The sequence below is a fragment of the Diospyros lotus genome, chromosome 3 (genome assembly GCF_014633365.1).
Source record: "Diospyros lotus cultivar Yz01 chromosome 3, ASM1463336v1, whole genome shotgun sequence".
In the NCBI taxonomy this organism is placed as follows: Eukaryota; Viridiplantae; Streptophyta; class Magnoliopsida; order Ericales; family Ebenaceae; genus Diospyros; species Diospyros lotus.
Window position 1 is genome coordinate 17,407,416 of NC_068340.1, and position 131,049 is coordinate 17,538,464.

The following is a 131,049-nucleotide window of genomic DNA, read 5'->3' on the forward strand; positions in this document are numbered from 1 at the left end:
TAGGCCAGGCATCAATTATGTGATCACCTTGGCTGACTCAACATCAGGATCTATCTCTTCCGAAGTTTGCTCCTCTAAATTATAAATAACCTACTCATAAAGAGCCTTCTCAAAGTATTCTTCACTTAAGTCTAGATTAAATCAACCTCCTCCAATTCCATTTCGTCATTTGGTTGTTTAGCTACAAGTAAAATATTCATCTCCATCGTCATATTCCCAAATGATAGTTTCATGATCTCATTCCTATAGTTGATGATCGCATTCGAAGTAGCAATGAATGGTCTCCTGGCTGCACTCCTCACCCTACAATTTAAATAACCTTAATCAGTTTGGATGTTCAGTGTTGAAATGGTGAGGAGGTTTAAACTCACCAGTGTGTGAGTGTAGTTGTAGCACAAATATAAATTCTGGACAAGTCCGGGTCGATTCACTGGGAGGTTTATTTAACAAAAGAATTGTTCATTCGAGTTGATTTATCCAAAGAGAGCTAAGTTTTCTTGATTGTGAAAATGTTTTTTAGGAATGTTAAAAAGGTCTTAGGTTGAGGCGAGTTCAGAACCAATGCCTAATAAATCTCTTATAGCAATTTAAAAAGCAACATTAATCTGAAATAAACAGAGGATCATTTGGTAGTTATAATTCAAGATACGAATGATCCTCAGCTAAGCAACCCTCATACATGATATGAGGGTTCTAGGTTAAGATGTCACTGTAAATTGTATTATACTATAGACTATGAATTGATTGTTTGAGCTTGGGTATATCTCATCTCCAATTCTAGCAACTCTCATACATGACATGAGAGTTCTAAGTTAGGATGATGACCCAATCCAAACTCCCAAAATCATTTACACACTCAACTCAAGTTTAACTCAGATAAATCTTGCATTCATTGAGGTTTGGCTTATCTTGAGATTCAAGAACATTGGACATTGTCCTCGCCTTAACCCAAGATTAGATTTAGCTACTCATTTCCATTTCAAAATTAATTGACAGGAATTTAAATGACGTAATTTAAATGACATAATTTAATTGACAGTAACTAAAATAGCAGAAACTAATCGGCCATTTAGGCGGTGGATAATTTAAATGACAGGAATTAAAATTGCAAAAATTTAAAGGCAGAAATTAACCGGCCATTTAGGCGGTGGATAATAAAGTAACAATAAATGACATAAGAATTTAAAAGAAGAAAGAAAGGAAGTAAGATTACAAGAGAAAATAAGAAAGAGAATAAGAGCAATTCTCTAAGAGAAACTCTAAGAACAAAACTAAACTTTGATTCAAGTAATAACAACCTTATCACAAATGCACCAACGTGAGCTATTTATAGCTCACAAGATGCAATACAAGCCACACAATTATTCAACAAAACATTCACCTAACTAGTGGAAGAAAATTAGGTAAAAGACAAAAAATACAAAAGACTTTGTGTGGTGGACTTCTCATAAGAATACAAAAGACTTTAGGTGGTGGACTTCTCATAAGAATACAAAAGACTTTAGGTGGTAAATCACTTATAAAAAAAATACAAAACAAAGAAAAGTCTTCTACAAATTGGGCTTTGTTAGGCTTTTGATTGGTCTTGGGCCTTTGGTTGGATTCCATTTGATAGTTGGGCCAAGTGCACTTGAAACATCCTCTAGACTCCATAATTGGCCTTTGAATTTGAGCAATAAAAAATGGGTAATCCAATGTCTTCGATTATGCCCCTAATTAATTGTAAAAGCCAACTTCCTTACTTCATCCTGTAATAATATGTAATACGAATAATTATTTACTTTAAGCATAAATATAAAGCCAAAATAGGGATATAATTCATTAGGATATAGGAAATATTGACCTTTATCATCTCCCTAGGATAACGGGAATAGGCGACTGAGGACCCTGTCAGGGCTGGGTATCTAAGACAATGAAGTCCACCGGGAAATAGAATTTGTCCACTTGGATTAGGACATCCTCCACGATCCAGTGAGGAACTTTGACTGATCGGTTGGCCAATTGAAGAGTGACCCTAACTGTTGATAGACACTAAAAAGCAATAGGTTGACACTAGCCCCTAGGTCAAGAAGTGCTTGGTCAACTTTTTGGCTTCCAATTATGCAGGTAATGGTAGGACATCCCGCGTCCTTATACTTTGGAGGGGTCTTGAATTGAAGGATAACACTCACTTGTTCTGTCAAGAACGCTTTTTCCCGCACATTGATTTTTCTTTTAATTGTGCAGAGATCCTTCAAAAACTTAGCATACGAAGGTGTTTGCTTAATTGTATCCAATAAAGGAATGTTTATCCTTCAAATTTGGATCTCTCTTCAACACTCTTCCCTTTTTCCTTTCTCTTCCTGTCTTTCTTCCTCTTCGGCTTTCTTCTTGTCCTCTTTACTTCTTTCCTTCACTTCCTCATCATTTACTTCATCACTTACCTTTCCTTGATCTTTCTTACTAGTGGTAGGTCACACTGTCCTAGGGTCCTCGAGTTTCTCAATTACTTTCCCACTCCTAAGGATAGTAACAGATTGGACTTGCTAATGACTCTCACTAGATGACTCTTCAGCCCTATGGGCTTGACCTACGGGTTCAGACTTGGTTGTGAGTGAAAGTTCCCTAGTTCTCTAATACTCAAGGTCTTAATCAACTTAGTCAACTGACTTCTCATGTCTTCTAGAGCCCTATTTGTTTATTCTTGAAACTTGGATACTTGGGTATTGGTTCCTATTTGACCTTGCATGAATTGTTGTAGGGTATCCTTTAGAGATCTCCTATGAGGAGGCTGATATGCAATGGATGACCCTTGGTTTGGTTGGTAAGACTGCGGCTATGAGGGGAATTGTGCATGGCGGCAGAATCGTTTCTCCATGAAAAATTGGGGTGATTGCAAGAGTTGGGGTGATATGTATTGGAATTAGGATTGTACCTTGAGTAGTTCCCACCTCGATTCTGATTTTGATAAGACCTACCCTTAGTGTGACGTGGTTGTGATCCAGACGCTTGGCCATATAAGACCTCTTTAAAAGCAGGAATGGTAAGGCAATCTTCTGTCATATGGCCATTCATCTCACAGACCACACAAAGGACTTCCACCTCATGGACGGCCTTGTTTTTTTTTTTTTTAACTCTAATTCTTCCATCTTCTTTGTTAATGTTGTTAATCGGACATTGATGTTATCACTTTCACTTATCTAAAATTTTTTTCAAGGCTGCGGACTGACATGTTCTCTTGAGTTTTCCAAAGACAATGGACTTACCTCCAAATTCCTAGTATTCTCAGCTAAAGAATCGAAAAAGTGAAGCTTCTTTGGGTGCCTTTCGTAAAATTGGCAATTGCACATGGTCGACACTAACATCTTATGGTTAGGGGTCAAGGCGACATGAAAAAAACTAACCACCCGCCACTACTCAAAAGCATGATGTGGGCAAGTAAGAAGTAGATCTTTAAAACGATCTCAGGCTTAAGCAAATGACTCGGTGGGTTTACAAGCAAAGTTCATCATTTGTCTTTAACAGGATGTTGTCCTATTGGCCAGGAAGTATTTCTTTAAAAACTTGGTTTGCATTTCTCTCCATGTTCCAATTGATCTGGACTCTAATGTGTTTAACCACATCTTAACTTTATCTTTTAATGAAAATAGGAACAATTTTAGCCTCACAATATCCTCATTGACATTCTGATCGACACAAGTGTCGCAGACCTCTTCAAATTCTCTCATGTGAGTGTACGAATTTTTCGAATCCATATCGTGAAAAGTAGGTAACATCTGAATGACACCTGGTTTAAAGTTAAACCTGTGATAGTTAACTGGAAGTACGATGCAAGAGGGAGTAGTTTGACTCGGAAGGTGCAAATACTCCTTGAGAGGTCAAAGCATTTTAGCTCCCAAGGGATCTTGATCAGCATATTCACACCCTTGAGCAGACATATAATCGTTTTGTTGAGACATTAGAGATTGCAAATTTAACGGTTTAATTGCAAATAGAGTCTATAGAATGATGTTAATGAACTTGTTGTTCTAGCATTCTACCTGATCTAAGTCTCAAGCACTGTTTAGTAACTAAAAGTTTTTTTTAAATATATATATATCATATTTTTTTTATCTTTGAAATATTTATTTTTTTTATTTTTTAAAGTAGTAAAACAATAGCAATAACACACTAAGTTACCAATTTATTCGATGGTAATTGTTTACTTACGTTAATCTCCCTAGTAACGGCGCCCAAAACTGACTGCTCTTACCCCACCTTATAATTTATATTATTTAATCATTCTTTTTTTCAATGCAAACTTGGTGGGGCGTTTATAGTCGTTAGTGCACAAGTCTACATGTAGCACAAGTTTAATTATTGGTGGAGCGTTTATACTCGTCAGTGCACAAGTGTACGTGTAGCACAAGTTTAATTTTTCAGATGAGTCCGAGTTGATTCACTGGGAGATTTGTTTATGGTAAGATGAATCACACCTGAATAAATCGGTTTGTGTAAAATGGGTAAAACTTTTTTTAAAAGAAAAGAATGTTTGAGTATGGAAGAAAATCTTGAACAAGGCAATTCCAATGCCAAAATCGACTGAACCTCGAATAGACAACGAGATAGTAATATCAATTTGAATTAAATTGAGGATCTACCAGTAAATTCTATCTATGAAATATAACTCAATTTATGGTAACTGCTTAACTTAGAATCTCTCATGTTATGTGTGGAGATTGCTTAATCAAGAATTATCTTGAATTATTTACTAGCAGATCCTCAATTTAATTCAAATAGATATTACTATCTCGTTGTCTATTCGGGGTTCAATCGGTTTTGGCACTGGAATTGCCTTGTCCCAAGATTTTCTTCCACACTCAAATATTTTTTTCTTTTAAAAAAACTTTTACCCATTTTACACGAGCCGATTTATTTAGATATGATTCATCTTACCATAAACAAATCTCCCAGGAAATCAACCCGGACTCATCCGAAAAATTAAACTTGTGCTACGCATACACTCGTGCACTGGTAAGTATAAACGCCCCACTAATTTTATATTGAAAAAAAAAGAATGATTAAATAATATAAATTATAAAGTGAGGATAAGAGCAGTCACTTTTTTGCGCCATTGTCGGGAAGATTGAGGTAAGTAAATAATTACCCCCGAATAAATTGATAACTTAGTGTGTTATTGATGTTGTTTTACTACTTTAAAAAATAAAAAAAAATATTTCAAAGATAGAAAAATTATATATAATATATATATATATTTAAAAAAAATTGTTAGGTAACTTTTGGTTACTAAACAGTGCATGAGACTTAGATCAGGTAGAGTGCTAAAACAACAAGTTCATTCATATCATTCTATAGACTCTCTATTTGCAATTGAACCGTTAAATTTGCAATCTCTGATGTCTCAACAAAATGATAATATGTCCGCTTAAGGGGGTGAACATGCTGATCAAGATCCCTTGGGAGCTGAAATGCTTCGACCTCTCAAGGACTATTTGCACCCTCCGAGCTAAACTACTCCCTCTTGCATCGTACTTCCAGTTAACCATCACAGGTTTAACTTTAAACCAGGTGCCATTCAGATGTTACCTACTTTTCATGGTATGGATTCGAAAAATCCATACACTCACATGAGAGAATTTGAAGAGGTTTGCGGCATTTGGGTCGATCAGAATGTTAATGAGGATACTATGAGGCTAAAATTGTTCCTATTTTCATTAAAAGATAAAGCTAAAATGTGATTAAACACATTAGAGTCGAGATCAATAAGAACACGGAGAGAAATGCAAACCAAGTTTTTAAAGAAATACTTTCTAGCCAATAGGACAGCATCCCTTCAAAGACAAATGATGAACTTTGCTTGTAAATCCACCAAGTCATTTGCTCAAGACTAGGATCATTTTAAAGATCTACTTCTTACTTGCCCACATTATGTTTTTGAGCAATGGCGGGTGATTAGTTTTTTTCATGACGCCTTGACCCCCAACCTTAAGGTGTTATATAGTGTCGATCATGTGCAATGGCGAATTTTACAAGAAGACACCCGAAAAAACTTTTCACTTTTTCGACACTTTAGCTGAGAATACTAGGAATTTGGAGGTAAGTCCATTGTCTTTGGAAGACTTGAGAGAGCATGTCAGTCCGCAACCTCGAGGAAAATTTCAGATAAGTGAAAGTGATAACATCAATACCCAGTTAACAATATTAACAAAGAATATGGAAGAATTAGAGTTAAAAAAACCAAGGTCGTCCATGAGGTGGAAGTCCTTTGCGTGGTTTGTAAGATGAATGGCCATATGACAAAAGATTGCCCTACCATTCCTGCTTTTAAAGAGGTCCTATATGGCCAAGCATCTAGATCACAGCCATGTCACACTAAGGGTAGCCCTTATTAGAATCAAAATCAGGGTGGGAACTACTTAGGGTACATTCCTAATTCCAATACATACCGCCCCAACTCTCGCAATCACCCTAATTTTTCATGGAAAAACAATTTTGCCCCCATGCACGATTCCCCTCATAGCCGCAGTCTTACCAACCAAACCAAGGGTCATCCAGTGCATATCAGCCTCCTCATAGGAGATCTTTGGAGGATACCCTATAACAATTCATGCAAGGTCAAATAGAAACCAATACCCAAGTAGCCAAGTTTTAAGAACAAACAAATAGGGCTCTAGAAGACATGAGAAGTCAGCTGACTAAGTTGACTTAGACTTTGAGTGTTAAAGAACTAAGGAAGTTTTCCTCACAACCAAGTCTGAACCCTGTAGGTTAAACCCATAGGGTCAAAGGGTCATCTAGTGAGAATCATGAGCAAGTCCAGTCCGCCACTGTACTTAGGAATGGGAAAGTAATTGAGAAACCCTGAGGACCCTAGGACAGTGTGGCCTACCACTAGTAAGAAAGACCAATGGCAGGTAAGTGATGAAGTAAATGATGAGGAAGTGAAGGAAGGAAGTAAAGAGGGCAAGAAGAAAGTCGAGGAGGAAGAAAGAGAGCAAGAGAGAAAGGAAAAGGAAAAGGAAAAGAGGAAGAGTGTTGAAGAGAGATCCAAATTTGAACCTTGACCACCCTTCGCTCAAAAATTAGCCTAATCAAAAAGAGATAAAACAAATGTAAACATATACAAGGTGTTCAAACATGTAAGGATAAACATTCTTTTATTGGATGCAATTAAGTAAACACCTTTGTATGCTAAGTTCTTGAAGGATCTCTGCACAATCAAAAGAAAATTCAATGTGCGGGAAAAAGCATTCCTGACGGAACAAGTGAGTGCTATCCTTCAATTCAAAACCCCTCCAAAGTACAAAGACTCTGGATGTCCTACCATTACTTGAATAATTGGAAGCTAAAAAGTCGACCAAGCACTTCTTAACCTAGGGGCTAGTGCCAACCTGTTGCCTTTCAGTGTTTATCATATGCTAGGGTTGGAAGAACTCAAGCCCACTTGGGTCACTCTTCAATTGGCCAACCGATCAGTCAAAGTTCCTCGCAGGATCGTGGAGGATGTCCTAATCCAAGTGGACAAATTCTATTTCTCAGTGGACTTCATTGTGTTACATACCCAGCCCCACCAGAGTCCTCAATCGCCTATTCCTGTTATCCTAGGGAGATCATTCATTGCTACTTCAAATGCCATCATCAACTGTAAGAATGGGATCATGGAACTATCATTTGGGAATATGACGGTGGAGATGAATGTTTTCAAGGTAACTAAGCAACCAAATGACGAAATGGAATTGGAGGAGGTTGATTTAATCAAGACCTTAAGTGAAGAATACTTTGAGAAGGCTCTTTATGAGCAGGTTATTTATAATTTAGAAGAGCAAACTTCGAAAGAGGTAAAGCCGACATTGAGTCAGCCAGGGTGATCACACAATTGATGCCTGGCCCAGAGCCATTGAAATTATCTGGGAATGAAACCCCACCATCTTTTGTCCGCCCAGCCCAACTTGAGGGAAAACCATTGCCGAATCACCTTAAGTACGCATTCTTAGGTGAATGGGAGTCTTTGTCAGTAGTGATCTCATCGAGCCTAGCATTGCATCAAGAGGAAGCATTACTAGTTCTCCTCAGAATGCACAAACAAGCAATAGGATGGTCCGTCTCTGACCTACATGGCATTAGCCCATTCACCTGCATCCATAGGATCTTCTTAGAGGAAAATGCTAAACCCGTGCAGCAAATGCAAAGGCGTCTGAACCCAAACATGAAAGAAGTTGTCCGGGGGGAAGTTCTTAAACTGTTAGATGCAGGTATCATCTACCCTATCTCGGATTCCAAACGGGTCACTCCAACTCAAGTTGTACCTAAGAAATCAAGAGTCACTCTGATAGCAAATGGAAACAAGGAGCTCATCCCTACGCGCATAAAGACCAGATGGCGTATGTGCATTTGATTATAGAAAGCTCAACTCCGTGACGAGGAAAGATCATTTTCCGCTTCCATTTCTGGATCAGGTCTTAGAAAGAATAGTGGGACATGCCTTCTACTGTTTCTTGGACGGGTACTCTGGGTATAATCAAATTGAAATCGCATTAGAGGATTAGGAGAAAACCACATTCACGTGTCCATTCGGGACATTTTCTTATAGACGAATGTCATTCGGTCTGTGCAATGCCCCTTCAACATTTCAAAAATGTGTGATGAGCATCTTTAGTGAATTGGTTGAGAATGTGGTGGAAGTATTCATGGATGACTTCTTAGTGTATGGAGACAGCTTTGACAACTGTCTGAAAAATTTAGAGAGAGCCCTAGAGCGATGTAAGGAAACGCATTTAGTGCTAAATTGGGAGAAGTGTCACTTCATGGTCACTCAAAGAAGTGTCTTGGGACACATTGTTTCTTCTAAGGGTAGTGAGGTCGATCAGTTTAAGATTGAATTAATTCAAAAATTACCCACCTCGAAGAATGTGAGGGATGTTAGGTCTTTTCTTGGCAATGCTGGTTTTTATAAGTGTTTTATTACTTCATTCAGTGCCATAGCCAGACCTTTATGTCACCTCTTAGCCCTAGACATGTCCTTTGAGTGGACCAGTAAGTGACAAACTACTTTTGAGAAATTAGAAAACTCACTTGTTTTCGCACCCATCATTCAGTCTCCTGATTGGTCCCTGCCATTTGAGCTGATGTGTGATGCTAGTGAATACGCGATAGGAGTCGTGTTAGGGAAAAGGAAAGACAAGAAATCTCATGTGATATATTACTCTAGCAAAACTCTTAATGAGGCCCAAAAGAACTACACCACGACGAAGAAAGAGTTGCTAGCAGTTGTCTTCGCCCTAGACAAATTCCGGCCTTACCTCATGGGGTTACTGGTGATCGTTTTTACTGACCATGCTACTCTCAAATATTTGCTCACAAAGCAAGATGCAAAACTCTGTCTACTTCAATGGATCTTCTTGTTACAAGAATTCTATATCAAGATCAAAGACAAAAACAAGGTAGAAAATGAGGTGGCCGACCACTTGTCCCATTTACCATGCCAGAATCTTAATCAATTTGAAAATCCAATCCAAGATTCCTTTCATGACGAACAATTGTTTCAAACAAACAGTCAACGTGAACCACCCACCTTTCCATGGTACGCTGATATAGCAAATTATCTAGTCACTAGACGGATCCCTAATTATTGGTCTAAACTAGATAAACAAAAAAAAATTAGGAAGGTGGTGACATTTTTTTGGAATGAACCGTATCTGTTCAAGTACTGTCCTGACCAAATCATCCGTAGATGCATCCCCAATTATGAACAACATAGTGTCATGAATTTCTATCACACTCTTGCTTGTGAAGGCCATTTTTCCATTAAGAAAACAGTTGCAAAAATTCTACAAAGTGGATTTTATTAGCTGACACTATTCAAGGATGTGTACAGATTTTGTGCAAGTTGTGATCGTTGTAAAAAATTAGGCAGTCTATCCAAGAGAAACATGATGTTGTTACAACCAATCCAGGTGTTAGAAGTCTTTGATTGCTGGGGTATAGACTTTATCGGCCCATTTGTCAGCTCGTTTAGGTATGAGTATATCTTACTTGCTGTCGACTATGTGTCCAAATGGGTCGAGGCAATCCCGACAAGGAGCAATGACCATAGGATTGTGGTGAAAGTTTTAAGGAAGAACATTTTCAGCCAGTTTGGGATTCCACGAGCAATCATTAGTGATGGGGGTTCCCATTTTTGTAATAAGGTCGTGGCAGGACTCATGAAAAAATACGGTGTGCTACACAAGATTGCCACGTCATACTATCCCCAAATCAATGGTCAGGCCGAGCTAGCTAATAGGGGGATTAAACATATCCTAGAAAAGACCGTTGCCACCAATCGTAAGGATTGGTCTTTGAGATTAATGGACGCTCTTTAGGCGTATATGACTGCATATAAAACGATCCTGGAAATGTCTCCATATAGATTAGTGTATAGTAAACCTTGTCATCTACCCGTGGAAATTTAACATAGAGCATATTAGGCAATTCAAAGAATCAACAAGAGTTTGACCGAAGCAGGCCTTTCTAGGAAGCTCCAATTAAACGAGCTTGAAGAAATGCGAAACGATGCATTTGAAAATGCACAACTAGCAAAGTTACTGCTCTTATTCCCACCTTATACTTTATATTATTTAATCATTCTTTTTTTCCAATGCAAAATTAGTGGGGCATTTATACTCGCTAGTGCATGAGTGTACGTATAACACAAGTTTAATTTTCCGGATGAGTCCAGATCGATTTACTGGGAGATTTGTTTATGCTAAGATGAATCATACCTGGATAAATCGGTTTGTGTAAAATGGGTAAAAGTTTTTTACAATAAAAAAATGTTTGAGTATGGAAGAAAATCTTAGGACAAGGCAATTCTAGTACCAAAACTGACTGAACCCCGAATAGACAACGAGATAGTAATATTAATTTGAATTAAATTGAGGATTTGCCAGTAAATATAATTCAAGATAATGATAATTCTTGATTAAACAATTTCCATACATAGCATGAGGGATTCTAAGTTAAGCATTACCATAAATTAAGTTATATTTCACATACAGAATTTATATTTAAATTAGTTTAATCATTTGGGCTTGGGTATAAAAGTATTTCTAGGTCTAGCAATCTCCATACGTGGCATGAAAATTCTAAATTAGGTGTTGCCCAAATTCAAACTCAAAGATACGCTATACGCACACTGTTTAAATTTAAATCAGATTGATATTATACAAATTAAAGTTTGGTTATCTTGGGACTCAGTGGCACTAGACCTTGTCCTTGCCTTGCCCAAGTTAGATTTATCCACATATTTTCATTTGAAAATTAATTAACAGGAATTTAAATGACAAAAATTAAATAACAAAAATTAAAATTATAGAAATTAACCGGTCATACTCAGTCAATGGATAATAAAGATAACAAAAAAAATAACAAAACACAACTATTTAGAAACTAAAGTTAAAAAATTAAGAGAGAAATTCTAAGAACATAACTATGCTTTTATTTAAGAAAAATTGAATGGTTACAAATACAACTAAGTGAGATGTTTATAATTCACAAGATGTAATGGAAACCACACAATTATCTAATTTAATAATACAAAGATAAACAAAATATCTAATTTAATAATACAAAGATAAAAAAAATATCTAATAAGTTTCCACAAGTTGGGTCTTTAGTTTTGGGCTTGGATCTTCCTTGTGTTGGACTTGGGCTTTCAATTTGATCTTCATTTTCTGCATTCAATTTAGGCTTGCGGCTGGGTTGTTGTTTGTGCTTGATTTGTATTCCAATTACATATGTAGCCAAGCCCATTGTTGGGTCTTCAAGTACTGTTTCACGTATGTGGCTGGGCTTCAATTGATTTGAGCCTCTCTGCGTGAAGCATGCAATCCATATATTATATATATGTATGTTTATATGGTACGCATTACTTATACATATTATATTATATATATATTATTTTCATTTCTTTATTATTATTATTATTATTATAATTTTTTATTTTATATATATATTTATATTTATATTTTTAAACATGCACGCAATCACAAATGCATATTAATATTAAATTTAAACTAATTTTAAAATCAAAATAAGGATAAAATTATAACAAAACTTTTACAAAATTGACCACTAATCACACCCCCCACCTTAACATTGCTAGTCCCATAACAATTAGACTTTACATTGGCCAGTATTTATTCATAATAATCGCATGAATATAAAAATTTCAAATTTAAAACCAAAATGCATAGAACAGAACAAGTTATTTAATATACAATCGAATATTCTAAATCAAATTTTTGTCAAAGGTCATACAATTTTAGAAACGACAATCAGGGTGACTAACACACAAACTTACTCCCTCGAAGTTTGGACTTCAAACTTTACTATGAATTTTCTCTTTAATAAAAAAATGATTCATCTGGTGTACACACAAAGGGGTGCACCGTTATAAGAGTAAATGCAAAACAAGTTCAAACTTGGTGTCATCCCAAATACAAAAAATGAATTTTCATGAAAGAACAGGGAAATTGTTATAGCTTCTGACAGAAATAATGCCTTAGAAAAATAACTTCTGAATTTAAATAGAATTCCCTACTCCGAACTCGAATCTTGAGATCACATGATTTATAGTATCAAGAGGGACCAGACCGGGTTGTAATAGAACTATGTGGTTAATACGAGTTGTCAAAAAAAAGGGTAAAGTGTGCAAAGGGTGCGTTGGGATTTTTTTTTTTTTTTTTTTTACACTAATATCAAACTAGACATATTATTTTTTTTAGCATTTATTTTGAAACACTTGTGCTAAATAACTAAGAGAACTTCCCTTTTTTTCTCTTTTTTTTTTTTAAATATGAAAATATTGAGATAGATTGATTCCCAAAGACACACCAGTTTGGACAAATTTCAGGTGGTTACGCGTTAGATGAGGGTAAGAAAAGAAATTGTCTTAAAAATGGTTCAAGTGGGCTAGCAATAGAGATTAATGTAAAGAAAGAAAAAAGGTTAATAGGCCTAAATTAAAAGAAATTGATCTCCCTATCATGCTTCTACAGAACGATGTTACTCAGTCAACTAATTCAGAGTTTGAAACCAACCAAATTCATCCGCCATCATTCTAGACATTCAAAACAAATTGATATTTCGAAGCTATTGAAAAAATGAGATAAACAACAAAACGCATTTAGAGTAAGTGTTATTTCACTCAGAATCAACGTTTATTAGGCTCAAATACTCACTCAAGTAATAGTCTTCACTTTTGTTGAGGGATTATGTAATGTGTTAATCAGCTAATTACTATTATCTTTAACTTTATGATCGATAAACAAATTTCTAATTGTTGAACACTCGATGAATGCAAATCACATATTCTAATTCTATACATATATGGTTTTGAAATGAGAAATCAATGCATTCATGTTTCGTATTGCAAACTTAACCGGCTATCAGTGTATAACTCTAAAACTTTAGAGATAACATTATTTAAAGCACATTAATTTTTTTTTAATTTTTAATAAGAGATAAAAATAAATAATTCACACAAAACTACAAACATGCAATTGCAAATTCACAGTTAAACATAGACCAGATAATTCATAAATATACCTTACTTACCTCAACTTAAATTACAGTAATAAAATAGAGTTGTTAGGAATACTTGTAACTCCACAAGTCTATAAGTTTACTGTGATTTGCTAAAACTTCAACAAACAAGTAAAAATATTCTATATATATATATTTTTTTTTTCCACACCAAAAAGAAAAATTATGCAAATCATAAAATAAAGTGATGCGTCTCAATAGTACAAAAACTACTCCTTACTCAGCCATCTTATCATAGACTTGTCTTACAAAGATAAATCTAAATTAATCGGACTCTTTTGACACTTGTTTCTGATTGCCTTAGACCAATCTATCCGAGGCTCGTAAGAATCGTGTTGTGGAACATAAGCGTGTAATTTCTCTAGCAGCTCCTCAATGATGGATGCGAAAATGAGAATCTTTTTTGCTGAAAGAGAAATAAACTTTTGGTCTACAGCCTGATCAAGAAAAGAGAAAAACCCATCTAAAAAATTATTGACATTTAAAAGTCCAATGGGTTTGGTATGGAAATTCAAATTATACAAGAGATTTCTTCAAGTGTACCAAAACCTCCTGGTAAAGCAATAAAGGCGTCTGACTAACAAATCTTACAAGCCATGCACTCAGATACAAAAGTCGTTCTTATAAGTTGACCGCGTGTAATCTCGAAAATCTATGAATCAGCCAAAGGGATCGGTATTACACCTATCACATATAATTTTTCAAGATATGCAGCTTGTAAAACACATCCATTCAATCCACGACTTCCCCCCATATACCAAATTATTTTTTTCTCTCCAAATTTTAACTCAAGTTCGTTTGCTGCAACCGTATAACAACTATCACTCTTAAGTTGAGAGCCATATAGTACACATATGGTATAAATTCAATGAAGTAGCTAACCTTCCATTTATGTTAGTTCTTTATGTATGCTCGGATCGGAGAACACAAATGAGAGAAGACTAAGCTCACAGAAATGTAGCTTGCCTCATACAGATACGGGGTCTCTTATAGGGTAGTGGAAGTCACTATTCCAACAACCACACTTAGCTCAAGGCATGCCATAAGTGCAGGGTCACATCTGGCGTCTCTTTTTTCAACGTTTGGCATTTCTTTTTCAACGCTTGGCGTCTCCTTTTTCTTTACAGGGCAATGTGTTGTTTTCTTTATAGGGCAGTGTGATTGCACTACCCGAGAAAAATGGTTGCCATCAGCGTTAAGTCTGTCTCCCTCTTCTCTCTATCTTCCTTTTTTTTTGTATATATATATATATATATATTTATTATTTTTTAAAAAAAATAATTTTTTATTTTATTATTTTTTTTAGAGTTTTTTTTTTATGGACCCAATAAAATCACATATACCACACAAAATAATATTAGCAAGTCAAACAAAATTATTTGTACAATAGATCAATTTCAAACACCAATAAATCAATTCTTAAGTACACATTACCCTCCAACTTAAATTGCCCATTATCCTCAATCGACAATAATAGAAAAGATAGAGGATAGGCATACCTGGCGGTCATCAATGCATGAATATGTAGTGTTTTCTTCACCCTCAATGGCTATAGGGGTTGTTCTTAATGTCCTGGACCTAGAAACGTCCATTTAACCTAAATGGAAAGGTAGTCGTTTAACGTCAGATTCACAAACGATACGAAACCTCATTTACTAATTTGATGGTGGATCACCCAAATCCACACTTCCTTTGTCTTCCTCAAAACTATACTGATAGGGTTTCAACCTATGACCGTTGACCTTAAGGCATTGCTCTGACTCCTAATTTTCCATTTCAAAGGCCCCATATTTCGAGATAGAATTGATTATGAAGGGGCCAACCCATCTTGACTTTAATTTTCCACGGAATAAATGTAATCGAGAATCGTATAAGAGTGCCAATTGCCCAATATGAAAGTTTCTCCTAATGATACGTCGATCATGCAACTCTTTCATGCGAAGCTTGGCTACTCGTGCATTTTCAAATGAATTAACCATTTTGCATTTCCTTAAGCTCATTTAATTGGAGCTTCCTAGAAAGACCTACTTCGGTGAAACTCTTGTTGATTCTTTGAATTGCTCAATATGTTCTATGTACAATTTCCACGGGTAGATGACAAGGTTTACCATATACTAATCTATATGGAAACATTCCTGGGATCATTTTATATGCAGTCCTATATGCCTAAAGAGCGTCCACTAATCTCAAAGACCAATCTTTACAATTGGTGGCAATAGTCTTTTCTAGGATATGTTTAATCTCCCTATTAGCTAGCTCGACCTAACCATTGGTATGGGGATGGTACAGTGTGGCAATCTTGTGCAGCACATCGTATTTTTTCATGAGTCCTGCCATGACCTTATTACAAAAATGGGAACCCTCATCACTAATGATCGCTTATGGCATCCCAAACCAGCTGAAAATGTTCTCCCTTAAAAATTTCACCACAATCCTATGGTCATTGCTCATTGTCAGGATTACTTCGACCCATTTGGACACGTAGTTGACAGCAAGTAAGATATACTCATGCCCAAACGAGCTGACAAATGGCACATAAAGTCTATATCCAACAATCAAAGACTTTTAACACCTGGATTAGTTGTAATGGCATCATGTTTCTCTTGGATAGACTGCCTAATTTTTGACATTGATTACAACTTGTACAAAATCTGTACATATCCTTGAATAGTGTCGGCCAATAAAATCCATTTTGAAAAATTTTTGCAACTGTTTTCTTGATAAAAAAAAATTATCTCTACAAATAAAAGTGTGACAGAAATTAATGACACTTTGTTGTTCATAATTGGAGATGCATCTATGGATGATTTGGTCATGATAGTACTTGAGCATATACAGGTCATTCCAAAAAACTATCACCACCTTTCTAAAAAAAATTTGTTTATCTATTTCGGACTAATAATCTAGGATTCGTCTAATGACTAGATAGTTTGCTATGTCAGCGTACCATGGAAATGTGGGTGATTCAAGTTGACTATTTGTTTGAAACAATTGTTCGTCAGGAAAGGAATCTTGGATTGGGTTTTCAAATTGATTAAGATTCTAGCATGGTAGACGGGACAAGTGGTCGGCCACCGCATTTTCTATTCCCTTTTTGTCTCTGATCTCGATATGGAATTCTTGCAACAATAAAATCCATCAAAGGAGACGAGATTTTGCATCCTACTTTGTGAGTAAATATTTAAGAGCAACATGATCAGTTAAAAGATCACCAGTGACCCCACAAGGTAAGATTAGAATTTGTCTAGGGCGAAGACAACTGCTAGCAACTCTTTCTCCGTCGTGGTATAGTTCTTTTGAGCTTCATTAAGAGTTTTGCTAGCGTAATTTATCACATGAGGTTTCTTGTCTTTCCTTTGCCCTAACACCGCTCCTATCGCGTAATCACTAACATCACACATCAGCTCAAATGGTAGGGATAGGAGACTGAATGATGGGTGCAAAAACGAGTGAGCTTGTCAATTTCTCAAAAGCATTTTCATTCTTACTAGTCCACTCGAAGGGCATGTCTAGGGCTAAGAGGTAACATAAAGGTCTGGCTATGGCACTGAATGAAGTAATAAAACGCCTATAAAATCCAACATGGCCATGAAAAGACCTAACATCCCTCACATTCTTCGGGGCAGGTAATTTTTGAATTAATTCAATCTTAAACTAATCGACCTCAATACCCATAGAAAAAATAATGTGTCCCAAGACACCTCCTTGAGTGACCATGAAGTGGCACTTCTCCCAATCTAGCACTAAATGAGTTTCCTTGCACTGCTCTAGGACTCTTTCTAAATCTTTTAGACAACTGTCAAAGCTGTCTCTATACACTGAGAAGTCGTCCATGAAGACTTTCACCACATTCTCAACCAATTCACTGAAGATGCTCATAACGCATCTTTGATATTTTGCAGGGGTGATTAGTGATCAATTTTGTAAAAATTTTGTTATAATTTCACCCTTATTTTGATCTTAAAATAGTTTAAATTGAATATTATTATGCATTTTGTGATTTTGTGCATGTTTAAAATATTAATATAAAAATATATATAAAATATAAAAAAAATAAATATAATATATATAATAATATAATAATATAAAAATATGGAAAGCCCAGACCCAAGCCCAACACAAGGAAGGCCCAAGCCCAAGCCCAGCACAAGGAAGGTTCAAGCCCAAGCCCAACACAAGCAAGGCCCAAGCCCAAAAATATGAAAAGCCCAAGTCTCACAAATTGATGACATCATCGCTTACATCATGGGTTGGAATGACATCATCGCTTACATCATGGGTAGGGATGACATCATCGTTTACATCATGGGTTGGAATGACATCATCGCTTACATCATGTATTAGATATTTTATTTATCTTTGTATTTTTAAATTAGTTATTTTGTTTTTCTTTAGATATTTTGTATTATTAAATTATATAATTAAATAGTCTCCATTGCATCCTAAAGCCTATAAATAGAGCACTTGCGGTTCATTTGTAAGAATTCAATTTTTCTATAATGAAAGTATAGTTTCGTTCTTAGGATTTCTCTCTCAAATTTTCACTTTAGTTTCAATATAGTTTCGTTCTTAAAATTTCTCTCTTAAATCTTCAACTTTTGTTTTCATATAGTTGTATTATGTTATTCAGATTGTCTTTTTATTATATACCGCCTATATGGTCGGTTGAATATTGTCTTTAAATATTGTCTTTTCATTATATACTGCCTATATGGTCGGTTAAAAAATAGTTTTTCAATTATTGTCTTTTAACCGACCATATAGGCGGTATATAATGAAAAGACAATATTTAAAGACAATATTCAACCGACCATATAGGCGGTATATAATAAAAAGACAATCTGAATAACATAATACAACTATATGGAAACAAAAGTTGAAGATTTAAGAGAGAAATTCTAAGAACGAAACTATATTGAAACTAAAGTGAAAATTTGAGAGAGAAATCCTAAGAACGAAACCATACTTTCATTATAGAAAAATTGAATTCTTACAAATGAACCCCAAGTGCTCTATTTATAGGCTTTAGGATGCAATGGAGACCATTTAATTATATAATTTAATAATACAAAATATCTAAAAAAAAACAAAATAACTAATTTAAAAATACAAAGATAAATAAAATATCTAATACATGATGTAAGCGATGATGTCATCCCAACCCATGATATAAGCAATGATGTCATCCCAACCCATGATGTAAGCGATGATGTCATTCCAACCCATGATGTAAGCGATGATGTCATCAATTTGTGAGACTTGGGCTTTTCATATTTTTGGGCTTGGGCCTTGCTTGTGTTGGGCTTGGGCTTGAACCTTCCTTGTGTTGGGCTTGGGCTTGGGCCTTCCTTGTGTTGGGCTTGGGTCTGGGCTTTTCATATTTTTATATTATTATATTATTATATATATTATATTTATTTTTCTTATATTTTATATATTTTATATATATTTTTATATTAATATTTTAAACATGCACAAAATCACAAAATGCATAATAATATTCAATTTAAACTATTTTAAGATCAAAATAAGGGTGAAATTATAACAAAATTTTTACAAAATTGATCACTAATCAAGGGGCATTACACAGACCGAATGGCATTTGTTTGTAAGCATATGTCCCGAATGGACACGTGAACGTGGTCTTCTCCTGATCCTTTAACGCGATTTCAATTTGATTATATCCAGAGTACCCGTCCAAGAAATAGTAGAAGGCAAGTCCCACTATTCTCTCTAAGACCTGATCCAGAAATGGAAGCAAAAAATTATCCTTCTTCATCACGGAGTTGAGCTTCCAATAATCAATGCACACACACCATCCGGTCTGGATACGCGTAGTGATGAGCTCATTGTTCTCATTTGCTATCGCAGTGACTCCTGACTTCTTAGGTACAACTTGAGTCGGACTGACCATTTGGAATCCGAGATGGGGTAGATGATACTTGCATCTAACAGTTTAAGAATCTTCCCCCGGACAACTTCTTTCATGTTCGGGTATACTTGCATCTAACAGTTTAAGAACCTTCCCCCGGACAACTTCTTTCATGTTCGGGTCCAGACGCCTTTGCATTTGCTACACGGGTTTCGCATTCTCCTCTAAGAAGATACTATAGGTGCAGGTAAGGGGCTAATGCCATGTAAGTCAGAGATGGACCATCCTATAGCCTATTTATGCATTCTGAGGAGATCTAGTAATGCTTCCTCTTGATGCAATGCAAGGCTTAATGAGATCACTACTGGCAAGGACTCCCCTTCACCTAACAATGCGTACTTAAGGTGATTCGACAATGATTTTCTCTCAAGTTGGGCTGGGCGGACAAAAGATAGTGGGGTTTCATTCCTAGATAATTTCAATGGCTATGGGTCAGGCATCAATTGTGTGATCACCCTGGCTGACTCAACGTCAAGCTCTATCTCTTCCGAAGTTTGCTCCTCTAAATTATAAATAACCTGCTCATAAAGAGCCTTCTCAAAGTACTCTTCACTTAAGGTCTGGATTAAGTCAAGCTCCTCCAATTCCATTTCGTCATTTAGTTGCTTAGCTAACTTGAAAACATTCATCTCCATCGTCATATTCTCAAATGATAGTTTCATTATCTCATTCCCACAGTTGATGATCGCATTCAAAGTAGCAAGGAATGGTCTCCCTAGGATAACAGGAATAGACGACTGAGGACCCTGGTGGGGCTGGGTATCTAAGACAATGAAGTCCACCAAGAAATAGAATTTGCCCACTTGGATTAGAACATCCTCCACGATCTCGCGAGGAACTTTGACTGATCGATCGGCCAATTGAAGAGTGAACCTAGTGGTCTTGAATTCTACCAACCCTAGCTGTTGATAGACACTGAAAGGCAACAAGTTGACAAGCCCCTAGGTCAAGAAGTGCTTGGTCGACTTTTTGGCTTCCAATTATACAAGTAATGGTAAGACATCCCGGGTCGTTGTACTTTGGAGGGGTCTTGAATTAAAGGATAACACTCACTTGTTCCATCAAGAATTCTTTTTCCTACACATTGATTTTTCTTTTAATTGTGTAGAGATCCTTCAAAAACTTAGCATAAGAAAGTGTTTACTTAATTGCATCCAATAAAGGAATGTTTATCCTTACCTGTTTGAACACCTTGTATATGTCTGCATTTGTTTTATCTCTTTTTGATTGGGCTAATTTTTTAGGGAAGGATGGTCGAGGTTCAAATTTGGATCTTTCTTCAACACTCTTCCCTTTTTCCTTTTGCTTTGTCTCTTGCTCTCTTTCTTCCTCCTCGGCTTTCTTCTTGCCCTCTTTACTTTCTTCCTTCACTTCCTCATCATTTACTTTATCACTTACCTGCCCTTGGTCTTTCTTACTAGTGGTAGGCCACATTATTCTAGGGTCCTCGGGTTTCTCAATTACTTTCCCACTCCTAAGGATAGTGACGAACTGGACTAGCTCATGATTCTCACTAGATGACCCTTCGATCCTATGGGCTTAACCTACGGGGTTCGAATTTGGTTGTGAGGGAAACTTCCCTGGTTCTCTAACACTCAAGGTCTTAGTCAACTTAGTTAGCTAACTTCTCGCGTCTTCTAAAGCCCTATTTGTTTGTTCTTGAAACTTGGCTACTTCGAAATTGGTTCTTATTTGACCTTACATGAATTGTTGTAGGGTATCCTCTAGAGATCTCCTATGAGGAGGCTGATATGCACTGGATGACCCTTGGTTTGGTTGGTAAGACTGCGGTTGTGAGGGGAATGGTGCATGGGGTTGGACGGCAAAATCGTTTCTTCATAAAAAATTCGAGTGATTACGGGAGTTGGGTGGGTATGTATTGGAATTAGGATTGTACCCTGAGTACTTCTCACCCTGATTCTGATTCTGATAAGACCTACCCTCAGTGTGACGTGGTTGTGATCCAGACGCTTGGCCATATAGGACCTCTTTAAAAGCAAGAATGGTAGGGCAATCTTCTGTCATATAGCCATTCGTCTCACAAACCACGCAAAGGACTTCCACCTCATGGACGACCTTAGTTTTTTTTAGCTTTAATTCTTCCATCTTTTTTGTTAATACTGTTAACCGAGCATTGATGTTATCACTTTCACTTATCTGAAATTTTCCTCAAGTCTACAGACTGACATGCTCTCTTAAGTCTTTCTTTCAAAGACAATGGACTTACCTCCCAATTCCTAGTATTCTTAGCTAAAGTGTCAAAGAAGTAAAAAACTTATTCGAGTGTCTTCTGGTAAAATTTGCGATTGCATATGGTCAACACTGACATCTTAAAGTTGGGGGTCAAGACATCATGAAATAAACTAACCACCCGCTACTACTCAAAAGCATGATGTGGACAAGTAAGAAGTAGATCTTTAAAACGATCCCAAACTTGAGCAAATAACTCAATGGGTTTACAAGCAAAATTCATCATTTGTCTTTGAAAAGATGTTGTCCTATTGGCCGGAAAGTATTTATTTAAAAACTTGGTTTGCATTTCTCTCTATGTTCCTATTGATCTCGACTCTAATGTGTTTAACCACATTTTAGCTTTATCTTTTAATGAAAATGAGAACAATTTTAGCCTCATAGTATCCTCATTGACATTCTGATCGACACAAGTGCCGCAGACCTCTTCAAATTCTCTTGTGAGTGTACGGATTTTCCAAATCCATATCATGAAAAGTAGGTAACATTTGAATGATACCTATTTTAAAGTTAAATTTGTGATGGTTAACTAGAAATATGATGCAAGAATGAGTAGTTTGCCTCGGAAGGTGCAAATAGTCCCCAAGAGGTTGAAGCATTTCAGCTCCCAAGGGATCTTGATCAACATGTTCACCCCGTTGAGTAGACATATTATCGTTTTATTGAGACATTAGAGATTACAAATGTAATGGTTCAATTGCAAATATAAAGACTATAGAATGATGTGAATGAACTTCTTGTTCTAGCACTCAATCTGATCTAAGTCTCATGCACTGTTTAGTAACTAAAAGTTACCTAACAGTTTTTTTTAAATATATATATTATATATATTTTTTCTATCTTTGAAATTTTTATTTTTTTTTATTTTTTAAAGTAATAAAACAACAGCAATAACACACTAAATTACCAATTTATTCGGGGGTAATTATTTACTTACTTTGAAAATTAATTAACAGAAATTTAAATAGCGTAATTTAAATAACAGAAATTAAATAACGAGAATTAAAATTACAGAAATTAAAAGACAGTATTTAACTGACCATACCCAAGTAGTGGATAATAAGAAGACGTGAATTAAAATTGAAGAAATTAAATGACAGAAATGAAATAAAAGAAATTAACCGGCAATATTCAGGCAATGGATAATAAAAATAACAGGAAAAATAACATAACACAACTATATAGAAACTAAAGTTGAAGAATTGACAGAGAAATTCTAAGAACACAACTATGCTTTTATTTAGAAAAAAATGGATGGATACAAGTACAACCAAGTGAGTTATTTATAACCCACAAGATATAATAGAGACCACATAATTATCTAATTTAATAATACAAAGATAAATAAAATATCTAATTTAATAATATAAAGATAAATAAAATATCTAATAAGCTTCCACAAGTTGGGCCTTTAGTTTTGGGCTTGAGCCTTCCTTGTGTTAGACTTGGGCCCTTCCTTGTGTTAGATTTGGGCCTTTAATTTGATTTTCATTTTCTACATTCAATTTGGGATTACGACCGGGTTGCTGTTTAGGCTTGATTTGTATTCCATTTGCATATGCGACCAAGCCATTGCTGGGTCTTCAAATGATACTTCACATATGTGACTCAGCTTCAATTGATTTGGGCCTCCATGCGTGGAGCATGCAATCCATATATTATATATATGTATGTTTATATGACACGCATGACTTATATGTATCATGTATAAATATGTATTATATTCATTTCTTTATTATTATTATAATTTTTGTATTTTATATATTTTTATATTAATATTTTTAAATCTGCACGCAATCACAAAATGCATATTAATATTCAATTTAAACCAATTTTAAGATTAAAATAAGGATAAAATTATAACAAAATATTTACAAAATTGACCACTAACCACCAAATTTCAAATGAAAAAATTGCATAATTGACGCACCATTAGAAAAAGCTTTCATGTCGGGCTTGAAAAATCTTACAAGCTATGCGCTCATGCAACTCTTTCATATGAAATTTTTTCTAATGATGCGTCGATCATGCAACTCTTTCATGCGAAGATTTATGATTAGTGGTCAATTTTATAAAAAATTTGTTATAATTTCACCCTTATTTTGATCTTAAAATTGGTTTAAATTGAATATTAATATACATTTTATGATTGCATGCAATTTTAAAAATATTAATATAAAAATATAAAATAAAAAATTATAATAATAATAAAAATAAAATAATTATAATACATATCTATATATAATACATATAAGTCATGCATGCCATATAAACATACATATATATAATATATGGATTGCATGTTTCACGCAGAGACTCAAATCAATTGAACCTAGCCACATACGTGAAACAGCACTTGAAGACCCAACAATGGGCTTGGTCGCATATTCAATTAGAATACAAATCAAGCCCAAATTGAATATAGAAAATGAAGATCAAATTGAAGGCCCAAGTCCAATACAAGGAAGGCCCAATTCCAAAACTAAAAGCCCAACTTGTGGAACTTTATTAGATATTTTGTTTATCTTTATATTATTAAATTAGATATTTTGTTTATCTTTGTATTATTAAATTAGATAATTGTGTGGTCTCTATTGTATCTTGTGGACTATAAATACCTCACTTGGTTGTACTTATAACCATCCAATTTTTTTCTAAATAAAAGCATAGTTGTGTTCTTAGAATTTCTCTCTCAATTCTCTAACTTTAGTTTTTATATAATTGTCTTCTGTTATTTTTCTGTTATATTTATTATCTACCGCCTAAACATGGCCACGGTTCATGAACCGCCGGTTCCGGTTCATGAACCGCCGGTTCCAGTTCAAGAAATCTTTGAACCTGAACCGAATCGCCCAAGGGCGGTTTGGGACGGTTCGGTTCCGGTTCCGGTTCGTGCCGGTTCGGTCAACAGTTTGAGCCGATTCGGTCAACGGTTCCGGTTCCGGTTCAAACCGAATTTTTTTTAAATATTGTTGTATTCAATTTTGGTCCTTGTTCCGTTGTTCGGTTCGGTTTGGTTTCGATTTTTAATTGTTAAATGTAATTATAAATATAAATATTCTCAACCATATTTTTAATAAAAAAACACTACTAAAAATTGAAGAAATATAAGTAATAATTTCATTAAAAATAATTAAAACAACTAAACAAGTATGTAATACAAGTAATTAATTTTTACAAATGTGAAAAATAAAAAATAAAAAATAGAATTAGACTTAATTTTATTAAAAAATAATTACAACAAAAATGTAATACAAGTAATTAATTTTTACAAATGTGAAAAAAAATAAAATATGGACTTGGATCCTACGCATCTTCATTGGAGTCGGAAGTCGCCGTTGTTGAACCATCATTAACCCATTCATCAGATGATGATGAATGGATAAGTTCTTCTTGACGTCACATGTTAGCTCTTTCCCAATCATCGAGGCAAACTTGAGCTTCCAATGATTCTGGAGCCAATCTTGATCTTCTTTCGTCCAAAATGTTGCCTCCACTACTGAATGTTTGTTCAACGGCTACAGTTGAAGCTGGAACTGCAAGAAGTTGACTTGCAATAATTGCAAGAGTTAGAAATGTCTCCTTGTGCCTTTTCCACCACTCCAAAATTTCAAAAATTTAAACCTATATCATCACCAAACTCAAAAACTGTGGTTAGATAAGTTTCGAGCTCCGAATGTGAGCTCGATCTAGGTTTTTTCCTCCTTTGATCTAAAAATTTATGACCTCATTTCATTGGTTGGGAGGAAGAGGAATGCGAAGCCATGGATGAAAATGATTCTTCACTACTAGGAGCAATAACATATGCTTCATATAATTGATTGCATAAAGTTCTAACCTTAGAAATTATAATATTCACATCAATTTCTTCATTATTTTCTAATCCTAACAACGAATAATAGTTAGACAAACACTCAATTAAACCATCAAATCTACACTTAGAATCAAATACCATAGTAACAAGAAAAATTTCAGGAATAAATTGATAATAACGTAACCATTTTTCTCTCATTTCTAAAATAGCATGACAAATTTCTTCAACATTAATTCCTTCCATTAATACACCGGCCACATTCATTGCTTCTATTAAAAATTGATGTGAAGTTGGTTTATAAACACTACTAAGTGTATGAGTAGCATCATTAAAAATTCGTAAAATATTCAAAATTGAACTACAAACATTCCACATAGTTGGAAAAATAGGATATTGTGGAATATAATTTGCTGCAAAAGAACACAATAAATCTTTATATTCAAAAGATTGATTAAGTAATTTAAAAGTTGAGTTCCAACGAGTAGGGACATCTTTTGAAAAACGTTTTGGGGTTTGACCATTGGAGGTGCAAAAATGTGCCCATGCTTTTGTAGTTCGAGGGTGTACCCAAATATAAGAAATAACATTTCTAATTGGATCTAAATAAGAATTAAGTGACTTAATACCATCTTGAACACATAAATTTAAAACATGGCATGCACATCTAACATGAAAAAATCTTCCACCAAAATTTGGTTGGCAAATTCTTTTCAATTCATTAATAGAAGCAGTATTAGCCGATGCATTATCAAAAGAAATTGAAAAAATTCTATTAACTAATCTATATTCTTGTAAAATTTGTTGAATGAATCTACAAATATTTTCAGCATTATGACTTTCATCAAAACATCGATACGCAAGAATTCTTTTTTGTAAAACATAATTTTCATCAACCCAATGACAAGTAATACCCATATATGAATGAGTTTGCCAATGATCACTCCAAATATCACTACAAATAGAAACATTAATATTATTGTTTTGAAAATATGTTATCAATTCAATTTTTGAGTTTTTAAACAATTTTAACAAATTCCTTTTCAAAGTATTTCTAGGAATTGATTTAAAACTAGGATTAACAAAGTTTTGACAAAATCGAGTAAAACCTAATTTTTCACCAAAACTAAAAGATAAATGATCAATTGCTACCATTTCAGCTAAACCAGACCTACAATTAGCTTCATTATAATGAAATAATTGAGGAGAGTTTGAAGAGGTAGCAAACCCGGATATTTGTGTTTGATCGCGGCTCAATCCAACCTTGAGCGGGTGCTTTGTTTGCAAATGTCGGGCGAAAGTACCATATCCACCTCCTTGCTTGAATTTGTATACCTGATTACAATAATTACAAGATACATCAAATTTACCATCTCCTTTTGGTGTTTTCTTGAAATGAATATTAAAAATATCAGAAGTAGAAATTTTTCCACCTCCCTTTTGTTGAGTTTCACTCTCTTGTGTTTGAAAATTTTGAGTTTCAAACTCAACATTTTCAACATTTTCAAAATTTCTACCTTCACTTGCCATTTTTTTGAAAAAAATATGATAATAAAAAAATATAATAATGATAAAATAATATAATAACAAGTAATAAATAATTAACAATATAATTGAATAAATTGATAAATAACAAAATGAGAAGATTGAAGAAATTGAAATTGAAATATTAAATGAAAGACAAAATTGAGAGAATAATAGCTTGAGACTTGAGAGAGAGATAGAGAGAGAGAGAGAGAGAGAGAGAGAGAGAGAAAGTGTGAAAAATGAGTGGGGGAGGGAGGGGTATATATAGATAGGAATTATAAAATTAAAAAAAAATTAATAAAATTGGAATTGGACCGTTGGCTGCCAACGGTCCAATTTTGGACCGTTGGGGGGGGGAGGGGTGCTGCACGGGGGTAGACATGGCCAAAATTGAACCGGACCGGCGGTTCGAACCGGAACCGGAACCGGAACCGAACTGAACCGACGAAATTCGATCCAGTTCCGGTTCAAGGTTCCGGGGAACCGGAACCGCCGGTTCCGCGGAACCGAAACAACCCCCCCTCCCCCCGTGCAGCACCCCTCCCCCCCCCCCAACGGTCCAAAATTGGACCGTTGGCAGCCAACGGTCCAATTCCAATTTTATTAATTTTTTTTTTTTAATTTTATAATTCCTATCTATATATACCCCTCCCTCCCCCACTCATTTTTCACACTTTCTCTCTCTCTCTCTCTCTCTCTCAAGTCTCAAGCTATTATTCTCTCAATTTTGTCTCTCATTTAATATTTCAATTTCAATTTCTTCAATCTTCTCATTTTGTTATTTATCAATTTATTCAATTATATTGTTAATTATTTATTACTTGTTACTATATTATTTTATCATTATTATATTTTTTTATTATCATATTTTTTTTCAAAAAAATGGCAAGTGAAGGTAGAAATTTTGAAAATGTTGAAAATGTTGAGTTTGAAACTCAAAATTTTCAAACACAAGAGAGTGAAACTCAACAAAATGGAGGTGGAAAAATTTCTACTTCTGATATTTTTAATATTCATTTCAAGAAAACACCAAAAGGAGATGGTAAATTTGATGTATCTTGTAATTATTGTAATCAAGTATACAAATTCAAGCAAGGAGGTGGATATGGTACTTTCGCCCGACATTTGCAAACAAAGCACCCGCTCAAGGTTGGATTGAGTCGCGATCAAACACAAATATCCGGGTTTGCTACTATTAATGAATTGAAAAGAATTTGCCAACCAAATTTTGGTGGAAGATTTTTTCATGTTAGATGTGCATGCCATGTTTTAAATTTATGTGTTCAAGATGGTATTAAGTCACTTAATTCTTATTTAGATCCAATTAGAAATGTTATTTCTTATATTTGGGTACACCCTCGAACTACAAAAGCATGGGCACATTTTTGCACCTCCAATGGTCAAACCCCAAAACGTTTTTCAAAAGATGTCCCTACTCGTTGGAACTCAACTTTTAAATTACTTAATCAATCTTTTGAATATAAAGATTTATTGTGTTCTTTTGCAGCAAATTATATTCCACAATATCCTATTTTTCCAACTATGTGGAATGTTTGTAGTTCAATTTTGAATATTTTACGAATTTTTAATGATGCTACTCATACACTTAGTAGTGTTTATAAACAAACTTCACATCAATTTTTAATAGAAGCAATGAATGTGGCCGGTGTATTAATGGAAGGAATTAATGTTGAAGAAATTTGTCATGCTGTTTTAAAAATGAGAGAAAAATGGTTACGTTATTATCAATTTATTCCTGAAATTTTTCTTGTTACTATGGTATTTGATCCTAGGTGTAAATTTGATGGTTTAATTGAGTGTTTGTCTAACTATTATTCGTTGTTAGGATTAGAAAATAATGAAGAAATTGAGGTGAATATTATAATTTCTAAGATTAGAACTTTATGCAATCAATTATATGAAGCATATGTTATTGCTCCTAGTAGTGAAGAATCATTTCCATCCATGGCTTCGCATTCCTCTTCCTCCCAACCAATGAAATGAGGTCATAAATTTTTAGATCAAAGGAGGAAAAAACCTAGATCGAGCTCACATTCGGAGCTCGAAACTTATCTAACCACAGTTTTTGAGTTTGGTGATGATACAGGTTTAAATTTTGAAATTTTAGAGTGGTGGAAAAGGCACAAGGAGACATTTCCAACTCTTGCAATTATTGCAAGTCAACTTCTTGCAGTTCCAGCTTCAACTGTAGCCGTTGAACAAACATTCAGTAGTGGAGGCAACATTTTGGACGAAAGAAGATCAAGATTGGCTCCAGAATCATTGGAAGCTCAAGTTTGCCTCGATGATTGGGAAAGAGCTAACATGCGACGTCAAGAAGAACTTATCCATTCATCATCATCTGACGAATGGGTTAATGATGGTTCAACAACGGCGACTTCCGACTCCAATGAAGATGCGTAGAATCCAAGTCCATATTTTATTTTTTTTCACATTTGTAAAAATTAATTACTTGTATTACATTTTTGTTGTAATTATTTTTTAATGAAATTAAGTCTAATTCTATTTTTTATTTTTTATTTTTCACATTTGTAAAAATTAATTACTTGTATTACATACTTGTTTAGTTGTTTTAATTATTTTTAATGAAATTATTACTTATATTTCTTCAATTTTTAGTAGTGTTTTTTTATTAAAAATATGGTTGAGAATATTTATATTTACAATTACATTTAACAATTAAAAATCGAAACCAAACCGAACCGAACAACGGAACAAGGACCAAAATTGAATACAACAATATTTAAAAAAAATTAAAAAAATTCGGTTTGAACCAGAACCGGAACCGTTGACCAAACCGGCTCAAACCGTTGACCGAACCGGTCCAAACCGTTGACCGAACCGGCACGAACCGGAACCGGAACCGAACCGTCCCAAACCGCACTTGGGCGGTTCGGTTCAGGTTCAAAGATTTCTTGAACCGGAACCGGCGGTTCATGAACCGTGGCCATGTTTACACGGAGGGAGGGGTGCTGCACGGGGGGAGGGGGGGTTGTTCCGGTTCCGGTTCCGATTTCGCCGGTTCAGTCCGGTTCCGGTTCGGCCGGTCCGATTCCGGTTCGAACCGCAGGTCCGGTTCAATTTTGGCCATGTCTACTACCGCCTGAGTATGACCGGTTAATTTCTATTAGATCATTTAATTTCTGTAATTTTAATTCTCGTCTCTTTATTATTCATCACTTGAGTATGGTCAGTTAAATATTATTTTTTAATTTCTGTAATTTTAATTTCTGTTATTTAATTTCAGTCATTTAAATTACGCCATTTAAATTCTTATTAATTAATTTTCAAATAAAAATATGTGGCTAAATCTAACTTGGGCAAGGCAAGGACAGCGTCGCCACTGAATCCCAAGATAGCCGAACTTCAATTTATGTAATATCAATTTGATTTACATTTAAATAGTGTGCGTATAGTGTATCTTTGAGCTTGGATTGAAGTATACGTCTAACTTAGAATTTTTATGCCACGTATGGAGATTCCTAAACCTGTAAATGCTTTTATCCACAAACTCAAATGATTAAATATATTTAAATTTAAATTATGTCTGTAAAATATAACTCAATTTATGATAATTGCTTAATTTAGAATCTCTCATGCCATGTATGGAGATTGCTTAATCAAGAATTATCATTATCTTGAATTATATTTACTGACAGATCCTCAATTTAATTCAAATTGATATTACTATCTCGTTTCTAATAGTTGTGTTCTATATAGTTATATTATGTTATTTAATAAATATTTATTCCTGACAACGACGTCAAAAACTGACTACTACACTACCCTGCACATTTATTCATCAAAATTACAACTAAATTCATCAAATAGTAATCCTCTTATTAACGCAAGTGTAGGGCGATTATACTCGCCAGTGTGCAAGTGTGCGCGTAGTACAATTTTAAATTTATATTCCAATAAGTCTGAGTTAATTCACATGGAGATTATTTATTGATGAAAATAAAAATTATAGAATATTTAATTTTAAGAGCTGATTAAAATGATCTAAATGCGAGAATTAAAACTAAACTAACACTGAATTTAAGCAACCTTGGGTCAAGACAACTTCAGTGCCAAGCCGAGATTCTCCAAATAGTTAGAAAAATAGTAACATCAGTCTGAAATGAAACTGAGGTTTTGATATTAACTTCGGTCCGAGATGATAATAATTATAGGTCTAGCAACCTCCATACATGGCATGGAGACTCTAAGTTAAATAATTATCATAAATCGAACTATGATTAATACAAAACATTCTATAAATTGAGATTTTGCTATTAAATCCAATTCAAGATGATGACAATTCTAGGTTAAGTAACCTCCATACAAAACATGGAGACTCTAAGTTAACCAATTACCATAAATTGAGCGGTAAATAATAGACAAAATATCGTCTCATTTGAGTTTTGGCATGATAGTATTTTCAGATTAAGTAACCTTCATATATGGCATGGAGACTCTAACTTAGGCTTATGCTACAATCTAAACCCAAAGAGTATATATACAAGCATAACTCAATTCAATTCAGACCAATATTTCGACAATTGAAGTTCGATTTTGTTTGAAAAATCAGGGACATTGGACACTGTACTTGCCTTGACCAAGTCTTATTTTAGCCGCACATCTTCAATATTAAATACAAAAAATTAAAGATAGAAATTAAATTTTTAAATAACAAAAATTAAATTACAGAAAATTAAAATTACTGAAATTAAGATACTGAAATTAAATTACAGGAATTAAAGAACAGAATTTAAGAAAAAACAGAAATTAATAACAGCAGAAAATAAAAATATCAGAAATAAAAACAAAACAGTAAAACATCAATGTAAATCTAATACAGTAACAGAAAGTAAGCAAGACAGAAAATTAAAACAGGAATAATAATCTTAATGCAGCATTAAAACTAACAACAGAAATCTGAAAGTTGAAATTTAAAATTAATCTCTACTGTGCATAAATTAAAAGACTCCCTCACTGTGGCTGAAAATTAAGAGACCTCCCAGCTGCTGTCTGAAACAATCTCCTCCAGCACACCAATGCCTTCCCCCTCACTCTGGCTCCAGCGGAACCTCCCCCTTATTCTCGTTGAAATCGGCGGATGGGGGCTTAGGGTTTTTCTTGTGTTGCTGTGTTTATATATATATCACCCCCTCCAAATTAGCCTTGAAGTTGAACGGAATTACAGCCCAGGGACCGCAAGTTTCAGAAGCTGCTGCGCGTGCTCTCCTTCCACGAGCTGGGCCCTCTTTAAATGGTGAAGCAGTGCGTTGGGCTTCCTTACAATTGGGTCGTGCGGCTGGGGCTTTTTAATTGGTCTTGCACGTGTGGGCTTGATTATTGAATTTGGCCTCCAATTGCTGCTTCACACATGCATTCCAATTGAGCATTATATTATATATATATATATATATAGCATAGCACAGCACGCATATGTATATGTATATGTATATGTATTATAATATATAATATATTATAAAGATATATTATGTATATATTTATATATATTGTAAAAAAAAATTAGTTTAATTTCTTTTGTCAAAAATTAAAGAGAAATATTTTTTTTCTAAAATTTCTAATTCACCCCAAATTTCTCTTTTAATTTTATTTTCGTTTAAACCTACTTATAACTATAAATTACGCATAAATATTTAATTAAACTAATTTTAAAATCAAAATATGAGTTATAATTATAACAAAGTTTTACAAAATTAACTACTAATCACACCCCTAACTTAAACATTACTAATTCCATAACAATTAAATTTAATACTGGACTTCAATCTTCCCTTTTTCACAACTTAACAGATATTGAGATTTCAAGTGTGAGGCATGTATGAGCAAGAACATATGAATTTTAAATATACAATGGAATGTCCCTTATTAAGTGTGTGTCAGGCAACATGCAATCTCAGATATGTAATTAAATCAATCAATGCCTCACACTCTATTCTCTAAGCTTTGGTTTCAAACCTCACAATAAATAGATACCCTCCAAAAGAAATGATCGCACATGGCTACACTTAGGGACGCACCTTAATAAGAGTAAGTGTAAATCAAATGCAACTTGGTGTTATCTCAAATATGAAAAATGGAATTAAGAACGGAATGGATTTTGACATAGTTTCATAATTGAAAATGCATTCATGATCAATGTCCAAATTCCAATCAAATTTTCTTCTTTTAAATTCTAGGCTTGAGTGTCAACGCTGTAATGGAGCCGGGGGTGATAGAATGGTTACGAAAGAAAATGAAGTAGGGATTCAAAGAGTGTTTTGTGACCCTTATTTGGTACTTTCCCCTACTTGATATCTTTAAATATATATTTTATTTCTTTTTTTTTAAATCAACAACAGGGGACAAAATTCTTCCAGTATTTTACTAGAGTAAGAAGCAACCATTTTTTTTTCTATTAATTTGAATTTTGTTTTCTTCTCCCCTTTTGCTCTTTTTTTTTTTTTTTTTTTTGTAACTTGGAATAATAACAATATTAACAATAGTACCCTAGCTAATAAGAGGGTTCACAACACACCTAAATGGTAAGGACATGATTTAAAAAGGGTGATGGGTAGAGTGAGGGTTATCAAAGAAATTTATTTTCTATGTAGGCTCAAAAGGGCTTAACAAGAGATAAAGTTTTAGAAAAATAAATTAAGTTTAAGGTTCAATTATCAAGAAAATAATCACACTCTCATCTCCTATAAGACAAATCTACTCAAGCATAGCATTCAAAATAAGAAACTTGACTAGAATTCTTTTATTGTCATGTTTAACACTCAATGTAGTGTATTGAAGCTATTGAAAAAAATTTCATAGCAAATAAAAGTATGTTCAAAGTAAATTTTCATTCACTCAGAATCAATGACAATAGGCTCAAATGCTCACAATGGTCAACCGTCTCCACCTTTATTAAGAATTCATGTAATGCACCAATTAACTAATCACAATCTCTTTTGATTTCATGTCACACAGACAAATGGAACATCCAATGCATGCAAAATCCTTATTTTCAACTCATACAGTTCTATTTTCAAACAAGAAATCAAAACATTTCTGCTTAGGTTGTGAATTCAATTTAATATATCCAATATCAAAATCTAATGCATAGGGATAGCAATTTTTTTTTTTTTTTTTAAGAGACATGACCACACAATCAAACAAAATCAAGCATGTTCATAGGTAAACATGAATTAGTTCCTCACAAAATTGTACCCTCCTCCCAACTTGATCTACATATTACCTTTAAGCACTAATGAAACGAAAAGGGATAAGAATACTTGGCAATCTTCAATGTAGGACTGATTCCTTATACTTACTGTGAACAGTTGAAACTAAACTAAAAAGAAACATTGACTACAAAACATATAAGTAATAACAATTGAAAGTACATCAGCCAAAGTGAACAAGTTTTTTTTTTTTTAATTATTATTATTTTCTTCCCATGTCTGGATCTGAAAGATCCATTTATTCCTTTTCTTCTCATAGTAGGCTTCATCCAACGCCCACTCTTGGGAAAGTTTTTGATGGAAGGATAGCACTGAACTGTTCTATCAAAAGTGCCTTCTCATACTCATGAATTCTTTTTACAGTGCACAAATCCTTGAGACATTCAACAATTGAGGGTGTTAGTATTATTTCAGTTAGTGGGAACACCTCATACCAGTCTGCATTTTGTTGATCCTTCTGTGTGGTGGTAGATCTCGGGGGGAAAAGAGGTTTAGGCTTAAATTGGGTTTCCTCCATGACATTTTTGTCTTTTTCCTCTCATTTTCTCTTTTATTTTTTTTCTTCCTCCAAGGCTTCATTGACATCTAGCTCACTGTGATCAACCACTCTCTCTTCTTGCACCATAGGGTGTACTATCTTAGGGGTATCAAGTTTCTCAATTATTTCTCCACTCCTTAAGATAGTCATTCCTATGTCTTGCTCCTGACTTTCACTTTTGATGATGGGCTTTATTAATGGGATTTGGAGTGAGTTCGAATGGACAGCCTCTGGCATGCTCAAAATCTGCGTTAGCTGTGTCAATTGGTTCCTAATGTCGTATGTAACTCTAATGGTCTGTTCTTTACATTTGGACATTTGTGCAGAAATTTTCATTTGGCCTTTCATGAATAGATTGAAGGTATCTTCTAAAGAACTCCTCTGAGGGGATTGATATGTGTCGAATGTAGTCTCATCATTTGGTTAGTAAGACTGTGGTTGTGAGGGGAATGGTGCATGGGGTTAAGCGGCAGAATCATTTTTTCCATGAAAAATTCGGGTGATTACAGGAGTTGGAGTGGTATGTATTGGAATTAGGATTGTACCCTAAGTAGTTCCCACCCTAATTCTGATTCTGATTCTGATAAGGCCTACCCTTAGTGTGACGTGGTTGTGATCCAAATGCTTGGCCATATAGGACCTCTTTAAAAGCAGGAATAGTAGGGAAATCTTTTTTCATATGGCCATTTGTCTCATAGACCACACAAAGGACTTTTACCTCATGGACGACCTTGGTTTTTCTTAACTTTAATTCTTCCATCTTCTTTGTTAATGCTGTTAACCGAGCATTGATGTTATCACTTTCACTTATTTGAAATTTTTCTCAAGCTGCGGACTGACATGCTCTCTCGAGTCTTCCAAAGACAATGGACTTACCTCCCAATTCCTAGTATTCTCAGCTAAAATGTCGAAAAAGTTAAAAGCTTATTCGGGTGTCTTCTCATAAAATTCGCCATTGCACATGGTCGATAATAACATCTTAAGGTTGGAGGTCAAGGCGTCATGAAAAAAACTAACAACCCGCCACTGTTCAAAAGCATGATGTGGGCAAGTAAGAAGTAGATCTTTAAAATAATCCCAGGCTTGAGCAAATGACTCGATGGGTATACAAGCAAAGTTCATCATTTTTCTTTGAAGGGATGTTGTCCTATTTGCCGAAAAGTATTTTTTAAAAACTTGGTTTGCATTTCTATCCATATTCCTATTGATCTCGACTCTAATGTGTTTAACCACATTTTATCTTTATATTTTATTGAAAATGGGAACAATTTTAGCCTCACAGTATCCTCATTGATATTCTGATCGACACAAGTGCCGCAGACCTCTTCAAATTCTCTCATGTGTGTATGGATCTTTCAAATCCATGCCATGAAAAATAGGTAACATCTGAATGGTACCTGATTTAAAGTTAAATCTGTGATGATTAACTAAAAGTACGATGCAAGAAGGAGTAGTTTGCCTCGAAGGGTGCAAATAGTCCCCGAGAGGTCAAAGCATTTCAGCTCCCAAGGGATCTTGATCAGCATGTTCACCCTCTTGAGCAGACATATTATCGTTTTGTTGAGACATTAGAGATTGCAAATTTAAGGGTTCAATTGCAGATAGAGAGTCTATAGAATGATGTGAATGAACTTGTTATTCTAGCACTCTATCTGATCTAAGTCTTATGCACTGTTTAGTAACTAAAAGTTACCTAACAGTTTTTTTTTTAAATATATATATTATATATTTTTTCTATCTTTGAAATATCTATTTATTTTTATTTTTTAAAGTAGTAAAACAGTAGCAATAACACACTAAATTACCAATTTATTCAGGAGTAATTATTTACTTACCTTAATCTCCCCAGCAACGACGTCAAAAACTAACTGCTCTTATCCCCATCTTATAATTTATATTATTTAATCATTCTTTTTTTCAATGCAAAATTGGTGGGGCGTTTATACTCGCTAGTGCACGAGTGTAGGTATAGCACAAGTTTAATTTTTTGGATGAGTCTGGGTCGATTCACTAGGAGATTTGTTTATGGTAAGATGAATCACACCTAAATAAATTGGTTTGTGTAAAATGGGTAAAAGTTTTTTTTTCTTAAAAAAAAAAAAAGAATGTTTGAGTATGGAAGAAAATCTTGGGATAAGGCAATTCCAATGCCAAAACCGACTAAACCGCGAATAGACAACGAGATAGTAATATCAATTTGAATTAAATTGAGGATCTGCCAGTAAATATAATTCAAGATAATGTTAATTCTTGATTAAACAATCTCCATACATAGTATGAGAGATTCTAGGTTAAGCAATTACCATAAAATGAGTTATATTTCACATACAGAATTTAAATTTAAATCAGTTTAATAATTTGGGCTTGGGTATGAAAGCATTTCCAGCTCTATCAATCTCCATACATGGCATGAAAATTCTAAATTAGGCGTATGCCTCAATCCAAACTCAAAGATACACTATACGCACACTATTTAAATTTAAATCAGATTGATATTACACAAATTGAAGTTTGACTATCTTGGGATTCAGTGGCACTGGACGCTGTCCTTGCCTTGCCCAAGTTAGATTTAGCCACATATTTTTATTTGAAAATTAATTAACAGGAACTTAAATGGTGTAATTTAAATGACAAAAATTAAATAACATGAATTAAAATTGTAGAAATTAGAAGACAATATTTAATCGGCCATACTCAGGCGATGGAGAATAAAGAGATGAGAATTAAAATTATAGAAAATAAATAACAAAAATTAACCGGTCATACTCAAGTGATGGATAATAAAGATAATAGAAAAAATAATAGAATACAACTATATAAAAACTAAAGTTGAAGAATTGAGAGAGAAATTTTAAGAACACAACTATGCTTTTATTTAGAAAAAATTAAATGGTTACAAATACAACCAAATGAGCTATTTATAACCCACAAGATCCAATGAAGACCACACAATTATCTAATTTAATAATATAAAAATAAATAAAACATCTAATAAGTTTCCACAAGTTGGCCTTTAGTTTTGGACTTGGGTCTTCCTTGTGTTGGACTTAGACCTTCAATTTGATCTTCATTTTTTGCATTCAATTTGGGCTTGCGGCTGGGTTGCTGTTTGGGCTTGATTTATAGTCCAATTGCACATGTGACCAAGCCCATTGTTGTGTCTTCAAGTGCTGCTTCACGTATGTGGCTGGGCTTCAATTGATTTAAGCTTCCCTGCGTGAAACATCCAATCCATATATTATATATATGTATATTTATATGCCACGTATGACTTATATGTATTATATATAGATATGTATTATATTCATTTCTATATTATTATTATTATTATTATTATTATTATTATTATTATTATTATTATTATATATTTTTTTATATTAATATTTTTAAAACTGCACGCAATCACAAAATGTATATTAATATTCAATTTAAATAAATTTTAAGATCAAAATAAGGGTGAAATTATAACAAATTTTTTACAAAATTGACCACTAATCACCTACCCTTGTATTGTGAGAGGGAACATGTTACGAGTATCTCCTGCATCACTTCTCATGGGCTAGATTGAGTCCAATAAGCCGGCCAAATCGCCTAAAGCCTAGTAGGCCTAGCCGAGCTCGTTAGGCACGCTCATACATCGCTGAAATTCGAGCTTAGATCGCAAAACCAAGTAAGCTCCCAACAAGGCTTCTAGCGAGCTCTCAGTGATATATACCCAACGAGCTGCCCACAACGTTTCTAGCTCACTGGCCTAACCGCTCAGCTCGAGCGGTCAAACTATTCAACTCGCATAACAACATTGCTGCTGAATAAACGGAGGCAAGAAACCTGCTTTATCTGATGCAAATCGGATCCCTAGTAATACGGAGCTCCACTCTCAATTTTATGGAGATGATAAGGACATCTTATCCCCCATGATATCATCTCTACACTTTTGTATTTTATGCAATTGTAAACACCCCTCACTATAAATAAGGGTCAATAACACCATTGTGAAAGGGAGAAGACCGATAATACTATATTGTTACTCTGCCGGAATAAGAATAATCGTGGAGTAGGCACCGTTCTGGCCGAACCACTAAAGACTCCTTGTGTTCTTTCTATTTTGTTCTTCCTCTTTGCATTTGGACTTGTTTATTCACTATGGGCCTACAAATCATGGTCGGCTAAATCTGAACGTCGACAGAACATTAGGGGTTTCTAAGGTTATCATATCGCCGAGGTTGCAACCATTAGTTTTAAGGAGTAGAGACATGAGAGAATTCACCCGTGCCTTTGATATTCCTGCTCCTTGGTTACTGAGAAAACCAAAAAAAAAGGACTTTACTGCCATTGTTGAAAGAGCTACGGTGGCGATTCATATTGACAGTCTAAGAGCAGGACTTAGGCTGTTATTCCACCTATTTAGGATGTAGTTTTTGGAGGAAGAGATATTGACACCAGGCCAACTACATCCAAATGGCTGGGCAGTGTTGGTGGGATTTTTTATTTTGTGCAAAGAACGCAGGGTGATTCCTACCACTGATTTATTTGGATATTTTAATCGTATTCGAACTATGAGGGGGGAGAAAAAGTTTGTTACACTACAAAAATCTCCTCCTAAGGTTTCATTATTCTAGGAGCCGTTGCTAAAGGTAGATGGCTTTGAGACCTGCTAGTTGGTTGTGAGGCCCTCGCTAAGTTGGAAGGCACCTCGATTTTGGTGCACTATTGTTATGAGAAAGAAAGCATAGGTGGTCGAACATGAAGCTACTAACCAAGGTGAACCAAGTAGATATCGACAAACTGGTCTCTGGAGGGCCGATTTCCTTGTCTGACCTGTTACTTGATGAGCACTTAATTAAAAGCTGAGTGGCTAGTAGTGGAGAGAGAGGGAGAAGATAATGTTAGGCCATCAGAGTTGCGACGTAGGGTGATGCTGAGGCTTCAAGATAAATAGCACCCGAGAGGGTCGCTCCCTAAGATCCTCGTGTAGTGGAGAAGGAAGAGGAAGAAGAAGAAGAGAGAGAGAGAGAAGAAGAAGAAATTGAGAGCAATGAAGAGGACAAAGAGGTGGATGTGGTTGGAGACAAGGATAAGGCAGGAAAAGAGAAAGATGGGGAATGCGAATGGGAGATGGACCCTGAGGGTGCTTACTTTTAGGTATTGACAATATTTTATTTTTATTGTTCACAAAGATGCATTAGTTTCAACTTATTGACATGGCCAAGATGGTGAATGCTGAGAAGTTGGCCTAGGAGACGCGTGATCAGGAAAAGAGGCAGCCCCAACTGAAGCAACTTCAACAACAATTATCACAATCTACATACTCCTCATGGTTAGAAGAAGTTAAGGAGGGAGGAGTACCCCTGAACAAAAGAAACAAGAAGGTAAGGGTTAAGGGTAGAGGTGATGCCAAAATGTTACAAGAGCCATTGATTGCCAATTCATATGATTTAGCCCCATCATCTTTCCTCAAGTGCCACCATAGTCGTAGGCTTCAAGTCGTGTGTATGACGAGGATGAGCTGTCAAAGTCTCCTTCTCCGTTAAGCCCAAGTACTCAAGTAACTTTGGTAGAGGCCAAAGCCAAGGTTGTAGCAGAGGCATACACTGAAAAGACGAGCTATTAACAAGAACAGGCTTGGTTAGATAAGTATCATAACCAGCACCGGGTTATTTCCAAGCTTTCTTTTCCTTAGTGAACAAAACGTCCATCGAGGAGAGTGTTCGAGACAGAGTCACATGCACATCTGCCATTGTATAACACCCGGTGTAACCGGTGTTAAGAGAATAAGAAAGGAAGTAAGAAAACTTCCAAAAATACCCTTGACGAGGTGTTAGATCCTTGAGAATATGGGTGTCCTATGAGAGGGGTATTTTGGTATTTTGGATAGTGAAGTCCAATAAAAAGGTATTTTGGTAAATTGGAAATAATTCTTATGTGGAGTTAGGGATGTAAGTGAATTAAATCCCAATTGGGTATTTATGTGGAGATATATATATGGGATTAATAATTCACAAAGGGTATTTGGGAATTTTGGAGTGACTCCATAGAGGAAATTAATTATGAAAAATAGGGAAAATAGAGAATATGAAATTATTGGAGGAAATAATTATTTTTTCCTAAATTGGTGGATAAATGTGGTAATGCCACATGGATGGATGAGATGAGAACTTGGAAGCCAAGGTTAATGTCTTGTATTGACACTTGGCATTTTGTGGTCCAAGTTAAATGGAGAGATTAAATTAAATGTAAAGGAAATTCAAATTAGTCTTTCAAGCATTTAATGAGAGGCATAATTTTATGGATTAAAGAAAATTCGAAAGAAAATGGTAAATAGTCACACCATTAATGTTTGGAAAATATGGAGATTTTATTTAAATGAGAAAGAAAGCATTTATGTTTTTCAAGTGGTCTCTCATGTGATGGTGGAAATTAGTCCCATTAAATTAAATGGGAAAGAAATTAATTATGTCTCTCAAGTGTGATGGTTGGAAATTAGTCAAAATAAAGTAATTGGAAATAAAAAAAGTTTTCAAGTGATCCAATGGTTGTGCTTAAGTCTTGAAAAGGCAAAATAATCCAATGGATGAGATTAATCAAGATAAAGAGCTTGGATTGTGCTTTCTCCAAGAGAGGAGACTTGTTTATTTAAAATGAATGGTGGAGATCCATTCTTGAAAATGGGAAAGGGTAGTATAAAATAGCTAGTGTGGAAGACTTGTCTCCCTTTGGCCATCTGTAGAAAGAATGAAAGAAAGAAGAGATGAGAGGAAAGGAAGAAAAAGAAGAGAAAGGAATCAAGATAAGTGCATTCTTCTTCTCTTTATTTAGTGTTCTTGTATGCAAAGTAAGTGAGTTCTTGTTTGAATGCCATCTTAGATGGGAGAAGTTGATGATGGAAGTTCTCTTGAAATGAAGATTTGAAGATTCAAGAAGAGGTAAGGGATGGCCCTATGGGAAGGTGGCCTTGCAATGTGTTGTAAGTATGTTTCATAAATGTATATGTCGTATTTGGCATGTTCTTTTATGTTCATGAGACTTATGGCCATAGGTTAGTTTGGGAACATGGTTGAAATTGTGGGTTGATGCCTCTAACCTTGGAGGGTTGTGAGGGCAAAGAAACCTAGCCACACTTGCATGTATTTGGCATCATATAATCTTGTTATGTTCATATTTATTTTGCATTGCACCCTTATTGAGCTTAATAGCTCATGAGGTTTTTACCCTCACATATAGGTTGTGGAAGCATGAGAAAAATCAAGACAAGGTGGAATGGCATGTGGAAGCATGGAAATGAAGATTCAAGTGTATTGTATGGCTTAGGGTAGCCTATTTTATGGCATTTGATTTATGTAATGTAATGTATTTGGTTGGTAATGGCTTGTTTAAGCCTAAGGTTATGGGTGTATTTCATTTTTGTAGTGTTGATTTAAATTTAAAATGAGATTATGGCTTATGGCATGTTGAAGCCTAAGTGTTAATGAAGTCTTGTTTTTGGAATGTGTAACGCCTCGCTCCCACCTACGGGTGTTACTCACGAAAAATCAGCTTATTATTCACACGCTAGGGCAAAGATGAAGAGACGGCTACGTTTCAACGGGAAACGACCTAAGTGGGGACTAGGTTTTGCCCTCTCTTCACTCCACTCAAGGATCCGAGAATTATCAAACAACCCATTTAAAAACCCGAAACCTCGCAATCGTCACCCCTTCTCAAGCTCTTTAATGGAGAGCTAAGTGTGATCTCCCAGGATCGAAAGAAATAAGATAACTCACTAGCTCCAAATAAATTATGGCATAACGCCTTAATTATAAGAAAATAATTTTTCTTTTCTTTGCCCCAACCATTAACCCATTTATCTCACTTCCAACTCCTTTGGAAAATATTTGGATTAATATTTCTTTGGAAAAATTTAAATAAATTTCCCTCGTTAAATCTTCATTGATTTTCCCTTTAATTATTTCAAAATACCATAATTTTCCAACCATTAGGAAATTAATTTTTGAAATACAAACCTCAAGGCATCCTCATCCAATTTCAAAATTTAAGTAAAATACTCATTTATTTTAATTTCCCAAAATATAGAAATTTTTCCCACAATTGCCTCAAATTTATATTAATTTAATAATTAATTTGGAGGCTATAATACTCATTTATTTATTTATTTAAACATAATTTATTTTAGAATTTTACAAAATATCAGCAATAGTTAATTAAACAGAAAAAAGAAATAAAATAAAAAAAAGAATACATCACAGCAACAAGGGCCCCCAGCGCTTGCCGCGCACACCGGCCGCGCGCGCTGGCCGCCCGCGCGCACCTGCTGCGCGCGGCCGCGCCCAGGCGCGCCCCCCCTTGGCTGCGCCCAGCACACTGCCACAACCATTTTTTTTTCAAATATATATATATATATATTTTAAACTCAAATTTTCTAGAATGCTTTTATACTACAAAAGGCTTCCAAAACATTCAAGTTTGCCACAATACATCCATATTAAGCATTCATTACACATTTAACAAATAACTACAACATTTAACCACAAAATACATAAACACTACTACTCTTGCTTTTCTTCCTTGCTTCCAACCCTTAACCTTGTAAAACTCCCTTTCCTTTTGATGATTCTCCACCTACATAGAGGTCAAAGCACCTTATGAGCCAATGCTCAGTAAGGGTGCTATGCAAATGTAAATGAAGTATGAGAAACATAACATGTAATGCAAATGCAATGCATATCAAGGGTAGTTCTCCATGCCCTCATAACCACTTAGGTTAAGGCACCAACCAACCCCTCACTCCCATCACAAGTCCTCCTTATGGCCATAGGTCCACTAGGGCACAAAACATGCAAAGAACCATCACATGCAACTCATACAAACCATGTACAAATGCAAGCTAAACCCCACCACTTGGGGCTATCCCTTACCTTGTTTTCTTTGAAGCTTCAACACTTCCACAAGCCAAGAATCTCTCTTAGACTTTAATCACCCTTAAAGAAAAATAATAAAGGAATTTTTAGCTCTTATACATAAGCATTCAAACTATTTCAAGAGAGGGAACTAGGTTTACCTTGCTAGCCTTTCTCTTCCTTCTCTTAGTCTTGATTTCCTTCTTGCTTCTTTCACTTCACATGTGGGGAAAACTTTGAACCAATTTCCCCACTCCTTATTTATAGAACTTTTCTTCTCAATCCATGCCAAATCTCAAGATTGCATCCTAGCCATAGATTTCTTCTTAATTCAAGAGACTAAATCTCCACCTTTAAACACTAGCACAATCCTTGTGCTTCTCCCAAATTTAATCATAGCCATTGATTTTAGGAGAACACTTCTCTAGACTCAAAGAAAACACAAATCCAAGAGACTTTGTCTCTTTGAATCTCATCCATTGATCTTTCTTTGGAGACTAAATCTCCTCCCTTGGATCAATCCCAATTTCCCATAATTCTCCTATTTTTCAAATAATTAAATAATGACTAATTTCAAGATTGACTGATTTCCCAATTTTCCATTTAATTTAAATCCATAACTTTTCAAGCAATTAATGGAGACTAAAAATAATTTCTTTTTGATTTAAATTTAAAGGCTCTTGAAAGACATAATCCATTTACTTTAACATTTATTTAAATCTACCATTTCCCACATAAATGCTTGACGATTTTCCATTTAATATGGAATTTCTTTTAATTCCCTCCATCATGGCCCTCATTAATTCATGAGAGACTAATTTCTTTTCTTTTTGCATTTCTTTTAAACATCACTCTTGATTCATAAGATCATGCCATGTGTCACCAAATTCTCTTAATTAAATAAATCATTGTTCTCCAAATTTAATTAAATCTCATTCCATAAGATTTTGCCAAGTGTCACAAATCTAGTCATACTTGGTTTTCCAATTTAATTCCTAATTATCCATGCACTTAATCAAGAATTAAATTCTCCAAAAATCAATTCTCCAACATAAATAATTTCTCCAAAAATAATTTATCTTCCATTGGGATAGAACTCCAAATTACCGTTTTGCCCCTCCTAAGACATCCAATATATCATGGCATTTTCTTTAATTCAAGGGCAATTATGGAATTTTCATAGACCAATACTCTCTTAAATGATAAAATCTATCATGACTCATCAAAGGTATTACAGAATGTTATGGAAGCATCAAGAGTATGGTTTAAGCCTTAATTTTGGAGAAAAATAGGCTAAAATTGAAGGAAAGTGAAGTATATTTATTTAATTTAAATTCTGGAAAGTTTGGGTTAGGAAGGCCCAAGAAAAAAAAAATTGAAGTTGCAGCAGGTGGCAGCAGCCTCGCGTGCGGGCGGGCACGCAGCCAGCGCCCAGTGGGGCCCCACGCGAGGGCGTGTCAGCGGGCCTCGTCGACCAATTTTTTTTAAAATTTCCAAAATTTAGGGATTTAAGGGGAAATTCTAAATTGATTTTTGGGCCTCGAAGGAATTTTCAAAATAAATGGATTTTTTGGGCATTTTTGGAGAAAATGCCGAAATTTTGGAAAATTGAAAATTTGAGTTTTTCCTCCAAAATTGGTAATCAATCAATGGATTGATTTTAATGGTGATTTATGGAGCCTGGTAAAATTCTTGGATAGAAAAAGAATTAAATATAAATATGAAAATGGCAATTGGGCATCTTCATGAGTTTTCTTTTCAACCAAATGCGATGTGGTTGAAGTCCAATTCTGCTAGTGAATCCTGGGGTTGAGGGAAGGGAAGGATGAGCCTAGATCCCACCTAGGGCGTTTCGTCTTGAAACCTGATCCACCCTTCACCAAAGGCCGGGCAGGTGGACAATTTGGGTAATTGTTCACGAGTAACACCCGTAAGTGGGAGTAGGGCGTTACACATTGTTTCCAAAGATGCGCTTAATTCACAAAGGGGAGATTCTTCTCCCACACTAACAACTAAGAGGGCATGAAATCCAGGTACGCCATGGATTGCTTGACACTGATTCAGTATTGGAGCATGGTGTGGGAGTGTAGTTAATTTACGCCATTATGCTACCCCACGATGAACGAGAGTTTATGCAATGGCACCAAAAAGCTTCAATATTGTAAAGCAACATCTAGTGGAGGTAAATGATCTAACTTAGTGCATGTGTGGTTAAGAGTTTAGCTGATTCTAATATGTTATTTTTTTATTATACATAGAGCATATAGAGGTAGATCATGGCTAATGCCAATATGCAGGCCGACCTCACTTGAGTTGAAGCCGATCGAAAGAGGTGGATTTATGAAGGCATGCATCTCCGAGCAATGCGTAGCCACATTGAACACAAGGTTAGGGACCTTGAGGGCTACAAGGGATGAGCTCGAGACCTAGAAAAGGAAAGTGAAGGACTGATGAGGGAATGTCACTCCTTGAAGAACGAGCATGATCAGGTAAAAGAGGATGAAAAAAGCTTTAAATGGGCTAATCAAGGAGGCAATTTGGATTGGACAACTTGGAGGAATCACAAGAGCAATTGGGTTAAAATATTGATAACATTATTCAAGTCCAAGTGTAGCAAGACTAAAGGCATTTGGGCCAAAACACAAGAAGGCCACTTTATTTGTACATTTTGGGCCTAAATCATTATGGGCCTAATATGCACTTATTTTATTTCCATATCAAGGAGACTTGGGCCTAATTTGCACATTTTGGGCTTAAATTATTATAGCTTGTTTTAAATAAAACTCATTAGGTATAGGATTAGGTTTAGGGTTATGTTTTCCTATAAAAGGTTACATTCATGTGTAAAAAGGGGAGGTATAATTTTTTAAGGCAATTTTGAGAGCTTTTCTCTTGTTCTTTTGAAGAACTTTCAGATAAGCTAACATTTGTGGCGATCAAATCCGACTTATCTTCCACCCTCTCATCTTGTTCTTGGGAGTGGTGTCTATACTATTAGTTAGTGATTGTCCAAAATCATCGGGTTAATGTTCTTTTTTTTGTCTTTTATAAATCTATTTTATTCTTTCTTAAGGTTTTGTTTCCAATTTGATTTGTGGGTTCCATATTGGTGTATGAGGTTCGCATCAGGTATCATCCAGCAATCGATCAATTCGTGGCAAGGGGTATGAATCCTTCAGGCAAGCTTTTTTCAAATTGATGAAGTCCACACATACACGTCACTTTCCATTGGACTTTTTAACCATCACCATATTAGCGAGCCAGTATGGGTAGTAGACCTCATGAACAAATCTTACCTTCAAGAGTTTGTCAATCTCCTCTTCGAGGGTTGGTCACCTGTCAGGTAGACTCAGTTTTTCCACTAATTCGGTACTAGCCACATTAGTACAACTTCCCCCATCAATTATTACACAATAAGCCTTATCTTTTATATAACAACTAGTATGGAAGATGTTATCACGTTGCACTTCTTCATCTTTCTTCACTTGCACACTGAAAGCACGTCTTATCACGAGTAATTTGCCATTAGCAAGGTACTCCATATTTTCTTCATCACTAGCATCCTCCAAAGGTGGAATTTCATCTTCATCACTCTCCCATTTGAACTCTATATTTCCATCTTCCCTTAGGATCATAGCTCTCTTACTAGGACATTGAGAAGCTATGTGCCATTTTCCCAAACATTAAAAGCATTTGATGTCTCTATTTTTTAGTTGGAATGCCTCAACCTTCCCCTTTTCTTGGTTGTCTCCACTACCTTTAGGCTTAGTAATGTTAGCCTTAGGCCTCAAAGATATCTTATCTTCCTTTTTACCCCAATTCGGTTTCCATGTAGAGGTAGAACCCAAATTGTTACCAAACCGTGCTATGGAACCCTTTCTTTTGAGCTATTTATCCACATTTATGGCCATATGAACCATGTCTTCAAGATCCACATAATGTTGCAATTCAACAAGATTGGCAATGTCCTTATTCAAACCATGTAGAAAACGTGCCATAGTGGCTTCTCTATCTTCGTCCACATTAGCTCTAGCTATGATTATTTCCCTCTCTTTATGATAGTTCTCCACATTCTTAGACCCTTGTGTAAGGCCTTGTAATTGCTAGTATAGTTCCTTATAATATGAACTAGGAACAAACCGCTTCCTTATGGCAACCTTCATCTCCTCCCAAGTGTTCTTTATTCTGTCTTATATTTATCACTATTTGATCCCACCAAACTACTGCATAATCCATAAACTCAGCTATAGCTAACTTCACCTTTTTTTCTTTTCGAAAAGGTTGTGACACTCAAAGACTAGCTTCACTCGCTTTTCCCATTCTAGGTACACATTAGGATCCGTTTTTCCTTGAAAAAGAAGGCATTTTCATCTTAATATTGTTAAGATCCTTATATAGCATATTATCCCATCTTTCTTTATCATTCCACTAACCATAGAATCTATCATTACCATTAACTCTATGACCACCTCTAAATCGACCCCTACTGCCATTAGTAGCACTGTCTTTAGCTTCCAAGTCTTCCCCATAATCAGGCTCATATTTGTTAGTGTTACCACGCAAATCTGGATCTCTCTTTTGCTACCCACGTTGCAATTCAGTTATAGCCTCCAATTTGTCCTTGATATCTTCGAATATGATGTTCATCCTTTCAAATTGTTGTTGTAATGCTTGGAATATGAATGATTCATTCACTTTCTCGCCCTTGCCTGTATCTTTATCTTTGCCCATTGATATGATTGAACCCTAAAACAACTTGTTGGGAAAAAAAAAAAAAAAAAGACCTCCCAATACTCCCTCAGGTGTTTCACTCTACTCGTGTATCACTCTTTAATATTATCTTTTCTCTTGTATGAAAAATAGATGAGGAATACGAATGGGTGACATAGAATACAAACGAATTTACATGAAATTCGAGCAATTTATACGGACTACGAACAGTTTTCTAGGAAGACGAATAGATATTGAATAGGTCAGAATGCGGAATACCAATAGTTCATGCATTTTTGTTCTCTCTCTCTCTCTCTCTCTCTTTTTCTTGTTCTAATTGATAATTTGCAAAACATGAAGAGATCAGATCATACAATTTTTTTTCTTTTTTTTTCCTTGTTCAAACTGATAATTTAAAAAGCACGAAGGGTGCGTTTGATTGCAAGTATAGAACTTGCATGGAAAGAAAATAAGTTATAGGCAATTCAATTGCCTAGAAATTATTTAGATGGAAATTATCAATTGAGAGCGTTTGATTACAATTTGATTTTCTATGGAATTTCCTCCCCAAACCTACCCCCATATTCTCCCTGCCTCCTCCCCCCATCTCTCTCTCTCCCCTTCTCCTTCCCAAACCCACTTCTTCTTTCTGCCTCCTCCCATCACCGCCATCGCCGTTTCCATCCTCTGTGGCAGATTCATATACAAAAAGTGAAGCTGTAGCGAATGGACTGTGACAAGGATGGGGTTTTCGCTCACCGTGGGTCGCTCGTCGTCGTTCATCGTTGGCCGCTCATTGCCACTTACCCCTGCAAACCCCTCGACCATTCACCGTTGCTCTCATTTGCTGCCTCTCTCTCACCTGCCCTCTTTCTCGCTCACTCTGTCTTGGCATTTCCTTCGCTCTTTGTCCCTCTCTCGCTACAGATCTACTTCCAGGGGAAGAGGATGTCGAAAATGAGAACATAAAATGGCCAAAACCTTACCTTGAACGAAGATGAAGATCAACCCTTGGAGCTGTTCTTCGACAGAGATGGCAACGAACAAGCTAGTGAAAAACAAGGGGAAGATCCAGTGCCGAATGGGAAGAGAAACTCAAGGATGAAGAGCGATCGAATAGGGAAGAGAGTGCATAAATTTCCTAGAAAATCTATTCTCACCTCTCCCTTGAGAATTTGTTTTCCAACAAAAGTGAGAAAAGAGGCATCACGTGACCAAAGTTAGAATTTGTATTACTTGGAAAATATAGCTAATCAAACACCACCAAAAGTGGGATTTACATGGAAAATATGGCCAATCAAACAGACCTGAAGAGAACAATTCATACGATTTTTTTCTTTTTACTTGACAACTTGCATGCGGGATTACGAATGGATGATGACACAAACAAAGTGATATGTTGATACAAACAAAGATGATGTGAACACAAGAAAATACGAACATCAAGATAATGAAACAAACGATATGAACAACAAGTTAATGAAACAAACAATATGAATTGCAATATGATGAATCAAACGATATAAATCATAAGATGATGAAACGAACGATATGAACAGTATGATGATGTGAACACAAGGAAAAGAATTAAAATTGGATAATCAAACCCGAGTTAATACCCAAAGCTCTGATACTAAGATGATGCAAACCCTATATACTAATATGACACCCACAGATCAAATCGAAAACAAAACCCTAAGAAAGATTAAAATAGTTTTATAAAAAGAGAAAGAAATCTTGACCTGATGATTATGAAAAATCAAGAACCAAAAGTATAGACGTCACTCCCAAGAATGAGACAAGAAGGTGGAAGATAAGTCAGATTTGATCGCCACAAGCATTCTCTTGATAAGATATGAAAGTTCTTCAATAGAACAAGAGAAAAGCTCTCAAATTTTCTTTCAAAATTTTTGGCCCCCTTCTTTGCATGTGAATCCTTTTATAGGCAACATAATTCTAAACCTAATGTAAAACAAATAACCAAATTGCTAGACAAATGGTTCTAGTTAAAAGAATGATGGGCTTAAGTTAAAACAAGGATTTTAAGCCTAAACAAGCCAAAGCTGGAATGTTTTAGTCCAACCAAACACAAGCTGAAATAATAATAAAACTAGACACATCTAAAATAACTAAAATGATTAGGGCCCAAAACATGCAACCCATATGGAAATAAAATAAATGCATATTAGGCCCCAAAACGTGCCAATGATGTGGCATTCTTGTGTTTTGGCCCAAATGCCTTTAGTCTCACTTGACTTGAATAATGCTTTCAATATTTTGGTCCAATTGCTCTTGTGATTCCCCCAAGTTATCCAATTCAAATTGCATATGTCTCTTGGCCCAAGTCTCTTTCATTAGCTCATTCAAAGCTTCTTTCAAACTTTTAGCTTTGGCCCTTATCATTGGTCTACCATGGACATGCAATAGATCATTGGTGTTGCTTTATCGTCCTTCATAATTGTTACCTTGATCTCCATCAATCTTTTTTTCAATGGCAAATAATGATGAATGCCTTAGTGTTTCTCTTCTTAATTGATCAAAAGAAGAGATAAACATTTTTATTAAGCTATTGAACCATGTATGAGCATTATCTATTAAAGTTAAAGACAAGGCTCGACATATAATAGCGTCTTCCCAGCCATGCAACATCATTATAGACTCGTAGTTTTGTATGTGATCATAAGGGTCTCTCTTTCTTGAATAAGAGTTGATCTAAGGCACTTTGAACTTGGAGGGAATAAGTTTCTCCATGATTTCCATAATAAAGGGAATTTTTCTTCTGTGTGGGTCTTCTTCCACTATTACTAGTTTCCTTTGTTCCAAGACTTCAACTATTCTTCTCATATCTCTAGCCTCCTAAGCAGTGAGATTAAACTGATTTAGTTGAGGGCCAGATGTGATTCTAACTACGATGCTTTTCAACATCATAAGATTTTTCCCTATGGGGTAGAACAACTCCTTTTTGGATCTGGGTTGCCCGTGGTTGATCTAGCTAGTTTCGTAGAATAGTCTCTAGAAACTATCGATAGTTTACTAGAGACTATCAATAGTCTACTGGAAGTATCAACAATCATTTGGAACTGTCGACCATTTCTTGTTGGATAGTCTTCTAGAGCATTCTTTCACGTGATGTTCCCTAGAGAGGGGCTCAACCTTCGAGGAGGTTCTCTAGTAGACCTCTTTCCTAGAGAGGTCCTTGAGTAGTTTCTTGTGAGACTCTTCTAGTGATAGTCTCCCGAAGAGGTTCTTGAGTAGTTTCTTGCAACTTTTCTAGTGAAAGTGACTTGGAGATGTGCTAGTTGGTATGGTGGTAATGCATAACTTGTAGAATGAGAGGAAATGGAGTATGTGGGGGAGTGATCTAAAGGAATACGACAATCTCTTGGAGGGCTTTAGTGCTTTCCCGATGACGTCTTTTCAAGGTTTGAGATGAACAATTTGAGGAGATGTCTTTGAAGCCTCGGGAGCCTCAAATGGAATGATCTCCCAAAGTCTTGGGTCAAGAGGGCTATTAACATCAGGATCCTCCTAGCTTGTGGTGATTTCCCCCGACCTGAGATCTTGTGTAAACTATTTTTAATTCTTTAGGCCTTTTGATCTAATTCCTACATATGACACTAATTGTTACTGCTTAGATAAAGGCTTTATATTGAGAGGAACAATTTGACGAGTTGTCTCTAAAGCCTCAAGAGTCTTAAATGGAATAATCTCCCAGAGTCTTAGGTCAAGATGGAGTCTTAGGTCAAGAAGGCCATCGACAATAGAATCCTCCTTGCCATGGTGATTTTCCTTGGCCTAAGATCTTGAGTAAACCATTTTTAATTCCTTAGGCCTTTTGATTTGATTCCTACAGATGACGTCAATTATTGTTATTTAAATATAACAATATAATTCATATATCGAGAAATTATTTTCAAGTCGATAAATTCCTATAAGGGAGAACACTGACAAAAGGCACAAGACAATCCATGCGCGGCCATTCCAATGCTTAAGTTAGATTTTCAAGAATATTTAAAGAAGTCACGAAGCTCTTGAATTAATATTAGTGGTGTACTTATTTTGAATGTAACATTTTCTATATATAGAGGAGCTTGGAATTTGAGGATAAACATCCTTCGCATTCAAAATAATATTGTAGTCTTGAAAAAATTTAAAATAAAAATTAAAAAAACTTGTTTAATAAAAGAAAAATAGTACATTTCATTAGATGCTTCAGTGTATATTAATAACAATCCCTACAAAAATGATTGCTTCATTCTAAAAGTTGGGTCAATTAAGGGAACAACTGGGCAGTGGCTGGATATTAAGACGGTGAAATGCATGATTAATTGATCAAATGGAAACGAACATGCAAATGCACAATTACGTACTACTCTAGCGTTTCCATTTTTTTTTTTCTAAATAAAAAAACAATGAATTCATTCTTTCAAAACGAATAAATGGAGCTAAAATGATCAGAATTTATATATTTGAATCCAGGTGTATCTAACAGTAACATCTCATACAGAAACATGAAGTTACCCATCACATTCACATTTAACTCCACCTCCAAGAAAGTGGTTAGATGACAACCCGAATATCTTGTAAACAAAAGAAAAAGAAAAACAGAGTTTTGGTAAAAGAAATGGAAATCTCAGTACTAGCAGCGGTCATATTTGAAAAATGCATTGAGCACATTATTACAAACCATTGTTGCATAATTAAGATCAAACGTCAGCAAATTTCTATATATAATTTTGCATAATTCTATAGCTTTCCTAGAGCATTCAATTAAATTTGAAGTGATGGAGATTGTATTCTCTGAAATTATATTAATGTTACTTGGTCATAAACAGTACCTATTATTTTAAATAACTATTTACAAGAAATAAATCTTTCATAATTCATCTTGAAATCAAGCAATGCATGGATTATGATCGTCCAGCACCTATCTATCTATATATATATGTGTGTGTGTGTGTGTGTGTGTGCGCGCGCGCGCGCCTGAGGAGGCCTCATCACATCATCCACCAAATGAAGTAATTGGATATCCTTCAGCTTCAACTTTCTTCATCAGCTCCTTCTGCGCAAGACATGAAAAGGTGCTACTAGGATTAACACCAAAATGCTACATGAAAGATTTTGCAGTCATAGCAAGACCAAAATGCTTCACTACTTAAGGCATTGTCTTCCCCTTAAGTAAGGAATTCGACAACTAATTAATCCCCTCATTTCAGAAATAGGTGGAAATGGGTTGCAGTTTTGAATTATTTACATACTTCTTTCGGAGAACTAAATAGGGCTAATGGCACTTCGACTTTTTATTTTTTCATAAGAGAAATTATATACAGAAAAAAAGGGCCTTTAAGAGGACAAATGAAAGAAAAAAAACACCGAGATGCCACTTGCACAAAAAAGTACAAATAAAACGAAACAAATGAAACGGGGCATCTCCCATAAAACAAACAAAGTTGGTCCTTGTTACCAAGATGAGTCTATAGTCCTTCATTTTGTGGAGATTTAATTACCATAGCAAAGCGATCTAAAAAGTACAAATAAAACGAAACAAATGAAATGGGGCACCTCCCATAAAACAAACAAAGTTGGTCCTTGTTACCAAGACGAGTCTATAGTCCTTCATTTTGTGGAGATTTAATTACCATAGCAAAGCGATCTTATGGGACTAAATCACATTCCCACTCTCCTCTTGTACAAAGCAATAAGATTGCCTAAACAAAGGAAAAGGTTACTTGCTGACAACTTGGATTTGAATATGATCAAACTCGACCCTAAGTCTAGACAAAAATATTAAGCACTTGCTCTTTATCAATCATTTGCTACCAGCATCTTCAACACATTTAGCCTGAAACTCGTGGTAGTAGTCTAATTCTTTCCATAAACTACCAAGTTCCACATAATATTGAGTCAAAGACATTCCATTGCTCGTTCTCATGAACCCTTTTCAAAAGCTCATAAATTAGGCATCATTACCTACTTTAGAATAGGTTTGAGCAATAGCATTCCAAATCTTCCATGTAAAATCTAATAGTAGATAACCACGAGCAATATGATGTGGTTGCACAGAGTTGAAAAGTTGGGCCATAACTAATGAGTTTTTAGAATCCCACCGGGTATAGGTTGGATCTTCAGTTGGCTGCTTCATGTTTATGACTAGAGATATACTCACATAAACCTCGGGCATTGATAAATAACAACATGAACATGACCAGGGTAGATAATTGCTACCATCCAATTTCACATGGCTAATTTGGAGATATGGAATACCTCCAAGACTTCAACCCATGAATCCATTGCTTTCAGTGCTGGAGGACCTGGTAGAACTAAGGTCAAACACGTTACAACCACTGATGCAAACTAGAGTGTGGCCGATTCTGGGATCAAGGAAATAGCAGAATGCAACTCAAGCACATTCAAAAAACTCAAAAAAGAACATCCTTAAGTACTCCAAGAAGAGTCATACCTCTCAAAAGAACAAGGATTTGATCAACAAAGGAGAGGCCCCTTGGTTTCTTGCACTGGTTTTTGAGAAATCAAACTAACTGCAATCAGTGGTCTTCAAACATGTAACAGATGTGAGGAGGTTCTTAATCATGAGTGATTGACAATCAGAGGCTTGATGTTGACTCTCAAATTGAAGAAGAAACGGCCTGATTTGATTTTCCGTGAACAGCGATGATGGGTTTCAATCTAGCAATAGGACATTCAAACTTCGCAAATCAACATGGGGCTTCAGGATTCCTTGGTTGTCTGAAGGAGGTGCCGCTACTGGTGGATGTCAAATGGCTGTCAGTAAGGTGACATCATGTTGATGTCAGCAAAACCTCACTGTTTCTGTTTCAGAAAACGTAAGCCAAAAGAAAAGAAACAAACGAGGATGGCAAATGTTTTGATACAAAGTTAAAAAATAAGTAATTCAAAATTGTAGGAGGGTTCTAGAAGGAAGAATGATGAAGAAAGGATTGTAGGCTGTATTTTGTCTCCCAACTCTACACCCCATCTTTATAGTATTGTAACACCAAGGGTCCTCACCAAAAAGTACTAAGCAGAATGTGACTTTTGGGCTCATGAGATTAACTAATATACCTAAGATCTCCCTAGTAGACTACCGATGTAGGATTGGATAATGGCAAACTCCCTTTTAATCCATGGTACTAGAAATTCCATATCTCAAGTTGACCCAAAATCTCAAAACACTTTCTTAGACTGCCTCCACATGGGAGCTGTCTGGTTGGCTTTGATACCACTTGTAATATTACAGGCCCTAACCTAAAAGTGCTACTTGAAGGTGAATTCTAGGCTCATAAGACCAAGTAATATACCCAAAGATCTCTCCAATAGACTACAGATGTGGGATTGGTTTGCGACGCTATTATTCCAAATAGAAAAGATCACATCAAGATCAAGTAGTTATCAATTGCATGGCACCATTACAGTTATCAATTAGCTTAAGACGGTATATAGCAATCATCCCAGATTTATAACTATCAACAACGTTCAACTATAATATTTGTTTCTATATATATATATTAGAAATCTTGGAAAAATACTCTTTCAATTTCTCCTTAACCATGTCAGGGTCTCAAACCTGACCAAGGAATTCTCCTTGATGAGGAGAATTAGGGTTTGATTCTAAGGAAGAAAGAGAGAACGAGAGAGAGATGATTGAGTGAGAAAGAGATTAGAGGGAATTGAGGGAGAGATGTTCTGGAATTTCATCAACAAATTCATCAATAATTCTCATTGAGAGGGAAAACCCCTGATATAGGTCCATCCTCATTACAACTACCTTCACCTGCCTAACGCCCTTGGCTCCTACTGTTATTTCTGTTACAACCTTCTAACTGATCTTACTGTATCAGCTTTGCTAACAACTTTCTGTTATGCTACCCCTTACTTGTTACAACCTACTCCATACATCTAGCTACCGTAAGGGTCCTGACAATACCCCTCGATTTAGAACTTGTCCTCAAGAAAGCGAAAGGAGCCTGGCAATTTGTGGAAATTGCTGCAACAAATCAGGGAGGAACTCCCAAGTCTTATTGTCGGGATGGAGGTGCGTCCACTGCACTAAGACTTGGGTAATAGGAAAACCATGCAGATAGATCACCTGCTTATCTAGGATCAAGGCTGGTTCGGACTGTGGAAGAGATTCACCACCCCAATTCGGTAACATAGAAGAAACTTGCTGGTCCCCAATAGACTTCCTAAGAAGTGAGACATGAAAAACCGGATGAATATGAGAATTGGGTGGAAGCTGCAACTGATATGCAACGGATCTGAACTTGGCCACAATCTGGAAGGGCCCAAAAAATTTAGGGCTCAACTTAGAAATCGGAGACTTAGTGAAGGCCTGCTGGTGAGCATGCCTTAACTTCAAGTAAATTGAGTCACCCACAGAAAACTCCTGTTCACTGCGCTGACGATCTTCAAATTGCTTCATCCGATGCTGTGGAGTAGCTAACTCCCGTCTTAAGATTTGCAGCACCTCCTGCTGCTGCTGTAGGAACTTGTCCACTGCAGCGATGGACGATGATGACATGGTGGCAGGCAAGTAAGAGGGATTGAAGCTATATAAGGCTTGAAACGGGGACATCTTGAGGGAGGTGGTAACAAGAATTATACCACCACTGCACCAAAGAAAGCCATCTATGCCACTGACGGGGATGGGCTAAACATGGGCAACACATGTAATTCTTGAGACACTGATTAACCCACTCCATTTGGCCATCTGTGCAATGACTCGTAATTAGGCTTAGGTCATTTAATCAATGATTATTGTGAATGTGGGTATTCTCGATATTATGTGATCAATGTTTTGTTGTAAAAAGTTATATATATGATGCCCTAATGAAGTGGAAAAGGCAAGCGAGAGTTTCTTGGAGGTTGAAAAACCCAATCGAAAAGAGAATTTCAAATTGTGTTGAAAGCCAAGACTAAAAAGGGAGATTCCAACAATATTAAGGGTTGAAAGGCTGAAAGTAAAGATTTGAAGGGGTGTTGTGTAAATACATTTAAATAATAAAATATATAATATGTTTTATTAATGAAAAAGGGTTATTTTATAAAAATAAATAAATAAAAAGAGAAGATAAAGACTAGGAATTGTAATACAAAAAGAAGTCAAGTCTTCTTCCTCCACAATCCTTTTCCTTCTAAACTTTGGTCAGAATTGAGGCCTATAAAAAAAGGGTTCCCCTCTCTCTTTTCCTCGTATTTTCTTTCTCTCTCTCTCTCCCTTGGAGTTCCGAAATCTTAGAGGCGTGGGGGTGCTTTCCAGCAATCCAGTGTCTTTTCCAATAGTTCGGTTTCACCGTTTTATTCTCTTTTTGGTTCAAATTCTCTATCCGGTGGAGGATCGTACTTCTTCTCTTCGTAGCGGCTTCTCCAAAAAGATCTAAGGCAAGTTCTTACTATCTCTTTTTCTTTTAGAGGCAAGTTCTCTTTCCTCTTTTCCTTTCCGAGGTAGGTCCCTATATGATTCCTATATCCTTTTATCCTTTGGTTTTGGTTCTAAGATCTTCGTTGTAAGTTTATATATATATATATATATATTGTTGTTCTTACAGAAGCAAGTTTCGATTCCTTCTTGGATGCAAGATTATGTTATGTCCTACTCCTCTTTTCTCTTTTGGATGATCGGATCCGTTGGTTTTCTTCCTCTTGGTGATATCGTTCTTAAAAATCAGTCTTTCGGTCATATTATAGTCCCTTCTTGGTTTTTTGTTAAAACTTGTTGTAAGTCTCGATAGGGTTCTGTTTTGCCCTATATTTTCAAAGGAATGATGATTTTCTTATTTAGAGTTAAGATCGATGCAAGAGTTGATGTTCCTTGCACGAGTTGGGGGTTTCGGGTGTGCTGGTCGTGTGACCCTTTTTGGGCCTTTTTGCGTACTCTTAATTTTCGATCAGATTGCGCATGCTGTGTTTGTCAGAGTATAACTTTCTATGGTTATATCCGATTTGAGATCTGTTTTTTGCTATGTAAACTAGACTTCATAAGCTTTGGTTTGATATATTACTTGAATTATTTGGCCAAATTTTGAGCCTGTAAGAGCCCTGTTAATCTCTGACTAAAATCTGGAATTTTTTTGTTTTTTCCTCTTTGTGTTGGCTCTACTCCCTATGGTTGAGATGATGATTCTTGGCATGTATATCTTTAATCTTGTGATGTGTGGACAGAGGTTTGATGATATGGTAGAGACATGGTTATGAATGCTTATGTTCATGAATGTGCTTTGATATGTTGCATGATGCATAATGGTGCGCGGCAGACTAAGTCTGCAGGATATATCTACAAGCTCGGTAGATGTAAGTTTGACTGAAGGGGGCATTGGCCCATATGTTACGACTTTTATGCCGAAAGCTCGGTAGATGTAAGTTTGACTGAATGGGGCATTGGCCCATATGTTACGGCTTTTATGTCGAAAGCTCGGTAGACGTAAGTCTAACCAGAGTGGACGTTGGCCCATATGTTACAGCTTTAATGCCAGAAGCTCAGCAGACTTTTGCCTGATGTGAGGGAGCTTTGGCTCATATGTTATGTGTTGGGAATATTTTTAAGAATATGGTTGTGTATGCATACAATCATGAATATGCTTGAGATGCTCATGTGTGCATGGTAACTAATTATTGGTTCCATTGGCAAATTGATGAGGGCCTAAGGGCCATGGGTGGACATATATGCATATATACTCTTGTTTATGATTTGGTAATGTACTCGGTTGTTTTATATTGTTGTTTGACATATGAGAATGTCTTGATATTATGAGAGAAGTTTTTCATGAGTATATATGTTGTAAGGGGTTTTTCAATGTGGGGTTGAATCCTATTGTTTCACGTTCTTTCATATTATACTTGCTGAGTTTTGCAGCTCATACTTGCTTTTATGTCATTCCAGGTAAGGGAAAAGCTATAGACGAGGGAGAGCCTAGTGGAGCTTAATCCATGTCGGTTAGATGGTGTACAGAGCAGTCCAAACCTCAAGATCTTCTTTTTGTTATTCATTTATTTATGTTGGGTACATATGAAATAGTTTGGACTTTTATTGTGCCGGATTTTATGGCATCTTGTGAGGATGAGGGGTGATTAAACCCGATTATGATGTTTGATGATTTATGGCAGTAGTCATGGGTGATACTAGAAGATTGGGTTTGAAATAATTGGTTATTTTTGAGGACAAAATTTCATTAAGGAGGGGAAGACATAAGCTCCATAAATTGTCAAAATAAAACGATATCCAGGACCACTTCTTTAGGATAGCTCTATACACCAGCCTAGGACTCAAGAACGAGATCTGGCACCACTGAGAAAACTTGCCAACTCAAGCATCCCCCTTACCTAGAATGATGGAAAGCAAGGGTGAGTCACAAAACTTGGCAAGTATATACAAAAAACAAAGGCCAGTAAGGCTTTGGGAGAATGACCTAGTACAACCCGCACACCACGTGCCCAAAACACATACCTCCACATCATGAACCACACGACAAAGAATAACCTCATAAATAAACATGCATGTAATGGTTCTTGAGGCCCACATAGAAGACACTGGCAGCCAAGTCCCTAACAAACCTGTCGTTGCCATTAACTGGCAAGCATAAATACTCTGCACCGCAGCGCTGAATCCCCTACTATGAACACCAACCTCAATCGACACCACCTCCATTGTAGTCCCAAGCTTCCCTGAGTCAATCCTCTCGCCCGTGAATTATGTGCGTAGAACCTTATATCCAATCAAGTCTTCCCTCAGACCCTTCCCGAGTTAATCTAAAATCAAGTCTTCCCTCGAGCTTCCGTTTTGCCTTATATGTCTGCCATTGGTGACATGGCTGCCGACCGTTGGATGTATGGGTGCTAGCTGTTGTCCGTTATGATAAGTCTATCGATTGATAAGGCCAAAAGCCAAAGATAGTCGATAGATAGGGATAAACGGTCGACAACCAATGCATTCCCATCACTTTACCTCATATACAAGAGACCCAAAACACAACTCAAAGCTATTCTACCCATATGATATTAATCCCAAAAAGGGTTCAACATCATTCCTTAGAGACTTTAGGGTGATTCAAGACCCTAATAGGCATTTCGATGGAATAGGATTTACAAGAATCCATAAAACCAACATTGTGTAGTCCAAAAAATTAGATATGGCCAAATTATTCGAAACTAAGGGGGTTCAAGCACAAACCACAAACCAACAAGAAATCAATTGGCCGAACAAAGTAGGGGGTACCAAACCCATTCCACATAATCAAAAGAAGCTTACATCTTGCAGCTTAAAGAGACCTGCAAGTTATAGAAAAATAATAGGTTTTTGCATCAAAGTATCAAGGAAAGAAGAACTTGCCACGGAAAGTATAACGGGATAGGAATTTGTGTTTGGGAGTACAAGGGAACAAAAACTTGCCTGAGATAATGCCCTTTACACTGCTAAGAATTATCCAAAAAGCCAACGCCACGACTTCGAGCCCCTTAAATAAAAAATCCAATATATTGAACCATAAGAATTGTTTATTAGAAACATTACTTCAAATATCTTTCATTTAATTCTAACTATTTTTATACCTACCTGACACACGATGTCTAATTTTCTTCCAATTTTCTTCCCACATAAATCCCTCCTCAGCACATCCAATTTCTTCTTCAATTCCCTCAATTTTCCTTTCCTATTTATAGGTATTCTCATGCCTTGGCAGCCATGTTTCTCACATTCCCCGAGACCATCAATAAAGCCATTAAATCATTCAACTTTATCCTAATTCACGTGGCTGAGATTGCATAAAATGGAGTGAAATTTGAAGAGGACAGGGAGCTGGACGCGTGGCTGCTCATGGAAGACTCCTCCCACTTCCCTTGCGTTTATATTGCATGATTTATTTGCTAATTTAATACCATATGTGATATAATATATATATTAACTTAAGATAATATATGTTATTAATATAATATATCATTATATACACATGCATACAGTTATGCACAGCCACCCACTTCTAATTTATTATTATTATTATAATATAACACGTATTTTAATTCCATATGCATAGCCTCCACTTATCTTCACTTTCACCACCTATGTATGTATATATTTTAATTCCAAGAAATGCTTATTTTCGGCCACTTCCAGATTGCTCTCCCTTTCCTTTGATTATTTTTCTCCATTTTCTTTGCTGGCCACTCAACACATAGAATAATAATATTTGACCACCCTTTTAACACGTAATGATAATTTAATTCCCTATCTCTCGCAACAGAGGGTACATAATCCTTTTTGCTTGAAAAAAAATATCAATATAATCCCTCAATAATTTATTTCCAATACTCAAAATTACATATTATTATTTTCTCAAAATACTAGGATGTTACAGGGGATTTGAGGATTTTGAGAAGTGGGTGATGAAATTGAGAATGCACACTTGGGACGGGGTAGGTCGTAACTAGGAATGAAATGCTTCCCTAGTATAGGCATGTTTTGTAATATAGGCTTGCTTAGGAAAATGTGTTTTCCAGAATAGCAAGCAGTGGGATGTGTGTGTTTCCGAATTTTGGCCTTTGTGGGAAGGGAGAAGGTGATTTATTTTAGTTATTGGCCTAATGCTTGGCTTGTGTGCAGAGAATAGAACACCCATATGGACTCTGGAGGATCCAATTTTGGCATGCCAAATTTCGAACATGTGCTCTCGATCGTAGACCTTCTGTGGCACCAGTGGGAGCACGAGTTGTATTCTCTAATGGGTGGTGGAAGGAATTGGCTGGAATTTTCCAGCCCAACTGAAGGCAAAACGGTGCCGTTCCAAGGGGGCAATTGGAGCCCATGCAGTGAGCCAGCTCACTGCCACGTGTCATGCAATTGGGCATTGCTTGGAGAGGATTTTGAGGCTTGCTATTCACTGCGTTTCACTCAATTTTCAACCGTGTATTTACCTTGCAGTGAGTGAAATTGGCAGGAAATCACAATGGCTTGGGCACAAAATCACAAGGTAAATCGGGTATAAATAGGAACAAAGGGGGATGCAAGAACAGGTAATTGTAGGGGAAACACTGTCGAAATTCCGAGCAAACGACAGAAGGTAAATAAAATACAGAAAATAAAAAGGAATATTTGACAGTGGTTATGCTTAATTAATTCTTGGGTCTTATGCTATCTAATTTATTTGTTAAGGGAATTTTGGAACGCAACCGCAGCACGTTTGACGGTGTAACGAGACAGGCAATTAATTTTATTTCGATAAGGGTTCAATATGTTTTGCATGTAAATTACTTTGGCATGACTTACATATGATGTTGAGAGAATGTCTAGGCATGAGGTTATTGATTTGGGACTAACGAAGTGCGATACAGCCCCTCTCGGCTATGAACAAGACACAATGAGAGATACAGAAATTCCTCAACCACGATCCATTTAGACATCTCCATAACTATATAATCAAGATTTTTGACTTTTAATAAAATAGGCTCACTTTTCGGGAAGAAGATGATATAAGGAATTGCCACGGAAAGTATAACGAAACAAGAATTTGTGTTTGGGAGCAAAAGGGAACGAGAACTTGCCTAAGATAATGCCCTTTTATATCACTAAAAATTATCCAAAAAGCCAATGCCACGGCTTCGAGCCCCTTAAATAAAAATTCAATATATTGAACCATAAGAATTATTTATTATAAACATTACCTCAAACACCTTTCATTTAATTCCAACTATTTTGTACCCTACCTAGCACACGATGTCTAATTTTCTTCCCACCGAAATCCCTCCTCTGTGCATCCAATTTCTCATTTATCCTTGGGGATCCTTTGGGGTCATGACAAGCATTTAAGGAAAAATTCAAGCAGCAATTCTACCTCGAGTATGTCAAGGAGGACGCACAAGGCTACATGAGGAGGCCAGTCGACAAAGGAGACATCTGCACGCACGTGCAAGAGTTCACCAAGTTGATATTGGAAACTCCAAACTTAGACAAGGAGGGGTTTTACGCCTTCATGAGTGGGTTGCAATGATAGGCCAAGTTGGAGTTGCAACAAGAAACCATAAAGGACTTGGCGGCCATGATAGTGGTTGAGATGCTGATTGAGTTTGGCAAAGTTGAACAAATCGAGGGTAAGATGAAAGACAAGGCCATTGGTGGGAGAGAGGTGCACATTTATGGACATGGGGGATAGCAACCATGGTTGTCAAAGGAGCAAGACACACTAAGGCACAAATTATTGCTTGGGGCCTAGATGCGAGGAGCAAGGTGAAGTGTGAGCCTCAAGCACATGAGGCACACATTTATTGAAAATGTTTTTAAAATACTTATACACTATTCTTTTTAACATGTATAAGGAGGCAGATGCAAACTTATAAATCACAAATGACACCTAACTAACCCTCTAATAACAACTAATATTATTGCAAAAAAACAATTAATTTCTTTTGCAATTAGTTTCTTCTAATTGAAAAAGAGATTAGAGGAAAAAAAATTATAGCTAAACAGACTAAGTAATAATTTATAGGAAAACAATTAGTTTCTTTTGTAATTAGAAGAAAAAAATTATAACAAAACATAGCACAAAAAGGTACAGAAAAACAATTAGTTTCTTTTAAAATGCAAAAGATATTAGAAGAGAAAAAAAATCAATAGATCACACAATGAAAACATTTGTTTCTTAGCAATTAGTTTCTTCCAAATTACAACAAAAATTAGAAGAAAGAAATAAAATCTAGACTAGAACACACAACGAAAATAATTATAGCATAGAATTAGCTTCTTCTAAATTGCAAAATAAATTAGAAGAGAAAAACAAAAATAAAGCAGAAAGCATACATGAGTAGTTCTCTAGTGAGCGAACATCACTGCCAAAGGACTTGGACAAGTGAGAGACCCGGCAGACCTCTTGGCTTACACCGCTAGGTTTGCATCTCACCAATATATAAGAATATGCAATCAAATCAACAGGAAATAAAATCTTAGATGACAAATGGACAAAAATAGAGTTTTAACATACTTATATATACAAGGAATGTGCCTTGCGCCTTGCACCTTGCATGAGGCGCATGCCTTGTGCACCTAGGTAGTGCCTCAAGCATGGCACTGCGCCCCAATGGTGATGAGATGCACTAAGCCTTGCATGTAGGTGCGCCTTTGACAACCATGTTAACAACATGTTCATGTCCAAGACTACAACACATTGCATGGGACTTAAGGTTGAGAAAGGGACAAGTGTGATGAAGGTGGTGAATTCCATGGAGCAGCTGACCGCAGGGATAGCTAGAGACATGCCTATTTCTATGGGTCAGTGGTCAGGCAAGCAAAATATATGTCATTCCCCTTAATGAGTACAAGATGGTGATGGGGATAACCTTGTTGGACAAGATGAATGCCCTCATTACTCTTGTAGGGGATTGCCTCCACATATTGGACAAGGATGGCCAATGTGTGGTGCCAACTAGGAGGGAACTTGGCAAGGCAAGCCATGAGGAAACTGTCTACCATGCACTTGAAGGGACAAGGCATGGATACACAGTGATTGGTAGGTGTGCAAGAAGTCTAGTAGTGGGTGAACGAGTTGCTGAGTGCAGGGCCAAAAGGCAACCATGGTGTCAAGAGAAGTAAGCAGAAGGGCTAAAGGAGCACAACTTGAGCAAGTCAATTCAGGGGCAAGAAGGATGTTGCCAAGGTTGGTTGGGGGAGAGTTGTCATGTGGTGCCAATGTGATGGTCGCATAACAAGCCCTATGACATACCCACGCAAGGATTCAACTAGAGAAGGCAACACATCAAGGCTATATGGGAGGCTTAGCCATGAAGCTAAGGCATGCAAAGCGACAAAGAACTTGCGCAAACCAAGTGGCGAGCTTTGAAACGTGCGTAGGACAAGCACGGAGGCATAAAGGACTCAAGATTACACGAGGCAACATGGCCGGGAGCCAAGGAAACCAAGTTGCAAGCCAAGATGGCAAGGGCAAGGCTGGAAGCATCTCTAGAAGCCTGGAGGGTGCATACAAGCATGAGATGCATAAGGGGTCACGCACGAGTGGGGTCGTGTGTGTGAAATCTTCTAGACATGCCTAGAATGCGCGCAAATAAGCTCAATGGGCCGCGCGCAGGTGCATCTACACACATGGCACTATAGCACGCCAAATGCAATTTTCTCTAGTATTCTTGGATTTTTTCCTTGTAAGGTCAGTGTGTTAGGCCTATAAATAATCCCCCTCACATTTGTTAGATGGAGAGTTTGACAATTGAGCTTGAGAGAAGCTTGAGTGAGAGAATCATAAAGAGCCTTGTAACCGAGGTTGTGGTTTAATAAAAGTGTCTTGGCTTCTCCCACACACATTCTTGATTACTTGAGTGTACTTTCATTGTCCTTACAAGCGAGGGTCCCTTGGTTGAAGGATTGCCTCTAGGGTCTTTTGCTTATCGAGCTGTGAATCTGGTTAGGCTGACTTAGTGTCACCAAGAGTAACTCAAGAAACTAAGGCTGCACGGTTTCAGTGCTTGAGGAACCGGTCCATGACATAATGCTCTTGGCATTTAATTGTAACAGTGTTCTGCAGGTGATTTGCCAGCCCCACTTTGGAGAGGTTTATCATCATTAAAATGTACTAATAAATTACTGCACCTAGCACTGATATATTTATTCAATGGGGAGAGAGGGGGGGGGGGGGGGGGGGTTGGTTGACAGGACATGGCCAGAGTAAGCGTCTCATGATTCTTTCAAGTATAGATTTTTTCGCTTCTGTAAATAAAATAAAAAATCGTCAGCAGATCAATGGAAACATTTTTACACACAATCTGGCACAACCAAAAGTAGCATATTCAGTTCTCTCAAATCAAGATTAGAAAATTTTATGGACTGAAACTGCATCACATACAACAACAATGATGGCTCCATCAAGAATCCAGACTTTTTGTCACATCCAAGAGCAGAGGTCAAACATCATTCATATCTAGCATAGTTAGTTGGCCTCAAACTTTTCATTTGGCAAAATGCATTTTAAAATGGCATGTGCTAATTGATGTAAGCTATGGCAGCACTTTGTATATTTAACCAAGATGAGGAAGATGTGACAGCAATAACTAAATAAACACACAATAAGGTTGAGCTCACTCACCACCAAAAATATTTTTTGGATATTTATTTCATTATTCCAAAGGTTATATGTTGTTTCCTTAAAATTAAACAAAGACAAAGGTCGGCTACGACTACATGCACATGCACAGAAACACATACTCCCTCTAAACCTCAGACCAGGTGCAAGCATCACAACATCAAGATAGATAAGATGTTAAATCAAATCAATTACCTGAATTAGTGTTGTGATCCCCCCAGGGGCACCCTGATATGAATGGAGAGCAACATCAAATACAGTTTCTTTTATGGCAGGTAAAAAGTGTATTTCTTGTAATCATTGTAGGTTCGTGTACCTTGAACCGTTTCTCCTCCCATGTCACATCGTTCCAAGATTTTGATTCTGGCATTTTCCATGAACTAGGAACTTGAATTATCTCCACATGCTGCAAAAGCCTCAGACTATCTGCAAGAAAATGGTATTTACTTCACAGTAACCCCTAGTGACAGCAACAAGAAATGTACTAATACGAACGAAGAATGGATAAAATTTATATTCTATTTTGTCAAAAAATCCTACCAATATTTAACCCTAACCAAAATAAACATCAACATCAACACCAACAGGGGGAGGGGGGTTGAGAGCATGTAGGGGGTGGGGGAGGGAAAATTACATCAAGGGATGGCACCAATCAATTGGAAACAGGCATCCCAAGCCCAAAGAGATATTTTTTATTTTTCATTGTCTTTCCATGGAACGAATATCAGAAGGATCTGCAGATCCTGAGATATTGGTAGGATATAAATGCCCTAAGATTCCTCTGTATGTACAAAGGATATAAATGTCCCCAGTTAAAGAGGAGAATAAGGTGGAAAACTCAATAAAAAATAAAAGGATGCAAACCTACTTCCTAAATATAACACTCCTCACCCTTGCAAAATCTTCAGTTCCTCTCCCTCCAAAAACACCAGGTTAGACACAAGGGATTAGTTTGTACGCGTTCCTCTCATATGACCCCATGGGGCATTCCTGTGGGAATTGGGGGATAGCAACTTGAAAAGAAAGGACTTGGGTTGCCTGCTGGGAGAACTGGCTGTGACCAACACGCCCCATAAGAGCTTTAAATGCTTGCCAATACAACAACAGTACTAAAGCATTAATTGCATTTAAGTAGAGTCAACTACACGGATTCTAACTCACCGCTATATGCTTGACAGTGAGGGCAACATATTAAATTCAAATCAAGCTCACAATGCCAGAAGGTCTTTACTTTTCTTTGCTAGATAAACATTGAGGGTCTTTACTTTCACAAGAAGGTTCTGCAGGGAAATCCTCACCTCAAATAAACTAATTATCAAACAGACTCAAGTTTAAGATACCAACAGTGTATGAGAATGGAGAGTGCTTAATAGGCTTGCAAGTTTCATAAGTGAAAGTTCTGACTAGTTCTCAATAAAATTAATTTAGACATTTACTAATGAATATACATTATCAAACTAAAATCCCATTTCATCAATGCAGTTGAAACAAATTTCTGTATATGGGGAAGGCCCAGTGAAGCTAAGTTGTTCATCCATGTGCAGAGATATATTTGAATTTACTTTCATGTAATGTAAAAGCTATGAAACATGATTAAACTAGAGAAGTTTTGGTACACTAGATTACCATGTCCCATCGGATATTTTAGTTTGATTTGGCAATATTAAGAGTAATCTTGTGAAGACTGAGTGTTATGTCACTTATGGCAAAGGAATAACCATAGCAGAGTGTAACAAATTATATATATGAAAAGTTGTTTATATAAAACTCCTTTCAGTTTTTAAGATATTCAGACAATCATGTCAGAAGGAATACTGAACTTTCTTTTTGAACAGTGTTTACATATAATATCTTGATAATTCTGGGGTTTTTTTAATAAAAAATGTCTAAAACAAGTTGAGATGTTAAAAAACAGTGTAACCCACTTCCAAGGCAACTTGTGCAGTTGAGGGAAGTTGAGATCTACACATAATATGGAAAAATGGTTAGCATTCATGAAGTACAATAGGTTCAATGTGGCACTTCCACGGGGAAAATTACATCCAAATTCCATGAGATTTCAGAGAATTCACTGTAACCCCCCTGAAGTTCAACAAATTCCATCAGCTTCTTCCCATTTTCTATGTAGCTTTAGATTCCCCTAATGTCAGCTGACTGTTACTTGGCCAAAGGAATGTTGCTGACATGCTAAAAATGTCTTCATGATACCAAAATTGGTTGTAAAGATTCAATATGTTTATGATTTAACACCTCTCTTTATAAGACCCAATCATTAAAACCTGAATTGACCAGTTTAACATATCAACAGCCAGACTAGTCAAACCCAAAATCACCCACACCCATTATAACCAACACCAGTATTGCAGTTACCACCACTCAATTGCCATGCTCATAGGCGCAAATGACCAAAGATGCATGAATGGACATCTAAGGATTCACAACAAGGACACAATATCATCAACATCCTAACTCAATAATTTAAAATATACATACATACATATATATATATATATCAAGATATGGCATATTGAGGGCATACAACAACAACAACTAGAACCACAAACCTTAATCCCATTAGGTGGGGTTGGCAACATGAATTCCATCATCATCATCCACACCTTATCCTAACCATGTTAGGATTGGTGGCACAACACCCATGATGTCAATTAACTTTTAAATGTCATGTTGACAATACAAATCCACATAAAAGAACGTTGTGGCAAAATTTTATGCCGAATGCCCTCCTTGAATCTTGATGCAACCCTCTAGGGAGGGAATATATTTTATATCTATACATGAAAAAGAAAAGAAAAATGCTTCATTATTTACATTGCAAATTCAATTACACAAGCCACGGACATGACACTTTATGGATCCAATTTCCAGCTCTGTGCAATACATGATCATAGCTCCATGAGGTCTCCCTTGAAGATCGAGCATATCTTCATGATGTCTACCTATCATAGGCTTGTCTCCATGAACAAGCAATTGTATTATATCTTATGCATTACTTTTGGATCTGATTTGGCCACTCTGCGGTACTACCATGGTTCATGCCATCAAGGTAAGAATGCTCATGCCATGTGTTGACATAGCCACAATAACCCTTTATCTAAGCACCTTACTTTTCACCATCCAGAGTGATGCTCCCAATATGCTTGCCTCTATGTCAATCTCCTACCAAAGTACAACTCCAACAACCTAGACTAACATATGGCCTAAGATCTCCTCCACTCGGGATCTTCAGGAATTACAAATGGAGGTTTGAGTTAATAATGTGTCTCAGGTTGTTTAAATAGTTTTTTACTAATTCAGCCAAGTCCAACCTAGTTGCATTGGGAACTTTGAGAAGCAAAAGCAAACTGACAACCATATAATTTGAAGCAGCCTTATCTATTTAGGTCAAGTTAGCTAGAGTCACAAATCTTAGTTTTCCAACATAGTTAAAATGGATTAAACTCTACTACTCATCCAAGGAGATCCTTTAAAAGGACAACTGAGAGTTCTGCTATTGTGCAGTCTAAGGACGGTTAAATGCTAAAATAGCTTTACTCCCACATGCAAATAGGCTATTTCATTAATTTAACCTCTCAACCAACAAAGTAACATTTAAAGGCTACTTAGTTGTCAGGTTTTGTTATTAAGAAAATATAAAAAAGGTCAAATGTATGCAACCACGCCCTGCACGTAGAAAGGCTACTTTATGGAATAAACCTAAGATCTGTTGGTTTGATCAATATGGAGTAACTGTTACTTGTACTCCAAGGCCAATATTTATGCACGCAACAAGAAGTCTTGAAGTTATTACTAAAAAGGGCATCCCCAATGCATGAGACTTCCAGCTTTACGAGGGCTAGGGGACGTCATTTTTGTATGCAAGCTTATCTTTCTTTCTTTTCCCTTTTTTTTTTTTTTTTTTTTTTTGGGGGGGGGGGGGGGGGCACAAAGAGGTTGTTTCCATAGCTTGAACAAACCTCCCATCACAAAGGAGAAACCTCATGGCTACTACCAAAGCTCATTGTCTCCATGAAAACATTACAAAAGTCAACAAATTCCAAAAGCATGAAGTGTGGGGTCAAGAGCTCTAATGGTCTATTGCATGCAGGAGATTGGTGGTGGTTGGTTCAGAGGGTAGCAAAATCTGTAGGGGGAATGGGGTTGGGGAACAGGTTTTTGGAGAGAGGAGAGGGAAGATTTTTTGAAGTTTGCATTTGAACATGACAAAGAAATAGGTAACTGGTGAGGTTAACAAATTAGGAATCAAATGAATGATGTCTCAAAAAGCATGAAGTGAGGAAATTGCCAGGCAAGTGTTTGTGGTATTTTAAGTTTTGGAAGGGGGTGGCTAACAAACTCCAAGGCCCAAAATCACTGCACATTAGAAGCTAAACCATATTTCCCATCATGTTGAATAACATATCTCTGAAAACTTTTACAAAGGATATAAAATTTACTTGTGATGAATGCCTCCATCCACATTTCATGGTTTGACCATGATGGTGCAACTTCTTGAAGTGGTATTCCAATTCTCAAGCATATGCTGCAAAATAACAATGATTAGCACATTTTGAATGAACCTGTTCAAGCATGTTGGAGTTCTAGTCAGCTAGGTTGGTATAACGTAATACAAAAACTATGGACTACAGTTGGTACACATCAAAGTAAAGATGAGAATTAGTCCAATTTTGTCCTAATTGTTAGAATAAATAGCATTTTAAAACTAGTAACTTTCATTTCCAAGAATTTTTAAACAGGTCAAGAAAGTTCTAGCATTATGTCATATTTTAAAAAGGTCAAAAAGTCAAATCATGCCATGAGTACTGAGGTATAAGTTTTCTATGTTGAATTTGCAATTGGTTAAGGTAAATTATCTCAAAGAGAGAACAGCATCAAAACAATGGCTGAGGTGTGCGGAACTTCGAAAACATAATTAATCACTCTTTCCTCATGGGTATAAAAAAATAAAAAGTACGGAAAATTTTATTTATTGTGATGGAAATACATGAATTCTTTACAGATATCATTTGAAGTATTGGCTATGACAGACAGATGCCATGTGCCTCTTGGGAAAAAGACGGAAGGAGTTCAACTTAGCAAATGCAAGACAAGCAAGCTACCATGATGAACTCAATATGCCAGAACAATTGTCTTTTATTTTATAGACACTGAGGAAACCCTTTCTCCAACTCACCAAAAATCATATAATGCAATAAGAATCACCCATTCTGCAGTTAGTTGTGACACTACCCAAGAAGGCAGTACTTCCCAAATACAAGTTGCTAAAAAGGACAAAAAGAAAAATGGCTGTACCCAAAACACGATGCAGTAAAGTACCACATGCTGGTAACTAAGAAATATAGTTGCTTCTGTTAGAATCCTATCTCACACACAGCAAGCACAACCTACAAAAGACAGAAATTTAAAAGATATTGAGAGAACAAAATTCAACACACTTTTTCTCCCAATTTTTCATTAACAAAGGCTGCTATATATAGCAGCTGATTGATTGACAAGATCTACCTAACACAACAACTAAAGCATTTCTTTACTTAGACAGCATTCCTAGATTTAAGGACATATACACATTCACTAGATTTCTTCACCACAATTTCTGGAATTGGACTGCAAAAGATCACATCAGAAAAATCTCACACATTCTAACTCTCCTCCTTGAGATTTTTCTTGGAGATTCCAATCTTTGCTATCAACTCTTCAAACATGGACCTTCATAATCTTTTTTGCAATGAACCAGCTTCACAAAATAATTCTTCTTAGCTTCTTTGATTGGACTGTTCTTCACATAAATTTGCTTTGCCCTTCCATACTGAACATGATGATTAGTAATTGAAATAGCAGAATTTTCACCATTGAAAGGTTGAGAAACTCCAGCTTATTCAATCTCATATTTGATGAACTCTTCTTGGACCAAATTACTTGATTATCTCATGAAGGAACAATCAGCTTTTCAACCTTAACTTTTGACACATTTTCATCACAAACTAATGGCATGGAACTTGATTTACTCATCTTAAACTTCTCCTTAATTGATTTACTCCAAACACCTGATTTTGGACTATTAACATCTGAAATAAGATCGCAAATAGCTGCATTACAATGCTCAATTTTCTTTCCAGCATCTACAGAATCAATTTTCTCCAACTTTTTCTTTTCCTCTGCAGTTCTGTCTTAATTAGCTACCATATCACTTCCAGTACAAAATACATCAGATTTCAAATTCAAGACAAAGATATTGTTTGTTTTCCATTATTGCTTATGCAATCTTGCAACCATGTGAATCAAATATAATGCAGAGATTTCTTTGAAATACCACAGAATTTCCCTTGTTTATCAATTGTGCAACACTAAGAAGATTTTGCTCAAGCTTTGGTATAAACAAAACATCTGAAATAAGTTTCATACCTTTCTCTATCTGCAGTGCAATTGAAACTTTTCATTCAGCTTGTACAACCTCTCCATTTCCCATTATGACTTTGGTTTTAATTGATCTATCCAAGAACTTAAAGAAGCTTGCATCTTTGGCCATATGGTTGCCGCAACCACTGTCAACATTCCAAATGTATTTTTCTAGTGACTCACAAACTTGAGATGCAAAAAATATATATTCTTCAACTTGTGGTTGTTCATCAATGAAATTGGCTTGCTGAATAGGTTGTTGGACAGGTTGTTGTTGAGTTTGATTTTGCTTTGCTCAGCAAAATATTTCTATATGACCTTGCTTCTTACAAAAATTGTATTGAACCTTTTTCCAGCATCTATCTTCAGCATGATGTGTCTTTCCACAAGTTCCACAAGGCGGAAATTTTCTTTTCACATAACCATCTCTGTTTTCGTCTTGCCCTTCCTTTATTCTTAGTGGAGCTTTTCCTTATGCTTTGCTTGGAGAGCTTGGAAGGCTCCTTCAGTAACACCTCATTGAGACTCTTTGCTCTTGTGACTGCAGCTTAGAGATAAGTTCTGCAACAGTAAGAGTCCTGAAGTCACACGATTCTTCTATAGCTGAAATCTTGGACTCAAACTTATCAGGGTGGCTTATCATGATCTTTTCCATCACCTTTTGATCTGAAATAGACTCACCATAGAGTCTAATCAGATTAACTATTTCCATAAGTTTAGCATCATAATCTTTAACACCTTCAAATTCCTTCATCTTCAAGAGTTCAAACTCTCTCTTAAGAGTCAAAAGCCTGACTGCCTTAACCCTGTCACTTCCCCCAAATTCTTCTTTCAATTTGTCCAAGGCCTCCTTTGCCGTTTCACAGGCCATTATCCTAGCAAAAATAACTTCTGATACTGTAGAATGAAGGAATGGAAGTGCCTTGGGACTCTTGGTAACTTGCTCCTCATGCTTCTTGATTTCATTCAAGGTAGCATTTTCTCTCAAGGGTGGAACACATGCTGCTCCTTGCTCTACTACATCCCACAGGTTGAGAGCTTTCAAGTAGGTCTTCATTTTAATAGCCCACATTTGATAATTCTCACCATAAAAAAATGGAGGACCACCTGCGGAGAAGCTTCCTGATGCCATAACAAACAACTTTCAAATTTTTGGTTTAGTGAAAGGATGGCTGACTTGTTTTCTCTCAAACACACAATGTTTAATCCCCACGAACAAAGAAAAAAACAAGAGATTATGCCCACAACCCTTAAGAAAACAGCTCTGACACCATGTTAGAATCCTATCTCACACACAGCAAACACAACTTACAAAAGACAGAAATTTAAAAGATATTGAGAGAACAAAATTCAACACACTTTTTCTCTAAATTTTTCATTAACAAAGGCTGCTATATATAGCAGTTGATTGATTGACAAGATCTACCTAACACAACAATTAAAGCATTTCTTTACTTAGACAACATTACTAGATTTAAGGACATTTAGACAACATTCCTAGATTTAAGGACATTTAGACAACATTCCTGAATTTAAGGACATATACACATTTACTAAATTTCTTCACCATAATTTCTGGAATTGGGCTGCAAAAGATCACATCAGAAAAATCTCACACATTCTAACAGCTTCCATGAGTACAAAGACAAACGAGCAAAGGACAAATTCCATTTTTTTCTCATTATTTCTCTTTTGAGCAAGAAAATTTGAAGAAATTTAACCAACTATAGCTCTTGCGGCAATAGGCATTTATAAATTACAATATTTGGTGGCCTTTTGGTATTGTTTGCCCAACTGCAATCAGAAACAAATGCCAAACTGCATTTGTCCACTTACAGTGAACTGTTATTTCATAATTTTCTGAATAGTCCAACAAATATCCTCTTGGAAAATGTAATATAGGCTCATGTTGTTCACAAATAATGCTTTTTATAAATAGAATACATTCTATTTTACATAAGTAATGGCCTTTTCAGTAATATACTAGAGATCAGTAAAATATCTCTGGGAAAAAGGAAACGGTATTCCTTTATATTTTATTGATGTAAATAACATAATTTATACAAGAGTGTTCCTAAAAATTCTCCTAAGCTTTAGAACTAGATTACAATCCCTACCTTTTAAGACTAGATTACTTACCTTATATCTAGGACTAGATTACAACAATTTAAATATACAACAAATAGATAAAACACAAAATAGATAAAAAAAAAAAAAAAGTAAAAAGATAAAATCCTATCTTTATCTTGATTCTCGGCCGTCTCTTATCTTCACCGCTTCTTAATCTCGTTCCAACACTCCCCCTCAAGTTGGGGAGTAGATATCAATCATACCCAGCTTGTTGAAACCTTTTGTAAGAACATCAGCTACTTTATGGTTAGAAGGAATATATGAAATCTTCAATAGACCACTATCCAATTTTTCCTTTAGGAAATGCCTATCAATTTCAATATGCTTTTTTTTTTTCATGTTGCACCGGATTGTAGGCTATACTTATAGCTAATTGATTATCTCCCAAGAGTTTAATAGGCCTTTGTATCGAAATTTTCAAATCTTCTAGGATAATCTTTACCCATAAGAGTTCGCATACACCTAGAGCCATAGCTCTAAATTCCGCCTCAGCACTAGATCTAGCCACCATCCCTTGCTTTTTTCTCCTCCAGGATATCAGATTTCCTCCTAGGAATACACAGTACTCAGTTGTAGATCTTCAGTCAACTAGAGAACCACCATAATCAGCATCTGTATAGCCCTAAAGCTTTAAGTCTGTTGCTAGAGTGAATATGATCCCTTTTTCCAGGCGTAGCCTCAAGATAGCATAAAATCTTCCTTACTGTTGCCATACGTTCTTTATTATGATCATGCATAAACTGGCTGACTAGGCTGACAGCAAATGATATGTCAAGCCTAGTATGTGATAGATATATTAATCGCCCTACCAAGCATTGAAATTTCCCTTTGTCCACTTCTTGACCACCCTTATTAGCTTGTAATTTTGTATTGGGATCAACTGGTGTCCTTCCTCCTTTTCCTCCTAATAACCCTATTTCATCAAGCAAATCCAAGACATATTTTCATTGTGATAGAAAAATACCTTCCTTTGAGTGTGCCACTTCTATACCTAAGAAGTATCGTAATTGGCCGAGGTCTTTGATTTCAAATTCCTAAGCTAAGTTTTGTTTGAGACAACCTTACTCAATTGTGTAATTCCTTGTCACAACAATATCATCCACATAGACAAGTGAAATTGTTACCTTCTCTCCTGAATGCTTGATAAATAGGGTGTGGTCTCCTCGGCTTTGGTGGTATCCCATAGAAAGCATGGCTTTTGAAAATCTTCCAAACCATGCACGAGGGGACTGTTTGAGCCCATATAGGTCTTTCTTGAGTTTACAAACTTGATTCTTCCCATCTCCTTCATGTTCAAAACTTGGAAGGATTTCCATAAAAACCTCTTCCTCTAAATCTCCGTGTAAGAAGGCATTTTTGACATCAAATTATTGCAATTTCCATCAAAATTTAGCTGTCAATGCTATGAGAATTCTCACTGTAGTCATTCTGGCCACAGGAGCAAAAGTTTCTAGATAATCGATACTATAAGACTGAGTATAACCCTTGACCACTAGGCGGGCCTTATACCTGTCAAGAGTTCCATCGGCCCTGCATTTGACAATAAAAATCCATCTACAGGCCACTGGTTTTGTATCCCTTGGTCTAGGAACTAACTCCTAGGTTTGGTTCCTCTCTAGTGCATCCATTTCTTCTAACATGGCCTTTTTCCAGTTATGATCTTTCACAACTTCTTCTACTGATTTGAGAATAGCAATTGCATCCAATGATGTTAGGAAGCTTTGATGTTGAGGGGATACACGGTGGTATGATAGATAAGAAGCTAATGGATGTTTGGTACAAGTTCTAACACCTTTTCGGATGGCAATTGGAAGGTCCAAGTCTAGGAGTTCTAGTTGAGGTTGAGATATGGACTGAGGTTGAGATATATATTAGGAACTGATGATGTGCTTGGTTGCAATTCTTCAATGGATTGCCTTCTTTTGTACACATAAGGAGAACCTTTATATCTTATAGGAGAACTAAGCCTCGAGTGAACTTGTTCCGTAGGATGATCAGTTGGTAAGGGTTGAGGTGTCATAAGGGCGGGTATCTTGGGAAGGAAGACCCTGACCGACTGCTCATGTTTCGAGACTAGTATTTAGAAACTCCCAATCCATATCTACAAGTTTGATATCTGCTGGCCTTGTGGGAATAGGAGCAAAATAGGGTTGAGATTCACTGAATGTGACATCTTTTGAAACATAGAACTTTCGGGTGTTTGGGTGGTAGCACTTATACCCTTTTGTGTTGGAGAATATCCAAGGGAAGATGCACTTAAGAGCCCTAGGGTCCAACTTGTCTCTATGGATTTTGAGTAATGTGAACAAAACATACACATCCAAACACTCTTAAGGGTAATTCAGTATGAAGATTAAGGTCTAGGAAAAATGAAGTTAAACATTGGAAAGGACTTTGACCATTAAGAACCATAGATGGTACCCTATTAATGACATAAGTAGCAGTCAACACTGCTTCTCCCCAAAAATATTTTAGCACATGATGATGATGAAGTAAGGTTCGGGTGACATTGAGAAGATGATGCATCTTTCTCTCTACCACCCCATTTTGTAGGGGCATATCAATGCAAGATGACTCAAGTATGATACCCTCTTGTTGGAAATAATTGTGCAAGTGAGTGTTAAAATAATCATTTGCATTGTTTGTTCTAAACCTTTTTATAATAGTCCCAAATTGGGTTTGAATCATTTTGCAAAATGTGATCAACACAAACCCAATAGCAGGCTTATCTTTTAGAAGAAATACCCAACACATTCGAGTGCAATCATTGATAAATGTGAGAAACCATTTTTCCCCAGAACAATTGGGCATTCTGGACGGTCCCTAAACATTAGAATGAATCAAGTAGAATGGTTTTGAAGATAAATTGTTACTAATTGGAAACGAGACTCCATGATGTTTAGCAACAATGCATTCATCACACCTAAGACTACTAGGATCTAACGAATTAAACAAATCTGAAAATAATTGTTTTAACACTCTAAATGGAGGATGATCTAGTCTAAAATGGTGTAACCATATAGAAGATAAGTTAGAGGTTGACTGGGAGGAAGAAGAAAAAGCCACAAGTTGTTGTTGTCTCCTTGTAGAACAATCATTCTCCCCATCCAAGATATAGAGCCCATTTCGAACTTTAGCCACACCAATCATCTACCCCCTTTTCTTGTCCTGAAACTTACACATTGAAGGTGAGAAAACAGCCAAACAGTCAAGATTTTGGGTTAGTTTATGTATAGAGATTAAGCTGGTAGTTAGAGCTGGAACATGAAGAACTTGTTCAAGGGAAAGCTGAGAGTTTAATGATACTTTGTCTTTACCTAAGATAGGGACAATGGTTCCATTGGCAATCATGATATGTTTGGTAGGCTCAAGGGTGTCATAGGTCACAAAACAATGAATATTATGAGTCATGTGATTGGTAGCCCCTGAATCAAGGACCCAACTGCTATTCTTACCAATTTTAGAAGCTGAAAAAACTGTATAAGAAGGGAAGTTACCTTGGGAGTTACCTTGATGGGCTAAGGAGCAGGTTCCACCATCTTGAAATGTCCGGAGAAAGGCCTTTAACTTACCTAACTCCTTGGTATTAAGTTGGGTAAAATTAGTTTCTACTTCCCCTTTATCAGCCTCCTCTTCTTGTTCCTTGTTAACATGAAAACTTTGGGATTTCATGCTCTTGAAGCCTCCAATCCTGCTCAAGACTGTCTCCTTCCCATGTAGTTTAAAGCATGTTTCCCTAGTATGGCGGGGCTTTTTTCAAAAGCTACACCACTATGAATCTTGATTAGTAATAGGGTCGCAGTTCTGGAAGCCTGATCCTAATCAACCGGGGTTCTGAAACCCTGATTTTCTAGCTTTATTTCCTCTGTCTTCTTGCTTGCTGATCACTAGGGCTGATGCCTCGGTGGTATGTTCAGTTAGCAAAGCATATCTTCGATTTTCCTCATTCCTTACAATTGCAAAAACCTCATTTAGATTTGGGAGTTTATCCTTACCAAGAATTTGCACCCTTACATGGTCGAATTCAGGACTGAGTCCAGCTAGGAATTCAACAATTCGATCTCACTCAATTATTTGATTGAGTGTTGCAGCATCTTCTCGACATACCATCTTAATGGGCTGATATTGGTCAAGTTCCAGCCATAATCCTCTCATCAAGTTGTAATCCGTGACTGTGAGTTGGCTTTGTTTAGTAGGTGTGATCTTTGTTTTGACTTCAAAGATCATGGAAGCATCCTAGGTTTTGGAGTATGTCGGCTGTGTTGTCTCCCATACGGCTTTGGTTGTGCTCAAGAACATAAAGTTCCTATTAATTTTTGGTTGCATAGTGCCCTATAACAGAGACATGATGCGAGAATCATCTATGTCCCAGGCTATGTAAGTTGAATCTGTTTCCATAGGAGGGTTTCCAATTAGATGGTTACCCTTCCCACAGCCTTTAAGAAGAGTCTTCACTAATTGGGCTCATTGGAGGTAATTCTTTCCATCCAACCTATAAAATGGATGGACTATAGGTAATTCAGAGGCAAGAGGAACTTCACCAGCTACTGGAGAGTGATCCGGCTAGTGTCCTTCCACTAGATTTGTCTCACCGGTTGTAGGATTTGGACTTGCTACATCTGATAATTCTACCACCACGATCTAAGGAAGGCTAAAATCTCGAACTGCTGCCAAGGAGGACCATTCATAGCTTGAGAAGTCGGTGCATGTCTGAGGTCTCGGCATCAGGTTGCACCGATGCTTCTGCTATCTCAGTCTCCAATTGATCTGCAAAGGTAGCAATGCCTTGTGAAGATCTCAAAGGCTCTCCCCCCTACAGACTCACGAACCTCCTCAATTGGCTACAAGATCGCCAGCGAAGGGATTAAAGACGGCTAGTGTGAGGAAACAACTTCCTGTCTTGATCTCTTGTTCTATCTTTGTAAAAGGTTCCCAGAACCTTCATCCCCAGTAGCTCTTGCTCGCTACTCATGCTCCCAGGCCAACGAGCACATTTCTTTGCAACCTGCTCCCTTAAAGCATTCTTCAATCGATTCATCTTTCCCCAATCAAGGACGATACGTTATTCGACAGATTCTTCTAGGAAGGATCGCATCAGGCGACTATTGCTCCAAGAGAAAATCTAAGCCTTCTTTGAGATGAGTCCAATGCGCGCGAATCTCTAATCAAAGGGGAGGACCAATGGGGACCTTTGAGGACCACTAGTTATTTAAAGACTCCCGCATCCGAACACTGAGCCAATGCTTCATGATTGCACACGCTCTCCTTTTGGTCTTTTTTCGTGCTCTTTTCAAAAAATCTCTCTGTATTCTCCTCCAGAACAGCTCTCATTTCTTCTTTCTAGTCAAGGCATGCACCCAGAGCGAGCCTTGGCTCCTTCGGAATAACTCCCCTATCTTATCTACTCTTCCCTCTAACTTTCAACTAGAGCAAAAAGTGGAGAGCCATTGTTGTGGCATAGCATCCTAGGAAAGTCCTTCCCAAGTAGCCAGTGCATCAGCTGCCCTTTCATCCATTTAGCATTAGTTCAAGACCAGCTTCTCAAACCTGCATGTCATAGTTCCCCCTGATTGAGACATGCTCCCAGAAGGAACCCAAGGAGATACGTCCCTTGTCTATATTATCTCGCATAGCCTCGCAGCAATGTGGCTCGCCTGTTTTAGGCCCTCTTCCTTTCAAGGGTCTTTCCCCACCGAGGAAGGGGGTTTCTCCCAAAGGCCCTTTCGAGCTTAACCTTGGGACAACACCACGAACGAGGGAGACGCACTACCCTTTCACAGGAAAGAGCACCACGCCCTCACATGGGCGTCATGTGTCCCTGTCAACGTAATGTCCATAAATAGCCCCCCCAACTCTCCAATTACTGGAAGAGGGAGTCCAGACAGGTCTAAGCAAGCACCACACACTTACACCAAAGCCAACACCGTTAGCAATAGCAAACATCCCTCCCGCACAACATTTTTACATTTTCTACTGCTGCTACATCTTGCACTACATGAAGACCTCATTTGACTTAAGCATCGGATGGCTTGCGTGGGAGAAATCCCCGCGTGCCTCTAACTACTTTTTGTCTTGCATATATGTCCATAATGTGAAGGATCTCCTAACGTCAAGCAACAATCCTAGTCCTTTCGATTCCATAGCTCTCCCAGCCAAAGGATCGAGCCCTTTCCCATGTAAGTTTTTCTTTTTCTTTTTTTTCACTCGTTAAAACCTAACTAGAAATGATCAGAAAAAATTAAAAGAAATTTTAGAAAATAATAGAACACCTAATTATTTAGTTAAATAGTAATGGTTATTGTTATTTATGATTTTATATGTTTGCATTTACCTTTTTATAGGTATGTATTGAAAATAATGATGTATAAGATTTTTATATAGATTTTTTAAATGGGCACCTAGCATCCAAAAGGCCCATGCCTATGCCTTAAGCCTAAGCTCCAAGCACTCTTGCACCTTAGTGCGCCTTAAGCCTTTGACAACCATGGCCGAGAGAGAGAAAGAGAAAAGTTTACTCTTTAACTTGAACGAAGGCTTACTCTCTCTTCTCTTGCTTTTACAAACTAAAGCTTCTCTTCCTAGAAAAAATTGTCACAACCCCAAGGGCATATTAGTAATAGTAGATTACATGTATTTGCTAAGTGTTATACTTTATGGCTTTACTTGTTATACCTTTCAGTTAGATAGCCTATAAATACGCTAAAGTAGGAGAGAAGGCGACATTGATGAATGATAATTAACTCTGTTTCCCTCTCAAATTATGTTTCCCTCTCAAGTAGGAGAGAAGGCGGCATTGATGAATGATAATTAACTCTTTTTTGTCTAGACTCTCCCCCTCTGTTTTGTTTAGACTCTCCCCCTTTCTTCTAAATTCTCACTCAATACTTCTGATTTCTCCCTCCATTTCTGTCTAATTCTCCTTCGGATTCTTTCAATTTTCCATCCAAACCCTAGGTTGTGACATTTGGTATCAGAGCCACTCAGTTCTCGGTTGTGATTTCGGCAAAAGCAGTTAAGTTTGGTCACTGTAATCCATTGGTCCACACTTCTTGGCGTGATTCCAAGCAAAGTAGCTAATCCTTTGAAGGTGAAGCGAAGCAAGCAATTCTATACTGAAACGAAACTGATCAAGTCATGGGAGGTGATTCAAGAAGCTGAGCTAGTGGTGATTCTCAGGCTGCTGATTTCTCAATTCCAACGCTGTTAATTTCTGATGTAGGCTAGTAGCAATTCTCAAGTTGTTGATTTCTCAATTCCAATGCTGCTAGTTTTCGATGCAGAGAATTCTAGTCATTCTTGTTCAAAATTGAAAGGCAAAGCAGTCAGGAGATAGTCAATTGTGAATAGGAAGCAAAACCGGAGGATTGTTGATTTACATGCGGACCATCAACGATTGTTGATTGATCCAAAACAATCGATCCTAATCCTAGCTGCATTTGGAGGCGATTCAATGACAAACTCAATCATCTCAGATCTCAGTGTCGATCAATTCAGGAAACGATTTTAGATCAAAGTCAGCCATAACTTAGCAACAATTCAATGCGATTAAGTGGAGCCAATTCATAGGAGACATCTGCAATTCTAGGCAACTCATAGGAACAAATTTCGAACCGGAATTCAGGAGATTCCCGAGCGACAGGTCTCGATAGTTGGATCTGATAGCGACAATATCATGAGGCTATTCCTCTGTTGTTAATTGAAACAGTGCTAAGTGATTTTTGGCGAGCTAGATCAAAGTCAAGATATCGTTGGAAATCGCCCTTGCAGGAAGTTGGATTAGAATCAACTTTCTCGATTCCTCAGGAGACTGCAACAGAGCAATTCCTTGGTCGTCAACTCCTTCTGCTCTAGTTAATCGAGGTCCAGAATTGAAGGCGGAGTAGATCCAGATCTCAGCGGATTCCATTTGAGGCAGAATTAGGTTCGCTAATATTGAAGCCGCTTAGGAGGCAGGCCAAGTTTACCAGACCGAATTTAGGTTTCTAAGGAGATCCTTAGAAGCTGATCAAAAAGCCATTACAGAGGAGAATTTGCAAGGATTTGAACTAAGAAGATGGATACAAGAATTGTGAATATTTTAGACAAAATTGGCAACACTATGGCTAGAATTAACAGCAAATTGAAAGGTCCATGTTAACCTTAGGACTCTTAGATTATACCCTTAGGCGAGAAAACCCTCACATAAACCCTCTCCAACACTCTCAGATGCAATTAAAATATAAGAACAGAAAACGTTGAACAACAGAAAAGTAAATAACAGAATTGAAAAGATCAAACCAAACAGCATTGGGCGCAGATTTATCCTAGTTTGGAATGCCTTTGGCAATCCTACATCCAGCCTTCAAACACCCACCAAGAGCAGCCTTTTATTATGATGAAATTGATCAGTACAAAACTCAAGCCCTCTCTCAATCCTATCGCTCAAGTACAACCCTTGTTCACTCCAAGAAAGCTCAAGAACACAATATACATGCCTCAGTTTCTTTAGAACAAAAATACTCACAATAGTAACCGAGAACTTGACAAGAGAGATGATTTTCTAGACTGCCGCCTTACTCTCTTATTTATAGAGGAGGCGGAACCCCCCATATAACTAATAACTATAGGGAATTTACAGTTAGACCCCCAAAGTTTACATTAATTACACTTTGACTTAAGAAACCCTAACTGTCTAATAACTTCTAGCCAAAAACCATCAACGCTCCACTAATCTTCTAATCAGAAAACTCTAGGCAAACCTCAACAGTCTATAAAGCAAGTTTGATGAATTTTTTATAATGTTTACTAAGAAGGATTAGGTTAGAGATGAAAATTACAAAGAGGAGCTCAATAAGCTGAAACAAGAGAACTTGGTTATGGAGTACTTGGTCAGGTTTGAGAAATTGAAAGCACTTGTGTTCAATTCCCATCCAACCTTGACCAAGCCTTATTTTGTATCAAAATTCATTAATGGTCTTGATGATGGGTTGAGGCTTACTACGAAAATAATCTATCCTGCCACAGTACAACAAGTAGCTAAGAAGGCTAGGCTGCAAGCATTGGCATTGGAAGCCATTTACAGAAAGCATGGGTTGCTACCTAAAAGTTATCTTAAGAGCAGCTAACAGATTGAAGGAGCTTCTAAGGTTACATATCAAGTAGAGCAGGAATCTAAAGAAAAATCAGAGTTGGACCTGCCAGTTGTAACTAAAGACTTCGACAAGGAAGAGAAAGCAGACAAGGATATCAGTGAGGAGCACATTTTAAATTTGCAGGAAGCTGAGGAAGTAGCATTGGAAGATGAGGATGGCGATGAAGATAGCTTCCATGCCACTGATGAGAGACAAGCATGCAATGAGGACTTGGACCAAAGGAAGAAGTCGGAGATTGAGGAAAGGCATTCTTTCGCTATAACTTCTGTTAGGAGGAATGGTTTTGAGGAAGAGGGTCCTAAGGATATTGTTCCTTTGCCTTTGGTTATGAGGAGTTCATAGCTTGGGTTAAAGTAGGTATCAAACAGTTCTTGGTACTAGTTTTGGCAAAGAAGGAACAATTTAAGCTAACTGAACAGAGGAATTGCCATAAGGTTTGGAAGAAGATGGAAGAAAAGGTTCCTACCGGACTACTTATTGTTATAACTTACTAGCATAATTCCTGTATGAAGACCTTTGAGGTATATATTTTACTTTCGCGAGAAAAAAAAAAAAGGAACAAAAGCGTGAAGAGGAAGAGACCTAGAAGGAGAAAGAAAGAAAGAAGGATAAATCAAATAGTGAAGACAAGGATTGGATGAAGAGCAGGGCCAAAAGCTGTGAATTCTTGGGGACAAGAACTCTCTCAAGAAGGGGGAAATTGTCACAATCCCAAGGGCATATTAGTAATAGTAGATTACATGTATTTGTTAGATGTTGTACTTTGCTGCTTTAATTGTTGTACCTTTCAGTTAGATAGCCTATAAATAGGTTAAAGTAGGAGAGAAGAAGGTATTGATGAATGATAGTTGACTCTGTTTCCCTCTCAAATTCTCTTTTCCTCTCTGTTTCATATGAACTCTCCCCCTTTCTTTTGAATTCTCCCTCATTTCTTATGATTTCTCCCTTCATTTCTATCTAATTCTCCTTCGGATTCTTCCAATTTCCCATCCAAACCCTAGGAAAACCCTAGGTCGTGACAAAAACAAAAACAAAATGGCACCTCACCTACAAGGTTAAGGCTGCATAAAATTGGCATCCCCCAGAACTTGCAATGTCAAAGCTTTGCACACTCGGTTCACCTTTGATAGCTCCTCACCCACATGGAGAAAACCCAGACAATACCAAGTCACAGTGCAACTCTCTACCCAGCCACACAGCAAAGAGGAAGCTGATCAAAAGACCCCATGAACTTGCATTTGAAAGTATATGCCTTCTGTCAATAGTACAATTCTTACCATGAATTACAGCCCTACACCAACAACCCCCCCCCCCCCCCCCCCCAACCAAAAAAAAGGGGGAAATAAAAAAATAAAAAGGCTTGGAGGAAGCTTTAGAAGTCAACTTTAGGGGAAGAAAACCTGCAGGACACACAATGCTACACAAATGGTTTTTCCCTCAAAATGGTCAGACTAGGACCGTCAGACTAGGACCAAGTCCACCAAATCACATCCTTCGCCATTCTTAGATAATGGAACAGCTCCATTAAAGCCTCCAACTCCCATCACTCAGCTTAGTGTAAACCAATATTCCAATACACATGAAAGTCTTCAAAATCAAGGCGTTCACTAATGTTGTCTACTTGTTATGCACCACATGAGCAAGAGCTGGTTAATCTTCTCCAATCTCAGATAAGCACAATTGGGATTCAAAACTCACTCTCCCCTCTTCCCACTTTAAACTCAGTTAATTACCTTAGCTCAGTTGAGGATAAGACACATGATCATATGAGACACGCAATCATACGAGAGCCATCCCATTATCAAAAACAACTTAGGGAGAACTTTCGTAAGTCAACTAAGACAATTTGAACCCTATCCCATTCTTCTCCTCCTCCCTTTTCAACAAACCACAATTGCCAGACCACTTAAATTTCAATCATAAAACCCTATCTAATCAAATCTAAGTCATCCTCAAGTCTTTTCCCCTCATTGTTAACCTTTAAAAGTTAACTAAAACCCTCAAAGACTTCTTGAAGGACCTTTTCTGCCTTTCAGGGAATCAAAGCCAAATCTAGCAGAAAGTCACCTCAAAATGATATGAACTCTCATCTATGAACCAGATTCCAAAAATTAGAAGCTTTTTCGTGATCAATACCCTCCAGAAAACCATATTGAAGGCATATTTAGGCAAAGTTTCCAAGTTATCCTGCATCATAAATCCCTTGCCAATAATTTAAATATTGTGAATAGTGGCATGAATTGTGTAGAAAGGCTAGGCAAGCTATTCTCATTAAGTCAGAGTATTTACCTCCCTCCCTGCCCCCACCTCTACACGTAATAGATATTACTTCTCCAGTTTCTAAGCATTTTCTCATATGTCTCAATCAGTATTCTTCTCCAACCCATAACTCAACTCAACTCAACTGAAAACATTTATGAACTACCTAGATCTAATCCATATAGATCACCCTCCATTCTGCTTGTCAAAGCCAACTCTTTTATTGTTCTCTCTAAAACCCCAGAGCATGTAAACCCAAATAGTAGGAAAAGAAGCCACTAACCCCAAATAGAATCTAATTCTTTGACAAACAACAAAATGGATAGTACAAAATCCAACTACCCCATATACTTGAAGAGGCAAGAACCAGAAATGACAACAGAAAAGAAAAACAGGTGGTCTCACTTATTGACACTTCAACATGCCCTTGAGTAATTGGAAAGTAACAACAAGAATAATAGAGAAACAGAGATCTCTAAGTCCAATTAAAACTCTTTCTACCAAGCCTCACCCAATTAAAACTATAATATTAGGAAGGTGAATGTTGCTCCTCAAGGGACATACATATCCACATGATCTAAGAACCTCAATTGATACTACAAGTATTTTGGCCATGTTAAAGGGAACAAATGAAAAAATTTGTACATGGCTAATTCTAGATCATACCCCAAAGAGAGAAAAACAAGTTTAAACACCAAAAAAAAAAGAAAGAAAAAGTCCTTGGCCTAGAAAAGGACTTACTCAATAATTGATTGGCGTAAGACACCTGGAAGCACACCATCTCCGATTGGGGCTGTTTGTATTTCAAAAGGATATGCAGTGCAGTCATGCATGTCTTCCCCCCTCTCATTGTTGCTACTATCATTGTGATCCTGTGACCAAAATTTCAGAGAGGATTCAACAACTATAAATTCACTAACAAAAGAAACGTAAATAATATATAAATGCACATCAGAAGTGATCAAACTTCAAGACAATTAAAATGGTTCCATAAACCTAAAAATTTTGAGGCTTTCCACTGGCAATGCAACATCAATGCAAAAGCCACAAAGCTTGTCAACTGCATTTGATTGGATAAATTCTTTGGAAATACACAAACTATGCAATAAATAAACCTTGAAACATGCACCAACTATTTCTTATCTCAAAATTTCTATGGAAATACACAAAGGGGACCCAAATGGCACGCTTTTTTCTTCCTTTCACCAAACATCTAGCCTCACAACAATATAAAAGCTTAAGGAACTCTTATTAGCACAACTCATGCACCCAGAAGGGAAAGAAGACAGGCCAATTCTTCCATTTCTGCATTGTAACTTAGTAACTTATTCCCCCACATAAAATGGAAATTAGCAATGCACTATCTTTGCCAAATTGTCAAGGGACAAAATGGAATCTAAAGTAGTACACAGAAAAATAAAATAAAAAAATAAAGAAAGAAATAAAAGAAAAACCACCCTGGCACCCTAACTTTGAGAATTGCAGCTGTACAAAAATAATTACATGCTCCATCAAAGAAAAAATATTGGTAGAATATCCAGAAGGGCTTTGAACTTCCATCTTATCATATTCATCACATTCCTATGCACCTCAACATCATACAAGAATGCAAAGAATCACAAGCAACCTCAACTTACATACTAGAAAGTTCTAACTAAGAGAGGCTCTCATATGCAATATCCAAAATTAGAAAATCAACAACCAACTGATCCTTGATGATAGCAACATGAAATAAGGTAGGTCAAATAGAAAAATGTAATGGCAATAAACAATTATAGGGCCAAAAATATCCTCATCTATTACCTAGAGAAAAACATATAAAGTAGCAAGTATTATAGAAACATAAACCTATATATGTGTGTGTGAATCATGATTAACTGCAATTTTCCACTATTAGTCCTCCATCCTCAAAATTCATATCTCTACATATTTGGAAACTGTGTCACAAGCTTAATCTTCCAGCACCCATGCATCAATTAAGCTTCTCAATTTAAGCTCGGCCTTACTCCTCCTAAAGGTACTGAAAGGTACTGTTAGCTTAAAAGAACATATAAGAGAATGGCAAAGGAAACATTCAAGGGTGTTTTGGAAAGGGATCTTGTATTACCCTCCAAATGATTACACCTCTCTTGGATGCTTTCATAAATGAAGCCTTTCCCTATTTATAGGCATCCATGGTAAGAATGTGTGGCTAGGGTTGTACCACATGTCACTCATCTAATGTGCACGTAAAGATATTTACACAACTTACTAGGAAAGTCTAGAAATATCTACAATACCCTACTCTTCTTTAGAATCTTCTAGGGACCCTAGAATCTTTTAGAGAACTCTGGTGACCTCAAGAATTTCTAATACCTTCTAGCACCATCTAGCATACACTAGATACTTCTAGAATGTTCTAGAATAATCTAGAAGCATCTAGAATTCTCTAGATATCTCTACAAAATTTCACATTCTTTTAGTTACTCTTACACTTTAGGTGTGTTCTCTACTATAAATAGCTAAGATCAACAACCATTGACACTATATCTTTGACAAAAAAGGGTATGGTACACTAAGTACCCCTGAAGTTTGACAAAATGACAGAAGCCCCCTTGACATATTTAAAATAACATGGACCTCCCTTGAGATTATTTATCATGAATCATTTACCCCCTTATAGTGAATAAAAGTTTGTTAATTTTTCAAAAATGTCCAAACTATCCTCCATTCTCTCACTCTGCTCATCCTCTCTCTTATGTATTTACAGACAAAAAAATTTAAAAAAATAAAAACACCATTGTGGTGGTTGGCCACCACTACCATCATCAACCAACACCTTCAGCAGAGGAACTAAGTTCCTCCAGTAAAGTCGTTAAAAGAACCCAAGTTTTTAGGCTCCTTCAGTTGAGAAAGAGAGAAAGAGATAAGCACCGACAATCTCCTCCTTCCACCGCAAGCTCCATCGCCACCATACCATTACAAAGCATTGCATTACCACCGCGCTCCGACGCAAGCACCATAGTCAGATATTACTGTCTACCACTACTCTTCACCATTCTAACCAATCTCCATTTTTCTTATCAATCATGACAACGAGCATCGCTACCTCCTCTATGACACCGTGGCTAAGCCACCACTACCATCCCCTAATCAAGCACCACCAGATCCATCCTTAATCTCTCTTCAGATGGCAACTATCACCATCACTGTCCAACATTGCTAACGCTATGATCTCTCTCTCTCTCTCTCTCTCTCTCTCTCTCTCTCTCGTGTCACCACTCACCATTAAGTTCTTCGATTTGCAAAGAAAACCCTTCTTTGCAAATCGAAGGGTCTTGATTTGCAAAGATGATGTTGTTGTCAAAGAGGGGGACAGACGCCAGAGAGGACAATCTGCGAGAGAGAGAGAGAGAGAGAAGACTAAGATATTGAGGGCAAAATGGTTATTTTATGCAATAACTTAATGGTAAGGGAGGTCTTTGTCATTTTGAATATGTAGAACGGGTGAGTGTTCCCTCTTTTCATCTTTTCTCCATGGTTTTCTTTGCCCCTTGGTGAAATCTAGTCTTCATGAGTATATATATATGTACTCACTTGCATAAGGGGTGAACTGATTGGTTACAACCAATAGTTGAGATCAAAGTAGCTATTTATTCAAGTATGTTGCTGTTAGTGTTTTTGGATTTATGAGTAACTCCTCTTCTCTTGATTCTTTCGATTGTAGTAGTATAGCTTATTAGTCTTCTTCTTTACATTGAACCTCAAATTTTCTCTTTTCACCAAAACCCCAAATCTGATTGTTCTTGTGAACCAAAATATAATACTTAACCAAAATAAAGGCAATTGAAAATGCATTGATTGTGAATTTAACATGATCCCTTCTTTTTTCTTCTCCGCTACAAGTATGTTACCAAATGATGCAAATCTCATAGGTTTAAACAATGGTTCTTCATCGCATTTCACAATCCCACAAGGTAAGAGTGAACTTCTCGCAATCAGACATGAAATTGTTGGTTCCCAAAGAAAGAAATAAGGAAACTTGGCTAGCATCTCAAAGAGGGTTGTTAGTCAAGCTATCCTTAATTTAAGCCAATAATATCTTCAACTTTTGGGAATTTCTAAATCTGTTTTTTGGAATCTTTCCTATATTGTTTAGGAAACTTCCTATTTGTGTATAGTCAAATCTTTCCTATTGTTTAGCCTTCGTAAATTCTTCCTATGTTGTACATTCCTCATCTCTATAAGAGGACTTGTATTTTACGAATGAAGTAATGAAAAATATACTCAGTTTTCACATGATATCAAAGCCATAGTGATCTGCCTTCATTATCTTCTTAATCTAGTCAATAGATTGTGTGCCTTCATTGCCACAGTATTGTTTTTGGTTTGATTCCAGTTTATCAGCCATTAATCTTCTCCACTACGTTAGAAATTTCAAAAATCACTCCTCCAATGGCAACAAGAGATACTGTTCTGTTTGATCCACCTACGGGAAACATCTCAGCTTGTTGTGAGATCCAAGATCTGGCAAAGAGATCTCTTCTGTAATTGAGGAAGAGTTTGAATTGGCAGGAAAGAGAATTGAGAGAATTTGAGAAAGAGAGAGACGAGTAGAAGGAAGAGAGAGAAAATATCAATGGAATAAACCTCACATGATCCCCATCCTCTAGTGATCTTCTTATTTATAGGAGAGTTACATTCTAGAGAATTCTCCATAACAAACTCTCGGCAATTAGGACCCAAGTGGCCATGTGCGCTTGGGGCTCTAATTACCCCTATAGCACTGCTAATTACAATCATATCCCACCCCTAATTACAGTAGTGCCCTCAAGCTATGACACTTGTGTCTTTTCGGTGTGAGCATTGTTTTCTTGCCAAACGAACCCACAACAATCACCCAATCCATCGTTACACACCTTTCAAACCCTTTTAACTCATTCATAATGACATTTGGGGACCTACACGCATTCCAAATTTGTCTAGTGCAAGATGGTTTGTCACTTTTATTGACAACCATACAAGGGTTTGTTGGGTATATCTTATGAAAGAGAAATATGAGGTTTGTGCTATCTTCCAAAGTTTCCATAAACTCATTCTCACTAATTTTCAGTCCCCTATTTGTATTCTTAGGACTGATAATAGCCGTGAATATTTTTCTCATTTCTTCACCCAATACCTCACCACTCCATGGGATTTTTCACCAAAGTACTTGTCCCTACACACCGCAACAAAATGGGGTGACAAAGAGAAAAAATCACCATTTACTTGAGGTTGCTCGTTCCTTAATGTTCATCAATTTTGTCCCTAACAAGTATTGGGAGAAGCTGTCATAACTGCTTCTTACCTAATAAACCATTTACCATCCAAAGTCCTCAACTACCGAACCCCCTTGCACACCCTTTTGGCCACATTCCCTCATGTCCGACTCTTAAGTTCTCTCTCTCCCAAGGTGTTTGGCTACATTATGTATGTTCACCATGTCAATCCTACTCGTCTCCTACTCGTCACAAACTTGAGCCAAAAGCCCTCAAATGCATCTTTATTGGCTATTCCCCGACTCAAAAGGGATACAAATGCTACTATCCACTCTCACAAAAGTTTTGTCTCTTGTGATGTGACCTTTGTTGAAGACCAATTCTTTTACCCAAGTGCTTCCATTCAAGGGGAGATATCAAAGGAAGAGTGTCATTGGGATCCCATTGTTTCTATGCCTATTTCACTTCCACCTATCTCTCTTTCACCTTCTTCAAATTCTGACCTAACCCAGCCTGTTGTTCCTAATCTCACCCAACCAGCTACCCTTAAACAGCCCAAACCAACTTCTCCAAAGTGGAAGGAACTTGTTATGGAATAAATAAAGGCATTGATTGGAAACCATACATGGGATCGTAGAATCACCCAAAGACAAGAAAGTAGTGGGATGCAAGTGGGTATTTACAGTCAGATGGGAGTATTAACAGATACAATGCGAGATTGGTAGCTCAAGGGTTCACACAAACCTATGAAATTGATTATGAGGAGACATTTGCTCCTATGGCAAAGCTAAACTCCATAAGGGTGTTGTTATCCCTTGCTATTAATTTGGGTTGGGAACTATTTCAACTAGACATCAAGAATGCTTTTCTCAATGGTGAGTAGGAAGAAGAAATTTATATGAAGATTCCACTAAGTTTTGAGAAATGAGAAAGGGTTGGAAAAGTATGTAAGCTATATCGCTCGCTCTATGGATTAAAACAGTCACCGAGAGCCTGATTTAAGAGGTTTAGTTATACACTTACAGGGTTTGGTACAAGCAAGGGGAAGTAGATCATACTTTGTTTACTAAACATACAGCTAGTGGAAAACAATCCATTTTGATTATGTATGTGAATGATATTATAATCACTGGTGATGACATTCAAGAAATTGATGCACTTAAACAACGATTGAGAGTTGAATTTGAGGTCAAAAACTTGGGCACCATGAGATATTTCTTAGGAATTGAAGTGGCCAGAAGCAAACAAGACATTCTAATCTCCCAAAGAAAATATACACTTGATCTCCTAAAGGACATTGGAATGCTGGGAGTCGACCAACAGGTACACCTCTCGAAAGAAACTGCAAATGGAGGATAACTAAGAATGATCCCCCTATTGATAAAGGAATATATCAAATGCTAATTGGAAGAATTATTTATCTGTCTCTCACTTGTCCGGATGTTACTTATGCTGTGAGTATTGTAAGTCAATTCATGCACTCACCTACTCAATAACATACTGATGCAGTATATCACATCCAAAGGTACTTAAAGGGGACACCAGGGAAAGGGCTACTATTCCAGAAAAATGAAGCTAAAGGAGTTCAAGGTTTTGTTAATGTTGATTGAGCAGGTTCTGTAATGGACAGTAGATCAACATTTGGGTTTTGCATAAAATTGTCGGGAAATCTAGTTACCTGGAGGAGTAAGAAACAATCTATTGTGGCACGTAATAGTGCAAAGGCAGAATTTAGGGCTATTACCGAAGGAATTTGCGAGTTAATCTGGTTGGAGAGGCTGATGGAAGACCTACAAATGCCCTTAACTTTACCAACAAGGTTGTATAGTGATAGTAAGTCAGCTATCAGCATTATTAATAACATCATCCAGCATGACAGGATGAAGCATGTAAAGTGTTGAGGTGAGGTTTGCCTAAAGTTTTTCAATTGGAAGATCAATCGAAGCTATTAGACAGTTACGGTTTTTTAAGCCAAAGTGTAATTAATGTAAACCTTGGGATCTAACTGTAAATTCCCTATAGTTGTTAGTTTTAAGGGATTTTGCTTCCTCTATAAATAAGAGGGCAAGGTGGTAGTCGAGCATCATCGTCTTCTTTCTTTTCAAGTTTTCCGTTACTATTGTGAGTACATTTATTCTAGAGAAAGTGAGACTTGTGTATTGAGTTCTTGGGCTTTCTTGGAGTGAACAAGGGATTGTACTTGAGCGATAGGATTGTATGAGGGCTTGGATTTTGTACTGATCAAGTTTCTTCTCAATAAAAGCTGCTCGATTGGGGTGTTGGACTGTTGGATGTAGAGCCAATTAAATTGGCTTGAACCAAGATAAATATGTTGTGTCTCCTTTATGGTTTGATCTTTTCAATTCTGTTAATTTCTTTCTATTGTTCATTTTATGTTCTTATAATTCCACTGCATCCGTGAGTGTTGGAAAGGGTTTATGAGAGGGTTTCCTCGCCTAAGGGTATAATCTAATAGTCCTAAGGTTAACATAAAGATTGATAGAAGTTTTATAAAAAGGGAAATTGAACATGGTGGGATAAAATTCACTTATCATTCTACGGCTAGTCAAAAAGCAGATGTACTCACTAAGGCCATACTAAGATCAGGATTTGAATCTCTTATTAGCAAGCTGGGAAGGAGGGACATCTATTCACCAGCTTAAGGAAAAGTGTTGGAGAATCAAAAGTGACAACAATATCTTTAGTGTTTATTCCTTTTCATATTGTAATAAATTTATAGTTTAAGAAATCTTTCTAATTTTCTTACAGTTAACCTTCTAGATTAGGAAAGGAATCCTGTAGATATTATATCATCCTAGAATAGGAAACCAATGCTTTATATTCTTCAGCATCCTAGATTAGGCAATGTCTTCTGTATATATAGCTGAGAGAATGATGAAATCAGTGAGGATTGAATTCACTCTAAAACCCTATTTTGTTCAATTTGGAATCTCCTTGTATGTATATATATTCTTGCCATGTATGGTAAAATCATATGAATGAAGAAAATTCCCTTTCTCCACAAACTATATCTTCTAATTTACCATGACATCATCCACATTTCTAGTTTTACCAAACTAACATTACATATACTTAGAATTCCTACTCGCTTGAAGCCTTTGGATTCTAAAGGACCCTCCACAGTTTGAACTTAATATTAAAGCCCTTTTCTTTTCTTTTTTTTTCTTATTCACTAAAACAATATGATTTGCTAACAACATACACCAAGACACTTCTTCATAGATATGTTCTGTGAATTCATTCATCACAGAACAAAGTTGATTCATGCTTATAATAATATGTATCTTTTCTAAAACACTCCCCTAGTGCACAAGTAGGAAAATGGAAAGAAGAGAAAAATGAGTTTCTTGTTTCTATTCATGGTGCTATGCACATGAAAGAAGAGTGTGTAGAGCTACGGGATCAGACTAAGGCCAAGAGGAGCTGAAAACAAGGTTTTAGTAAAATTTTTGTTTTGTAAAATGCACTTACCTCAACTTTGGGGGGCCTTAAATGGAAATAACCCAAGCAATGGTGCAACAGTAGTGTCATGACGTTATTAGAATTTTGACCAAATTTAAACATTTAAGCCTTCCAGTCAAGTAATTTTTGTTTTTGGTATTTTTTCTTTTGGCAGTAATTTCATATCTAGACATTCTAAAGTAACCAGCTTTCCTAGCTATTCCATAATGTCACAGCCCAAGGGCATGACTGTAATTAGGGGAAAGATATAATTGTAATTAGTAGAGATTCTAAGGCTAGTAGGACTCCAAGTGCACATGGCCACTTGGTCGTAACTGCCGGGAGAGTTGGTTAGAAGAATTCTCTAGAGATGTAACTCACCTATAAATAAGATGAATGTATGAGATTGGGGATCATGTGAGAATTAATACCACTGATCTTTTCCCTCCTAATTCTCTCAATCTCTTTCTTTTTCTTTCTCTCTTCTTTCCCTCTCCTTTTCGTGTTTGTCTTTCCTGCCTATTCTTTGTTCTTCCTCAATTACAGAAGAACCTTCCTATCAGATTTGAGATCTGACAATTGGTATCAAAGTCAGCGATTCGATTGGAATAGGTTATGGCAGAAGGTACTAGGGCGAAGTAGATGGAGTCACAGTTGGATGCGATTGAAGTGTGTATGAGACAGAGCCAGGAGCAAGTGGACGATCGTCTGGAGACACTGGAGATGGGAATTCGGCAGACTCAGAAGGAGATAAACCAAAGTAGATCGGAGAATGCGACCAATCTGGATCGAACGGTCAACGGAATTAGGGAGGAATTTGTTGGATTAAGCCAGCAATTGAGTGTCGCCTTGAGCATGTTTGCTCGGCAGCCCAATGCTAGCTTACCAACGGACTTCCCTCCCAAGGCCTCCCTGGAGCCAATTCTGCCGACGCTAAGGAATAAGTTGAGGTCTCAAGATCAAATGGAGATAGGGGACAGGGGGGAAACAGAGGAGGAAATTTTCAATAGGGGAGTTGGGGGAGCTCTCTCCACACTTCAAGGACCGAGGATGGACATCCCTACGTTTGAACAAGATCGGCCTAGATGGTGGATTCGACGGTGTGAGAGGGTGTTCTACTAGTATAGAGTGGCAGAAAGGGAGAAGGTGAACATAGGCGCCACTTACCTGGACAATGTGGCCGAGGCTTGGTTTCAAAATTGGAGCGGAGGACGGGTAGAATGGAGTTGGCAGGAATTTGTGAGTGGCCTATGTAGCAAGTTTGGAGAAGTTTGGAGAGAAGACTCAGACCGATGTTATAGAAGGGTTCAACAAGCTCAAATAGAAGGGAACAATAGAGGAATATTAGGTAAGGTTCTAGAAACTAAGATCCTTACTCTCCTTGTCTCACCCTCCTTGGATGAAGCCTATTTCATGTCTAGTTTTATCAGTGGGTTGGATGATCAAATCCAACCCACCATGAAAATGCTCTATCCAACTTCAGTTAGGCAAGCAGCAGAGCAAGCCCACCTTCATGAGCTGGCCCTGGAAGCTTTCGCTAAGAAGCATAGGCTATCCCCTAAAGGAAATCGAGAGGAGACTTCTTACAGTGGGACGAATAGGGGAAGTACCCAGCCATGGCAGAGGAGTGGATCAATGGGAAGAAACCCATTGGCCCCAATCCCAGCCAAGGACTTGACCTTGGATTAGAAGAGGCAAATGGGGCTTTGTTTCCGTTGTGGTGAAAATTTTAGGCAAAGGCATCAGTGTAAGAGGATGATGTTAACTATGGAGGGCCAAGGAGAAGAGGATACTAAAGAAGGAGAGGAACCTGAAGGGCAGGTTGAGGAAGAAAGAGGGGAAATTTCCATACACGCCTTGCAAGGTTGTGCCTCGAGCAAGGTATTGCAGGTTAAAGGAATGGTGGGGAAAAGAAAGTTGGTGGTGCTCATTAACAGTGGCAGCACCCATAGTTTATTAGACGAAGAAATGGCCACTACCCTACAATGTGAATTGCAGGAGACTCCTGTTATGACCCTAAGATACAACAGTCATTAAGCATGCGCCAATTACTGATTTGTATTTTTTCTTAAATTCCTTTAGTTACATTTCTGTTTTAGATAAGAAGTTGTAATACTTTCAGTTACAAATGATAACTGAAAGCACTAACAATGAGAGTAGCTATATAAGCTACCCAAGAGGCTCTTTTGGAGGATATTAAGTAATAATTGATTGAATGCTTCTCTCTCTTCAGTTCTCTCTAAGATTTCTCTCTCGCATCTTTGTGCTCTTCTCTCCCTTCCTCTCTATTCCACTTCAATTCTTGCTGTCTCCCTCCAAGTTCTCTCTCTCTCTCCCGAATTCTTCTCAATTTTCCATCTAAACCCTAGCCAAACCCTAGGGTCATAACATTTGGTATCAGAGCCAAGTTTCCTCGGCAGCTTTCTTTATTGATTAATCTCTAATGGATCGATATCTGCTATCCCGCCGAGGTTGATTCTCGAAATTTGAAGGCTACTACGGAATCTAGTAGCAGCAGGCGAGTTCAAACGATAGATTGCAGAACTGATCAAGGCAGTAGGCGTTTCCGGAAGTGGCGGTGATTCCGACAATCCTTGGCAGTAAGTTTGGGAAGAAGCAACGATTTCTGACGATGCAAGCTGAAGTGGACGGTGATTGGGTGGTCAATCCATTGCGAATCTTGATTAGCATTGGTTGTGAGTAGATAGCGACCAATTGCAAGCCGGAGTTGAACTCGGATGGGGAAGGCAAAGCCGATCAAAGCAATTTCGGCTCGGAATTGAAGACGACGCGAGTCGGGAGAGTTCCGACAGTGATCAACGTATTCAGATTGATTTTTGGTAGCCGCAAAAACCAATCGTATCCTTAGGAAGACTGTAGCAAACCAGGATCATGACAACTTAGCTGCAACAGATCCAATGGTCCTCGACAGATCAGTAAGGGTCGGAATTGCAGGCAACGCAAGGCAAGCAACTCTCGGAACAGGTCTAGGTCACTGCATGTGACCGAGGTGGGAAGGAAGGTGCGATTGGAAACGGTCCAGGGGTGAATTTCGGCAATCTGGCAGAATTCTGACGAGTGGAATGATACTTCTCTGTTATTAATTTCCAACAGTGATTTTCATTTGAGATCTGGAGGCGACTTTGAAGTACTGTAACGGAGCCGATCGTCCCCTAGGCGGTGAGTCAGGCAGCTCCCAAGCGATCTTAACAGTGATCGAGGCAGAGTAGTTTGCTGAATTTAGATTCCAGTAAATTTAAATTGGCTGAACTTGAAGCTGCTAAGGTTATGGATTGGAAGCGATCGATTATCAATAGGTCTTGGCGATTTATCGAAGCAATTTCAGTGACTGAATTCTGGTGAATTTGGAGACCGAACAAATTCAATCAACAGCTAATTAGAACAGGTTATCTTCTGAATTTGTGGTTTTAGAGTTGCGCAGCGGAAGTGTTGATTTCAGAAGTTGCAGGCAAATTTCCGAAACTGATTAGGACAGGTTGTCTTCTGAAATTAACCAGAGCCGGCAGGTTGTTTGAAGGGTAATTGATTTGGAGGCCATCAGCAACAACTAAAGGCTGATTCAGATCCAGCCTTTTGGAATCTAAGGTTGCTGAATTTGAGTCGGTCACTCAAGCATGACAAATAGAGGTGGAATTGGTGTTGTTGGAAGCCCTAGATTTAGTAGCAGCAATAATGGAGTTGGTGGTTCTATTCCTAGCATTTTGCCAACTGCTGCAGCGATGGGTAACCGTAGTGCTGTTCCAAGACTTGGAGTGTCTCCAATTCTAGGAAATGTTGGTCCTCGAATAACCAGTTCAATGAGAAATAGGGTAGGTGGAGGAAGCATCAAGAGAAGCATGAGTTCTGGTGGAGGATTATCTATGCCTGGTCTTACTTCTCGCCTTAATTTAGCTGCCAGCAGTGGCTCTAGAAATTTAAGTATTCAAGGGCCTAACAAACTAATCAATGGTGTACTTCAACAAGCTTCTTCACAGGTGATCTCTATGCTAGGAAACTCCTATCCAACTGTTGGGGGGCCATTATCTCAGAGCCGTGTCCAGCTAACCAGCCATCCTAGTTCTGCTGGAGGGTCTCAAAGACAATTGGGTTCACTTTGTAAACAAGGCCTTGGAGTTAGTCCCATTGTTCAGCAAAACCAAGAGTTCAACAATGAAGATTTTCCGGCTTTACCAGGATTCATAGGTGGCAATGCTGATTATGCCATGGACATGTACCAAAAAGAACAGCTTCATGATAATAGTATATCTATGATGCAGTCTCAGCATTTCTCTATGGGAAGATCTGTTGGATTCAACTCAAGAGGAACTGAGGAAGTTGGGGAAAATGCTGTGCAATCATGGGAGAAAAGTTGCGCCAACTTCAAGCAAACACTGGATCGAATGGACGAATTGCTGGTTCGGCTTGCTAGGATGTTTCGGGTCAGTATTTCAACTAAAATGGAGGTTAATCGGACTGAGTTTGTGGAGGATCGAGGCGACCAGTTTGGAGAGAAGTTAATGACTGAAGCGATTGATGAATTTCACGAACTCAAACAGGTTGGATCGGTGATGGAGTATCAGGATAGGTTTGAAGAATTAAGGTCTTTGATGTTGACCTTGCAGCCTGCCTTAACGGAGAGATACTTTGTCTCCAATTTTATTAGAGGTCTAAAGGACGAATTGAGATCATTGGTTAAGATGATGATGCCTACAACTATGAAACAAGCGGCTGAGAAAGCAAGGGATCAAGAACCTTGGAAGCCATATTTCGAAAGAATGAGTTGCAGCCTAACAGATCTACTAAGAGCAGCCAACCGATTGAGGGAGTCTCTATAGCTACAAATCAGATCAAACACGAATCTAAGGAAAACTTGGAGTGGGACCAGCCAGTTGTAACAAAAAAATCCAACAAGGAGGAAAGAATGAGCAAGGATGTCGGTGGGAATCACAGTTTATATGTGCAGGAAGTAAGAGATACTCCAATGAAGGAGACCCCTACTGAAGATGAGGAAGGAACAGATGCTGGGAAGACGGTGGAGGAATTTGTTGTCGAGGAAAACAAGACTCTTGCTGTTGTGCTTGTTCAAATTTGGGGGGGAGAGCAACTGCATCAATTCTGGTTTTGGCTTGCAGAGCAATTTGAATCCCTCTATACTGTTGGAGATGATATGGTGGAAGGTATGACTAGTCAATTAAAATTAATTTTGATAGCAGCAGGGCATGGGTGGATGGTTGAACTAGGTGTTGCAACAAATCATAGTACTATTGTTTTTGGAGAAAAAGAAATGCGAAGGCAAAGGAAAAGGAAATCAAAAGCCAAGTACAAGAAAAGGCGAAGGAGAAACCAGGTAGTGAAGATGGGAATTGGATGAAGTAATTTCTTTTGAGGGGAGGCATGGAGAATCAATGACCAAAATCATTTTAGAGCCTTGCTGTGATTTCTTGAGGACAAGAAATCTTTTAAGGAGAGGGGATTGTTATGACCCTAAGATACAACAGTCATTAAGCATGCGGCAATTACTGATTTGTATTTTTTTTTGTATTCCTTTAGTTACATTTATGTTTTAGATAAGAAGTTGTAATACTTTCAGTTACAAATGATAACTGAAAGCACTAACAATGAGAGTAGCTATATAAGCTACCCGAGAGGCTCTTTTGGAGGATATTAAGTAATAATTGATTGAATGCTTCTCTCTCTTCAGTTCTCTCTAAGATTTCTCTCTCGCATCTTTGTGCTCTTCTCTCCCTTCCTCTCTATTCCACTTCTATTCTTGCTGTCTCCCTCCAAGTTCTCTCTCTCTCTCCCGAATTCTTCTTAATTTTCCATCTAAACCAAACCCTAGGGTCATAACAACTCCTCCCTTGTTTGTGTTGATAGCTAATGGGAGCAAGATGATGAGTCAATTCTCATGTAGGGGATTCCAATGGGTGATGAGTGGACACGAGATTACAACATATTTGATAATTCTCAGATTGGGAGGGTGCCATATAGTGCTAGGGATCGATTGGATGAGGACAGTGAGTCCCCTAGTATTTGACTTCAAAACTCTAGAAGTCACCTTCGAGATGGGGGAACAGAAGGTCACTCTTAGGGGCTGTCCGAAGAAAGGGGAGTACAAGGCAGTGTCAAGGAAGAAACTACAAAAGTTCCTGGAGCAAAGGGGAACCTCAATTGGGCGACTACACTCCCTATATGCCCTGGAGACAGAAACATATGGGTATGAGGACCAGCACCAAGGTAGACCAGGGAAAAGATGGTAGTCCCTACCCTGAGACATGGTATCAGCCACCCCACAGGTACACTCCTATGAATCAATTCATAAATTGTTGATGGAATTTGAGGAAATCTTTGCCAATCCCACAACCCTTCCCCCACACTGGTTCCTTTATCATTCCATTCACCTTAAATCTAACAGTAAACCGGTTAATCTAAGAGCCTATCGCTACTCCCCTGTTCAAAAGGCCAAGATTGAAAAACTTGTGAAGGATATGTTGAACAAATCCTTAATCTAATAGAGCCAAAGCCCATTTGCCTCACCAGTTCTCCTAGTTAAGAAAAAAGACGGATCATGGAGATTTTGTGTGGACTACAAACAGCTAAACTCCATAACCATCAAAAACAAATTCCCAATCCCTATCATTGATGACCTTCTTGATGAACTAACATGAGCATCCATTTTTTCTAAATTGGACCTTGCCTCAGGGTATCATCAGATTAGGATGAACCCAAATGACTGTCCAAAAACAACTTTCAAGACTCACCAAGGACATAATGAGTTCTTGGTTATGCCATTTGGACTCACAAATGTCCCTACAACCTTTCAAGCCTTGATGAACCACATAACCAATTACAGAGGAAGGGAATCACCCAAGTTGATGGGGTTTGATTACTGCATTCAGTACAGAAAGGGGAAGGAGAATTTGGTGGCAGATGCATTATCAAGACAGGAGAACACAACTACTTGCCATGCCATATTAGCCTTAGTCCCGGATTGGGTACAAGGCATCACACACAGTTATGAGCAGACCCCGTGGATTAAAGAGATGCTCACTAGGCTAGCAGTACACCCTCAAGAGGAGGCTGGGTATAATACCCATTCAAAGGGGGACTCCTAAGATACCACGACAAGGTGGTCATAGGGGAAGATGAGCAACTCAGACAATGGATCCTTCAATCATTGCATGACTCCCCTATAGGAGGCCATTCGGGGCTGAATGTCACCCATCATAGGGTGAGGCAACTCTCTTACTGGTCGGGACTAAAAAGAGATGTGACCAAATATGTGCATCAGTACACCACCTGCCAACGGTGTAAACATGAGCAAGTGCCCTCTTTAGGCCTTCTGTAGCCTCTGGAGATACCATCTCAAGCTTGGGAACAGATCACCATGGACTTTGTAGAGGGTCTGCCCAAATTTGAGGGGTTCGATACTATCCTAGTGGTAATGGACCAGATGATGAAGTTCAACCACTTCATCACCTTGGCACACCCATTTACTGCTACAGGGGTGGCTAGGAAATTGATGGATTCGGTATTTAAGATACATGGGCTACCAAGGACTGTTGTCTCTGACAAAGACAAAGTATTCACAAGTTAGTTCTGGAAAGCACTATTTCAAGGATTAGGAATCAAGCTGCAGATGTCTTCGACCTATCACCCAAAGACCGATAAACAAACAGAGCGTGTGAATCAATGTCTTGAGACATACTTAAGGTGCCTAAGCTTCACTAAACCCAGGAGTTAGAGTAAGTGGATGGCATTGGCTTAGTGGTGGTACAACACCAACTTCCACACAGCTCATAAGAGAACCCCCTTTGAAGCTCTATTTGGATACCCTCCCCATATAATTCCAGCTATTATGCACTACACTCCAGCTAAAACTTCAACTGATCAGTACTTACAAGCAAGGCAGAAGGCTTTGCAGGTGATTAAGAAGGAGCTTGCCATGGCAGAGCAAAAGATGAAGCAAATGCCTGACAGACACCATTATGATAGAACATTTGAAGTGGGTGAGGAAGTCTACTTGAAGGTTAAAAGGTTCCAACAACACCTTTTTTGTAAGGGACCTACGTTTAAGATCAGCCCAAAGTACTATGGGCCCTTCCGAGTTCTTGCTAAAGTGGGACCGGTAGCCTACCGATTACAACTTCCAGAAAAAGTAGGGTTGCACCCAGTATTTCATGCATCACTCCTAAAGAAGGCAGTTGGGCCATCTGAGACAGTTAGCAGGGAAGTACTAGAATTGGTTGAAGACCAGGTGGTAGAGGTGGAACCCCAAGCTATGCTGGATAAACAGGTGATCCACAAGAATTTTGTGCCCCTCACACAAGTTTTGGTGCAGTGGTCACACTTGCACCTCGACAACACCACTTGGGAGTATCTCCCAGATCTGCTCCAGCAATATCCCAAGGTGGCTAGACTTCTTTGATTTCTTGGGAACAAGAAATAATTCAAGGGGAGGGGAGTTGTCACAGCCCAAGGGCATGAATGTAATTAGGGGCAGGATATAACTGTAATTAGTAAAGATTCTAAGGCTAGTAGGACTCCACACACATGGCCACTTGGTCCTGCCTGCCGAGAGAGTTGGTTAGAAGAATTCTCTAGAGATGTAACTCTCCTATAAATATGATGAATGCATGAGAATGGGGATCATGTGAGGATTAATACCATTGATCTTTTCCCTCCTAATTCTCTCAATCTCTCTCTCTCTCTCTCTTTCTTTCTCTCTTCTTTCCCTCTCTTTCTCGTGTTTGTCTTTCCCACCTATTCTCTATTCTTCCTTAATTACGGAAGAACCTTCCTGTCAGATTTGAGATCTAACACATAACATTTCTACCATTCAATATTCAAGCTCCACTCAAATTGCTTATTCTCAGTAATTTATTGTTTTCTTGTGTTTTGTTTTAGTAAATTCAAAGCCATAAACCCCCTCTCCCAATGAATCCACCCATGACCAAGTATTCAAAGTTCAGCCATGGTCTTGAGTCTAGTAGACAAATCATATTGAGATCAGAACAGCTAAGCACTTTAAAAGCAGTTCAAGTAATCCAAAATAGTGTAGTATTTAGTCCCTCACCTTACAGCAAACCACAAAAAAGTTTGTTGTACAACCTTCCAGTATCTTATCCCCATCATTAGACAACAAAAGTTCAGTGGCCCCTGGTGGCCTCAACTTCTCCAAAGACTTCCTAAGCCTGCCAAAGAAACAAATTCCAAAACAAAGTCCAAAAGATCGTGATGCCAGCAAAATCCATAAGCACACAACTCTTAACAGACAAAACATTACCTAACCCATTCTGAATACTTGGCATTAGCGAAATCCCTCCCATGACCCACCACGGCCAAACAGGCTCCATTTTCTCGAATACCAAACGCAGGAGGCAAATATGTCCCCACATGTACGTACACATCAAAAGCCCTAGAAATTATTTCTTCGTCCACTATATCCTCATCTGCTCTCAGCTTCTCCAAGTTGCCACTCACAAGAACGGCAATTGATAATTCTTCACCAATATTCCTCACTTTCAACGCCGCCGGCAACGCTTTACTCACCGAATTGCTGACCAGGGAGCGAACCATCAAATCCCAATTTGACGATTGCGTCAAACGTGATGAAAATAAGTCTACTGAATTTCCGGATTCAAACAAAAGGTTGGGATTCGAATTCAGTAGAATTTTCGCGGAATCGGTGAGTCTGCGCAAATGCCTTTCCCAGAACAAGACGATCGAACCGTTGTCGTGAGTGCGGGTCGCCGTGTAAGCGCCTGAAATTGTTGCCACAGAATGTGATAAACAGTGCTTTACATGAAAAACATTGTAACTGCTAGGCGATTTCAGAAAACAAAAATTGCACCGGCGGCTACCAACCTGGGTGGGATTCGAGGATGGCAGGGAGTGGTGGAGTGCCGTCAGCGGAGAGGACGCCATTGACGAAGAGAACCCTGCTGATGGACGCCATTGACGAAGATAAACCCTACCCGCTGGTGTAAATTCCACTACCCCTCGTCGGGGAAATTTGCAAAAATAAGAGTGGCGGATCTTGGCGGATCTTTACAAAAATAGAACTCTTGAATTTTTTTTTACAAAATTATGATTTTTTAAAAGTTGAATGGCCAAAAACACCCCTGATATAAATTGGCCCTAAGATCCCTTTGTCGTCTTCCTCTCGCACGTACATCCCCAATCACTCGTCGACCAAAACATCTCTCTCGCCCGTCCTTTTCGTTCTCTATTTTAAACATCTAGGGTTGCTATCTCTTCGTCGATTTGTCGTCTTCAAAGTCATTGCAGGCATGTATTCATTTTCTTATTTTTGAAAATCTTTTGGTAAAAGACGATTGGTATTCCTTTTGGGTGATTTCAAAGTCTTTTACTCTCTTCGATACGATTTTTTGAATGACTACGTAATGGGTATGCAAATGAATCTCACTCTAATCCTGCATTCTAAAGCTCAATTGAGTGAAGGGTATGCATTTCACTAGTTTGAACATCTATCGGTTGATGTATTGGTTAGATATCGATATATGTCAACCGATATAAGTTCAAATCGGAACCACACCCAAAAATGTTTTATATCGGTTTGGTTCATATATCAGTCACAAAAATATATATAAGGATATGTAAGTATATATCGACATCATATATCGATATAATTGTATCGGTTTTAATTTAATGTAACTGATACATAGTAACCGATATACATCATATAACAAATGATATATCGATTTTAATTTTACGCAAATCGATATATAATAACCGACATATCCTTATGCGATTGATATTATGAAATCGATCTCTGCTACAAAAGTGCAGATAAGGCAAGATTCTGCTTCAGTGTCCTCTTAATGCCTTCAACATTGTGACGTGGTAAAACTCCTTGATCTCCACATTATCATCTAATATATGTGGAAAATAGAGAAATATTAGGTAAACAAATAATACATAACATATAACTGAAATATAAGGTAAACAAACAATCGATGCGCATAAATATGTCGGTTACAGAGCATCGGTCAAGTACCCATATCATATAACCTATGTCAATTACCCTAATAATGTTTTATATCAATTACCACATTAATTTTTTATATTTGTTTATATATCGGTTATGTATATATGTTTGAAAATGATATCTATCAACCGACATCCTATCTCAATTGATATATCGATGGCATTAGCATTTTCCTGGCTTCTGCTTCAGTCTTTCCTCTTAATGTATTCGCCATCCGCTTGTGTTATTCTCAAACGACATATGAATTCAGTGAACAATTAGTGAGTTGTATTGAAAGGACAAATATTTAATTTTTCAGTCATTAAATATTTCAATATTGGTGCGGAAGTATCGGTTTTATTAAACGATATATATGCACTAATATTAACATATTGGTCAAACATATTAGTTCCTTTGTATCGAATTTAAACCGATACAAAGGAATCGATATTATCTTGGATATATATTATGTATTGGGAAGTGTGCAACGAACATTATTATGCATATATGTGGAGTATTTGGACATTGGAAGGCATTTAATTCCAGTCGCCAACGTATCCTACCGGTGCAGATATTGGGAAGTGAATTATTTTAATATTAAATTCTCTTAAATATTTCAATATCAGTTGGTAATCGATACATGTTGCTAACAACGCTCGACTTTGTCCTATCGATGTATAGCTATCGTTTATATAACTAATATGTATACACCGATGTTGAAATATTTATGCACCGATGCGGATGATGTCGACCAACCAAATCGGTTTATCACCAATACAACATAACCGATATCCTAATAGCCACATCGGTTGATATGAAGAAGTACAACTTCCAAATAATATCGATCAATACATATCGGTACGGATATCGATATGTTTAATCGATATCATTAAAAAATTTAATTTTTTCTTGTCTGCATTGTCCAATGTATGCACCGATAGGATTGTTTTTTTACTGGACACAAATGCCATTCCCGCTAAAACGCGACTCTTGATCTTACTTTTCCTTCAATCGACTGCTCCATACGGTTACATCTCGATGTCACTATTGCTTCCCATTTTCGTTGATTGCGCATACTCTTGAACTTCTCAAGAGGTTACATCATCTAATATGTAACACCCCGCCTTACACGAACGCGTCACTATAAGGAAATTCCCGGGAATCCTTTTTTTTTTTAAGTCTGTCACACGCGGCGCCATGGATACAATCTTCACATGCAGATGAAACACTCGTCACATACAATGGCCGACGCCCGCGGTGGTTCCAAGAGCAATCTTCACGTGCAGATGAAAACCCCGAGAATTCCAGTCTTACTCGTTTAACTAACAAGATCAAACGACTTAAAACTAAACGAAACAATACAGCGGAATAAATACAACAAAATGTCGTGGCCTACCACGATTTTCATACCAGTCAATCCTATTTCGAAATACAAGTTACAATATTACAAAATGATATCAGCAGTATCATATAATCGTTCGTACATATACCAAAACAACTTCTGACATCTTCAAAATGGTAACAACGACTATCGACTAAACACCGTCAGCCCCACCGGCCATTTCTTCGACCTCGCAGCAATTCCTAGCTGGAACGTTGAATGTTCCAGGGGCATAACCCATGTTAGATGATAAAACATCTAAGTAATGGCATGAAACAGTTTATACAATTCATGAACAACATATGAGCATGGCATATACAAACAATGACAACATGCAACATGTCTAACTTGAGAAATCTCCCTAGCATACTCAACCTCCCGTGGAAAATCCATTCCACACACCGTTGGGGTTGACCTTGCCGCGACATACTTAATCCCTCGGGTGCCCTACAGTGTCACCCGTTCACCAGGATTAACCTTGTCCCATCCTCAAAAAGACCCCATCCCGTCCCATATGGACCTAACAACGACACGAAAATAGACACCCCAATGATATGAAAATACACGCCATGCACCGACTTGTCTTAAAAGTAAAAACAGTTGATGCAATATTTCACATGTTAAATATGCAAATGATTCCACAATGTACATAAGTGTGACGCCTTTGTAAAACAACTCGGGTTCGAAAGGGTATAACCGCTCACTAGAACCGGTCCGATCACGTGAATCCTAAGCTCGGGAGGGTAAAACCACTCACCAGAACCCTCTACACACACTTCAAAATACATTCAAGACAAGATAAAACTAGAATCAACCCACTCACCTGAATTCGAAAAAGTTCAGATTTCACCTCGAAAAACGTGCCACACCTCAAAAATTGTGTAATCCTTCTTCCAACAACCCAATTGACTCCTATTTCACCATTAAGACCTTAGGAATCAATTTTTCTATTTTTCCTCAATTTTCTCTATTTTTCTTTATTTTTCAAACATTTCTACCTTCGGAAATTCATAAAAAATACCTAACATCAAGTTTCACAAAATATTTCTCCATGAAAATTCCTAAAATAATTTTACCAAAATTCCAAAATTAAAATCAAGCAAAAATCATACCTCACGCGCCACCTAGAGGCCCGGCGAGTGAAGCCCACACGTAGCCGGCCTAGTCGTCTTCTCCGGCCTTCTTCTCCGACTTTGGCGAGCTCCGATGCTCTAAACAACTATGGGGCCTGAAAGGTCTTGTCGAGGCGACCTCAGTTGTGCCTTCAAACCTCAGAAAAAGTAGCCAAAAAAGGCTTTAAAGCCAGTTGCAGGTCGCGGTCCGGCCGAGCCTGATTTTCTAGCGACCTTCGCAAAATCCCTCCAAACCTATACCAAATGACCCCAAATGCTCTAGAAACAATCGTCAACAGCCAAGGAACAAAAGCCCCTTATCCCAGAAGCTCGATTCATCCTAAAACTAGAGAAATTTCGATCTATTTGTGCCTCAAACCTATCGGCCGAGAACCCCTTTTATACTTATTTTTGACCCAATTCCCCATCATATCTAGCTCGTTCTTATCCCTTCAACCCAAATCCATCCTCCAAACCAATCGAAAAGCCCGAAATCACGAGCCTAAGCCCTCGAAAGATTCAGCCAAATCGAAAATTTCTTCCGCCACCATTTCCGGTCACATCCTAGCATTTTCCTACCAATGGCGAGTCCCTACAACTTCATCATCATCTGAAGCTAGCCTAGCACTTACCAGGCGACCTTCCTGACGCTCCCAGGCGGCTGGCCGGCGGCCACAGTGCGGCCGGTCAGATTCACACTATGCAATTTTTGAAAAATTGCATTTTAGCCCCTAATCAACTTTTAATTGCATTTTCTCCCATTCTTAGATACCCCTAGACTATCTAACACTTTCACTACTACCCATAAGTTCTATATTTTTCATTTCCTCAAGAAATTTCTGAAAAATTGGTCGTTTCGACCTCCCTCGGATAATTTACAAAATCTGCACTTTTGCCTGAATGCTCCTAATCGCGCGTCTTTTACTTCAAACCTTCGAAAATCTCTTGATTTTGTCAAATGTCGCTCATTTGGGCAATTTTTACCTTCATCGGCTTGCTTTTCATGGTCCCTTACCCTTCGGTTGCATTTCGAATATTACACAAAAGCCCAAAACTATAATTAAATACCAAATTTGACCTCATAATTTCTAAAATGCTTATAATATTGAACACTGGATATTACATCATACCATCTCATTGCTCACGTATTGTTTCTGATGGCTCGCTCACGTTGTGTGTCATTCGAGAGAACACAAGTGATAAGATGGCTACATCGGTGAATAACAAGAGCGAGAAGAACAAGACAAAGATAATAAATAAGGACTTTGAGGTCAATAAGTTTTTCAATGACAGAATCATGAGACTTGATCATTTTGAAGGCACCGTTGAAGACATTCGGAGAACGCTAAATCAGAAGTCTCACCTAGAGGAACAGTTTAAGGCATCTGCTTTTGGCCATATTATCTATGGGGTAGAGAGACTAAAATGGAGCATTCAGTTAGTCCACAGACTATTGTTAAGCCTGTTGAAGCAGATAGACGATAAATGAACCTTGTGTTTCAGGCTCAAAGGTCAAGATGTAAAATTTGGGAGGGAAGAGTTTGCGCTGATAACGGGGTTGAAGTTTGGCAACAGCGAAGAGAAAAATCATATTGAAGGGGCCTCCGAAACTGTTTGCCAAGTTTTTCCCCAAATGCAACCTAAAGATGGGAGTTTCAAGGTCTAGGTTAATTTAGGTGTGTCGGCAGGATATTGTTAGCGTAAAGGTGGAATGTTCTGATGATGAACTCCTATCTATGTCTTATATGATGATGATATGGGAAATCAATTTCAAGTCTTCTCGCACAAGGGTGGATATAAGATATTTTCATCTGGCCTCTCATTGGGATGAGTTGAATCGATTCTCTTGGGCAACCTACTCCTTTATCATTACCACAGAGAGTGCCATAAAGACATATTGAATGGGTTCAATCGGCAAAACAAAAAGAAGATGTATTCCATTGGAGGTTTCCCACTTACCTTACAGGTATGATTTTATATGTTAATATATAGAGATTTAGTATCGTTGTGGACTTACCGATACGAATGTGGAAATCGGTAATGCAATATCGGGTTAATAACCGATGATGTGAACAATATGTATATTATTAACCGATATGTATAATCGATATGTCTATTTTAAAACATTATGTTTACTATATATCGGTGGAACATCGATGTGAACTAACCGATACGAATATGGATATCGGTTATACCATATCGGTAATTGACTAATTCTTTTAACCGACATGTCTTTTAATAACTGATATTTATAACATATATGTATATTTTAGAATATTATGCTTAATATATATCGGTCGAGCATCGATGTGGACTAACCGATACGAATGTGGATATCGGTTATATCATATCGATAATTGACCGATTATTTTAACCGACATGTATTTTATCAACCGATATGTCTAATTTATATCGATTTGCTTACTCAATTGCAGATCTTTTTGTTTGAGATTATGCCACATTTGGTTGACTAGAAGATTGTTCGAAGAATAAGATAAGGCCCTAAAGCTCCAAGAATAAAGAAATTGAGACTTTTTCATCCTCAGATCTCCCAATAACAAATTACGGAGGAGTAAAATTTTTAATAAGGATGTTATCCATATTGTGCCAATAGAAAAAGAGAGGCGTACAGATTATTTTTACAAGACACATGATGTAGTGGTTGAAGAAGAAGAAGAAGCGGAAGAAGAAGGAGAAAATGTTGTTGAAGGAGAAGAAAGGGGTGAAAAAGTAGTTGAAGAAGAAGGAAAGGGTGAAAATGTGGTTGAAGAAGAAGAAGAAAAAGGAAGGGGTGAATCAAATAACCAACTAGGAACAAGGCATGTGGAGCCGAAGAAAATAAAAACATTAAAGAACTATTTACAAGGTATAAAACTGAAATTGGGGAAGTTAGTAGGGAAGTTCAGGAGTTGAAGATGGAGATCGGATTGATGAAGATAGAGGTGAAGAGGGATTTAAGTAACATGATGAACTTGTTGAAAATAATCTATGAGAAGGTGGAGAATATGGGGAGGGGAATGGAGAATATGTGGAGGAAATGATGGAAATGAATGGGGGGAAGGTGGAAGAAGGGGATGGGGTTGAGGTGGGGACGAATGGGGAGGGGAGGGTGGGAAAGTGGAGAAGAGGGAAACGGTTGAGGTAGGGAGATGAATAGAGAGGGGGAGGAGGGGAACGATGGGGAGGGGGAGAAGGTGGAGGTGGGGAATGATGTGGAGGGAGAGAAGGTGAAGGAGGGTGTAGAGGAGATGAAGGAAGGGGAGGATAGGATGGATGTGTCCTTAGAAGTAGTAAGTGTCACAAGTCTTGTTAGGGAGACATATAAAAAGAGACGTATGCACAAGGGGTAGAAAAGAAAAACGATCATTGAATCAATATTGAAGCCCTCTGCTGAAACTGAAGACAAAGGACCACCCACATACACCTCCAGGCTTCATAAGCTGAGCCCCCTACAAATAAGTGCTCTAACCAGTAAGATTTGGGAGGCTTTCCAAAATTATCTCAAAAACCTAAGTAGAAAGACAACAACTGTTATAGCAACATGTTGTTCAATGAACAAGGACTTTTTTGAGATCTTTACCACACCGGACAAGTGGCTCCAATCTGAGCTAAGTAATTCTCTAATTGTATCAGTTTTATTTTATAGTAATTCTCTAATTGGTATTTATACATTGGTATTCATATATCGGCGTATGACCGATAGTGTTTTTGTGATTATATATCGGTTATGAAAACCATTATCGCCATCCATATATTGGTATTCATATATCGGTGTATGACTGATATATGTAACCGGTAGTTGTATTGGTAATTTTATATCGGTTATAAAACTTTTATCGACATTCATATATCGGTATTCATATATCGATGTATGACCGATATATGTAACCGATAGTTGTATTGGTAATTTTATATCGGTTATGAAACTTTTATCAGTATTCATATATCGGTTTTCTATGTCGATTACGAGCATTTATTTATAATCAATAGGTAGGTATGATATTTTGTTTAAATCCTTACAGCACATGAACACCTACGTGTACATGCTTAACAAAAGAATGAAGGAAATAGAGACATACAGTAAGGAGTTATCATTGGTTGATACAACATTTGCCATAAGTTATACAATAATCAATATATATCAAAATCTTTATGTGGAATTTACCGTTTATTTTGGAAATTAATCCTTTATCATTTTGACCTCACACAGCAAACCTTAAAAAGTGATTGAGAACTTTATAATGCAGGCAAATGGAAGACGTGAGATGACCACAATATCTCAGTAGTACTTTTTTGGGTTGAGACAGGTTACTCTAAACCATTTTTGAACGTGAATAACCTGCTCTACCCTGCAAACATCGATAATAATCATTGGGTTCTGGTTAGGGTTGATATGGGCTCTCAACGTGTTCATATTTACTCCTCTACTAAACCCATTTGTTATGAAATGAAGTTTCAATATATGGTAGAGATGATACCAAAACTTCTAACACAATACGGATACTCCGATTTGAAATATGGATTTATTGTAAATGATAAATGGGAATTACAGGTTGAGGACGCTTCGCAACAAATTGGGTAAACAACATTTATTTATTTTTTATTAGTTGGAGTTGTTTTAATTGTGATGCCTATTAATTTTTGTAACTTGCTTACAATTGACAAGAGTGGTGATTGTGGGATTTTTGTTTTAAAGTGGATGGAATTAATGGTCCACAAAAAATCAATTGTAGAAATGAGTCAAAAGCCTTCACAATTCAGAATTCGAATGACTTGGGAGCTTTATGGGTTTGCAGTATTGGATGCAAAGGATTTTGCAGTCAAGATTGCAGATAAATCCAAGAAGAGAAAGACAAATTGAACAATTTTTTTTGTAGTTCTTCATAAATTTACATTTTTTGCACATAGTTGTAATTCTTCGTACATATTGTGTACACATAGGCGGAATAGTTATAATGATTGTTGTCATTCTTTGTACATAGTTGTTGTAGCGGCCCTCTCCAGATCATCCCGCTAGCATAGAAAATCCGAAAGGAGGTCGTTACGAAATGGATACAAGAACAATAAACTCAAAATAAACACCAATTCTTTTTTTTTTTACTCGCTCACTATCCATAAGAGCTCAAATTAAATATTACACACCCTTTACATTATCATCTTGGGCTTATCGCCCATACATTTTTCAAATAAAAGGGCACTAAGGTTCTAACAACATATTAAACCCTCCATTTTCTGCCCTCAACAATTACACCCATAGATCTTGAGGGTGGGACATCCCTGTACACAACTAAACCCGGGCTCTAGCCTCATTGGACTCGCCTTCAGCAATAACTTATCCCTTACCTGGAATGACAGGAATAAGCAAGGTGAGCCACAAGGCTCAGCAAGTATATATTTCAACATATAAACAATAAAGTTAAGGCATGGATAAACCAAAATGGAATAGACCCGACTCCCCAAGTACGAGTAACATTTCCCATTAGATCCCATTATTATTATCATTCCCATGCCATTGTCATTGTGCATTTCATGCATCATTTCATCTCTCAATCATTATGATAATTTCCATGCCATTGGCATTATGCAATTCATGCATCATTTCATTTCTCAATCATTACGATCATTTCCATGCCATTGGCATTATGCAATTCATGCATCATTTCATTTCTCAATCATTATGATCATTTCCATGCTATTGGCATTATGCAATTCATGCATCATTTCATTTCTCAATCGTTATGCTCATTCCCATGCCATGGTCATTATGCATTTTATGCATCATTTCATTTCTCATGAATATATAATTTTCCATGCAGCATATCGGCCCTCAAGGCCTTTCATTCACATGCATGCATACATATACATAGAAAAATCATTTAGCCATTCATTTGGCTTGAGCATCGCCGACCGAGTCTATGGCCACCTTTCCTGCGTCAGGCGCTCTTTAGGATATCATTTTCTCAACCCGCGGTATGTAACCACCGCGCAAAATAATAAGTGCGCAAATAATAATAACATGCAATGCTCATGTAGGTTTCAAGTAAGCATATCAAACATGCTACATTATTAGCAATGTTCTCCTCATAATCGTCATGCGCATTTAGCCATTTCAAGATTATCTCCTCACATGAGCCGATGATATTTTCATCATATGATTTGGCATCATTCATTGAGATTCATTTCCATACCATAAATAATAATACCATGCAATGCTCATGAGGGTTTTCAAGTAAACATATCGACATGCTTCATTATTTGAAATGTCTCATTATGATCATCATGCACACTTAGACATTTCAAGATTTCATCCTTACATGAGCTAGTGGTATTTTCATCACGTAATTTAGCATTATTTATTGGGATTCATTTTCATACCATTTCTCAAGGTCAAACAAGTTGATTACATGAATTCACCATTTAAAAACTCATGATTTTCATCTTTAATTCCCACCATTAATTAACTTTCCCATTTTTGGAACACTTACATATCCACGAGATGATTTTTGAAGCCAACTAAAACAACACAAGGGCTTTGGGGAAGAATTTCAAGCATTAGAAAAGAATCCGACCAAAAAAAAGAATCATTGCATTCTGCTGGTTGACTAAATAAAAGAGTTAGTCAACCGACTGAGGACTTAGTCAACCGATGAAGGAGAGTTAGTCGACTAAATAGGGACTTGGTCGACCGAGTAAAAACACTTGGTCGACTAACAGAAGCTTAAATTATCACTTGGTCGACCGACTGAAATCACTTGGTTGACCGACTGAACACTTGGTCGACTAACAGGCTATATTATCACTTGGTCGACTAGCAGCCCACTTGGTCCACCGACTAAAACACTTGGTCAACCGACTGAAATACTTGGTCGACTAACAGAGGCTTATATCATCACTTGGTCGACCGACTAAAATCACTTGGTCGACTAACAGAGGCTTATATTATCACTTGGTCGACCGACTGAAATCACTTGGTCGACTAACAGCCCACTTGGTCAACCGACTAAAACACTTGGTCGACCGACTGAAATATTTGGTCGACTAACAGAGGCTTCTATTATCACTTGGTCGACCGACTGAAATCACTTGGTCGACTAACAGCCCACTTGGTCAATCGACTAAAACACTTGGTCGACAGACTGAAATACTTGGTCGACCAACAGAGAACAAAACACATACTTGGTCGACCGATAGAAATACTTGGTCGACCAACAGAGGCCTGAAACTTAAAAATAACAACGATAACCACAAAACTCAAGCAAGATACACCAAATCTTGCTTCTCTAACATTCCTAATCAATCAAGTGTCATTCCTTTGAGAATTTAGGGTGAACTAAACCCTAATGAAAACTCACAAAAAGACCCATTGATGACAAACAAGATTTTAACGGAATGAGAAAATAATCCACCCTTCAATATAAACTCATGATTTGATCTCCTAACAAAATAGAAGATTCGAAAACAAGGAAACTCAGAAGGAAACCAACGTGACCCAAAAGAAAAGGGCCCAAGGCTTTATTAACAAGGAAGATCAACATGATCTTGCAACGAAACAACAAAGAAGAAATAATAACTTGCAAACCAAAAAGAAATGCAAGAAAAACTTGCCTTTAATGAAGAAAAACCCACGGAGAAGAATGCACTCAGCTGCAACTTCACTTCAAGCTTCCATGGACATCAAAATGGAGAAGAAGAAGGAAAGAAGAAGATGAAGAAGATGGCCGATCGGGAGGATAGAGAGGGAATAAAAGAAAAAGACAAGGAAAAGAAAGAAGGCATGGAGGAAGGGATGGCCGCTCACCAACCTTCCAACCACTCCTTTGGCCAAATTACAACTTTACCCCTCTCATTTGCACACATACCACAAGCCATTAAACCCATTATGGTCATTTACCTCTTTTTCTTTTCTTTTTCATTTTCCTTTCTACTCCATTATACTCATAAATTCATTTATAATAAAACCCATTTATGAAATTCCCTAATTGCCCTTACCTTTTTCAATAAAGCAAGAACTATTTGGTCACTTTGCATTTTACAATTCTTTTCTTCTTTTCTTTTAATCCACAAAATACAATTATATATATATAATTTCATTTATTAAATTCCATCTCTCACATTTTACACATGGGCCTAAGCCCAATTCAAAAATCCACTCATACACTTACATGGGCCCAAGCCCAACTCATTTGCTCAATTAATTATAATGGCCCATTTCCATTAGCCCACCAAAAAGGGCATCAACATAACATTAAGCCCAATGGGCTTCACAACCATACAACACTTGCCATATAAAAAGTCTCCCCTTGGGCTCAACCCAAGTTTCCAAAAAAAACCAATCCATAAATTTAATACATCATTTATTTATATAATTTTCCCACATAAAGATATGCACACACATATATATATAAATATATATAATGCCCATGCCCACTTTACTAATTGCCCACTTCATTTTAGGCCCATGGGATTTCTCTAAACCATCACATTCATGGACCTTGAACACTTGGCCCAAATGGGCAACCCAATTCATGAATTTAAATACATAAATTTTGACACATAAGAATATTTCCCAACATTCAATTTAATAGAGCAAATCTCCAAATTTTCACAATTAAAATATTAATAAACTTCTAGACCTACTAACGGGTCGTTACAGTTGTAATATAATTGTAAATTTATATTATTGTAATAAGTATTTAAATTTACAATCATTTATACATGCATTTAGATTCTTGTAATATGATTGGAGCATGTATCAGTATTACATGCACTGATATCGGTCATGTAACCAAAGTAGGTAAACCGATATCAATATAACATATCGACCGTATACCGACACAAATTACCGATATCCTTCGTATTCATTTTCATCGGTTTACATACGTCGGTTAGATGACTGATATATATGCATCGATATCCTAATACAAAGATACTTCGAGTTAAAAATATTGACTGTTGACCGATGCAAAATAACTTATATCCTTTGCATTCGTTGTCATCGGTTACATACATTGGTTATGTGACCGATATATATGAACTGATATCTTAATACAAAGATACTTCAGGTTAAAAATATCGGCCGATGACCGATGCAACATAATCGATATCCTCTGCATTTGTTTTCATCGGTTTACATACATTGATTACGTGACCGATATATATGCACCGATATCCTATTACAAAGATATTTCGTGTTGCATACGTCAGTCACATAATTCATTTTCATCTGTTTACATAACTAATATCGGTTTTGTAATTATAAATTAAACTTATGTTCATTGTTAGATCGGGTTCTTAAAATTGGTTATGTTAGGACATGGATGTGTCGATTAATATATATAGGATATTATTAATACTGATTCCATATACATTGGTTAAAATTATTAATATATCAGATATTATTCCTAAACCGATACAACGTTACCAATTGTCAGATTCCATACACATTGCTGTTACCATCGGTTTACATACATAGTGATGATAACTGATATGTCAAAACCGACATCGATCCCCAAACAATTTTTTTTAATACTGCAATGATACATGTTCTATGGTTGTTACCATCTTTGAATATATATATTTAAATATTTATTACAACATTGGTTAAAGAAGTAAATATATGAGTTCAATACAAGAATTTGTGTTGGACATGTTTCACTCTTGCACCTTTCCTGCTGCCTTCCTTTTTTTCATCTAGAGTTATTGGATTTGAGCAAGTTTGGCGATTGTGGCCAATTTGACCACAACGACCACATTTTACCCTCATCTTCTCTTCACTAGCTGAAGGAATTCGACATGTCTTGCGTCTTTCGCATTTGCGTCTAGTTGCTAGTGGTAGTAATTTAATAGATGCACTTTCATCCGGCATGATCCAATCAGCTTGACTGCCTACCGGCATAATCGGATCGGCATCGGCACATAGCAAAGCCTCTATTTGGTAGTATGCGAACGACAAACTATATGGGTCAATATTACGTGAACGTACAGCAACTAGGGCATGTCCACGTGACAATTTGTCGAAATCAAACACCCGACATGTGCAAGTTTTTGCCTTCAAGTCTATTATGCCACCAGAGTTACCATCTTTGACATTGAATCTATACATATCAATTGGTTCTGACTTCCAATATTGGGATAATGCCAATCTTTTAGCTATTTCTCCTTCAGCCCAAGAGGTGAGATGTTCACCCATCTTACTAGCGTGACCCCGTCTCTCATAAAACCATTGTTGAAGCATATTATTAATATACTCCATCAAACATTGAATCGACAATTTACGTGCATCCGCCAAAGCTGCATTGAGGCATTCTGCAATGTTTGTCATCATTATATCAAACCCTTTCCCATCCGAATAGGCACGTGCCCAATGATTGAGGTCGGCCTCTCTAAGATAGGTCCCGATAGCTACATCATATCGCACGAGCTCATTAAATAATTCATGGAATTCTGATTCTCGATAAGCCTTTGTTGCCTTGTAGAACAAAGCATGCACATTTTCATGCTTGAATTTAGCCTTAACTTTCTGGCCAATGTGATATATACAATGTACGTGTAGTGCACTAGGGAAAACAGTCAGTTCCGCATTACTGATGCTTTTATGTCTATCATACACAAATACCAAATTAGGTATCTCATGGCCAATTGTTGATCGCAATTTAGTGAATAACCATTCCCATGAGGCATCATTCTTGGAATCTTTTACTCCCCATGCTATAGGATATACATTGTTGTTACCGTCTTTACATGTGGTAACAAACAAACTACCAAGATATTTACACTTGAGAAAACAAGCGTCAACTGCAATTACGGGCCTCATTTGACTACAAAATCCGGCAAGGCATACACCAATTGCCATAAATAGGTACTTAAATCTACTCTTACTGTCACTCTCAAATTCAGTAATCGTCCCAGGATTTTTCAACTTCAACATGTACAGATAAGATGGCAGCAACTGGAATGATTCATCCGCACCCCCCATATCATGTCTAAAGCCTTTTCTAGCGATCACGATGCCTTTGAATAACTTATGTTGACCCCAAATTCCTTGCGAACATCATTGATAATGTTCTTAGACTTATGAATACGCTTCACATTCTCGTAATAGGGTTTTACATGAGAACCGATTACTCTGCTCTTTGCTTAGCAATGACCAGACTGCATTATTGAAGATGAACATGAATGAGTATATTTACATATTTTCTGACTACCCAACCAAAAGAAGTGTCAAGCGTTGTTACCCTCAACCGCCATTGACACTAATCGTGCTTACACTTCATGTATAATACCTTTGTAGTTGACTTTACCACCTTGTATTCATAATTCTTTCTCAATGCCAACAAACTCATCCTTTGATGCAATTCAGTTTTTGTCGCAAAATTTGGTTTAACTCAACTTCTGACACCTCAAACAATGTTCCCAAACTAACCCTTGATAATCTCGAAGATGGGAGAAAAGTAGGCTTCTCAGCATCATCACTAACTTCTACATCGATATGGACTAATTTGTCAGCATCAATCATAGGGAAAACTTCTTCAGACCCTGCTCTTGCATCATCACAATTAAAAACATCTTCAAACCCTTGTCTATCATCATCACAATTAACATCTTCAAACCCATTCCTATCCACATGATCATCACAATTAACATCGTCGTGCAAACCAGCAGTAGTAATGTTCCTTGTGGCCTCGTTGTTCGACCATATTGGACTATCGCTGCCCAACCGTATCATCGGAGAATTACTGCATTCTTGATTCTCTGCAACCTCTTCATTATTTATAACACCAAAATTCGATTGTGTACTCTGTTGTAATTTGTCCACAAAATCAACACACAATGAGCTTCTAGATTCTATCTGAGAGCATTCTACTATAAAACACTCAACATTTATATCACATTGAATCTCCATTGGAGATGCAGATATATCTAGCATCATAAATTTGTACTTTAGCACAATCGACTTCTCAGCAGGACTAAAATTGAACCTTCTATATACGGAACTTACCAATTGGTTGAATGTGTAATCTGGTTCTACACATATTACACAACAACATTTATCGGTCACGTACTTATATTCGCCTCTATCAACATTATATTCCCACCGACCTCCAAACATCAAAGGTACAAATATAGGTTTATGAGCTGCCATTCCTATAAATTAGAAAAAACATATCGGTTCCATAAGTAAAAAAAAAAGTTATCGGTTGTTTAAGCTTATATTGGTTTCATATATCGGTTGAGACAGTATATACCGGTTACTGTATATTGGATAATGTAAAATTAAAACCAATACGAGTATACCGATATAGCATTTGACATAGGATGTATATCAGTTACTATATATCGGTTTATGTTAAATTAAAACTGATACAAGTATACCGATATAGTATGTTAGTACATGCATACATACCCTTATATATCTTTTCACAACCGATATATGAACCGAACCGATATAAAACATTTTTGGGGATGCTTCTGGTTTGAACCTATATCGGTTAACATATATCGATATCTAACTAGTACATTAGCCGATATATGTTCAAATCAGTGAAATGTAAACCCTTAACTCAATCGAGCTTTAACATGCAGAACCAGGGCGACGTTCATTTGCATACCCATTACGTAATCATTCAAAAAATCGCATCGAAGAGGGTAAAAGACTGAAATCACTCAAAGGCTATACCAATCGTCTTTAGCCAAAGGTTTTCAAACATAAGAAAATGAATACATGCTTGCAATGGCTTTAAAGGCGACGACCGACGAAGAAGCAACAACCCTAGATGCAGAGAATAGAGCATGATCGAGAGAGATATTTTGGCCAGCGACTGATTGGGATGTGTGTGAGAGAGGAAGATGAAGGGAATGGGATGTGCGTGCAAGAGGAAAACGACGAAGGGATCCTTGGGCCAATTTAAATCGAGGGCATTTTTATCCATTTAACTCTCAAAAGTCCTAGTTTTGCAAAGATTTTTTAAGAGTCATATTTTTGCAAATTTCCCCCTTGTTGGAGGCTTAATAACGGTAAATTTATTGGTCCTGGACACACAATGACCACTTAAGAGAAGTGAATTAAGTGATAAAAACTTATTAAATCGAATTCTTCTTTTTTCAAATTCTTGAGATTTTCTTATATAAAGAAAATATTTGTTATAAATATATATGTTGTTTGGAAGTGATAGCAATATAAATATACAAAAAATCACAATATTAACACGAGATATATAGTGGTTCGATGTCTCCAACACCTACGTCCACTCTCTCAAGGTTAACTCAACACTTGAGGTTCCACTATAACCATGCCTAGATTTTCCAACAAGCTCACCTAGGAAACTTTTACACAACATTGAGGTTTTTCCCTTAACTCATCTTGAAAACTAATACAACACATCTAGATTTCAACGGGCTCTAAGATGCCCTCACAATCCACAATTAATACAAATAAACAATCCTAATGTCCAACAAACTTGGACTAATATGGATATGAATACAAAAACAAATATTACAAGGAAAATATACAAATGATACAAGAATTACCAACAAGAAGAAAACCTATTCTTCTTTGCCTTGGGCTCCAAATTGATTGATCTTTGTAGCTTAAACCTTTAATTGCTTTGAATGACCCCTTATAATGCGCTAGTCTTCCAGACTTAGAAAAATAGCATTTCTTGGTTCATTTTGATACTTAAAATACTATAATACTTAAAATAAGTTTTTCACCATAAGACATATCAAAATTTTATTAGGAGATCTAAAAATACCAAAAATAATTTTACTAAAATTATGTTTTGTTAAACATCAAAATACACAATAGGTTGATTGGAGCAAATTAGCTCAACAAAATTGTCTGGACCCGACTATAACTTTATATATTTTTATTGTACTATATATTTAGAAATTAAAAAAATAAATAGCCAAATCCAAACTAATTTGACCTATGTTTGAATTGAATTCTAAATTCGATACAACCTATGTTTAAAAGTGTTGTTATCAAGACACAACAACAAATTTATTTAATTGGGAACGTCGTCTTACAGCCCAAGTCTGTAAGGAATAAAATAGTTAAAGGATGAGGGGAGTTCCTCACGCAAACACTCCGGTGCTTAACTTAGACACTGATGATACTGGAAACTATAAAGTAGAGTTTACACTAATATTAAGACGTATATTTTCTTGAATAATTGTCTACTTATTTATAGAGTGGTATGAAGTAATCCTAAATAGCGCAACATTAGGATTTTTACAGTAGAGGAATTTGCGTAAAACCCTACCCATATTTGGGAAAACCTTTTGGGCAGAGTTACCCCCCCTCAAATGCCTAGTTATGGGGCCACGACAGGGCACGACAGCCCTAGTTGTGACAAGCCCACAAAGGCTCTAGCTGCCCTACAATGACCCCCTCCCTTCCATAGCAACCATGGTAGGGTTGCGAGGGTCCTCCCTCGATTTCCATGGATGGTTTGCAAGGGTGCCTTCCACGGAAGCCCTTCACAGCTTATTTCGTCGGGTCGTGGGCCATAGTGGCCACTTGCTGCAAGAGACTTGATCTCCCATGGGCTTCTTTCACCTGGTTAACCTATTTATTATTATTCATTCATTAATTGCTCCCCACTCTTTCTTCTTGGTTTCCCAAGAGAAATAATAGTTCTTCTCTACTGATTATATCATGTGCATTTCTTTAGCCACGGGTTCTTCCGGAAACGTTTTGTGTAAAATCTTTGGTTAAGCTTCAACATTTCTATATATGGTCCCCCACTATATAAAGGGAGAGAAAGCTCTCCTCCTTCATTTCAAGCTTCACTTTCTCTCTCTCTCTCTTTAGGAATTTCCTTCTTCTTCCCTAGCTTTCCCAACTCAAAACCCCTCAACCATCATTGCTTGTAGCCCCCCGCAACCTCATTTTCATTGTCTACTACGTGAGTCCTCGCTACCTTCACCGATCGTTGCACACACCCCCACGGCTCTTTTTAAATTATCATGAGGTGAAAAAGGGTTGTCAAAGAAATCTTGGAGCATGCTAGAGATAGGATTTTAAGAAAGCATTCCATTCTGGGGGAAGATGACCTTGTGAGGAATGCCTCGTATTTCCCTTTTCCTTCCGATTATGAGATGAGGTTGCCTTCCTCGGAGGAGAGTTGTTCAACAATGGTTGGTGAAGGATGGACGGCTGTGTTCAAGGCTTCTTTAGTCATAGGTCATAGATTTCCTTTGTCTGACTTTGGTTACTCAATAATTCAAGAGCAAAATGTCAAGTCTCTATACTTGAGCATTTAGTCGACTAAGAAGACATTTTTAATCAAGTAACTTTACACTTAGTCAAGTAACTAAGTGTCTTAGTCGAGTGAAAATTATCAAATAGACTGCGAGTCTCTGTACTTGAATTATTAATCAACTAAGAATAATATATAGTCAAGTAAAGTCATATTTTAATTGAGTATCAAAAGTTGTTAATTGAGTAACCATTTCAAATTGTCAAGTGATTGAAATGTTAATTGACTAAGATGTGTTTTTAATCGAGTATCATAATATTGTAGTAGAGTAACATATATTTTAGTCGAGTAATGGTTAATGCAGCTGATAAGCTTAATCAAGTAACCTTATCAATAATCGAGTAATGCCTAAGCTTAATCGACTAACTATTAAGCTCTCGAGTAATTGCATGGTTTACTCGATTAATTCCTAATTTACTCGACTATGCTGTGTGAAATTTTAAAAAACTAGTTGTTAAAAACAACATTAAATGTGCACAGTTCTTTATTTCAGACAATTATAAAATGTTGTCTTAATATTCTTTCCTCAAAGAAAACAATGTTTAAACTTCAAGATACATATTATAATCGTCGAAATGCAAGAAAAGAAATCGTCTTTACAGGTTTGCAAGTTTAATGCTTTTATACTTTAGGCAAATTGAAAAAGTGCATTGAAGAGATCAAGACTATAAATATCTAAGGCATGCACGAGTATGCTGCCATCAACACTAAAAAAGAATTCTCCTAGGGAGAATGAAAAAGAAGAGAGAAAAAGACGAGTTGAGCTAAAAGTAAATTTGTTCAGCTGTCTCCAAGCCTTTTAGTGATTCATACCTAAAAGGTGAAGTGTTTTTCTTTTCAATCTTTTATACTCTGTGTGTGTATTCTTAAAATCATTCTTGTTCTTTCTTTCATATTCTTTTAGATGGTTATTTGCATTGTGAGCTTCTACTCATATTTCTTTGAGAGCTATATTTTTAGTGAGTTTTTGCTCCTTATTTTATTCTCTCAAATTAGTGTAAAGATTGTAACTAAGCCTTTGAAAAGCTACTAAAAAGTTATAGCTAAGCCTTTGAAAAGCTAGCATTATAGAGGATAACGCTTGCCTCTTTAAATAGGCAATCTCTTAGTGGATTTGAGAAAATTCTTGGTAAAGAGCCAAGGTAGTGGAGTAGGTCAAGTTGTGATAAACTACTATAAATCTTGTGTCAACAAGTTTTATTTCAACACTTTTAGCTTACATTTATAGCATTTTTTTCAAAAATACAAAAAATGATAAAATAGTTTTCGTATAAATCTTTTATCAAATCCAAAAAGTTTTGAATCATCCAATTCACCCCCTCTTAGGTGTACACTTTTACACCTTCAATTTGTCTTTAAACATTTCATATGACATCAACTTTTTTTTTCCAACCCAATTCTTGAATTCATTGAATTTGCTGAACACCTTTGTTAAGCTTAAGGGTAAGAATATAAGAATTTGATTATAATAAAAATATTTTCATGATATATATGTTTTATCAGCTCCTTGTGAACAAAAAGATGTGTTTTTTATGTCTATGTATCTTAAGTCAACTGATGGTTTATTCTAAGTAGACTGAAGTCAGGTATAATGTTTCTATCCAATCATATGTAAGTTTGATCGACCTAAGTACAACTTAAGTTTACCAAAGTTGGCCAAAATCTTGGCCTCTTATCTTAGGTCGACCTAGCCTTCGACTGAAGTTATGCATTCAATTACTGGACAACTTCGGTCGATTGAAGTCTAATGGTTGTCTCTATTGTACTTTTTTTTTTCATTTCTTTTGTTGCATGCTAAAAAGTATATTTATACAAAAAAAAATTCACCTTGTATATCAAAATCATATCCTGATTTCCTCATGAAAAAAATAAAATTTCTTTTTGAAAAAAATGTATTTTGACTTCACTTTTGCAGATTTTGATGTTATTGTGTCTAAATCTCATGTCTTTTTTGTCTCAAAAAGCTTATAGCTAATTTTGTTATCAAGTTGTCTCCTTAACGTTCTTAGATTGATGTTTTGTACAAAATATTTTTTTGACAGATTTGTATACTAAGATACCTACCGATGCTTAAATGTATTAGTGGGAGCTTGAAAAAGCTGGAGAATTTTTGAATTTCAAAATTGCTCTTTATCCTTCTTTGTAACAGCTAGTTCTCTAGAGATGCATATATATATATATATATGGTGAGTATGGAGGCTATAGAGGCAGAACAAACTGTGGTAGAGCATTCAAACAAGAGTGAGAAAGCTTAAATGTTGGAAGTGTGCTAGCTGATGGAATTCTCAACCTTGGTGATTTGTTTGAAATTGTCTCTGATTGTAAGTTTGTTGTTTTTATTCACTTGTTGTGTGAGAGGTTTGTATTTGCTAGTTGTGTGCTAGTGATTGTTATTTAGGTAAGGAATTATATGTTGGTTCTAGTTACAATTAAAAGCTAGTGTTATATTTTCCCTAGTGATACCCTTAAGTTTAGTCTTTAGAGAGAAGACTAAACTCTTAAGAGCTGAACCTTTATAAAATTAAATTCTTGTGTTCTTTGTGGTTGCTTGATTTTATTATTTTTATTCATATTGCAATCACCATTTAATAAGATCACGATTTAAGAGTTTTCAACAAGAGCTAAAATTTTAAATTTTTAGAAAACCCAATTCACCCTGGGCAATAACCTCTTTCTTTTCTTTCAATATAGATCCAAGTCTTACCACTAAAATCATCAGTGAAGGTTAGCATATACCTATTTCCACCAATAATAGTATGAGTGATTGGCCCGCCGAACTTCTAAATGTTTAAGCTCCAAGCGATGAGATACTCTTCATGAATTCCAACTCGTGAATGACTTTCTTTGTTGTTTTCCCATAATGCAAACTTCACAGATCTTATTTGGGTGACCAACCCTAGGCAAGCCAAACACAATATTTTTGTCGTTTGAAATTCACAGGCTTCAAAGTTTAAATGTCCATACTTCATATACCATAATGTAGCCTCATCTTCAATAGTAGTCTTGAGACAATTTGCGCTACTAATGCTTAAATAAAGTGGGAGCATTCGAATCTTGGTCATTCTTACAAAGGCAACCAAGACATTATTTTTATCACGCAAGGAGAGTGTAGAATCTCTCATATCTGGTCATTCTCACAAAGGCAACCAAGACATTTTTTTTATCACGCAAGGAAAGTGTAGAATCTCTCATCTGGATGTTATACTCATTGTCCAGTAACTATCCCAGGCTCAAAATATTGCTCTTCATGTTAGGTAGGTAGTAGTAAACATTAATAGTATAGCTTTGATCACCATTCTTCAATTGTAACATGATTTTGTCTTCTCTCTTAACTATTTTTTGTGATGAGTCTCCAAAAGTGACCATGCCAATGAAGTCCTCATCAAGCTCTACAAAAAAACTCTCTTCGTTAGCACATGTGGTTGTATGCTATTGTGTCCAAATACCAAGTACTTGAACAGTCAGTGTCTGAATCACCATAAGCCAATAATAAGACAACATCTTCCTTTATTTCTTTGTTATCAACATAATTTATGTTCTATTTTTTCTTTTTGGAATATCACTCTGAGGCATAATGGCCAAATTTGTTGCAATTATAATATTGAATTTCATATTTGTCATACCTCCATTGTGCCAGGTGTCCATGACCTCATCGTCAACCACGACCATGTCCATAACCACTTTGATTTGATGAACTTTCTCCTTCACCATAGTTGTCTCGTCCTCAATGTTGAAACCTGCCACATCTTCCTTGTTGGCCATAACCTCTTCCCCATACATAGCTTCCTCGACTTGACTCGCTTTTCTTCCATTGGACTATCAGCTTTGTTTAAAAAACTTGTTTAAGGGGTCCTTTAGTCTTTCCTTATATGCTTGAAGTGACCCTATGAGTTGCTTTACTATCCTGCTCCAAATCTTTAGACTCTTCTACAACCATCGACACAAGTTTATACTTTAAGTCCAATGATCTCAAGATTTTCTTTATGACCTGAACATCGATGATTTCTTCTCCATTTCTTCTCATTTGATGAACAATTCCAATTACTCATGAAAGACAATCGGACATTGATGCCAAGCTTCCTTGGCGTAAAGTTTCAAATTGAGATCTTAGAGTTTGAAGGCCAATTTTCTTTACCTTGTTGACTCTACTGAATACCTTTTGAAGTAAATCCCATGCCTCCTTTGATGTTTTCGTTGAGGCGACTAGCTCAAACATTATCTCATCAATTCCTTGATAGATTGTGAATAGTGTTTTTTCTCCTTTCTTTGGGAAGCTTTGAGTTCGTTCTTTTCTACTTATGACCAAACTACTTCCTCTTCAGCATTGATTGGCTCAACATAGCCATTTTGAACATTTCTCAATATGGCTAAACACATTTTTGTTGCCAAAATACAATAATTAAATTTTTTTATCGTGGATCAGCCAAAGTAGATTCATTCTTCAAAGAAGAGGGTCCAAAATGCTGCTGGAGAGGTCAACTGAGTCATAGCTAGATGAACTAGGATGAGGGGTCTTCGAGGCCTTTGGGACAATAAGCCCAGAAGAGTCTTCAAGCATTGAAAAATAATGGGCCCCCGAAGGGTCTTCTGGGAAGCAGGCCTTTCGAGGGAACACAACTAAGACTTAGCCTACGAGCGTAAGAGATGTTAGAAAGGCATGTAGGAGACTCCCCCACGTGGGCCCTCCAATACCTAAGTTAGACAATACTCTAGGAGAAATGTCTAGAATATGTAGATGAATGTCCAATGTTTGATGTATGTAGCATGTAAATGTTCTTTGTCCCCAAAAGATGAATGTTTAGGTTCCCAAATGGGTTGTAGAGAAAGAAAGAGGATTGGCCAAATGGCTCGCGAGGGTCGAGGAAAAGATCCCTTTGCCTTCAAGGAGGCATATATTTATAGATGAACAAGTGGGACCCACAATCGAGCTGAAAATCTCTTCCAGGGAGTATTTTTAAAGAGGCCGAAGGGCCTGGAGACGTTATCAGGGCAAAGCCCCATTGGCTATCTTTGGGTGGTCCCAAAAAGGGCTTCGGGGCCACCGGATGACTTGGGTCTAGGAGAACTGAAAGGTGTTTTCAGACTTATGAAAAATGGAGGCCAAACCATTCTCGGGGGACCTTTTAGGGGGACCCAGGAGGCTATCATCCTGGAGACTCACTAGGGAAGGACTTATCAGAAAATTACTTAAGACTTAAGAAAATTTTAGGATACCCCATAATAATACCTCCCACCCTTGTCTTGGGCTAAAAGGAAAAAGAAATAATAAAATGAAGGTGGGTGGTTATGAACGTTATGAGCTAACCCATGGATCATTTCAGTGGGTGAGAAAAGCTGAAGGAAATTGGTGGTGAGAGTTTTTTTTACAAAACATATTTTGTTTTATTTAATCTTCCTCACGTGACTGCTGCTGCACCTTTTAAAGAATCCATAAAGTATCTTGGCATTTAAGTTGAAAAATGGCCACAAGTTCATTTTAACATCCCAAACTCACAAAGCAAAACTAGGATATTTGGTGCATTCAAATGAAGACGCTCTTGGGATCACAAGACGCATAGGAAATTGTTCAAAATGGCTATATTGAGCCAATCAATGCTGAAGAGGAAGTAGTTTGGTCAAAACTAGGTTCTCGTGGCCTAAGGCCCTTTTCCAAGAGGCACTTCTCCCACGCGTTTCTTTATTAATTTTCATATCTGTTTCTTCTACAAATTTCTGTGAAATCTTTTGAACGTCACAATTTACAGCAACAATCTCATTGTTGCAGCAAGGGGACCCAAAATAGGTTGGGTTTCTTCGCTCCTCCTGTTGTTTGGAAGAAGCAACGATCAATATTGGTTCATCCTTTTCGTCAAAGGCCTGGATTCACAATGACGTCAATCTTGCCAGTGCTTTGATACCAGATGTTGGCGAATATGAGATTGCCTTCCTTTTGCTTTTTTAATTTTTAATTTTGAATTTTAAATTTATTTTTTATTTTTTATTTTGATAGTCTATTTTTAAAAAACCGAAAATCTGTTATTTTTGTTATTTTAAAAAATTATTTTTTAAAATAAAAAATTAGAAAATATGTTTACTTTATAATTTTAAGAAAAATTATTTTATGATATTTTATTTAATAAATTTTATTATTAAATGATAAAATTAACTTTTTTTAATAAAATTTTATTATTAAAATAAAATAATAAATTATTGACATATAGTGATAATTTATATTAAATATTATTATACATAATATGTGTAATATACTTAATAATATATTATATGTTATCTTATATTTTTAATTATAATATAAATATATTATATTTTTAAATTTTTAAATAAATATATAATTTTATTTTTAAAATTTAAGAATATTTTTTTTATTTTTTTCACTTTTTTTTTTTGAGTCAAAACATAGAAAATGAATTGTGTTTTCATATTTTGAATTTAGAGATTGTTTTGGTTAAAAACAACCAATGTTATTTTGGGTTTCTTTTACAAATTTTTTCTTTTATTTTGAAAAATGACAAAATAAACACATTTTATTGTTTTTAAAAAATTAAAAACTAAAAATAATTTAAAAACAACAAAAAGAATGCAGTCTGAAATTTTTCAAAATCATACTCAAATATCTTAATCACGTTGTGTGTAATTGTGTATAAAGACTATAAAAAAGGAAGAATTGAAGAACTTGTATTTCTTAGGATGATCTTAGGTGTTTAGTTACATGCCTAATATAGGCTCAGATTTGCAAAGGGTAATACAAAAGGTTGAAAATACCAAAAGCCTTCAATAATTTTTACTCTTTATTTCTCACATATTTATTCTTCAATTTTTTAAGGACTTTGCTAAATGATTAGAATCTATTCAGATATAAAGTCATTTAATGCTTATTTTATATTATTTTATAATATATTTTTAATAATATTTAACAAAACAAAAAGACAATTTTAACCTTATAAAATAATCCAAAACACAACTGACATGCCTTGAAAATCGCACCTGTATCTGGTAAAGAAGTAGATCCAAACATTAGAGTAGATATGGGTTTGAACCAAAGTAAAAAGGCGAAGGAGCCACTCCAGATCCAGTGGGTGAAGGACTCACTTGTTCATGTGACCGAATAGGTATAACCC

At 36.9% G+C, this 131,049-nt stretch overlaps 2 protein-coding genes and 1 long non-coding RNA gene across 7 annotated transcripts; all 3 read right to left on the minus strand.

Annotated features, from left to right (window-relative positions):
• Nucleotides 1-11,432: 11,432 nt before the first annotated feature.
• LOC127797206 (uncharacterized) lies at nt 11,433-32,306 on the minus strand. Its single transcript, XR_008022154.1, has 2 exons — nt 32,083-32,306; nt 11,433-11,829 (listed from the first exon to the last, which is right to left on the minus strand). It is a non-coding gene; the product is annotated as an uncharacterized LOC127797206 (long non-coding RNA).
• A 20,936-nt stretch (nt 32,307-53,242) lies between these two features.
• Nucleotides 53,243-105,225, minus strand: LOC127797196 (uncharacterized). 5 transcript variants are annotated; one of them, XM_052329828.1, is made up of 10 exons: nt 105,059-105,225; nt 104,478-104,955; nt 104,268-104,385; nt 87,234-87,364; nt 71,013-71,098; nt 66,875-66,984; nt 66,754-66,786; nt 60,876-60,939; nt 60,735-60,754; nt 55,220-55,255 (listed from the first exon to the last, which is right to left on the minus strand). In XM_052329828.1, the coding sequence occupies exons 1-10, from the start codon at nt 105,147-105,149 to the stop codon at nt 55,235-55,237; spliced, it is 1,152 nt and encodes a 383-aa protein (XP_052185788.1). In that variant the 5' UTR covers nt 105,150-105,225; the 3' UTR covers nt 55,220-55,234. The 5 variants fall into 5 exon arrangements, with proteins under 5 accessions (XP_052185789.1, XP_052185790.1, XP_052185791.1 ...); XM_052329829.1 differs by lacking the exons at nt 55,220-55,255; nt 60,735-60,754 and adding an exon at nt 53,243-53,534; XM_052329830.1 differs by lacking the exons at nt 55,220-55,255; nt 60,735-60,754; nt 60,876-60,939 and adding an exon at nt 53,243-53,534.
• A 13,071-nt stretch (nt 105,226-118,296) lies between these two features.
• Nucleotides 118,297-119,649, minus strand: LOC127796849 (uncharacterized). Its single transcript, XM_052329255.1, has one exon. The coding sequence runs from the start codon at nt 119,647-119,649 to the stop codon at nt 118,297-118,299; it is 1,353 nt and encodes a 450-aa protein (XP_052185215.1).
• Between the last annotated feature and the right edge of the window lie 11,400 nt (nt 119,650-131,049).

What these genes read in the sequence shown, in the direction of transcription:
- LOC127797196 (XM_052329828.1), bottom strand. Translation starts at nt 105,149, where the DNA reads ATGGCGTCCATCAGCAGGGTTCTCTTCGTCAATGGCGTCCTCTCCGCT. An exon ending in TTTTTGTGGTTTGCTGTAAG is followed by an intron (nt 87,365 to 104,267) that starts GTGAGGGACTAA and finishes TTTTGGTCACAG; the next exon opens with GATCACAATGATAGTAGCAA. An exon ending in GGATCACAACACTAATTCAG is followed by an intron (nt 60,940 to 66,753) that starts GTAATTGATTTG and finishes TTTTTATTTAAG; the next exon opens with GGGCTCGAAGTCGTGGCGTT.
- LOC127796849 (XM_052329255.1), bottom strand. Translation starts at nt 119,649, where the DNA reads ATGGGGGGTGCGGATGAATCATTCCAGTTGCTGCCATCTTATCTGTAC.